General features: G+C 43.7%; 1 protein-coding gene, 1 long non-coding RNA gene, 1 other non-coding gene and 1 pseudogene across 8 annotated transcripts; 2 read left to right on the forward strand and 2 right to left on the reverse strand.

The window, feature by feature from the left end:
• The first annotated feature begins 3896 nt into the window (after positions 1 to 3896).
• Positions 3897 to 4331, forward strand: LOC136152764 (oligosaccharyltransferase complex subunit OSTC pseudogene; annotated as a pseudogene).
• A 38159-nt stretch (positions 4332 to 42490) lies between these two features.
• Positions 42491 to 91412, reverse strand: PDGFRA (platelet derived growth factor receptor alpha). 6 transcript variants are annotated; one of them, XM_065913963.1, is made up of 23 exons: positions 91248 to 91412; positions 81942 to 82002; positions 80172 to 80489; positions 76262 to 76522; positions 75109 to 75239; positions 71167 to 71338; positions 70885 to 71074; positions 68253 to 68368; positions 67193 to 67319; positions 65682 to 65875; positions 64882 to 64976; positions 64539 to 64671; positions 62295 to 62399; positions 61797 to 61907; positions 61383 to 61536; positions 60200 to 60366; positions 57230 to 57345; positions 56782 to 56904; positions 55748 to 55859; positions 54005 to 54104; positions 53789 to 53894; positions 52298 to 52539; positions 42491 to 45946 (listed from the first exon to the last, which is right to left on the reverse strand). In XM_065913963.1, the coding sequence occupies exons 2-23, from the start codon at positions 81988 to 81990 to the stop codon at positions 45799 to 45801; spliced, it is 3270 nt and encodes a 1089-aa protein (XP_065770035.1). In that variant the 5' UTR covers positions 81991 to 82002; positions 91248 to 91412; the 3' UTR covers positions 42491 to 45798. The 6 variants fall into 6 exon arrangements, with proteins under 6 accessions (XP_065770035.1, XP_065770041.1, XP_065770040.1 ...); XM_065913969.1 differs by lacking the exon at positions 91248 to 91412 and adding an exon at positions 90828 to 90846; XM_065913968.1 differs by lacking the exon at positions 91248 to 91412 and adding an exon at positions 90585 to 90603.
• A 2296-nt stretch (positions 91413 to 93708) lies between these two features.
• Positions 93709 to 96108, forward strand: LOC136152713 (uncharacterized). Its single transcript, XR_010660272.1, has 3 exons — positions 93709 to 93788; positions 94448 to 94487; positions 95988 to 96108. It is a non-coding gene; the product is annotated as an uncharacterized lncRNA (long non-coding RNA).
• A 32393-nt stretch (positions 96109 to 128501) lies between these two features.
• On the reverse strand, positions 128502 to 128665 carry LOC136153094 (U1 spliceosomal RNA). Its single transcript, XR_010660335.1, has one exon. It is a non-coding gene; the product is annotated as a U1 spliceosomal RNA (small nuclear RNA).
• Positions 128666 to 144179: the final 15514 nt, after the last annotated feature.

Genomic DNA, 144179 nt, shown 5'->3' on the forward strand with positions numbered 1-144179 from the left:
ATAAAACTCTTAGAGAAACATATAGGCAGAACACTCGATGACATAAATCAAAGCAAGATCCTCTATGACCCACCTCCCAGAGAAATAAAAACAAAAATAAACAAGTGGGACCTGATTAAACTTGAAAGCTTTTGCACAGCAAAGGAAACTTTAAGCCAGGTGAAAAGACAGCCCTAAGAATGGGAGAAAATAGTAGCAAATGAAACAACTGACAAAGGATTAATTTCCAAAATATACGAGCAGCTCATTCAACTTAATGCTAGAAAAACAAACCTAATCAAAGAGTAAGAAAAATACCTCAACAGACATTTCTCCAAAGAAGACATACAGATGGCTAACAAACACATGAAAAGATGCTCAACGTCACTCATTATTAGAGAAATACAAATCAAAACCACAATGAGATATCACCTCACACCCGTCAGAGTGGCCATCACCAACAAGTCTACAAACAATAAATGCTTGAGAGGGTATGGAGAAAAGGGAACACTCTTGTGCAGTTGGTGGGAAGGTAAATTGATACAGCCACTATGGAAGGTGGTATGGAGATTCCTAAAAAAACTAGGAATAAAATCACCATATGACCCAGCAGTCCCACTCCTAGACATATACCCTGAGGAAATCAAAATTGAAAAAGACACATGTATCCCATTGTTCATTGCAGCACTGTTTACAATAGTTAGAACATGGAAGCAACCTAGATGTCCATCGACAGATGAATGGATAAAGAAGCTGTGGTGCATATTCACAATGGAATATTACTCATCCATAAAAAGGAATGCATTTGATGCATTCTGATGAGGTAGATGAACCTAGAACCTATTATACAGAGTGAAGTGAGTCGGAAAGAGAAAGATAAATTTTGTATTCTAATGTACATATATGGAACATAGAAAAATGGTACTGAAGAATTTATTTTCAGGGCAGCAATGGAGGAACAGACATAGAGAATAGACTTATGGACATGGGGAGAGGGGAGGAGAGGGTGAGATGTATGGGAAGAGTAACCTGGAAACTTACATTGCCATATGTAAAACAGATAGCCAACGGGAATTTGCTGTATGGCTCAGGAAACTCAAACAGGGGCCCTGTATCAACCTAGAGGGGTGGGATGGGGTGGGAGATGGGAGGGAGGTTCAACAGGGAGGGGATATATGTATACCTATGGCTGATTCATGTTGAGGTTTGATAGAAAACAACAAAATTCTGTAAAGCAATTATCCTTCAATTAAAAAATATATTTAAAAAAATGATTGTTCAATAAGTGTACGGGAGGATAAGTGTATGAGAGGATGGAGAGACGGGTATATAAACAAACCAATGATGAAATTCAAGACAGATCTAGTACAGCCTCCTTCCAGAAGTTCTCTTTGAAAACTCTGGTCTATACTTAACTCCTCTCTCTTTTGCTGCCAGGACCACAGAGTTTAAGATTTCATTGTTCTATGCTTCATATGCGTTCCTTTTGAGTCCTCAAATGAAGAGTAAATTCCTAACAGGCTGAGAACACAAAGAACGGCAGTAAAGATCAAGACATAAAGTGAAAGTGAAAGTGAAAGTTCCTCAGTCAAGTCTGACTCTTTGCGACCCCATGGACTCTATAGTCCATGGAATTCTTCCCCTGGAGTGGGTAGCCGTTCCCTTCTCCGGAGAATCTTCCCCACCCAGGGACTGAACTCAGGTCTCCCACATTGCAGGCAGATTCTTTACCAGCTGTGCCAACAGGGAAGCCCAAGAATACCGGAGTGGGTCGCCTATCCCTTCTCCAAGGGATCTCCCTGACCCAGGAATTGAACTGGGGTCTCCAGCATTGCAGGTGGATTCTTTACCAGCTGAGCTACCAGGGAATCCCAAGGAGCATAGCAGAGGGAATCCCAACTCCACGTTTAACAGCCTAGGACTCTGGGCAAGTTACTAAATTGACCTGGTACCAGGTGCCTTGTGCATCAAATGGAGATGATCACATTTGTACTTTACCCACCTTCCTTGAAGGCGGTATTTAGAGAATTGAATATGCTAATGCTAGTAATGAACTTAGAACATGCTTGGCCAATAGCAAATCTTCAGAAATGAACTTACAGCTTGCCTGGCCAATCACAATCATCCTTACAACTGTGCTTTTGTTGTATCTCCTCCATTGCCTTGAATAAGGGTGGGCACACAAGAAGCATTCCACTAATATATCACCACTGATTCCATATACTCTAAAAGTAGTTAGAAGTTACCATTCCTACTGAATGTGTCAGACTTCATCTGCCTAGCTCAGGTCAAGTAACCTTTGAGCAAGTCTACATTAACTTATTCCATGAATATTTAATTTTCATGTGCTATGAGCCCAGATTACAGCAGTGAACAGGACAGCAAATCTTTGCCTTCATAAAGGCTTTATTTTAGCTCACAGAGCTAAGTAAAAGAGGCAGCCACTCTGGGGATTTCATAGCATAACATCCCTCTGATTTGGAAGGTGCAGAGGCAAAATTATGCAACTTGTCTGTCGACATCTCCCCATCTTACCTGGCTATTTGTTCATTTATTTTAGCCATGAAGGTTTACCTAAATGCTCTGAATTTCTTCTTTCTTGAATATCCCTTTAATGAGATCCCTTCTTCTGCTCACCTCCTTGATCCTGCTTCTCAAATAGAGTTGCTAATGATGTGTGCATGTGCCAGACTTGCACAAATGTTGAGCTGCAAAACTGCTCTGTGTCTGTTAATTTCACCCTCCACTTGGGCGGGGATCCCTGAGTTAGAGCAGATGCTGCTTCCCCGGGGCTTTCGCGCCCATCGATCAGCTTTGTTGATGAAGGAGGGAAGGAAAGTTTCCTCCATGACTGCCGTTTGAATATAATTTACTATGTTCTGAAAGAAAAGAGGCAAGAAGAAAAAGGTCCTGATGGGCGATAGCACAAATGAATGGTGATGGATGACACTCAGATTTCTGTTGCAGAGGAACATGCTTGAAAGCCAAGAAATGATTGCAATGGCGAGGTGAAATTCCCCACAGCTCTGCTCGATGGGCTTCTTCTAAATGGCTAAGGTGTCTGTGGGAGTGCCATGGGGAATCCAGACTGATTAATAAAGAAAATGATAAAATTATCACATAGCATTTAAGAGCAAGGATACTATAAACAGATGGCATGGATTTGAAACCCAGCTCCACCCTTGGGGCAAGTTACTTAACATTTCCTCCTGTGTAAACAAGAATAATGGTAATTCCTTACTCCAGGGTTGGGAAGAGAACTAAATGAGTTACCGTATAGACAGTGATTAGAATAATGCCTGGTCCTTATGAAGCTCCAAATCGATCTCTGCTCTGCTTGCTGTCATTTATGGTGAATTTTGCTCTCTGCCAGGTCCCAGCCTAAGCTTGCCTATCCACAGCTTCACTCTTGTTCTCACCACCACCCTCGGACACCGTGATTGCCTTCAGTCTTTAAAGGAGGGGATGGCCACATACTTGCCTTCCAAATCCAATAGCATTTCTGACTTTGCCCTCCCACTACTTAGGTTTTGTATGAGTGTCTCCTGTTTGTTTATTCATTTGCATTTCCAGTTATGTCTAGAAAAATATGTGTAAGAATAGAAATAAATTCTCCAAAAGTATTCATAGGATTATAAGGGTCTACTTTTCTTCCTTCTATTTTTCAGTACTTTACAACTTAAAAACAACAACAACAACAAAGGTCCTATTGTATAGCACAGGGAATTATATTCAACATCCTATGATAAACCATAATGGAAAAGTAATCTATATAAAAAAGAATATGTATATATATGTATAACCGAATAAGTTTGCTGTAGAGCAGAAATTAACACAACCCTGTAAGTCAACTATGTGTAAATAATTTAAAAAATTCTTTTTAATAATTGTGGAGTGCTGCCCCTGCCGTGACCAACATGGAGGATTTGTACCAAGTCCAGGTCTTAGTGTCTGAGTGGCCCAACCTGAAGCTGAAGAAGCACAACCCTGGGTATACATGCCATTGACCATGATGGTGTGCGTTTTGGCGATGGTGTCTCACTTCCTCACCACCAGAGAAGCAGCTTATGATGTAACTGTCAAAGTTCAAGTGCTGGCTTTGTGACTGGTGAGCCTGGGCAGCAGGCCCACAGCTTTCTTGGTCTATGAAATAAATGGACAATATGTTGGGAAGGACACACATCCAGCTTCCTGTCTGCAATGGAGGTTTGGGTTTCATAATCTTCGACTGATCCAAGGCACCAAACATTCCAAAACTCGATAGACTTCTTCTTGTATTCACTGGATTCATCTGTGTCCTATGGAGTGTTTTCATGGCTAGAGTATTCATGAGAATAAAACTGCTGGACTAGCTGATGGGTGAGAGTGCCTTTTGAGAAGAAATCAGTGGATACTGGATTTGCTCCTATTAAAAGAGTTTTAAAGGCCGTACCAACCCTCTGATTTGGAATATGGAAAAGGATGGATGAAAAGCAGCAGAAAAGAAGCTCTAGTAAAAACATAAGAGGCATATTAAAAGTCTAGGCTAGACTTCTTGGTGTCAAGGTGACAAGCTCACAACAGTATCTTTTCTGCTGCCATAAACACTACATACCAATAATGTTACATGGCATTTTCTTCCTAGATTTTTACTATGTAAAGAAAATATACTCCATTTCTACAGCTATCATATTGAATGAAGTAAGTATTTTTTACAACCCCCTTATAGCATTTTTCTGGAGATGACATTTTTGACTTTCAGAAATTAATGTAAAATCAGGAAGGGAGATCCCATGAGATGAGAGCCCTGGGCAGCTGAGCAGCTTTCCCTGTGGTCCTTTGCCTTTAAACAGAGTGTGTGATGGCACATTGTCTCAGATATGTATGTAAGACTGTTTCCTGAACAATATGATGTGTGAAAGGAGCAGAAATAATTTTTTTAATTAAAAATAATGATAATACTTTTATGCTCTGTTTTTACAATGAAACATAGACAATGAATGTTTAAAAAACAGAAGAACAGCAGATTTAGTCCATTCACCCTTTTCCTCAAATAGGGTAAATCCTCCTCATCAGAGCAAATAAATAAGAAGTCAAGAACTCAGTGCCGTATAGAGGACAAGACTGGTGGATGCTCTTCTTGCTGTTTGCTGAAGGGTGGTTATTGTCTGGGAACTTGACCTGTGAGATACCTGAGCCCACTGATGACATAATTCCACAGAAGGAATCTGTCATATACATACTGTGCTGAGAAATGCTGCATTTGAATGAAGGTACATCTATACCCTAAACCATTTAAAATTAGAATGAAAATAAATAACAGCAGCAGCACCTCCCCAACGAAAGGATGAATTGCTTAAATGTTAGGTGGTTTTGTTAGTTTCTTGTGAATTGGGCACTTCTATTTGCAGGGTCCTACCCTGATTCTGAGGTTAATTAGATGGTACTTGGAGCTGTAGAGACCATTTCTCCTTTAACAATACCACTCCAACTTTCATTTATCTTTTCCTGTTTCCTGCTCACTTGAAAATCTGTTGAGAAGAGATTATAGGCTTGATAGATTTGATAACAAAGGAAAAAATTAAATAAAGGCAGTACTACCTCACATTCACCCCACTGAAGAAAGAAGCATGAAAACTCTAAGGGAGATTTTTCCAAGTGCAAGCACTCAGTGGGGATTTGAAGAACTTCTCAGTCAGTCTGCAGTCTCCACCAATCCTTGGCCTCCATGAAAGATGGGTGATAGTAATGGAAGCAAAGCATATGTCATCTCTATACCCGCCCATACCAATATTAGTTTATTGTGACAATAGAAACTCAGGAGGAAAAATTAGAATTGTGCAAAGTGTCAAAATGTGATAGAACTTTATATCAGTTATATATTACCAAAATAATGCTGTGCAATAAATCACCCTACAGCTAGTGGCTTAAAATAGCAACCGTGGTGGAGGGAAAGAGCAATTGGCCAGAATGGCGGAGGTCAGGCTCTCTCGCCGCATGTCCTCTCGCTCTCACCCTACATTTTGTAAATACTGATGTAACAGCTGAGATCGTTTATAGCACTGCGCACGCACCACCTGAAAAGCTCGTGCAATTGCCTTGCGTTGTGTTGCCTTGCATTGCGGCAACGATTAGAGAATAAAGCATGTCTGCCTTGCGGCTGCGAATAAAGAATGTCTGCAATTCCTACGGCTCTTTGCGTCTTCTTCCAGCTTCTTCCTATCTGCTTCCTAGCTCATGCCTTTTCTACCTGGGTTCAGCGATCAGCCAAACACTTGGGGAATTCCTTGGTGGTCCAGTGGTTAGAACTCCACGCTTCCACTTCAGGGATTACAGATTCGATCCCTGGTTCGGAAACTAAGATCCCGCATGCCCTGTGGCCAAATAAAGTAACAGTAATAATAAATGAAGTCTAGCATCTCAACTAATAAAAATAAATAAATAAAAACCTTAAATAACAACCATGTATGAGTTCTCAGCTGAGCAGTCCCGTTCACCTGGGCCTGCTAGTTCATCTTGAGTGGGCTCAGCCCCACATCTGTGGTCATCTGGAGGCCGGCTGGGGGCTGGGCCTTTGCTGGGCTGACTTGGCCCTCATTCACACAGTCTCTCTCTGATCCTTGAGTAGACTAGCAGAGGCTATAGTAGATGTGCACACAACCTGAGTCCTAAACTCAGTATTGACGCACCCTCACATCTGCTTCATCCCATCAGCCAAAGCATAACACGAGTCCAGCCCAGATTCCAGGGCTGGGGAAAGAGATCCTGTCTCCTAATGGGAACGGCTGCAAAGTTCCACTGCAAAGGTTGTGGATACAAGGAGGGGTAAAAAAATTGGGTCGACATTTGCAACCAACCTACAAGCTTAAAATATGGTGGGGTGTGAAATAAACAGCAATTGTGAAAAACATTTCACTGTTGAAATCACTTTGAGACAGTATAAGTCACAGGATTTTCATCATAAGAAACAAAAGTGTTCAAACTTTCAATCAAGGACCACCTGAGAAGACATCTACCACCACCACATCAGATCTTGCCCCTGAACACCCCCCAGATGATTTTCCAGAGGATTTTCCTCCCCACAAGTTCTCCTGATCTCAGGACTTTTCTAACACAATCAAGTTTTGACATAACTTGGGCAATTATTCTTTTAAATACAACTCCAAAAATTCATATTTAAAATTGCATACATATTCTGGTTGCTGTCATGGAAAGCTGTGTATGTGAAAGGATAAAAATGGACTAAGAATACAAAAAAGGGAAAATGATTATATTCAGATGAGGAGATAGTTATATTTTTCTCATTTTTCAAAATAGTCTTTAATGCTGGGGTCACACTATCTAACAATAAAAAAGGAAGAGATGTAAATAAGTTGAAAGCAAAGATTAACGAGTATTTATTTTCAACAGTCTACACATTGTACAGCAGCAAAAACTCAGTGTTGTCTTTTCATTTTATCATCCTCAGGGCCGACAGTGAAATATTCAAATGCCAAGAAACACAAAAGCAGTTAAGAATTATACTTGAGGAAGAGCTATGTGACTCTACTATCATTACTTAATTCATACAGAGTGCCTTATATAAGAGGTTTCATCTTCATCTTCTGATTTTTTTTTTTAGTAGACTTCTGTGTTGGTGTCTAATGATGACAAGCCAGCAGGGCCCACATGCTGAAGCATATCTAACAGTGCAATCACAGTAATTTGAAAAAAGATAACAAAAGAATAATCATGGTTATATATTCTCTTGGTGGTTTTGAATACAAATGCAAAAATGTGGGTAAATGTCACAATTAATGTATCTGAAGCCAAAAAGAAAGACCTGGCTCAGTAGGAAACATTTTAACTCAGAGCATCAAATAATCAAGTTAACTTAATATAATAGCAAAGGAAACATGTTCCATATTTTGTTTTCCAGAGTTTAGCATAAAGCTTTTAATCAGAAACTTGATAAAACAATGCAGCATTGTCTGAATCTGAAAAGTAGTTTTTGCTCTTAAAATTATTTTTTGTATCTTGTGAGAGGTGAATTGATGATTCCATCCTAGTCTTAGATCCCACCCTTGCCTAGTACTTCCCTACCAAGACCAGAAATAACAGGAAGAACATTTTATATCCATGCCAGTGGATTAACTAGCACAGAAATTAACATCCCCATTCTACTAATGAAGACACCAAGACACAAAGAAATGTAAATAACTCGTTCAAGGACATAAAATGTGTAAGAGGCAGGACTGGTTAGGATCACCTTTATGAGCAGCAGGAAAGAAGGGCACTGGGAAATAATGTCTACTACTAAGAAAAATATATAATATTCCACGCTTGCTGGAAATCAAAACTTCAAAAGCAAAAAGATCTTTCAAAATGCCTGTAATTACGTGGGAGAGTGAAAAGGCTGGCTTAAAACTCAGTATTCAAAAAACTAAGATCATGGTATCCAGTCCCATCACTTCATGGCAAATAGATGGGAAAAAAAATGGAAATAGTGACAGACTTTACTTTCCTGGGCTCCAAAATCACTGTAGATGCTGACTGCAGCCATGGAATAAAAAGACACTTGCCCCTTTGAAGGAAAGCTATGACAAGACTAAACAGCATATTAAAAAGCAGAGACATCACTTTGCCGACAAAGGTCCAGCTAATCAAAGTTATGGTTTTTCCAGTAGTCATACACAGATGTGAGAGTTGGACTATAAAGAAGGCTGAGCACAGAAGAATTGATAACTTTTTTGAACCGTGATGCTGGAGAAGACTCTTGAGAGTTCCTTGGACAACCACCAGTCAATCCTAAAGGAAATCAACCCTGAATATTGATTGGAAGGACTGATGCTGAAGCTGAAGCTCCAATACTCTGACCACTTGATGTGAAGAGCCGACTCATTGGAAAAGACCCTGATGCTGGGCAAGATTGAGGAGAAGGGGATGACAGAGGATGAGATAGTTGGATGGCATCACTGATTCAATGGACATGAGTTTGAGCAAACTCCAGGAGATGATGAAGGACAGATGTGCTGCTGTCCATGGGGTCACAAAGAATTGGACATGACTTAGCAACGGAACAACAAGTCCACCTTTCAGAGAAAAACATGTGTAGCACATTGAAGTAACTCCTTCCAGATAAAACAATCTTTGCTTCACATTTTACCAAGAAAGTAGAAGCAGTAAGAAGAGAACGTCTACATCCTTCCCTACACATGTGCCCACCTGCTCTTCCCTCCCTGCTGCAAAGGATGAACTGTCTGATCCCAACACTGCAACCTCCATTCTGCACTCCACCCAACTTCCTTCCACCTGCTGGCAGATTCACTCTGCAATTTGCTTCCTATCTATTGTCCCCCTGCATGCCAGGTCACTTCTATCAGGAAACAAACTACTGTAATCTCTCCCATCTGGAAAAAAGAAGCAAATAAAGAACAAACCTGTGTTCCCTACATCCTTCTTCCATTCTGGCCCCATTTCTCTGCTCCCCTTTATAGCACACCATCTTTAAAGAGTTATTTAGACTCTGGCTCCTACTATCTCTTGAACATATTTTATATAAATTGATACTCCTCTACAACATTATTTTTAATGACTACCTAAGATTTCATTGTATAGGCTATTATTTATTTAACCAACCCAGCATTGTCTAATATTTAGATTTCCATTTTTTTCCCACCCTTACTTGAAGGTTTAAGTCTGATTTCAATATGTAGCCACCAGCTACATGCAGCTATTGGGCATTTAATATGTGGTTAGACTGAGATATTCTGTAAAAGTAAGATACACATCAGATTGCTGAGGCTTAGAACCCAGAAAAGAAATGTAAATATTTTATTAATAATTTATTATATATTAAAATGTTAATATTTGGTGTATATTGGGTTAAATAACATGTTAAAATTAATTTCACATGTCTATTTTTTCCTACTAGCAGATTTAAAATTACATATGTGGCTCATATTTGCATCTCATTATATTCCTGTTGGATAGCACTAGTCTAGACTTTTAAAAAATGTTTTCATAGGAGGATAATTGCTCTACAATAGGGTGGACACTGAAATTCTATTAATTATTCATTCTTTGAGCTAACCAGCCCTTCTTTCAGAAATCAACACAATCCAGGGCTCCCATCCTTTCATTTAGTCTTAATTTGTTTGATTTGATGCTTCTTTTCAAATAACTTAGGGGAATAAGAATTTCTATGTTGTTATATATAAATTAACCTTTGCATTTTATGTGCCTCTTCTGATATTGCTTGTTTTCTATTGGCGCCTACAATCTACAGTCTCATGGTCCTTTCTGAAAGAGGTAGGTCCTGGTGTATTGATCATGCCAAAGGTAGGTGGGTAGGTGAAACTTAGAATGTGGGCCTTAGGCAGGCAAATAGGGTAACCCTTACATTTCTCATTCGTGAAAACAGTCTGTTATCAGAGACTTTTATATGTGCCTCCTGGCCATGACCAAAGTTAAAGAAATAGGCTTCTCTTTAAAGGAGACAGAGCTGAGTGAGAATAAGTTAAAATTTACAGGCTGACCTATGTGGCTCATATTATGTATTTACCCACTTTCAGTTTCCATTTCCTTGTCTCCTTATAGTATTAAAACAAAGTTGTAAAGATAAAATGATAGCTATAAATATAGATACATTTTCAAATATATATTGATGTATATCCAGATGTATATCTGAAATAAATATATATAGTTATGTATCTGGCATATATAAAATGGTATTTATATTTATCCATAGATATAGATAGATAAACTGATATCTATTTATTAGATACAGCTATCAATAAATATCTGTTCATATGTCTCATAGATATATAAAGTTCTCAGTCCACAGCAGATTCTTCACAAATGCTAGCCAATCACACACACACACACACACACACACAGACTCCTAATCACGCGCCTTTTTTCACACTTAAAATAAGAACCAGCTGATTTAAATTATAATCCTCCGCCAGTGCTCACATGTGAAGAATTGGTACTTTCAGACCCTGGGAAGCCTCCTCAGCCGGCTGGGAGACAGACTCAGTAGTGTGAGGCTTTCCCAGGCGCTCGGTTCGCATCAAGCAGATGCCCACAAACCTTCCATTCATAGAGCGCCCAAGCCTGGGCAGGGGCAGCAGAGCAGACGGGACATAACCAGGTCTTTCATGCACTTAGACACTGAATAGAATTTCTGGGGGTTTTCCCTCTCTTTGGGAAGGCTGCTCTTGACTTTGCAGCAATAAACAAATTTTGTAAATGTGGACATCAATTTAGAAAATATATGTGTGGTACCCAGGTTTAATCAGTGGATACCAAAATTGGCCTCACTAACTCTATAGTTTAGAAATGATGCTACTCATGAGGCACCCAGGCACAGCAGCTAGGACAGCTGATTTTTTCAGACTGGCACCCCCATTTCAAACACACTACCTCAGATCTGAGTACGGGCTCCTAGAGAGGAAGTTGGGGGGGGATGGAGTGGAGGGCCATCTGACTAAAGGGGTCAGTATATGGTAACACACGGAAACTACATTTTTGGTGGTGAGCATGCAGGGCATACAGAAATAGAAATACAATGTTGTACACATGAAACTCATATAATGTTATAAACCAATGTTACCTCAATAAAAAATAAATGTAAACACACACACACAAATACTTGGTCCTGTCAGATCCCCTATTTCAAATATTCTGTGAGGCTGTGTGTGTGTCCTGGTTTGGGTCTTTGAAAATAACGGTCACCAGTTAGAGACAGAGGAGAAAGTAGGACATTCTTTTCTTCTCAAACTTAAAAGAAAATTATTTATTACAAAAACAACATCCTAGCAAGCAACATGGCCAAAAATTTTACTGAAAGAAAAATTCACCCCTAAACCAAACATACCAAGAAATCAAAATGTTTTCTTTTTTGGATGTGCCCTTTGCCATCCCTAATTTGTGAAATATTTGTGATCAAGCATTTAAAAAAAACAAACCACCAGGCAATGCCAAGGCTATGTGAGCTCCCAGACCTGCCCTCTCCCACCCTCTCGCCTGGCTCTTCTACCAGACACATGGATGCAAACCATGGGATGCCATCCCCTCCTCCCCAGCCCACCTGCAGATGGTCCAAGTGAACACCCCCAATTCCCCATCAATCAGTGTTTCAAAACATCACCTACTGCGTGTTCAGTGCTCTTCTAGACACAAAGGGGTTGGGGAGGAGGGGTGTAGGAAAGAAACAGAGGGCCTGGGCCTAACTCTCCAGGGGCATCTCCACGGCAACGGGAAGGGGGATGATGGAGGGGGTGGAAAAGGGCACAGTTTCAGTGAGAGGCCAGAGCCCAACTGGGGTTCGTGCCCTGCTTCGTGCGTTCAGGATGCAGCTGCCTTCTTTGTCCTTTGTGAATGAAGCCACCGATTGTAGTTTCTGGGGCAGTTTCCCAAAAGTGTGTCATGAGAAAGAGGCAAGATGTTAATGTGCTGAGCAGAAAAAAACAATTCCATAGCCAGATGAGTTGGGACACGAGGGTTAAGGAAAAACAAACAGGTCTCTTTCTGCAAGAGATCTTAGAGCATTTTCTCTCCTGAGGGGCAGCGTGCATCTCAACCAGGACACTGACGCTTGCTGCATTTCTCAAGTGTGTGTGGGCCCAGAGGAGAACATCTCCAGAAAGCAGCATCAATGATTCACTTTGGGAAATGCAGTTGCAGAATATTCACTCACATGCCTGCTGAAAACCATATACTAGATTCTCCCAGGTATTTCTAGGCCAGAGGAAGCCATTCTCTTGCCTTCTTTCCCATACCTGGGAAATAGAGGAATTGGAGGGAAATAGATGTTAGGCCAGAGGACACCTATGCAGAGAGGCCCAGAGAGGACTGAGAAGGAAAAGGATCCAATAAAAGATAACATTTACGGAGCACTTTCTCTTAGGAGTTACTTACCACTTTTTCAAAGGAGTTACTGGGTCCCAGCTACTGCTATAACCCAGACCAACTGTATTCCCCAAACAGCAGGTTCCATGGCCGCCTGTCTGGGGTGCCGTAGAAACCTCAGCCTCTCCCCCCATTGCCTTGTCTTTCTGAATATCCTTTCACGGTGTCAGTGGGGGCCTGGGGACTGAGGTCATGGAAGGCTCTGTGGCTCACCCTTCTCAGATGACTTAGGCTGTTCCAGGTCCCTTCCCTTCCCTCCAAGATTCCTCCTGTCTCCCGAGGTCACTCCGTTCTTCTTCTCTCTAGTCCAATGGTTCCCAACCTTGGCTGCACATTAGAAACAGCTGAAGTTTTTTAAAAGGTCCCAGTGGCCAAACCTCAGCCCAGACAAATGAAGTCAGAATCTCTGGGGGGTAAGACTCAGGCATCAGTAATTTTAACAGCTCCTCGGGTGATTCCAATTTGCAACCAATGTTAAGAACTGCTGACAAAGTCCAAGAACAGAATTCTTTAAGCAAGCCTATCTCTCAGGAAGCAGATTCCTTTTCATCTGGAAGCCAGCCCATCCTTTATTTGGAGCCCCAAATGTTCTCTCCTGGGTATCCAAATCCTAATCTACTGGTGTCTCTCAGTTCTGGCTGAAGAATGTTCTGTGACCATCATGTTCTCTGCTCTGGGGCTCCAACTCTGCTTCTGTCCCTCTGCCATCTCTGCAGCTCAGTCTGCATGTTAGGGGGCATCATTGGGCAGGGAGAGTGCACTGTCTGCTTCTGAGAGCTTTGCTGCTCAATGATTCTTGCCAATTCCCAACTTCTATTACCAATCCCAATTTCACCATCTTGGTGCCATTAAGCCACATTCTTGCTAGGGGTGACACCCCCAGAAACTCATCTCCACCATTTCGCTTCTCAGAGCAGCCTAAGTGCAGAACATCAGCTCCCCTGTAAGATTTTAGCCTGTGGTTAGAAGGCTGCAGTAGGCTGTGCCCTGAAATTGGGGGAAATGAATAGAAAATGTCGCCTGTCCTAAAATGGGAAGAAATGGAATCAATATAAAACAGATAAGGCAACCTTTCTGATCTCATCTAAATAACCTACTTTAAAAGACTGATTTCTATGCAAATGAGAGTCAACTAGAATTAAAAAATCATATGATTGAAGTGTAACAAGAGGTCTGGGGTGGATTTAACACAAAAACAAAAATGTCTAAAACACTTCTCTCTAAATGGAGAAGTGGAGTGAAGTGATAGTCACTCGGTCGTGTCCAACTCTTTGCAACATCTTAGACTATACAGTCCATGGAATTCTCTAGGCCAGAATACTGGAGTGGGTAGCCTATCCCTTCTCCAGCAGATCTTCTTGACCCAGGAATCGAACCAGGGTCTCCTCCACTGCAGGCAGATTCTTTACCACCTGAGCTACCAGGGAAGCCCTTAAATGGAGACGACAAGACAATATGGGGTATGCATGCCTGTGCATTCAGTCACTTCAGTCGTGTCTGACTCTTTGCGAACCTGTGGACTGTAACCCGCCAGGCTCCTCTATCCATGGAGATCCTCCAGGCAAGAATGCTGGAGTGAGTTACCATTTCCTTCTCCAGGGGATCTTCCCAACCTAGAGATCAAACACGTGTCTATTATGTCTCTTGCACTGGCGGGCAGATTGTTTACCACTAGTGCAACCTAGGAAAAAATTAATATTTCAATTTAGATTCAATTTAACTTAGAGAAATAAAAAATCTCCATACATTTTAACATGAAAATTGATAGTAGTACATGTATATATTTTATAAATAAATATATATAGGGTTTGCACTCAAAATATTTTAATCATAGGGGTGCACAATAAAAATAAGTTTGGATATTACTGTTCTAAATAATTACATTAGAAAATCTCAATATACATAGAAAGCCAGTGGTCAGCTTGGAATGAGAAGAAGACAGTGAAAATAGCAAAAGTTGGTCAGTATTTATCACACTGTTGAGAAACCATACCCTAAATCAGACAGTTATCAAAGCTGTCCCGCTGGTATGGTTACATGTCAGCTCCTTAGAGCTATCCAGTCTCCTGTGATACTCACAAGGCAACCTTCTGGCAGCAATCTGACTTCTCAGGTAGATTTTTCTACAGGAAGATCACGTATAAACCAGCCAACTTCTGATTCCAGATCTGTTTGGAGACATTGTAAATTCATAAAATAGCTCCCTGGCTTGTCAAGCGGTTTGGTGGTTTGAGTTAGGGTTTCTAGAAAGTTGGGTAAATGCAAGTCAAATCTCCTGAGCTTGATCACCTCTGAGAGAACATGAGACCCTGGGCATTTCTGAAGTTCTGTCCTGAGCACCACCTTGACACAGTGCTTGACATCTACGGAGCTTGATTTGTCTCAATCTCACACATACCAGGTTCTACTAGTCCACCTGTGTTTTCAGGAAAGAGAAATAGGTCTTATTGCTAGTAGCAGAACCCCAGACACTCCAGCACACATGAAGAGTATAGGTGGAAACAATCCAAATGTCCATCATTTGACAGATGGGTAACTAAGATACGGCATACCAATACAAGGGATTATACACCACTACCTATAAAATAGGCTTCCCTGGTGGCTCATTGGTAAAGAACCTGCCCGCCAATACAGGAGACTCAGGCTCGACCCCTGGATTGGGAAGATCCCCTGAAGAAGGAAATAGCAACCCACTCCAGTGGTCCTGCCTGGGAAATCCCACGGACAGAGGAGCCTGGCGGTCTACAGTCCATGGGGTCACAGAAGAGTCAGACACGACTTAGCAACTAAAACACCAACACAACATATAAAATAGATAAACAATAAAGATTACTGTATAGCCTAGAGAACTTATTCAATATCTTGTAATAACCTATAATGAAAAAGAATCAGAAATATATATATATGTGTATATATATAACTGAATCACTTTGTTGTACACCTGAAACTACTACAATATTGTAAATCAACTATACGCCGTGTGCTTAGTCATTCAGTCATGTCTGACTCTTTGCAACACCTGGACTGCAGCCCACCAGGCTCCTCTGTCCATGGGGATTCTCCAGGCAAGAGTACTGGAGTGGGTTGCCATGCCCTCCTCCAGGGGATCTTCCCAACCCAGGGATTGATCCCAGGTCTCCCACATTGCAGGGGGTTCTTTACCATCTGAGCCACTGGGGAAGCCCAAATCAACTCTACTTCAATTGAAAAATACAACATATTATTTGGTCATCAAAGGGAATAAAGTTCTGATATATGCTATAACATGGATGAACCTTAAAAACATCATAAGCGAAAGAAGCCAGTCACCAAAAAAATATATAATATATATAATATAATTTACACAGTATGAAACATCCAGAATGGAAATCTACAGAGACAGAAACAGCATCAGTGGTTGCCAGGACTGACAGAGGAAGACTCTGGTGAGAAAGAGGGATGATAGCTAAGGCATATGGGTCTTTGTGTTGGGGTGACAAAAATGTTCTAAAATTGACTGTGATGGTGGCTGCACGTATCTGTAAATATACTAACAACCACTGAGTTGTACACTTTAAATGGGTGAAGGTGTATGGTACCTACACTGTATCTCAGCTCTTCAAAATAAAAGAAGAAGAACATGTTGATTAACAGTTCTTGTGAGTCTCCTCACTGGGATTTTTCTCCCCCACGGGTCACCGTTTTGTTTCCTGAAATTACTCTTCTAGGTACTAGAAAGAAAATCCAAAGGAAGAGGTTCACAGATCTGACAACTCACAGCTCAGTTCATGATAGGAAAAGGAGTTGTGAACAGAGAAATTCTGATCCCTACCTCATACCTCTCTGCAGTTCCCATAACCCTGAGTGAGTGAGTGAAAGTTGCTCAGTCGTGTCTGACTCTTTGCAACTCCATGGACTATACGGCCCATGGAATTCTCTAGGCCAGAATACTGAGTGGGTAGCCTTTCCCTTCTCCAGGGGATCTTCCCAACCCAGGGATGGAACCTAGGTCTCCTGCATTGCAGGCAGATTCTTTACCAGCTGAGCCACAGGGAAGCCCATAACCCTAATGACAGATAATTCACAATCAGAAGAGACTGAGAAAATTCCAGCAAAGCTGATAATCTGAGTTTTTGAAATATCCACCCAACGTATATAAGAAGATTTAGAATCATAGAATTTCAGACCTGGAAGTTCTCATAGAATTCAAGGTTTAATTCAACCCTTTCATTGTATAGGCAATTCGATCAACTCCCTCCCCACAGGATATGGAGTAGAAACTTCCTCCGTCTTCTCATCCCTAAAGCTGCCCACGGAATGCCCGTTGTCCACCTCCTCCCAGAGTCCTTTTCTTTGTCTTACTCTATCCTCTCTTCTCCCCCTAAATGCCTCCTCCTAGTTTAGAAAGTTTGAAATTGCCTTCCTATGTGGAAATTGAATTTGTCATAGCCTACATTCTCCTAGCTCTGTAGTTTATAGGCAAAAAAAAAAAAAATTGTTCAGTCCTCCAAGCTCTGGTACTGAATATTTAAAGAAAGGCCTGTGGAATTTGGAAAAACATGTTATTTTTTCTCTCAAGGGCCTGGCTCTTGCAATTCAGTGTATGACTTGCCCAAGTACGATTGTTGCAACAGGCATTAAGAGTCTATTTTGGCCATTAAATCCTCAACTTTGTCTCCTTATTTCTCTGTGCTTTCCAACTATAAAATCCTGACCCTCCCTGAGGGAATGTGCCTCTGGTAGAATACCTGGAAATGTACCAGATGTACCCAAAAAAAGCACTTAAAAATGTACCCCCCCAAAGAAAGCATAGTATCATTTATACATCTAACAACAACCGACAGAATATATATATATATATATATATGTATGTATGTATAACTGAATCACTTTGCTATATAGCAGAAATTAACACAGCATTGTAAATCAACTACACTTGAATAAGGTAAATATTTAAAAACAAATGAAAAATTGCTCATAATTAATTTTTTGACTCAGATGTTTTATGAGTCTATGACTTTAACCCAGGCCTTGGTCTTCAGGGCTCCTTCCGTGGCAGCGGACTGACCTCACCACCACCAGATCCTCAGTCTTCCCATAAATTCCCAGGTGCCACCTCCTCCTCTTCCTCCTCCCTCCCTCCCCTTTCTTTTTCTCCACACGGAAGGGTGATGGTCTTCTAAAACCATCTCTCACTGGGTTGTCAGAGGATGGTCACGTGGCCCCAGAGCCCTGCATCATAGTCTAAAACAAGTCTATCTGAAAGTCACTCAGTTGTGTCTGACTCTTTGTGACCCCATGGCTAGTTCATGGAATTCTCCAGGCTAGAACACTGGAATGGAGAGCCTTTGCCTTCTCCAGGGGATCTTCCCAACCCAGGAATCCAACCCAGGTCTCCTGCATTGCTGGTAGATTCTTTACCAGCTGAGCCGCCAGGGAAGCCCATAAACAAAAAACAAGTCTATACATGCTTTGAAATGACTTGTTTTTGTCTCAAAGATTCATGCATATACTCCATTCTCCTCCAAAACTGATTACTACTTATTTTAATTATTACAAATAAATTTTAAATGACATATCAAAACACTTATCTTATCCTCAATCTTCAAATAACATTGACCCTCCAGTGTAAAGCACTGCTTTGATTCTGTGACTTTCTGATACACCCTGATACATTGTTGAGGGCCCCCAGTGATGGACACAAATTTCGAAAATGGGGAGACGATTTATCAATACTAAATCTGTGGTGCCACCATGTATTTCAAGCCACAGTAGCACTGAGCCTATCAGGGAGGTGAAACAACATCTGTGAAATGAATTAATTTAGAAGAAAAAATAAAGAACCAGTCACTCTGAGCAGGGTTGAAGACCTATTTGGAAAGTGGCAAGGAGTAAAAATTGTTTTGCTGGTTGTTCGGAATCAACACTAGCTTTTCAGCATTGACTACAGGCATATATAGTATCTGCATCTTTGTAGCATATAATGGGACAATATTTGGGGGTTAGTAAAGTAATGCTCAAAATTCTCCAGGCCAGGCTTCAGCAATACATGAACCAAGAACTTCCAGATGTTCAAGCTGGTTTTAGAAAAGGCAGAGGAACCAGAGATCAAATTGCCAACATCTGCTGGATCATCGAAAAAGCAAGAGAGTTCCAGAAAAACATCTATTTCTGCTTTATTGACTACACCAAAGCCTTCGACTGTGTGGATCACTATAAACTGTGGAAATTTCTGAAAGAGATGGGAATACCAGACCATCTGACCTGCCTCTTGAGAAACCTGTATGCAGGTCAGGAAGCAACAGTTAGAACTAGACATGGAACAACAGACTGGCTCCAAATAGGAAAAGGAGTACGTCAAGGCTGTATATTGTCACCCTGCTTATTTAACTTATATGCAGAGTACATCATGAGAAACGCTGGGCTGGAAGAAGCACAAGCTGGAATCAAGATTGCCGGGAGAAATATCAATAACCTCAGATATGCAGATGACACCACCCTTATGGCAGAAAGTGAGGAGGAACTAAAAAGCCTCTTGATGAAAGTGAAAGAGGAGGAAAAAAAAAAAAAAAGAAAGTGAAAGAGGAGAGTGAAAAAGTTGGCTTAAAGCTTAACATTCAGAAAACTAACATCATGGCATCTGGTCCCATCACCTCATGGGAAATAGATGGGGAGACAGTGGAAACAGTGTCAGACTATATTTTTTGGAGCTCCAAAATCACTGCAGATGGTGACTGCAGCTATGAAATTAAAAGACGCTTACTCCTTGGAAGGAAAGTTATGACCAACCTAGATAGCATGTTAAAAAGCAGAGACATTACTTTGCCAACAGAGGTCCGTCTGGTCAAGGCTATGGTTTTTCCAGTGGTCATGTATGGATGTGAGAGTTGGACTGTGAAGAAAGCTGAGCACTGAAAAATTGATGCTTTTGAACTGTGGTGCTGGAGAAGACTCTTGAGAGTCCCTTGGACTGCAAGGAGATCCAACCAGTCCATCCTAAAGAAGATCAGTCCTGGGTGTTCATTGGAAAGACTGATGCTGAAGCTGAAACTCCAGTACTTTGGCCACTTCATGGGAAGAGCTGACTCATTGGAAAAGACCCTGATGCTGGGAGGGATTGGGGGAAGGAGGAGAAGGGGATGACAGAGGATGAGATGGTTGGATGGCATCACCGACACGATGGACATGGGTTTGAGTAAGCTCCGAGAGTTGGTGATAGACAGGGAGACCTAGCGTGCTGCAATTCATGGGGTCGTAAAGAGTCAGACACGACTGAGCAACTGAACTGAACTGAACTGAATTGAACTGAACTGAAACCACCCTATTGGGCTTTCCAGCTGGCACTAGTGGTATATAACCTGTCTGTCAATGCAGGAGATTTAAGAGACATGGGTTCGATCCCTGGGTCAGGAAAATCCCCTGGAGGAGGGCATAGCAACCCATTACAGTATTCTTGCTTGGAGAATCCCATGGATGGAGCAGCCTGGTATGCTACAATCCCTAGGGTTGCAAAGAGTCGGACAAGACTGATAAGCACACATGCACAAACCAGCAGATTAACCTGTGATTGTCTTCAGTTCCACATCATTCTAGAAGATCCAGAGCAGAAGTCATTTCACGTCTAGAGCTTTCAGATCATAGAGTTCCTTGGAATGGTACAGAAGAAAGTCCTTCTCATGTGGTAGTAGGGCCACAGGGCTCGCTGTTCTTGGAGAGGTCCAGCCTATCCCTTCCTATGGGAAGAACTTTAGGGAGAAAAGGGGAGAAAAGGGTTGAGAAGGAAGATAAAAGGATGCTTCCACTCCCCATCTCCGAGCCCTCTCCCTAAGAGGGGAATTGTGTTTGTTTTCTGCGCTGGGTAACAAATTACCACACACATAGCAGCATAAAACAACACAACTGATGGTCTTCGTTTCCATGAGTCAGGAGTCCAGCCTTATCCTCAGCACAGCATCTCACAGGGTGGAAGTCAAGGTGTTGGCTGGCTGTACTGCTACCTGGAAAATCAGCTAGGGAACGATCTGCCTCAAAGCTTATTCTAGTGATTGACAGGATTCATTTCCTTGCAGTTGTAGGAGTGAGGTCCTATTGTCTTGCTAGCCGTCACCCAGGGAAGATTCTCAGCAACTAAAGGCTGACCTTGGCTCCTTGCCACGTTTATCACGTTTCCAACCCCCCTGAGTCCTCTGTCTCTGACCACCAGAGCTGGTTAAAGGACTCATGTAGTTAAAGGATCTGGTTCACCTGGGTGATCTCCCTCCCTTAAGATCAACAGATCTGCAAAATCCCTCCTCAGCAGCACCTAGATTAGTGTTTTATTGAATACTAGCTGCAGATGTGACTACATCAAGGGCTGGGAACCCTGGGGTGATCTTAGAGTTCTGACTACCCCAGGCAGTCATAAAGACCCAGATAGTAACTAGGGAAGAAAGCTGAGCACCAAAGAATTGATGCTTTTGAACTGTGGTATTGGAGAAGACTCTTGAGAGTCCCTTGGACTGCAAGGAGATCAAACCAGTCAATCCTAAAGGAAATCAGTCCTAAATATTCATTGGAAGGACTGATGCTGAAGATGAAACTCTGATACTTCGGCCACCTGATGTGAAGAACTGACTCATTGGAAAAGATCCTGATGCTGGGAAAGATTGAAGGCAGAAGGAGAAGGAGACAACAAGAGGATGAGATGGTTGGATGGCATCACCAACTCAATGGACATGAGTTTGAGCAAGCTCTGGGAGTTGGAGATGGACAGGGAAGCCTGGCGTGCTGCAGTCCATGGGGTCACAAGGAGTCAGACATGACTGAGCGACTGAACTGATTGACGACTGAGGAATCAGGAAGACTGAAAATATCTGGGCTGCTAAGCGATTCCCCTAGCACTCTGTCACTTCTAATGTGATAAAGACAGTGAAGGACATTGCGGCAGAGGGCAACAATGGAATGAACCTGAGGCAGCACTTCTGATTCTCCAAGTCCTTCCCCACAGCAAGAAGGTGACCAGAAGCACCCGAGTCTAGAGCGTAGCCTGCTGGGTCATGGAGAGCTGGGGACCTGGGCTGAGGGCAAAGCTTGAGGAATGGAGTAGATGAAAAATCAAGGACCAAAGGGCCCAAAGAGAGCCATGGTGGGAACACAAACAGTCTCTGAAGCTGCCCAGTCCATCAAAACAGGATCCAGAGAATTACACAGGGATCCAAAGACCCAGGCTTCTCTTAGCTGCTCTGAGTCAGGTGGACCACTTCCCCATCATGCCAGAGCCTTCCTGGAGAAGAGAGGGGAGCAGGGAGATTGACAAGCCTGAACAATAGTCCCAAAGAGACTGAGTTCTGGTTTTCCTGAGCCTGACGGGGAGTCCCATGCAGAGGACTTTGAGTTTTAAAACTGGCAAATTTCTGGTGAACCAGAATGATTGGCACTCAAGTCTGAAGATGGTCTCCAAGATTAAACTGAGCTAAAGATTTCAACTTTGTTGCACCAACTTGTCACACACACACAAACACAAGCACTGCTCACCTCATCAGTAGAGAGAAATAACCAGCTGCATTTTCTTTGCTTACCTAAAGTAAGCAAAGCAGTGCTCGGAGATTTCCAATTCTGCTTTACCATTTTTCTAAGTACCTTCACCCATGCAAAAGATGGGCCATGTGCAAGATGAGGCTGAGAGACGTGCCTGAAAGCGCGTGACCAGTGAGTGTACTGCGGGACCAATTGTCTGATTCTGTTTTCAGCACATGATGAATCTTTGGAACCTATGAATTCGCCACCTATATTTATCTTTTTCAGTGATTTGCTTAATTTCATTAATAAATTAAATCCTGCATATTCATGAATGTGAATCCCTAGTCACTGAATGTCTATTCACTGGATGACCCAGATAAGACCCAGGCGGACCTCGGCACGGCGGAACAGCGGCCGCCTGCAGCGGCGCTCACCTGCCTGCCTTTGTGGATGGCAGTAAGGAAGCCAGAACAAAGAGCAGGTCAGCCTGCGCGCTGCCTCTGTGTGATGCTTCCCCCTTGTGGCCAAGTCGCTGCTTTGGCCAGGAAGTGAAGAATTCTCCAAAGGTCTTCCGTACCTGGGGATTGCTTACCACTCAGGTAAGAAGCCTGGGCTCTTTCTGAAGGTAAGTACCATCGGCTCCCCCGGACCCATGCCCAAAGAGTTCACATGAAATTCTTACCCTGTGAATAAGGGAGGTGGAGTCTTGCCCACGAGACATCTGGATGTCCATAGATTAACATGCACAAAGTGAAGTCTCTGACCTTCAAACTGACCTACAAATTCCATTCAGGAATTTTATCCTTGTTCCTGAGCTGACTTCTAGGACACAGCAGCACTTGGCTGCCAACAAAGGCACATCATATCTCCAGGCTGTCAGGAGATTATAAATAACAGCTGATGTCAAAGGATGGCTTGTGTAGAGGAGAATTATTGTTATTGTTCAGTCGCTAAGTCATGTCCAACTCTTTATGATTCCACGAATGGCAACAGGCCAGGCTTCCCTGTCCTTGACTATCTCCTGGAGTTTACTCAAACTCATGTCCGTTGAGTCGGTGATGCCATCCAACCATCTCATCCTCTGCTACCCCGTTCTCCTCTTGCTCTCAATCTTTCCCAGCCTCGGGGTCTTTTCCAGTGAGTTAGTTCTTTGTATCAGGTGGTCAAAGTTTTGGAGTTTCAGTTTCAGCATCAGTCCTTCCAATGAATACTCAGGATTGGTTTCCTTTAGGACTGACTGGTTTGATCTCCTTGCTCACCAAGGGACTCTCAAGAGTCTTCTCCAGCATCACGGTTCAAAAGCATCAGTTCTTTGGCACTCAGTCTTCTTTATGATCCAACTCTCACATCCATACATGACCACTGGAACAACCATAGCTTTGACTATATGGACCTTTGGGTAAAGAATCTGCCTGCAATGCAGAGGACCCAGGTTTGATCCTTGGGTCAGGAAAATCCTTGGAGAAGGAAATGGCAATCTACTCGTGTTCTTGCCTGGAAAACTCATGGACAGAAGAGTTTGGTGGGCTATAGTCCATGGGATCACAAAGAATCAGACATGACTGAGCGACTACACTTTTACTTTCACAGGGAACTTTTTGGCAAAGTGATGTCTCTGCTTTATAATATGCTGTCTAGGTTTATCATAGCCTTTCTTCCAAGGAGCAAGTGTCTTTTAATTTCGTGGCTGCAGTCACCATCTGCAGTGATTCTGAAGCCCAAGAAAAGAAAATCTGTCACTGTTTCCACTTTTTCTCCATCTATTTGCCATGAATTGATGGGGCCAGATACCATAATCTTTGTTTTTTGAATGTTGTTTTAAGCCAGGTTTTTCACTTTCCTCTTTCACCCTCATCAAAAGGCTCTTTAGTTACTCTTTGCTTTCAGCATTAGAGTAGTATTATCTGCATATCTGAAATTGTTGATATTTCTCCCGGCAATCTTGATTCCAGCTTATGAGTCATCCAGCCTGGCATTTCGCATAATGTACTCTGCATATAAGTTAAATAAGAAAAATGACAATATATAGCCTTGAGGAGAACTAGTTGGCAATTAACTATTCTATAACCTTCATCAGAGCTGCCCTCAAACCCTCCTTGATGTTCTTATGCTTTCATTATGTATATATTCCTCCAATTTTATATAAACTTCAATAAAAGCATCTTGGGGAACTCCTATTTTTATTTCTATAAAGACAGCTCTAAGGTCAGTTCCTTAAGACCCCCTGCCATCTCCCTTGCCATCTTTAAGACCCTCTTGCTCATCACTGATTCAATGGATATGAGTTTGAGTAAACTCTGGGAGTTGGTGATGGACAGGGAGGCCTGGCGTGCTGCAGTCCATGGGGTTTCAAAGAGTTGGACACAACTGAGCAACTGAATTGACTGACTGACTGTTCATTATCTGGGGGCCATGGCAGACTGCAAACTCATAAGGGCTACCACAATCTCACTTATCCATGGTGACCCAGTCCAGGAACCTAGGGGATGGTGAATACAGGGGCATGTTTAGCTTGGCATATAGAGCTTATCTCTATATAGTCTCCAACAAGAGTGGGACCAGCCTAAGACGGCAGAGAGAGTCTGAGCATAGAAACCTGGGCAGGAAAATGGTGGAGGTAGAGGCAGAGAGATTAGCATCAAATTCCTGTGTTGTTTTTCTGAAATCAGAAGCTTCGAGAAGATAGCATTATGGTAACAACTGAACTTACCTCACTCTAAGTTTTCATCTGTTGGTCCAATGTAAGGTTAGGGATAGGAATGCAGAGAAGAGTTAAAGCTGAGATGGCAAAAACATTCCCATTTATATGCTTGACAGAAAATTCATTTTTCCTTCTTCTCCTTGTCCCTCTAAGGCCAGAGGCCCCTTTTATGTACCTTCATAATGCCCTATCTTTCTGCTTACAGCACTGATCAAAACTCTTATGAAGTAACTATTTGACTACTTATTTTACCAAGTGCTTCCCCACCACCAAAAACTGTAAATGAGGACAGGAAAGAACATTCCAGGCAGTGAGAACTTGTATGCCAAGGCCTGAGGCAGGGACCCACGAGCCTGGGCCAGAGTGAAACGGAGAATGATGCAGAGTGATGTGACCACTCAGGGCCTTCTAGTCCTTGTTATTGACCTAGAGTTCTCCCTAAGGGCAACAAGAAGCCGCTGGTTGGCAGGAAGCTAAGGAGTGATGTGATTGGGTTTGTGGGGTTTTTTTAAATAATAATTTATCTGGCTGCTGTGTGGAGTGTGGATTGAATGAAGGAAGAGTGGACAAAGCTAGACCAGTCAAGAGGCTGTGGAGGCTATGCAGGTGACAAGAGATGCAGGCCTGGCCTTGGAGATGGAGATGGAGTAGGCAGAGGATTCAGGAGTGACTTTGGAGGAGAACTAGGAGATTCAGAAGGAGTCCAGGTGACTTTCAGGTCTGGGACTTGAGCAGTCAGTACTTGGAGGAGGAACAGGGCTCCAAGCTCATTTGGGGACCTTTTGAACTTGAAGGTCCTGTCTCCAGGGTAATTGTTTGTGTGCATCTGGAGCCCAGAAGAGATGGCAGCACTGGAAATAGAAAATATGCTGGTGGTCAGGGAAGCTACATAAGTTCGAGATAAGAAAGGTGGAGGGACGGACCACCCAGTAGCCACTGAGGAGAGGGACATTTGGCAGCAACTTTCCCTTGTGTGGCTTCCTGGTAGCTCAGATGGTAAAAAACAAACAAACAAAAAAGAAAAAAAAAAAACCTGCCTGCAATGCAGGAGACCCAAGTTCGAGTCCTGGGTCAGAAAGATCCCCTAGAGTCGGGAATGGCTACCCATCCTGGTATTTTTGCCTGGAGAATTCCATGGACAGAGGAGCCTAGTGGGCTACAGTCCGTGGGATCACAAAGAGTCAGACACGACTGAGCTACTAACACTTTCACTTTGGGGCTTCCCTGGTGGCTCAGAAGGTGAAGAATCGGCCCGCAATGCAGGAGACCTGGGCTCAATCCCTGGGTGGGGATATCCCCTAGAGAAGGAAGTGGCAACCCACTCCAGTATTCTTGCCTAGAAAATCCATGGACAGAGGAGCCTGGTGGGCTACATTCCATGGACTCTCAGGAGTCGGACACGACTGAGCGACTAACTCCACTTGCATTCTGTTTTCTAATCTCTGTATTCTCCTGGGCAACAGACAATTGAATTCTCATACACGGTAGAGGCTGCCTACCCCATACCCATTTTGTCTGTATAACAGATTCCTATTATTGTCGAGAATCTCAGTTTGCCCAGCTAGAAAACCACATTTCCCAGCATCTTTTGCAGATAGGCATGCTGTTGGTGTTCTAAGTCCTGTCTGTCTCTTTGAGGCCCCATGGACTGCAGCACACCAGGCTTCGCTGTCCTTCCCTATCTCCTGGAGTTTGCTTCAGTTCATGTCTGTTGTGTTGGTGATGCTAATCTAACCAACCCATCCTCTGTCACCCACATCTCCTACCTTCAGTCTTTCCCAGCATCAGGGTCTTTTCCAATGAGTTGGCTCTTTGCATCAGGTAGCCAAATATTGGAGCTTCAGCCTCAGGATCAGTCCTTCCAATGAACAGTCAAGGTTGATTTCATTTAAGATTGACTTATTTGATCTCTTTGCAGCAATGACTAATGTGTTACAAATGAAAGTTGTGGAATAAGACTCCTAAGAGGGCTGACTCAACAAAGAGGCTTATACCTTTTGCTCTTCTACTTCTTTTATTTTCTCCCTGGAACTTGGGCCTGATGGCTGAGGCTCCAGGGGCCATCTTAGACCATGAAGTAATTTTAAAGATAAAAGTCACACACAAAAGGTGAAAGAAAGGACAGAAAAATTGTTTCTGGGTCTCTGATGACTGTGGAGCTACTACACCAGCCTGGGTGACTTCCAGGCTGCTCTGAATTGAAATTAAAAATGAACCCTTGATGCTGGGAAAGACTGAGGGCAGGAGGAGAAGGGGACGACAGAGGATGAGACAGTTGGATGGCATCACCAACTCAATGGACAAGAGTTTGAACAAACTCCATGAGACAGTGAAGGACAGGGAAGCCTGGTGTTCTGTATCTATGAGGTCACAAAGAGCCAGACACAACTGAGTGACCTAAAAAACAAAAATGAATCTCTATACTGTATAAACTACTGGTATTTGGATTTTGCGATTTATGCAGTCAAATGTAATTTAACTGATAGATTGTTCTTGTGATAATCAGACAAGAGAGTGAATTCAAGAAGGAGGCTGTGTAGGAAAGCACAGGAAAGAATAAATCAGGTTAGGCTGGTGCATGAAGGAATAAAATGCTCTTTCATATATCATCAGAGAAAATTTCCATGTTTCCTACAACGTCTTGAACTGGCAGTGGAACAGCCAAAGTAGCTCATCCTAAATTTCTCCCCTTGGGACTTCATTAGTTATTGAGCAACTTTGAATCATAAGGGAATGTTAATTCCATGTACAGGAAAGAAATACAGAAATAGTGCTCACCATGATTAAGACCTAACTGAATAATTGCAATGTTTAGAATATTTCAGACAATTTGGAAAGTGCAGGGTGTACATTCATTCTGCACAAAATTTTTTAAAATACCTATATAAATCTTATGTTATTCTTGGTTCCCTCTGGTCCACTAATTCTTTTAGACTTCTTTCTCCAGATTGCCTGGCCAAAGGAGTGAGTGAGGGTTGAAATTCAGCCTGAACTTAGCTCCCAAAAATCTATCATGGCGTTATGCCTGGCCACCCTGGAATCAGTCGCGCTCTTCATAATTTGTTCATCCAGAGGAGGTAGCTTTTAGCAATTGATACAAAGATGTTTGATGTGCTAGTTGGTTCCCTGGTAGATGCATGGGCCAACCTCATTCCTTTCCTTTCTTCTGAAAACCAAGTCGATTTAGATTGCATTCAAGAGGTTGAGGACTAGCAAAGCCTGTTAGGAGTCACTCCACACAGCAGAGAAGACAGAAAAAATTCTTTGAGGGATTGGTACAAAGAAACTCATTACATGCAGAAAAATATGGGTAATCCACAGAAGAGCTGTATCCACTAAATGTCGTCAAAAGGAGAAAATTTGAAGTTTCTTTAGAACTTCTGTTGCTCTCTAGCGACCCCTTGTGGTACTTGAAACAATCCGCAGCCCACTGCCTCTATGCCACCTAAGCTGCGAGATATTTGAACTATAAGAAACTGAGACCATTATACTGCTAACCTAGGCACAAGGATCTTAAAGAGCTCGTGAGAAAAAGTTAACAGTAACCAAAATAAAATTAGCAATGCGTGCATTCCTGTTGGTGTTGGTGTCACTAAATCCTGTCCGACTCTTCCGTGACCCCACGGACTGCAGCCCACCAGGCTCCTCTGCGATTTCCTCATGGGATTTCCCAGGCAAGCATACTGGAGTGGGTTGCCATTTCTCTCTCCAGGAAACCTTCCTGAACCAGGGATCGAACCTGCGTCTCTTGAATTGGCACGCAGATTCTTTACCCCTGAGCCACCTGTGAAGCCCGAGTCCATTCCTGCACACTAATAAAACTCAATTCTTTAAGAAAACCAATTTGGTTAAGAATTTCAACCTCTCTCTTTCTCTGTCTCCCTATCTCTCTCTCTATCACCTATCTTCATTCTTCAAACATTTAAGATGGTCCCATTATACATCAGCTCTAGGATTGTGGCTCAGGTCAGTAGATGGACACAATATCATACTTTTGTAGGACAGACAACTGGCAGATGAGTGAAGGTCAAATCATCACCCTTTACATTCTGCTGAGAAATTTGAAGGAGATAGGAATATATGTAGAATGTAAGCAAGGAAGTGATGCATTCAAATGTGTCATCTGCAAAAGGTCATTCTGGAAACAGGATGAAAGCTGAGTTGAGTGTGGGCATAGGATGATGAGACTGAGAAGTCAAGGCAGATGGACCCAAAGCAAGGGAAGTAGGCAGAAGGAAAGAAGAGGACCAACTGAAGAGATACTGGAGAGTAGAACGGAAGGATGTAGCAGAGGGGTCCGGTTTCTAACTAAAGCAACCGCGTGGCTGATGAACTAATATTGCAAACTGAGAGGTTTGAAGTAGAGCCTGATGCTGGGAAAGATTGAAGGCAGGAAGAGAAGGGGACAATAGAGGACGAGATGGTAGGATGGCATCACCGGCTCCATGGATATGAGTTTGAGCAAATTCCAGGAGATGGTGAAGGACAGGGAAGCCTGAAGTGCTGCAGTTCATGGGGTTGCAAATAGTCAGACACGACTGAGCAACTGAGCATCAACAACAAGAGATGCAGAGACTGGAAGAGGGAGGATCTGATGGGTTTAGATGGATTTATGGGAAGAACTTTACATCTGGAGTCAAGCTCCTGCTCTAATGCATTTTGTTCTGATTGTATTTTCTTGGACTGTATTTGTCATTCATTCATCACAGGGCCAAACTAATGACCAAATTTGTTTACAACTCCCCTGCAATCCAGCTTTCTCAGATGCACAAAAATTACATTACAAACTCTCCAACCAATCTCAAGCCCAGACTCCAACCACCTCCTTTATCTCATTCACACACATCAAGTCAGTACTTCCCCTGTCATAAATCAACCCAGGGTCAGACATCTCGAGACAGCCCCTAAGCCCCACAACTTGCTGGAATTATTTAAACTAGCCAATCCCAGGGCTTCCCTGATGGCTCAGTGGTGAAGAATCTGTCTGCCAATGCAGGAGATCAGGTTCGATTCCTGGTCTGGGAAGATCCCACATGCCTCGGAGCAACTAAGCATGTGGGTTCCAACTACTGAGCCTGTGCTCTAGAGCCCGGGGGCTGCAACTGCTGAGTCCTGAGCCCGTGGTCTGCAACAAGAGAAGCCATCACAGCGAAAAGCCTCTGCCCACAGCTAGTGAATAACCTCCACCCACCGCAACTAGAGAAAAGGCTGTGCAGCAACAAAGACCCAGCCAATCAAAAATTAAATAAATAAACTAGCCAATCCCGAAGTATTTAACCTGCTTGTCTTGCCTTTCTGGCAGAAACCTCAATAAGATTGTACCTATGCCTTTTCCTCCTGCCTATTGATCAACTCTGGTACTTCCCCATATGGTCCTACATGGCATAGCATTTCTCTCCTCTCGGGAAATGTAAGTAATAAAAATCTTTTTTCAGTGGCATTAACTTCTCTGTCCCTTTTATAAAGTAAGGTGGTGGTTTAGCAGCGAAGTCGTGTCCGGCTCTTTGTGACCCCATGGACTGTATCCCACCAGGCTCCTCTGTCCGTGGGATTTCCCAGCAAGAAAACTGGAGTGGATTGCCCTTTCCTTCTCCAGGGGAGCTTCCCCTTCCAGTGGTCTCACCTGGCCACCTCTTCCTTTCTTATTCTAGACCTAACTACATTTTTGGAATTTTCTTTTACTCAACTAAAATAATGTTGACCCTGGAACAACATGGGTTTGAACTTCAGGTGTCCACTTATACGCAGACTTTTCCCAATAGCAAATACTACAACACAGCACAATCCAAAGTTGACTGAGTCTGTGCATGTGGAACTGTGAATTTAGAGGAACCTCAGGTATAGATGATCAACTCGTGTCCGACTCTTTGCGGCTCCATGGACTGTAGCCTGCCAGGCTCCTCTGTCCATGGAATTCTCCAGGCAAGAATCCTGGAATGGGTTGCCATTGCCTTCTCCAGGGACCTTCCTTCTCCAGGGATCAAACCCAGGTCTCCAGAATTGTAGGCAGATTTTCTGTTATCTGAGCCACCAGGGAAGCCCCTACACACACACACACACACACACACACACACACACACACACACACACACATATAAGTTATGTGCCGATTTTCAGCTGGGTGAAGGGTCCATACCCCAACCCTTGCATTGTTTGAAGGTCCAACTGTATAAGAATAATACTAATGAGTTAGTTCATGGGATTATCGTGAAGTTTATTTAAGATATGTGACAGCAGCCTTTCCACATGACAAGCAAATAACTGTTATCATTAGCCTTCAAGACTCTGATCTGTTATCAACTTCCCCCAACAAAACTAACTTCTGGGTTTTTTCTGACAATAGAGTAGATCAGTGAATCGTACTCGAGGAGCATCATCCTGGTGCAGCTACAGAGTTTCTTATCATAACCTGAGTAATTTCACGTGGTCTGACCAAAGTAACAGATATAGAGCTTCATGGGGCTGAATTGATTGGTCTTTCTTAATGCCATATCATATCAGAAGTCTGCATTTAAAAAGAGAAAATCAGTTAAAGACTCTCTTAATGTATATATTTTTAAAAACTGGATTTATCATCATTCTAGTTAGAACTTTTTCAGGAGTCCATCTGAACAGAACTTGACCCTTAAGCCTTTGTCTAAACCCAATTGCTAGTTTATTTTTAAAAAAAACACAACTTTCCATCAGATTCTTAATTAGTGTTGTTGTAAACACAATTATTTGGCAACAGAAATGGAATAAACGCTGTTTGGGGGGGAAAGGAAAGATAATCTGTTTGGGGGGAAAGAGGGAAATAGGAGTAAAATGCCCTTTTCCAGCAGAAAATAGTATTACTATTACTCCAAGAAACAGCAGTTTCCACAGAGAGCTCTCCACAGTTTCAAGATGCTAACAAGGAAACGCTTGTCCCAGACCAGAGACAATCAGAATCGAGAATGGTGACACTATTTAAGGGAAATTTCCTCAGCTTGAGGAAATTCTAGATTTCCTGGAGCATTTGATTCTGATTTCAGCAGCTTCAGAATAAGAATTGATTACAGTAGGATTCTGACGACAAGGACAAGCAAGTGAGATGCTTAGGGTACACACTTCAAGGAGGCACTTGGAATTCTCGGCTCTGTGAGGGCCCCCTGGCCCTCACCCTTCAGGAGAAAGCATTTCCATCACAGTGTCATTCACACAGAGGCGTTCCATCAAGTGGCTAGCCCTCATGTAGCATAATCATAATGTAGACTATTGTGCGTCATACTCCACGCTGAGGCCTGCCTCTATGGATGGTCTGGGTTCTTTGCCAAGTAGCTCCCATTGAAAGCTAACCAGAGTCCTGAACTTGAAGAGGAGTTGAGCGCAAACAGTGTTTGCTTATTCATACCACAAGTGGAACAAATTCTCATCCTCATGAGGTAAAAGTCAGTGTTTCTGAGAAACTCACCTCAAGTTCTGCAGATGCATGAGTGTATTTCTTATGAAAATAGCCACCACCCAAGACCACCCACACACTTAATTCCTATAGTGCTTGGGATCAGAAATTCTTCTGTCTCTGGCTCTTCTTGCTTTTGCTTCACCCCAAGCTTGAACAGGTTGTCAGCAAAACTCTGGGTTTTATTTAAAATACAAACATAATTCTTCCTATTAGTCTAAATAGGATATCATGGGGGTAAATGGCTCTCAATGGAGGGTTTAAGTTCTCCAGACTCAAGAGAAGCTCTGTTGAAACACTTGTCCAGGACTTTTCAGATACATCCCTGCTAAAAACCTCCCATATTTTCACTATCATGTTTGTTGTCCCTTTTTCATTAGAGAAGAACACAGTCCTTATGTCACAGGCATTTTGGATTGATGCACATGGGCAGGTCAGCCAAAGGCCATAACAAGGGTATATCATTGTTGTGTTCTAGAAACAACAATGAGGCCAGTGAGGTTGGAAGGGAGTAAGCAAATGAGAGAATGGGAGAAGTTGGAGGGACAGCAGAAGCTAGATATTAAAAGGCTTTGACAGTTATTTTAAACACTATGATTTTTCCAGTAGTCATGTATGGATGTGAGAGTTGGACTATAAAGAAAGCTGAGCACCGAAGAACTGATGCTTTTGAACTGTGGTGTTGGAGAAGACTCTTGAGAGTCCCTTGGATTGCAAGGAGATCCAACGAGTCCATCCTAAAGGAGATCAGTCCTGAATATTCATTAGAAGGACTGATGCTGAAGTTGAAACTCCAATAGTTTGGCCACCTGATGTGAAGAACTGACTCATTGGAAAAGACCCTGATGCTAGGAAAGATTGAAGGGGACAACAGATGAGAGGTTGGATGGCATCACTGACTCGATGGACATGAGTTTGAGTAAGCTCCAGGAGTTAGTGATGGACACGGAAGTTCCAGGAGTTGGTGATGGACTGGGAGGTCTGGCATGCTGCAGTCCATGGGGTTGCAAAGAGTCAGACAGGACTGAGTGACTGAACTGAACTGAACTTAAACACTTTATGTTTTACTTCAAGTAAAATGGGAAGTCACTGCAGGATTTTGAGCAAAGGGGTGACCATGATCCTATTTCATTTCAAAGGTTGACTCTGGATGCCATATTGAACAGTCTGGGACTTTCCAGTGGTTAAGAATCTGCCTGCCAGTCTGGATGGGAGGGGAGTATGGGGGAGAAGGGGTACATGTGTATGTATGGCTGAATCCCTTGGCTGTCCACTTGAAATTACCATAGCACCATTAATCAGCTATAAAGTAGAGTAAAAAGTGAAGTCACTCAGTCGTGTCCAACTCTTTGCAACCTCATGGGCTGTAGTCTTCCAGGCTCCTCCATCCATGGGACTCTCCAGGCAAGAATACTGGAGTGGGTTGCCATTTCCTTCTCCAGGGGATCTTCCCAACCCAGGGATCGAACCCAGGTCTCCTGCACTGCAGGCAGACACTTTAACCTCTGAGCCACCAGGGAAGCCCCATTAATCAGCTATACTCCAATATAAAATAAAAAGTTAAAAAAATAAAAGAATCCTCCTGCCAATGCAAGGGGACACAGTCTCGATCCTTGGTCCAGGAAGAGTCCACATGCCCTGGGGCAACTAAGCCTGTACATCAGAACTGCAAAGCCCAGGAAGAGCCCATGCTCCACAAGAAGAGAAGCCACCACAGTGAGAAGCCTGCACGCCGCAAATACAGTCAGCCCGGCCACCCCCCGCCTCCTGCTCACCGCAACTAGAGAAAGCCCACACACAGCCACAAAGACCCAAAACAGCCAAAAGTAAATAAGCAAATGTCTTAGAAGACTTTAAAAAAAAATGTCTCTGGTAGAGGGGAGAGAGCAAAGCAAGGTACATGTTTTAGGAGTTACTGCAGTAGTCTGGGTGAAAAGTGATGGTGGCCTGGCCCAGGGCAGTAGCTGTGAAGGTAGGAAGAAGTGGTCAGATCCCAAATATATCCTGAATATGCCTAAGGTAGAACCACAGTCTTGACAGATTAGAGGCAGAGTGTGAGAAAGAAAAAGAATTGTCAAGGATGACTCTGAGATTTAAGGGTATAAGCCGCTGGAAGATTGTCAAGTTGCCACTAACGGAACTGAGGGAGCTTGCAGGTGGATCAGCTGGAGGGGAGAAGTAGGAGTCAAGTTCTGAAGTTCAGAGGTCAACATACAAATGAAGATGTTGAGCAGGTAGTTGGACAAATGAATCTGTAGTTCGGAAGAGAGGACTCGGTTGGAAACATACATTTAGGAGTTGCTAGCATATAGATCCTATGTGAAGCCATGAGGATAGATGAGACCAAAAAAATGAACTCAAGGATTGAGCCTTAGGCCACTCCAACATAAATAGAGGCCAGGAGGAGAGAAGAATCAGCAAAGAGACTGACAAAAAGCCACCAGTAGTGCAGGAGGAAAACCAAGAGACACTGATGCCTTAGAAGCTCAGTGAAGAAAGTATATCAAAGATTGGAATTACAAACATGTCCATACAATATTTTCATTTGTTGCAAAAGGGTTGCATGACTTAAGAAAGCATTTGTTGCAAGTGATGGAAAACATGAAATTGGTCATTTAAACATGTGTTTTTCTCATGCACAAAAGGAATCTGGAAGTAAGGAGGTCAGAGTTAATGTACCCGAACAAGAATGTTATGGAGGAGCCTGGCTTTGTCTTCTGGACTGCCATTTTTTACTGTGTGGCTTTTAATTTCATGGTCCAAAAAATGGCTGCTGCAACTCCAATCAGTGTCCTCAAGTTCCAGGCAGAAAGATATGGGAAGGACTAAGTGAGAAAGATGAAAAGTTTTTTCCTGATGTCTTTCCTTTTTTAATGCAAAATGACATCTACGTCTTATGGGCCAGAATCATGTCACGTGGCCAAATCCTAGCTGCAAAAAAGAATTTGAGTATTTTTCCTTTCCAATTTTGTATTAGAAAAAAGCAATAAAAACAATGTATAGAAAAAAGATTGAGTGAACCAGTTTATACCTGCTGCACAGGGTAAGAAATTGTACAGAGATAAAGATCTCATAGCTGTAGAAGTTGGTGCTTCCAAAATAATGTCTCTCTGATAAATAAATGCATCTTAATGACTCTGTATTCATATCTAAAGTGTTGCAAACAAACTGCTCTATTGCTTCCATTTATATCTTTTTTTACCTTTATTCTTAGCACTGCCCAAGAATTTCACACACGACAGCCCTTTTCTTGACCCTGTATTGGACCAATACTATTCTCATTTAAAATGGTATCAACTAAGATGACTTCAAGAGCCAAACATTTAGTCCCTTGATCACTTTTGGTTTATGGAAATGCCAGGATCTGTCCCTCCCTCAAAGATATGTTCTATCTGTAGACTACAGTTATTAAATATTCATGAGCACATTTTATAAAGGAAAGGTCAGGACTTCCCTGGCAGTCCAGTGGTTAAGACTCCATGCTTCCAATGTAGGGGGCATAGTCTTGATCCCTGATCAGGGAACTAAGATCCCTCATGCCAGTGAGGCCAAAAAAATTAAAAAAAGGAAAGATCAATTCATGAATCCTGGTGAACTGTTATTTTGGCTTAGAATGCTCCTACCTTCTCTGCCTGGTGAAAAAAAAAAATCCAGCTCAAATGCTTCTTTCTCTGCAGCATTCCCTAGCTTGATTGAAGGCTCTTTTCTCTGTACTCTGATAAAACTTTGAATTATATATCATACTGCATTTTATCAAAATTTGCAGAATGCATCTAAAATAATGAAATCTACAAGGAAATCTATAGCATTAAATTCCTTATGTTAGTAAATATCAAGATCTCAAATAAATTATATAAGCTTCTACCTTAAGAAACGAGAAAAGAACAAATTAAACCTAAAGTAAGCAGAAGGAAAAAGCAACAAGGATGAGTGAAAATAAGATCAATGAAACAGAAATATAGAAACAGGACAAACAGTAGAGAATAGACAAACAATGAAAACAAAAGTGAATTCTTTGAAAAAGTATGTTAGTCGCTCAGTCGTGTCCAACCCTTACAACCCCCTGGACTGTAGCCTGCCAGGCTCCTCTGTCCATGGAATTCTCCAGGCAAGAGTACTGGAGTGGGTATCATTCCCTTCTTCAGGGGACCTTCCTGACCCAGAGATTAAACCCATGTCTCCTGCATTGTAGGCAGAGTCTTTGCAATCTGAGCCACCAGGGAAGCTTTGAAACTATCACTAAAATTGATAGACGTCTAGTCAACATCAATAAAAAGATCATCATTATCATGAACAAATGAGGAGACTTTTAACCCAGAGATGCAACATTGTTTGGTTTTTGGTAATCAGTCAATATAATTCACCATATCAATAAATGAAAAAAGAATGATAATAAAAATATGATAATCTCAACAAATGCAGAAAAATGATCAGCTTTCATCATTTCCATTCAACTTTGTACTAAGTCTCTTAATTATGAATACTTGTCAGTTATCCAGACTTGAAAGGAAGAGGTAAAATCATCTTTACTTACAGATAACATCACTGTCTATGTTAAAAAAAAATCCTTAGGACCCTACAGGGTTGCAGAATATGAAGTCTACATAATAGAAGTCTACATTTCTACATACTAGCTGTAAATAGCAATAGAAAAAATGCCATTTATAATAGCATCAAAAATGAAATATTTAGAAATAGCTTAATAAAATATATATAAGTACACAAAAACTATAAAATATAACTGAGATAAAAGAAAGAAAGCCTAAGTAAATGCAGAGATAGAGCATGATAACAGATTGGAAGACTGATAGTGTTGAGATATCAAGAGCAAAGTCCCTCAACACAAGCAACCTTCAGATATCCTCTGTATGATGTCTGCTAACATCCTGTTAGTCCAAGATGGTCTCAAGTCCAACATCAATGAAGTGAGAATACCTACTCCTATGAGGATGACGGGGAGGAATATAGTTCCAAAGTATAATTTGATTTACCACAGTGTTCACTGAACATTAGCGATCTTGGTATCCCTAGGACTTAATATAATACATGGAAAATGGCTTTTGAATGATCACTAAATAATGTCCTTTTAGAAAAAGTATGCCAAAATATTGCTTTATGTTTCAACTTGAAAGGCTCTGCTTTTCCAGAATCATAACTAGAGAGTCACAGCCTCGCCAGACAGGGATGACACTACTTCATCCACACCTCTTAAACTCTACCCTCACTATAGTCTCACTCTGGTTGCAAAAGGAGTTACAGTCACGGCTGAATGAGAGCACCAGAATACAATTATTCTTGCCAGGAGTGGGGCCTTGCCATTAGTTTCTCTCTGTTTTCTAGAGAGTTGAGGTATGATGGTTGGGTTGAACATGTATAAGAATAGAAAATAGCCTTAATTTACTAATGTCCCATAACTCCCCCTAAATACCTATTCTGTAGAGTTCCTTCTTTCTGCCCCTTTAGATTTAGTCAATTCATTGATACTCCTTGTCATGTTTAGATAATAAAATATTCTCTACTTCCACCAGTACAGTAACCACAAACTCTGAACTTCATGTGTAGCTTTAATTTCTACTTCTCCACCTTCAACCTCCTGAAGAAGCAAAGGCTGTAGTAGTAAAGAGATGAATATGATCAATTTCTTCTCTATTTTCCCCAACTAGAGCTTTTTTATTCCTTCTCTACTCACTTTATTGCCTCTGGACTCGCCAGGGTTGGATGAAGGGTATCATCTGGGGAAGAAATAAAGAAGAGGAGAGAGATCTTAACATGACTGGTACTATGTTGAGTTAGTGTCAAGACTACAAAGAGTCTGACAGTTTATCCTATTTGCAAGCTAACAAGTCAGCCCCCCACAGTTTCATGGATGCTGCCAGAAGACACAAGACTCTTGTGTCAGAAACAAAGGACTTTGTGGCAGTTTCCTGGTGGTCCAGTGATTAGGATTCTGGGTTTTTATTGCCATGGCCTGAGTTTAATACCTGGCTAGGGAACTGAGATCCTGCAAGCTTCATGGTGCAGCCAAAAAAAAAAAAAAAAAAAAAAAGGCTTTCCTAGTCATAGTACAGTAAACAGCATGAACCTTATATTTGTGCCAGCTCTCCCTGCCCCCCAAGCCCTATGCAGGCAAGGCAAAGTGGCCTGGATGGGTGTCACAGCTGAAGAAACCTAAGTTAATACCAGTCTCTTATAATGGACCGCAAGCAAATCTGACCAACCTTTGTCCCAGAAAGAGACATAGTACTGGCCATCCAAAAATCTGCCCTTTTCTCTAGTGGAGTTATGGGATATTAATAAATTAGGGTTATTTTTCTATTCTTATACATGTTCAACCCAAACATTACACCTTAACTCTATAGAAAACAGTAAGAAAACAATGGCAATTTCCTACTCCTAGCAAGAACGATTGTATTTTTACTAACACAGCATTGTAAATCAACTATACTCTGTCTTCCATGATACAGAGATCTCATCACTTGTATCAATTTTTGAATCTCAGGGCTTAAAACAGAGTCTAGCTCAGCCGCATCAAAGAATAGAAGGATGGAGTTTGGAAGGATGAGTGTGAAGCTGGCCATGGTGTCTGGAATCAGGCAAAGACAAGAATTGCAGGAAGCAAGGCCACCAGGTCTGGCTAACTCTGCCCCAGCTCCCATTTTTAAATGTTCCCAAAACACCTGTGTCCTCTGGTTGCAGAAAAGCTTTTGTTTTGTTGGAAGGCTATCCTACCCCTCTGGCTTTTGCTACTCCCAGGTAAGGACTGCGGCTTCCACCTACCAGTTTTCCGCTCTGTGCTGCTCGACCATCACACAACGTCCCCCTCGGGTAAATTAGCTGGTTGGAATCAAGTCTGCCAGCTGCCTCATTTAGGTGTAAGCATGCTAGAGATCTCTTGGACAGCAAGAAGATCAAACCAGTCAATCCTGAAGGAGATTAGTCCTGAATATTCATTGAAAGGATTGATGCTGAAGCTGAAGCTCCAATACTTTGGCCACCGGATGTGAAGAACTGATTCACTGGAAAAGACCCTGATGCTGGGAAAGACTGAAGGCAGGAGGAGAAGGGGACAGCAGAGGATGAGATGGTTGGATGCCATCACCAACTCGATGGACATGAGTTGGAGCAAGCTCTGGGAGTTGGTGATGGACAGGGAAGCCTGGTGTGCTATACTCCATGGGGTCACAAATAGACACGACTGAGTGAATGAAATAAACTGAACTGAACTGATTCTAGAGATCAACAAAACACAGAAAAGGCTGTCCTCTAATATATATTTGTTGAAGGAATTAATCAAAAAGTGAATTTTTGGAACCGGATCATTTGCATAATGTTCTCATGCATTTTCTCCACTTAGGAAACCAAACCCCAACCTTTCTGCGAAGAAAGGATGTCTAATTATCTCAGGCTAGTGAAAGACGCATCCGCTCTGGCACTGTCTTCATATACACCAGATATCACACACCATCCAGTAGGCGAGCAAGCTCAACAAAATAAGAAATGTGATGCAATGTTCAGGACAGAGAAGGAAAAGGTTTTGCTTCATTTCAAAGAGTTACTTAATTCCTAATCAAGTCTAAAACTTTGACCATCCGAACAATTGGCAGCTTAAGCACCGCACAGAAAATACTGGCTCTGTTTGGAGCAGTCAGCATGAAATGTAATGAAATTCAAAATAGACAGGATACACGTGCTCCAGAGGGAAGTCATTAATATCCATGAATAATGATAAAGCAAAATACCATCTGCCAGGATAATGTGGCAAATCTTTTTAAAATTCCAATTAGCCTATAAACCAGAAACAGGGTACAAATACACTCCCTTGGCCATGTGAGATCATGTGTCCTTGACGTCTCCATCGCTTTATATGTAGACAAGAATGTGAGTGATGGAAATATTACCATATATGAATAAATTTGAAGGATATGTGCATTATTCTTTAGGGCATGGATGCTATTTATGTAACTGGGTGGAACAGAATGTTGTAATCTGCTAATTAAAGCCACATACATATTTTCACATATATTTTAATGATGAGGGCAAAAAATTGTTATAACACAGTACATTGATTTTGCTATAACGGTGGCTGGATTTAATCCTTATATGTATTTGGAGTCAGAGATAATGAAGCATTTCTATTGCCTTGTTATCCCAGGGAAAATTGCCTAGTTTATGATGGCTTCAGATATTCTAAGCCATTTTCCTGAGCTGTATTTTATGAAGCACACAGCTATTAAAATCATAATGTCCATTATTAGAACTGTAGTACAGCATGAAAGAAACCTTTATATAAATGCATAGAAGAGTTCTATAGACCAGCTTAGTTCACCACTTGACTTTTGAAACATTTCAAGAAGCAAAGCAACCTACTTCTGAATACTGACATTTCTTGGTAACTGTTTCTTTTCCACGGTTCATTGCAAACAACACTAGAATTAGTATATTTGGAATTCCTAATCCCGGTGTTCTCATTACTGAGTTGTATGATTTTTAGAAATCATGTGGTTTCCTCGGCTATAAGCCTTCGCTGCCTCAAAGCACTGCTGTAAGATTCAACATAAGTAAATATGACAAGGGTCTCTGAAAAGTTTTAAAATCTTCCAACAGTAAAAGTCATTTTTATTATCATAACTGTATAAAGTAGGCAGAATTGCCTGTGTTAAATTAAGAGGTAGAATTATACATTGAAAAGGAGAACAAAAAGATCTCTGGGCAGGCTTGGAGCACTGATTTGATGCTAGATTAGTCAGCTATTGTTTAATCAGCGGAATTACTGTTCCCGGAGATCTGTTTCCCTCCTGGGGTTCAAACCAGAGGCTGAGCCAACACCTAACCTGCAGCCAAGCTCCGCTCAGCTTTAACTCCAAGGCCTAGGTGGGCTTTAGTCTGCAGGCTACCTGAATGTGGGCAACAAGGACTTATGTTGGAATAAGAAGTATATTCCAATTATTAAAAACATAATTTCCATTATCGATGAGCTGAAAGTATGGTGAGTTGTACCTTTTTTTAATCCCTAAAGTCTTTTGTTTCCATGTGCTTCAGAATACAAAACCCACATCTTCCCACACATATCACATCACAGCGAGCCATGTGAGGCAGAGGAAACCTGAGCACACTGCAGGTAATCAGTAAAGCAGGTGATTCACACGCAGACGTTCAAGAATTTACTGTGACAATCACTTCTGAAGGCTTGGGCTCAACATCAATTTATTTCTGCACTCTTTAGCATAGCCATTTGTTTTTAGCAATCTATGAAACACTGCTATATGTCCACAAGGATGTATGTGCAAGGGTGTCTGTGAAGTCATTTAAATAGCAAAGAATTAGAAACTATAAATCTATCTACAGAAAATGATTGCATAAATTATGGTACATGTACACTATGGGATACTATGCAGTTGATAAAGAATGAGGGAGGCCTATCTATATATACTTCTGACAGCTCTCTAAAAGATGGCACTTAAAGAAAAAACACTGGGACTTCCCTGGTGGTCCAGTGGGTAAGACTCTGAGCTCCCAATGCAGGGGGCCCAGGTTTGATACCTGGCCAGGGAACCAGATCCCATACATTGCAACTAAGAAGTTCACACGCCACAGCTAAGATCCACTGTAGCCAAAATAAATAAATATTAAAAAAATTTAAATACACCATGGACTCCTGTGACAAAGATGTGTCAGTGTAGGTACATCAATCGTAACAAAGCTGCCGTTACCACAAAGCTAACGATAGGGGAAGTTAAGTTAAGCATGTGTAGGGGAGGGGGTATGAAGGAAATCTGTACTCCTGCTCAACTTTGCTGTGAATTTTAAAATGCTGTTTTAAAAAATGAAATGTATTTTTTAAAAAAAAGAAGAAAGAAAAAGAATAAAGCACATTACAAAGCATTATGTAAAGTACAATCCCATTGAGGTAAAATATAAAGCAGATGGGTACATGTGTATGTATATAAGCAGATGCACAAAAAGGGAACTGAAAGGATAAAAGAAGATACACAAAAATATAATTCTGCTTCTGAGAAATGGGGAAGGGACAGGGAAGTAGATATGGTCAAAAAAGTCTTTAATCTTTTATTTTCCGCACATCTACAATGTTTGAATGGTGTCCAGAGTCAATGCAGTCCTATACCCCACGTACAGGCAAAAATGCACAAAATGCTACTGTAACAAACAAAAGACAAGATCAAAGATGAGCCAAGTGCCAGTCAACTTTAAACACTGGGTTAAACGCTGGGTCTGAGAGCTAACTCAAATAATGTTTAAATCCACAATTTTCCACTAATTTCACTAAAACCATAATACAGAGTCCTACTGGGATGTCACTGAGAAAGTAAATTAAACAGGATTGCTTTCATTTATACTGGTAAACTAAGGACAAAATTGCTAAAACCTTAGCATAACTTTAAATTATATATATCTCATTTATTGAAATATAAAGATCTTCATTTACATGCTTTAACACAAAAACAATGAACAGGGGCATTTGTAATAGAATTGTATTGGTAGACCCTTTCTACCGAGTTAGTTCTTGAACATTCACCACACCACTGTTTTGGGAACGTTTAGGTATTTTTCTCTTTATTATTTCTAAAATATAAATTTTGGACATTCAAAAGTGCAACAGTTAATGTGCCTGTGGGGAATATCACAGTTAAAAAAATATAAACAAAGGCAGTGATACAGCTTGTCATAAATGTTTTGGCAGTATTCTCCAAGTCTATATAGAAATACATATATACATATTGATGTATAACATCACTTTATGTCACGTCCCTCTTCACAAAAATAGGACCATTTTGTACAGATTGGCAGACCACATTTTAAGGACATCATCAATCATTTTTCTTAAAAAATCACAAATTGTGTTTCTCAGGCCAACTTTGATTGTCTTCATAAAAATAGAAAGCAGGAAGGATTGACAAATTTTCATCTGGGGTCTTTGCAGGAGGCCAAAAAGGAAACAAATCTGTGATACACTGAAAACATTTCTTAAGGAAAAAAAAAAAATGCTGCCATATAAAAACTAAGGTGAGAGCATTCATTAGGACTAGAACCTGCTGGTCTGAGAATTTTCGTCCAGCCCCATGATATCATGCAGTATTCAAAGGACATCAAAATGCAAAGCACCAATAAAAGGAGGCTGCATAAGGAAGAGGGAAAGGGAGTGATCAGCAGAGTGCTTGAGCTGTGATTCTAGAAACACAAATGTATTTCAAGTCTAAGTGGCTCTACAGAACCTCATCAGGTTTTCTTTCTTAATCGGCCAATCTGGCTCAGTCTTCACACTTACCATGAAACAGGTGGGGCTTGCATTGAGATTACACCAGTAGGTAGTCAAGTACCTTGTTATTGCTTCTACATCTCCCAAAGCATCGCCTGCCAGGGGCACACAGTGATTGCAGTAAGCACAGCCCATGTTTCATTCATAGGGTGTCAGCAATTAAGTGGTATCGCTAAGAATGCCGATGAACCCACCATGACCAGTTTGACAGTTTGGATGGATGTGACAGTTTGTCCTCCCATCTAACCCTGAAATATCAGTAAAAACTTAAAAAAAGATTAAAAAAAATTTTTTTCTTCACCAAAATATTGACTTGATCATACAGAGACTTGGTACACTGAACTGCATCATTTTCGTACATGCCTTTTGAGGGGAAGTTGGTGGGGAGAGAGCTCAGTTCCCTCTAAGCAGGGAGAAGATCTGCCAAACCAAGATTTGGCTTGCTCAGTATCAGCAAGGATTGGAAAGTAAAATTAAGGGTAGCAATTACTAGACACATGGCATTAAATGTCACTGACCCAAAGTCAAAGATCTAAATAGTAGGCTTCTTGCATGGCTGGTCTCTAGTCCAGTTCCTGATTTCAAATTATTTCTTCCCATGACAACTTCCGGTCATCTGTGCCAGTATCCCCAAATCTGGCTGATCAGAACGGCCAGAATGTTTATAAAAACACACGTCTCTGCTCCCCTACAACTGATCATTCAGAATCTCTGGGATGGGGATGTAGAATCTGGTCATTCTGGTTGCCAGTTACATATGGTGACCAAGGGTCCAGGCTAAGGCACACAGCACCTTCACTGAACAATGCCTTTGTTGTCTCGACTTTCAAACTGTTTCTCCTGAGGGTAAGAGACAAAGGAAAGGAGTTCCAGTTCAGGGCATCCTTCTGAATTTCTCAGGGTTCACAAAATTAAAAATATCTACATGTGTTGAGATGTACCAGAGTTAATGCAAGGCATGAACAAACCTCTGCAAATCCAGTCTTTTTGCTGCTAAATATCTTTTCCACTGGGCAGTAACATGAGAAGTCATGTTAGGTACAGACTCCTGTCTTAATATTGAGGACCTTTAGGATCTAGGGGTTTTGTTTATTTATTTCAAATCTCATTACTTTAAAGGGCAGTTAACTGTTTTTAGTACAATGGATTAGGGAACCTACTCAGTACAGTTAAAAACTCTGACTTTCTGGAAGACACTACTTTTACTTTGTTTTCTATGTTCAACTAAATTTCATCCACTAAAGCTATAACCATATTTTATAGAGAAACATGTTATTTGCTAGAATGTCAAAAACTTTCAAGACCTGTCACCTATTTAGTAAGGATTTTTTTTAAATTGTGCTTTTTCTGTAGGGAAAACGTGTTACATATTACACATTTAGAATTACTGATAACAGTAGTATTATTATAAACGTAGATTACAATATGAGTTGTTGGGCTTATAAATGACCCAAATCTAATAAACAAAGTTGGTTAATTATCCTTTATCTCCTCAACACTAAAAAAAAAAAAAAAAAAAGGAGCAAAATGCTATAGTACCAGTACCTTTTAAGGTTCAAAAGTGGTTTTGCATGTACTTCATAACAAAGTTCAACAGCAGCTGATACCAGGTTTCAAGCAGGAAGTACATGGATGGACTGAGTGGTCTCTCCAGAAGTCCAGAGAAGTTAATACAAATCAAAACACATCCTTGGTTAGAGTTATTTACATAATTACAATGCTGGAGTTTTGCTGCAGTAAAAGTTGTGTCCGTTGGAATCTCACCAATGCCCTTGAAACACAAAGTCCATCTTCCATGGCCCATGATTTCCTTGTCCATCTATCTACCTCCAAACTTCACACGCCAATGAGATGCTACTGAAACATTGCCAGAGGCAATGCCGAAAAAGTTCATTTCAAAATATCCCAATCATTCATCTTTAGAAGGCTCCCAGAGGCCATTGGCTGGGAACTTCTCTTTACACACCATCCAAGTCCTCCTCTCAAACTTTGCATTGCAATAAAGTGGTTTTCTTAAAAGGATCCAAGGTGGGTCCAGGAGTGGAAGTCCTGCCCTCTCCCCGAATCTGCCAGTTACAGGAAGCTGTCCTCCACCAGATCCGAGGAGTCTATGCCAATGTCATCCATCATGTCGATGTCCTCGATGGTCTCGTCCTCTCTCTTGATGAAGGTAGAACTGCTGGAACCTGTCTCAATGGCACTCTCTTCAGAGGTCTGTGAGCTGGAAGAGGAAGAGAATAGGAAAAATCACGATCAGACCAACTAGAATATGGTGGTGTTTTCAAGGTGGCCTCCCAAAGGCAAAGGAGGTCTTCCTGTGACATCCTTTGGCTTTCAAATCCAGGCTGCTCAGCCAGGCATGATTCTTCCACCAAGCCAGAAGCAGCCCCCACCACTGCAGTGGGCCACATGGTCATCTCCACACTTCAACATCCCTTCTCTTCTGCCAAATATTCCAGAGTTGCTAACAAGCTGTGACCATTTCTACTCTCCCTACTCAACTCCAGCGGAAGAGAAAACAAGCAGTGCCTGATCAAAAGGCCTGGGGAAGAAAAAGCAGAGGGATGAAATCAGGGACAAAGTTCAGCCGAGTCAGTCACTTACTAGCCCTGCAACCTCCTGAATGTCCCAACTGTGATCTCAGGATCTCACCCCATGACCCAGGAATGCCCACCTCATACATCCAATCCCCTTGAGTCCTGGAAGTCCAGGTGAAGGCTCTTTACTTACTAGAGGAGCATCTGGGAGGGGAGTTTTAGAATCAGAAAGCATGAGTCACACACGACCTAGCAACTTAATGCACACACACACACGCAACCCCATGGACTGCAGCCCACCAGGCTCCTCTGTCCATGGGATCTCCCAGGCAAGAACACTGGAGCAGACTGCCATTTCCTTCTCCAGGAGATCTTCCCAACTCAAGAACTGAACCCAGGGACTTCCCTGGTGGTCCAGGGGTTGAGAACCTGTCCTGCGAGGCAGGAGACGCTGGTTCGATCCCCGGTCCAGGAGGATCCCATATGCCGTGGGGCAGCTGAGCCCGTGTGCCCCAACTACCAAAGCCTGAGCACCCTAGAGCCTGTGCGCCGCCACAGGAGAGGCCACTGCATTGAGAAGCCTATGCACCGCAACTAGAGGGCGGCCCCCGCTCCCTGCAACTGGAGAAAGCCTGTGCGCAGCAGTGAAGACTCAGCACAGCATAAAAAAATAAATAAATATTTTAAAAAAAATTGATCCCACATTTCTTGTGTCTCCTGCATTGTAGGTGGATTCTTTACCATTGAGCCACTGAGGAAGCCCACGTGTATGTATACATATCAAATATATGTATGTGTGATGACATGTTAACAATAGCTAAATCTAAGTGGTAGATGTAATCTTTCAATTTTTCTGGATGTTTAAAATTTTTCACAAACATGTTAAGAAAATATTCTTTAGGGCCTCCAGACTGTCGGTGTCACCTGGCGCCTTGTTCTCTGAACTCTTACTATCTTATCGGTGTCCTGCCTTCTATTGCTAAATTTTGATGTATCTCTTTTAGCTTCAGGTGGGCTTTCCTGGTCGTCAGGAGGTAACAAATCTGCCTGCAATTCAGGAGATCTGGGTTCAATCCCTGGGTCAGGAAGATCCCCTAGAGAAGGGAATGGCAACTCACTCCAGTATTCTTGCCTGGAAAATCCCATGAACAGAGGAACCTGGCAGGCTGCAGTCCATGGGGTCACAAAAAGTCAAAACCAACTGAGCAACTTAGCTCAGTTCACTTAGCTCTAGCAGATCTTCATCTGCTGACAGGCAGGACTGGGGCCTCCCCGCCTCATGGTGGGGTTATATAGCACCGCACTCCACACGTGGTACAAAAGCCCTACCGCTGGCTGGGCAGCCACACCACAGGACGGAGTCTCCCACACACACCCAGCAGGGGCTCTCGGCCCTTTCCACTGTTTCCTGCCCGACAGGCCAGGCTGGACCCTCATTCTCTCTCCCCTCTTTTCCACATCAGCTTCCAAGCAGAGAACTAAGGCTGGCCAACAGGAGCCTCCAGGAAACGGTCTGCTGCCCTCCACCCCCAGGCCCCTGGGCCCAGAGAGTTCTTAGAGCCGATGGCGCTACTGGACTGAGGTTCCCCTGCACAACCCCCATGTGGGCCCTTCCTCAAGACTGAGCTTTTGCTCAGTTCCTAGTCTGTACTTCATCCTTCCCACCCCCACTTCCACCTTGGTTCTAGAACCTCATTGTGAACCCCAGTCCACGTGGCTGGTCTTAGTAACTATCCAGTCCTGGCAGCCTCTCTCCCCAGGAAGCCAGACCCAGTTCCTGAGACCTCAGCCAGCGGGCAAGTGTGGGCACAGAAGAAGCTAGCTTCTACTGCGACTGAGCACCACATCATCCTTGCTGCTCATTGGGCTTCAGGGTGGTCCTGAGGCTGATGACTGTGTTTATTTCTGATGCCTGAGTCACAGTATCCACCCTGGTAGGGCCTAGCTCCTGATAGGCTCTGACCTAGCACCTCCAAGTCCTCTGAAGCAAGGCCCTGTCTTCCTCAGGCTCACTCGCCATCCAAGGCCAAGCCTCCTGTGCCTGGGGAAGGACCTCCACAAGACCACCATCCTCACTCCTGCCTGCCTACACAGAGAGCATCCCAGCTTTTATGGGTTGAATTGTATCCTGCCAAATTCCTATGCTGAAGTCCCAACCCTCAAATGTGACCATGTGTGGAGACAAAGCCTTTATGGAGATACTTAAAGTTAAATGAAGTCATAAGGGTGGGACCCTAACCCAGTCGGACTGGTGTCTTAAAAAGAGGAAGAGACACCAGAGATGCAAACACAGGAAAAGCCCATGCGAAGACAGTGATAAGGTGGCTATGTGCAAGCCGACGAGAGAGGCTTTAGGAGAAACCAAACCTGCCAACCTTGACTTTGAAATTCTAGCCTCCAAGAGTGGGAGAAATAAATTCCTGTTGTTCAAGCCCCTTAATCTGCGGTACTGTGTTATGGCAGCCTAAGCTAAGACATTCACCATCTCAGCCCACCTGTCAGGACTGGTCTCACCGACCTAGTGCAGTCATTTGGGACATACTTTCTGTGGTTCAAAGAAGACCAAAGGTATCACCCTTACAGAAGTTCCAGCTACTGACCAACCAGAATTGTTCTCTCTGTAGAATAGGTGCTAAATTCTTAAGTCCAGCTTTGTGCATCCCCCAGGACAGCTCCTGGCATCTTTCTAATGTTATTTATCCCAATGCAATTTTCTAACTTTATTTAGAAGCAGAACCCTTTTTTAATAGTTGAACTATTCAGATCCCTCAAACTCAGTATAACTAAATAGATGACAGATCTGGTGTAAAGTGTTCCAAGACCCTCCTTTCTATCCCCATGAAATTCTACAAAAACTACCCAAAACTTGGAGAAGCACTGCTTGCTAAAGGAATAAAACACATTTAAAAATTGTTCTAAGCAGAGGATAAACAGAAAGGTAAGTCCGACAGGCCACTTTCCCCCCATCTCCAAATCTCATGTGTCAAAAACAAAAACAACTTTATATTTTAAAAATTACCTGGTGCATACAAATAAACAAGGTTGTCTATATCTTACATCTAAATTGGCTAAGAAATCACAATTATAAGCTTGCAAAATAATACTGCTATATGCTTCTGCCTAAATATTTATGTTCAGTCAACTGAATGTGAAAGAGACAAAAATATCCTGAATGAAGAAGGGAACAGAGAAAAAGAGAGAAACTCATAAGCAACTTGGACCTTGATCCAAGGACCACTATCACCACTTCTCCTGCCTCTGTCCAAAGGTTAAGGAAAGAGAGAAAGGAATCAGAGCATGGCCCCTCCATCTGGACCATGTGCACCAATGGTTCTGGTCCTGGCTGTGCATTAGTATCACTTTGGTAATGAATTAATAGGTCTAGGTACAATCACCAACGGCTGCTATTGTCACAAAAAGAGAGACAGCCATACACTATTACCTCCTGTACACAGCATCACCTTTGCAGAACACTTGGCAAAAATTTACTGAGTCAGATCAAGCCTCTAGACTACCACAAATTTACAACAAATACAGGAGACAGAAGCATATGATAACACACACAACAGTAAAGCGAGCAGAAAAATGCTGAACATGGGAGTGGGAATTCTACAGGCCAATGCTCTGGTTTTTACACAAATAATATTCAAGGGGGCAAAAAGAGGCAGGACGAATGTATATAGCTCTATCAACCAATGGCAATGTGTTGTGTGACTTTTATTTGGGTCTTGAATAGGACAAACCAAATGTAAAACAATATCTGTGAGAGAATCAAGGGTATTTGAACATAGACTGAATATCTGAAGCTCTTCACTATTTACTGTCAATTTGGGGGGTGAAATAATGGTACTGGAGCTGTTTCTAATAGCTATAGTTATTTTAAAAAACAGAGCCCTTATTTTTTTGAGACATATGCTGAAATATTATAGATGGAATGATACGATGTCTAGGATCTGCTTTAAAACAATCTAGAGGGAAGTGATGGAGTAGATACGGCTATGCAAGTTGTACAAGCAGACTGGTCATGAGTTCAAAAACGTTGAAGTTGAGTAATGGGCACCTGACAGTCCACGATTTTATTTGAATCATGCATGTTAGAAATCTTCCAGAATACAAAGTTAGACAGGAGAAAAACACAAATCAGCCAGAGAGTACTTAGGCCTCACTGAGATTACAATATGTTGGTCCAGGCGAGGCCTGTATAGTAGTAGTTTTCAAATCGCCCCAGGTGGTCCCAGTGTGCAACTAGGATTAAGAACCGCTGACATAGCATCAGATAGCCTAGTACAACCAGCCTCAACTCGTTCCTCAGCTCCAGTGACTAATCAAAAAACCAGCAAGACAGGGGGTGGTAAAAAAAAAAAAAACAGCAAGAGAGGCTTATATTACTTCAATAATCACACTGCTGTGTCAGTTTGATCAAATTACTTGAGGATTTAGGTCAAAGGTTCTCCATCAGGGAAGCATGTTCCTCCCTGTCCTACACCTCCACCAGCTTAAGGGGGCAAATATAGGCAGACATTGGTCTTAACAATATGTTTTTGGACCTGTCTCCTCAGCCAAGAGCAACAAAAACAAAAATTAAAAAAATGGGACTTGATCAAACTAAAAACTTTTTGCATAGCAAAGGAAACCATCAATAAAATAAAAAGGCAATCTACTGAATGAAAGAAGATATTTGCAAAAACTATATCTGATGAGGGATTAATAACCAAAATAAAGAACTCATACAACTCAACATCAAAAAAACAGTACAGTTAAAAAATAGACACAGGACCTGAACAGGCATCTTTTCAAAGGCATACAGATGGCCAACAAGCACATGCAAAGATGGTCCACATCACAAATCACCAGAGAAATAAATGCACATCAAAACCACGAACTCTCACCTCATGCCTGTCAGAATGGCTATCATCAAAAAGACAGAAAATAATAACCGTGGCATGGATATGGGTAAAAGAGAACCCTAGCACATTGTTGGTGGGAATGTAAATTAATGCAGCCACTATGGAAAACATGGAGGTTCCTCAAAAAATTAAAAATAGAACTATCATGTGTGTGCTAAGTCACTCCAGACTATGGACTGTAACCCACCAGGCTCCTCTGTCCATGGGATTCTCCAGGCAAGAGTGGGTTGCCATGCCCTCCTCCAGGGGATCTTCCTGACCCAGGGATCGAACTCATGTCTCTTATATCTCCTGCATTGGCAGGTGGATTCTTTACCACTAGCGCCACCAGGGAAGCCCCCCAAAACTACCATACAGTCCAGCAATTCCACTTCTGGGTATTTATCCAAAGAAAATGAAAACACTAATTCAAAAAGACATGCACCTCAACGTTCATAAGAGCATTATTTACAATAGTCATGATATGAAAGTAAGCTAAATGCCCATCAATGGATGAATGGATAAAGAGGACACGGTACATATATATAAACACAATGAAACATGACTTAGCCATAAGAGTGAAATCTTGTCATATGCAGCAAAACAAATGGACCTGGAAGGTATTTTGCTTAGTGAAATAAATCAGACAGATACCATATATTTTCACTTGTATACAGGATCTAAAAAACAGAACAAATAGACTCACAGATACAGAGAACAAACTAGAGGTTACCAGAGGGGAGAGGGGTGGAGGGAGGGGCAAAGAAGGTGAATAGGATTAGGAGGCACAAACTACCGGTTATATAACAAGTAAGTCACGGGGATACAGTGTACAGCACAAGAATGTAGTCAGTATTTATAATAACTTCATACAGCACGTAATCTATAAAAATACTGAATCACTATGTTGTACACCTGACACTAATAAATATTGCAAGTCAACTACACTTGAGTAAATTTAAAAGAAAAAATTTTTTCAAGAATCATTTGGGAAGCGTTTTCAAAACTAGACAGAGCCCTTGGGGTTCGGCCACGGGCTCCCCTGAACGGCCTGACCAGACCACTGGGCGCCTCAGGCGGGCAATGGCGCCTCCCGTCAGGCGTCGGCGGAAGCTGGCGTCGGCGGAAGCTGGCGCCGGAAGCCCGTACCTGTGTCTGTTTCTCTTGCCCAGGTCTTCCTCCTCAGGAGCAGGGTCGATGTCAGGCAGAGGGATGATGTAGCCGCTGTCTGCACTCAGCCTCTGCTCGTCGAGGCCTCCCTCCCAGTCCTTCAGCTTGTCGTCCTCATTTTTGTAGGTGACGCCGATGTAGGCATTGTCGGAGTCCACGCGCATGCGCGCCACAGCGGGATGGTCACTCTTCAGAAAGTCAAGGTGGATCTTTTCATAACTCTGCAAACATTGATTTCACAGAGTTACTCAAGGGTTATTGACAGAACTGCAAAAAAGAATGCAGATGCTCAGAACTTACTATTCTTTAACTGTGTTTCCAAACAACCTCACAGATGTGGCGTTTGGACCCCTGAAGTAGAATCAGATGTCAACTGTCCCCAGAGATGTGGGACAAGAAGAAAGGGCCACCACTGGCAGAGGTCTCCTGCTGGTAGGTCTTGAGATACCAAGAACCCATTCTACAAGTCAGTAGCTATACTGTGTCCCCATACACACTCCCTTCTCTGGAATTAGCGTCGATCCTTCTGGTCCCCATCAGATGGGGCTTTGATGGGTTCCCATAAGAGGTGACTAGGGCTTCCCCTGGGAGCACCATACCTGAAACTTTCTTGATCCCTATACATTGGAGAAATCTAATTAAAAACTTAGGGACCACTGATCTAAAAAGGCTCCATAAACAAGAGCTCCAGTCTGTTCCCATCAATACATCTTCATCAACTAGAGTGTCTTTGACTTTCCTATGGTTAATCTCCTTCCCTCCTTCTGCCTTCCAGCTGCCTCGCTTATGGCAATTGTAATAGGCAGTGAAATAATCAATAAACAAAAGTATTTAACTTCCAGTTCAGCTAACACTGCTCTTCCTTGAGAAGAAGGAAGAGAAGCAGTAAGTATGGAAAGTCTACATGGCAACTAATCTGAATCTAAAAAATTATGCCTAAGTTTCCTTCTCAGCATCTCAGCAGAAAGTTGCTTCATTCATTACCATATCCTGCTTGGTTCCATGAAATTACATTTGTTCCTTTGAACAATGCTTCCTATTCCACAAAAAACCAGCTGGAACCACAGATAACAGCTGAGGTTGTTCCTTCCAGTCAGCTGGCAAAAGCCAATTTTGCATGGATTTAAGTGCATTCAAATTAGCGATTTAATGGCTGTGGATGCCCTGAGACTTCTAACTTCACAGTAGCTTCAGATACTCAAACATCTGGAGAATAAAGTGCTTACAGGTGTTGCACACTTAGGATGAATGGCAGCCGTGCAGGAAGGGGAGGGTTTTCATTCATCACTGCTACCAAGGGCCTGGGGAGCACTGCATGAAGCCCCAGCCACTGGATCACACAATCTTTTTCTCCTTTGAAAATGTTCCACGAATAGTGTTGAACAGTACTGCTCGCTCACATAACCAGCTGTTGTCTCCTGCCCTTGACCATCCCTTGCCACCCACCCATCTTAAGAGGCACAGACAAACCTTTTTATATTGTCCAGGCAGCAGATTCTCCACAATTTCACTCAGGTGGTAAAAGGAGGGTCTCTTCTCCGGCTCACTGTTCCAGCACTTCACCATGATCTCGTACCTGGAGAAGCATAGGAGTCAGAGTGGGCACGGAGAAGATGATCAGGGCACCCCCACCCCCACAGATCCATCAGGCATGAACACAGGCCCACAGGATAGGGAGAGGCTCACACTTCACTGGTGGCATGGTCAGGCTTGGCCATCCGGTATCCACTCTTGATCTTATTGTAGAATGTAGAATCCACCATCATGCCAGGGTAGGGTGTACCACCTGAGAGGTCAAGAAGAAAACAACCAGGGTCTACAAGTGTGTGGTACACTGTTGAAACACCTGGGGTGATACAGCACCTTTAGAAAATGTTTGGGGATCCCCACTTTGAAGTATCAGTTCTTTCAAGGAAATTAAGTGTTACCATCTGCTTGATTTCACAGCCCTGCCCAAATATTAAATTTAACCAGAAGGGAAAGTCCAAACAAACATAGAGGGACACACCAAAGCTTGCTTGCATCATACCACTTAGTAGTCCACCCTCCAAAACAAACCACAAGCTTGAGCTACTTTAAGGAAATGTTGTAAGCAATTCAGGTCTATCTAGTGGAGCCAAAATGAACTGCTATTACTCAAAGTAATTCTATGCAAAATGTTTTTAAAAGTTAGCAGGAACTGGAAGAGAATGCCTACTTTCTTCTTTGCTGTGGTTAGAGACATGCATTCATGTATTCATGGATTCATTTAACAACTCTTTAAGTTATTGTTTATGTATTTCCTTTATAATCCTATTTCTAAATTAAATGTAACCTATAAATCATTAAAAAAAAATTTAACCAAGACTTCTAGGTTGATCAAGTCCAGAAACCCTAGCAAAAATCCTACACATCTAGAAAAAGCACAGAAGTGTTCTTCAATGGTTCTGAGTAATGGATCTATGAATACAAAGTAAAATAGAAAATCCAGAGAAATTCTGAATCACTGAGGCCAAAAAAGTCATTTTCATCAGAAATGTTCAAATAATTAAGGCAGAGTCTTGGAATGTCTAGCTAATTCTCTGCTTTTAACAGAATACGAGACTCTCAGTTAAGCTACACACTGGGATGATCCACAGTGTGGATCCACATCCATGGAGGGATGAACCAAAATAGAAAAAGGCAACAAGAAGGAAAAGTCCTTTACTATCACATCAGGACAATCGTGGATTCATGAAACATTTCACACTTTACCAGGTCAAGCTTAATCTCCTTCTAAAACCACTCGAGGATTCCTTTCTCTTTTCCCTAGGCTTCTATTTCAACTTGAAATCAGGACCACATAGATCATGACTAAATGTGTAAGTGTTATCTCCCCAGCTGACCTATCCACAGTCAGGGTCATCAGCTGTCCCCTTATAAGGCCCGTAACTGGTCGCACGGGACACTTGTGTTGCTCAGTGCCTGGTGCTGACTGACTGACTGTCTGGAGGTTTCTCCCCTCCAGGATGATGACCAGAAAGCGAGTCCCCATCCCCTTCCCTCACTGGAGTACTTTTCACTGCACATCCATCACCAAGAGTGTTGGTAGTCAGGGGAGGGGACTCTCCCCTGGTGAACCCACTTAACCCAAAGTCTAAGGTGAAGCAGCAGCTGGTGAGTGGATGTCATCAGGAGCATCTCCAGTAGGAGAAAGTTCCTCTGATGTAGCCCAAAGGAAAGAGGGAGGCAAAGGCCAGGGGCAAGGGCTCAGTCCCCCAAGATCCCGTCTCAGACCGCTTGGACACACACTAGCCATCATAAGTGCACAACGTGTTAATCAGCTACATTCCACTTGACTAACACCAGGTATCTTAACATTATTTACATCCCCAAGCTTGAAAAACACAGCGTCTCCCTTCCAGTGTTATTCCAGAACAAGCCAAACAAGCGGAGCTTTTAGGTTCATACCAAGGGAAAAGATCTCCCAGAGCAAGATGCCATAGGACCAGACGTCACTCAGCGTGGTGTAGAGGTTGTCAAAGATGCTCTCAGGAGCCATCCACTTCACGGGGAGAAAGGTCTGCGGGGAAGGGGAAGGACATTAAACCCAGCATGTGCAGCAATAGCCTATAGCAGCAAAAATAGAAAGGGCTTCTCTTGGAGCTAGTAATAACTCGCACCAGGAACTTTACTCTGCATGAGCGTCTGTACTCCCAGCACTAGAAGAGTACCTGGCACCTCCTGGGTGCTCTATATACATATCTTATGAATGATGGGTGCTCACTCTTGTCTCTAATGCCCTCCCAAGGAGTAACATCCAAAGATTTTTAATCCTGGATTTTTATCCCAAAGGTATGAGCCTTAAATGGACCTGTCCCCTATTTTCAGGTGTTCATAGGAACAAAATTAAGAACAGATCCAGTGAACTGAGAGCCAATTACAGTTTTGAACTGTAAGAAACAATGGGAAGAAGGTTCAAATGTAGAACAGAATGAGTATCTTTAAGGAAATTGTGCCTCAAAGATGTATTAACTCAAATGGCTTTAACATTTCAGGGTCACAGACACATCTGAAAATTTGATACTCTCCAAGGGTGCGCTCCTTGGAAATGAATGCACAATTTACATATTAATAGCTAACACTTGGCTGCTTTGTAAGTGCCAGGCACTGTCCTCAGCATTTTACACAAATCCACTGATCTAATGCCCCATGGCAACTCAGAAGATAGGTACTGATAACATTCCCAGATACAGTCAGAGAAACCAAGGTACAGAATGGCCAAGCCACTTGCCCCGAGTCCCCACAATAGTAGGTGCTGAGCTGGCGCTCATACCCAGGCAGTCTGTAGAGCTTGTGGTTTGCCTACTGACCCCTGGAGCCCATTCATGAATGTCATGGACTCCATGCTAAAAGTCCGGGCTGTGAATGGCGAGAAGCAACATCTGCTTTCAGAGATTCAAGTAAGGGAGGGCAAGCATGTCAAACGAGGCAGGGGCACGTACACTGCCTTTGGACACGTAGTTCGAATCATGCATGATGTCTCTGGCCAGGCCAAAGTCACAGATCTTCACGATTTTCCCTTGCGCCAGGAGGACGTTGCGAGCCGCCAGGTCCCGGTGGACACACTGCGCAGACAGGAGAGACGGGATGGGGGTCAATCCACCGGCCACTGATAGCATGCCCACTGCACGGGCACCTCCGCGGTGCCCCAGGAAGACGTCCTGGCCCACGGAGCTCCCTTCGCCCAGGCTTTCAACCCAGTGCCTCCAGAGGGAGAAAGCTCTGGAAAAAAGCGGACACCTGATCCTGCTGGAGGGCCCGCTCACCTTCCAGGAAGGGCTACTGAGAAGCCACGTGGCAACTGGCTCCTCCACAACTCTCCTTCCACACTCACCTCACTCAGAGCAAGGCTTGGGTCTAAGGAGGTCTCTGTTGTCTGAACACACTTACATTTTTTGAAGCCAAAAACTCCATTCCTCGGGCAACTTGGTAGGTAAAGCTCAACAGATCCAACAAAGTCAGGCCTTCGGAGTTATCATCTGAAAGGAGGTTTTTGACTTCTGAGTCTGCAGGAAAAGAATTAAGTGTGTTGGCGCTAGTGGACAGCATGAAACGTCAGCCACCTTGACACTCTCACAAGGCTGGGCCACTCACCAGGCTGCAGAGGCTTGTCCAGGGAACATACCTACGATCATGTTCTCATAGTGTCAAGACCTCACAGGTGAGTGTAAACTGCAGAAATGTCCTCTTTAAAAAGAAATACAGACTTCCCTGGTGGCTCAGTGGTAAAGAATCCACCTGCCAATGCGGGAGACACAGGTTCCATCTCTGGTCCAGAAAGGTTCCACGTGCCGTGGAACAACTAAGCCTGTGTGCCCCAATACTGCGTTCTTGCTCTAGAGCCCTAGATCCACAGCTACTGAAGCCCACGTGCCCTACAGCCCATGCTCCACAACAAGACAGAAGCTACCGCAGTGAGAAGCCCGAGCACCACGAAGAAGAGGAACCCCCACTCGCCGCAACTCGAGAAAGCCAGCGCAGCCATAGATAAGTAATTTTTTTAATTTCAAAAATAAATAAATAAAAAGAAATACATCTGTAAATACATACACTTGGTTTAAATATATATCTCCATAATGACTAGTCTAACAGGTTCTCACACATATTTTTGTTGTTTTGCTCCCAAATTTTCCTTTAGCAAATCACCTAAGCCACCTTTAAAACACATACCCACACCCACCCACACTCACAACCACACCCACGCATCTTCTATGATGAATGTACATGAAGCCTCTATGAAAAAGCAGCTTCTAGGAATTGCTTTTTTTTCTTTTTAAAGCCACCTTCATAGCACTTGGCTTACTTTATGAATGGAATTAGCCACCAATCAGGCTGGAGTAGCAATCTTAAAGCTCAGTGCCAAAGACTTTGCATGTAGTTTCTTTCTCTGTAACTTGCCTACTTTCCCCAGTTGGTCCCGCCTGGAAGGGTCCCAGGGTTTTCGAGGAAGGAGGCAATCTAGGCCAGCAGCTCTCAGCACTTTTTGAAAAAGCTCAGGCAAGTACAGCGTAGCTGCACTCATTCACATTTTTCCAGCCAGAAAGCAATGGTCTGCCTGCCAACCGGGCCCGGGCTAAGCATGAATCAGGTTCTCCTGACATCTGGAGCCAGGTCCGGCCTGGGAAGCAATGTAAACTATTTTTAACAATACAGGAGGGGAGCGGAAGTGTTGGTTCCGACAAGTCTCGTTGGCCAACCTTTTAAAAGGGCTTGGAAGTTTACCCAGTTGGCACTGAGAGGGGAATGGAACTTGGAGCTGCAGCGGTGGAAAATATTATTATGTACTACGCTTTGCAAAACAAGCACATTCTTTTTTTTTTTTTCAATGATTGTACCTTTCATTCAAGAACCCTGAAAGCATCCAGAGTACATCAGTGATTTTCAAAACAATTTCCATGGCAGCACAACACCTTTTAGGCAGGACCTAGGGGAGGTCTCAGACCCAGTAATATAAAATTATGCAACAAAGCATGGTCAGATCTCTCCTGAAGCCTCCTCCCAGCTCCAAGCCTGTGATTACACTGGAACCCTGCAGGGGCCACCCCCCACCAGATGTGGGGTGGTCCATATGGTATGAGCATCAGCTAGGCTCCCTGGAGTTTATAAATCAATCAACCCTGCCACATGCTCATCTGCTTTGAAAACAAACAGATCTTCCTTCAAACAACATTCAATAGAAACACCCAACACCCTTGTCAGATAATATAACTTCAAATTGTCCACTTTTCATTTTTTATCACAAATTGGGCATTAGCAAAGCTAACAGCTAGGGCTATCAAACACAGATATAGAGATTTATATAATTGAATTTTTAAAAATAATATTAGGAATCAATAAAAGATTGCCAGATTTTAATGTTACCAAGTAAGGGCACTGAGAAAAAATAATTACCACCATACCTTCATTTAAAACAAAAAAGGTATGTTAAACCAAAAAATGAATACTATTATGTCAGAATAAATAATTCTTTAAAATGGTTATGTTTTAAAATGTACAATTCAGGGATGCAATGTACAACATTATTAATATAATTAATACTGCTACATTTTACATATGAAATTTAAAAGGCAAAATCCTAAAAGTTCTCATTACAAGGGAAAAAAATTTTCTTTTTCTTTTATTTTGTATCTATGTGAGAAAATGGATGTTCACTAAATTTATTGTGGTAATCAATCACGATGTTTGTAAGTCGAATCATTACACTGTACACCTTAAATGTACACAGCCCTGTATGTCAATCATATCTTAATATCTCAATAAAGTCAGACAAAATAAAATTAATAAAATGACTACACTTAAAATCTGAAAAATTCATTATGTTAGTTCTGTCTTTATTCTTTTTCCTTTTTTCAATTCACAAGCCAGGGCTTCCCTGGTGTTACAGTGATTAAGAATCTGCCTGCCAATGCAAAGAACATAGGTCTGGAAAATTCCACACACCGTGGAGCAACTAAGCCCATGTGCCCCAACTACAGACCCCCGTACATCAAGGGACTGCACTCTGTAACAGGAGAGGCCGCCACAACGAGAAACCTGCCCACCTTGGCAACAGAGGCGCCCTCGGTTGCCATAACTAGAGAAAGCCCACACACAGCAGCGAAGACCCAGCACAGCCAAACACAGATAAATAAATAAATAAAAAGAGTTTAACTAGTATGAGTTCTAGTTAAAAAAAAAAAAAATTACAGGCCAGACCTGCAAAAACATCTCACAAACCCAGCTGTGCGCATCTGCAGTTAGGGACCATGTGGCCTGACAGTCCTGCCTACCAGGCCTGCTGACCACCTTCTGAGTCGTCTACGTATCATATTAAACCACTGGAAGACCTCAGCACCCAAGCACAAGCAAAGACATCTTTACCTAACATGGATTTCTTCTTATACGAGGCTGGGCGATCATACAGCGCTCTCTGGATGTCTGAATATTTAGAAACCTCTTTCCTTTCCAGCATGGGGACATACTGTGTGGTGTCAGCTTGCTTCATGTCCATGTAGTCACCATTGTTTTCAAAAGATAAGATAACGTAACTGTAAAAACAGAAAAAGAAACCTTAGCCAGGGCGTCCCTCTGGAGTGATCATCCAGCACTCCGCAGATGAGGACCAGGTACCCACCATGTGTGAGGCAGTGGTGGGCACAGGGGCAGCAGGGGAAACAAAAGCACAGTCACCCGCATCCTTCACGTGGGTGGTCTAGTCGGGCAGATGAGCATTAATCACGGATCACACACACACACACAGACCACTCAGCTCAACTCTGTCTTTATTCTGTTTTTCAGCTCACAGGCCACAAAGCTTCACCACGTGACCAAGTGGCTTGGACAGACGATTTCTTCTAATCAATAAATTTAACACCAATTTGGTGTCCATCGAGTAATTTAATATGAAGTGAATTCACATACATTCTGATCTTGCAGAACGTCATATCTACAGCGATCTTTTCAGTCACTTTAGATATCTACAGTGGCAATCATCACTTCATTGGCCTGACTGATATGCCTGGGCTCAGCAAGGACCAGTGTCTCAAACTTGTAAATCCTCAGATAGTTTCTCACAAGATATGAGCACTGAGGCTTCCTGGCCAGAGATACATCTGGAAGTCTGAAGTGGACCACACATAAACAGCAACTGGCTCCCAGGATGATTTTGACTCTTCCTCTCATTCAAACCTATCAGCAAAGCTTTCCCCAACATGATATCCTGTCTAAAACGCCTACAGACATGGGGTATCTCTCAGCAACATGTCAAGGGGTGATGAAGCAGGGTAGTTGACTTTAAGTCTTGCTACCTCCTGGCCCTGAGTCTGTAGACATGATCTCCATCAGAACATGGGTTGTCTCCACTGGTGAGGCTCATAAGACATTCCCTCCCTGGAGGAGGAAATGGCAACCCACTCCAGTATCTTTGCCTGGAAAATCCCATGGACAGAGGAGCCTAGAGGACTACAGTCCATGGGGTCCACAAGAGTCGGACACGACTGAAGCGATTGAGCACGCACGCATGCATAAGACAGTGATTCACAGCAGCGTCTGTCTCTGCACCTACCTTCTCGTGCTTTCGTCAGCCGGGTTCAATCCAAAAATGTCCAGCTCTTTCTTTGGCTTCTCTGGATGGTGGCTCAGGAAGCTGTCCCTATTCTTATGCAAATAGTTGACCAAATCCCCATAGAAGCAGTACTCAGTGATGATGTAAATGGGGCCTGTGGGGTCCAAAACCAGTTGGAGATGAGCATGAACATGAAGAACAGAGAAGCCATGAACTTACTGTATCTACAGTGGTAAAAGACACTGCTGAGGAACAGGGAGCTTCTCTCAGTGGAACTCAGTCCACAACCCCATTCAACAGACTGACATTTGCTGGCATGTCTGGAGGTACATCGTGGGGGATTAAAAAGCCTGGACAGTCTTCACAATGGTAAGTATGCTAGGAAAACCCTCACTCTCAGGTGAGCAAGCCTACCTGACTTGGTGCAGGCGCCCAGCAAGTTCACGATGTTTAAATGCGGCCCCAGGTGGGTCATAATCTTCAGTTCAGACATGAGAGCTTGTTTTTCACTGGATCTGGCTGTGGCTGTTGAAGAAATAAATCATACATCAGTTCAACTGAATTATTTATTTCCTAGAAAAAGCCAAAAGCATGGCTAACCCTACAACTAGGTATCATTTTATTTACCAACAGTCTCAAAGGGAAATGGCTAGTAATTCAGTACACACTAATAACTTATCCCAAGTCTGCAGGGTAAAAAGAAGCTACTAAAAATAACTCTTGATTTTTCCAACATATAAGTGACATTAGAGCATTCGCTCTAAATAAACCTCACTGACAAGAGTCTAAATACGCAAAAAACCTAGAGTTGAAAGAACTAAGATCTAGTCCTAAATTTGACATTTACTGGCTGTGTGATTTTTGAGTTTAATATCTCCATGTTCAAGAAATCTCCAGAAAAGGGGCACTTACGTTTTAGCATCTTCACTGCTACTTTCATGACAGGTTGAGACCGACTTAATCCATAGGCAGTTCCTTCAACCACTTTCCCAAATGCACCAGACCCCAGGATCCGACCTGTGGGCAATCAGAACCATCAACACACACAGAATCAGGCATCTCCTCCGATTCATTTACCACGGCCAGCGATCATGGGTGCGCAGCTGGGTGGTGTTTTTCCCATATGGAGAAAGCATAATAACTCCTCCAAGTTATCATGTCAAAACCAGAATTGAGCCCACAGGGAAGGAAATTAGTGTAATTGCTTTTGTCACGTAACATTTGCAAAGAAAAGGAAAAACAGACGGGAAGAAAGGAGCGGCAGCCCTCCCTGGTGTGAGCACTCGCCTACCGGCTGGAGAGCTGAGCTGAAGCCTGGGCTCTACGTGCTCCCTGTGGCTCTGGCCCAAACCTCCTGGCTCCTCACCCTTCTGTTTCCCCCACGCAAACAGGGGCACCTTTTGCGTCAAAAAGCCTTTCTCCACTGGAAGTGAAAGTGAACGTGAATGTGAAGTTGCTCAGTCTTGTCTGACCCTTTGCAGCCCCATGGACTGTAGGCTACCAGGCTCCTCCACCCATGGGATTTTCCAGGCAAGGGTACTGGAGTGGCTTGCCATTTCCTTCTCCAGGGGATCTTCCCGACCCAGGGATTGAACCCGGGTGTCCCACATTGCAGGCAGGTGTCCCACATTCCCCACCAGGGAAGCTTCTCCACTGGAAATACTTCCCTATTCAGGACATTACTGATTCCAACAGTGATGAAGCAAACTTCAGGCTGGCCTTCTTGCTGTCTGTCTGTTAGGAAGACCAGGAAGAGAGAAGGCTAAACATGCCCAGGAGCACAACACTTTGCCACGTGTTAGGAGATACAGAGGGAAATGGAGGCTCTCGTGCCCACAATTTTTTTTTTTACCTTTTTATTTTGTATTGGGGTATAGCCAATTAACAATGTTGTGAAAGTTTCAGGAGAACAGAGAAGGGACTCAGGCATACCTACATATGTATCTGTTTTCCCCCAAGCTCCCCTCCCGCCCAGGCAGCCAGGTAACATTGAGCAGAGTTCCCTGTGCTGTGCAATAGGTCCTCACTGGTTATCCATTTTAAAAATCATTGTGCACATTCCATCCCAAACTCCCTGTCTTCCTTCCCGTGTCGTGCCCACTCTTAAAGAGTCTGCAGTCTAGAACAGACGTTTCCTCAAACCAGGGGCACCTAACGGGTACAGAGAGCCCACAGCGCCGCTGACTACACGTCTGCCCAGCTGGGACTTATTCCTGCAAAGGCACCGCTTCCCCAGCAGCTTGGCAACACACAGGAGCAGAGAGACACAGCAACACCTCTTAGCAACCAATGTTGCCCCCTTTTCTCCGTATTTTATTACTTTTTAACTTCCCTAAGCTCCTCACCTTTTGTAAAACAAGGGAGAAAATATAATAAAGCAAGCTTAGTTCTCAGACATAGGTATTTGAACGAGAGAGGCTAGGGTGTCTTGTTTGATCTCAGTTTAAGTAACTTTCTAGGAAGACCTAATTTGGCTGCTTTCTGGAATGAGACAAGTAGATAATTTAAAAATGCCTTCGGCGTCCTCCAAAGGACAAACTGTTAGAATATTCATGATGACACAACCTCTAGCTCTCACCTTCATTTGTCTTTATCCTGTTTTCATTCATTTAGAATGTAATTAAAAAAAAAAAATCTCTTGACTAAAGTTTCCTGTACTTGGTCTCAACCCAAGACTGAAATATTTGAGTTTTTCATGTTTTGCTTTAACATGCAAAAACTTATATTTTTACATTCTATTTTCAAACAAGTATCTACTACATCCTCAGAAGGTACTGGGTCAAAACCTATTTTTGAACTGTCCTCATTCATTTTTCATCTGTTCCTTTTTCATCACAGAAGTTCATCTCGTTTCCAGTGGGTATCATTTCCAAAACAAAGCCACTCTGATGGGTGTTTCCCTATAGTCGCTTCTTCCTTTGTAAAATTTTCTTAACCTGTAATTTGCCATGGAAGGAGGTTTTTAAAAAAAAAACATCGCAGTGACCCAATTGGCTCATTTTCAAAGGCAGAAAAATATTTCCAAAAAAGCCAATTTCTAACGCCTCACTCTTACTAAGCACAAGTTCAGATCCTTTGTTCCTCCACAGTGAAGAGTGAAGCTGTGGACAAAGCAAAAGGAGTCCTGGGCGATCACCCAGCAGGGCCGGACCTTACCAAGCACGAGTCCATCTCTTGGAAACTCCCATCTCGAGTCATAAGGCAGCTGCATCGGGTCCACATAAATGTACTCATGTCCATCGGGGCTGATTGATTCAATGACCCTCCAACGGATTTCATACCTTGGTTTCTATAAACGACAAGGACAGGTAACTGGTGAATTACCAACGTCCGAAGATACCAAAGCTTAACCACGGCAGCAAAGTGACTGACACGGAAGGATTCAACAACATTCACTCATCATCTCGTTACTGAGCTCCTTCTCTGTGCCAAGCACTGAGCTAGGTTGCTCTTCTTGATCTTATCAGTAATGATTTTTAGTTCTTTAAAAAACATCTACCTGTTTCCAAATGACGACCAGGACAATGAGTGAGATGATCACAATCACCAACAGCACCAGGACTGCAGCCGCCACAGTGAGCTCAGAGCGCAGAGCTAGAGGACAAGAGAGGGGCACGGGGGAGAATTTGCACAGATTCGCAGGAGGGCAGGAAGGCGGGGTGGCCACGTCTGGGCTGGAAATCTCTCTCTACTGGTGGAGAAGCATAAGGGCTGCCTGGCTCATTTGGGGAATGGACAAGATCATCTCTCAATTATTTACATGCATGAAACTACTCCAACTCTTTCCCTGGACGGGCAAGGGACAAAATTCGGTTGGGAACACAATTCTTTCTCCAAAGGTGCTCCGGAATGTGAACTGGAATATAAAGACTGATAAATGAGGCTGAGCGATGCCATTAGTTCAGAAACTTAAGTGCAGTGTATTTTGAAAGGTTGCTGTATACTTATACTGCTTTGGGCTCCACTAATTTTTTTTCTTTTTTAAGAAGTCAACCTGTCTCAACTGTCACAAGGAGCAACAAGGCAGAAGATCCTCCTTCCCCATCATCCAACACCACGCCAGACCAAAGAGACTAGGTAGCTATATACTTATAGACAAACAAAATACCAAGGGGCCTCAGAAAGATGCAGCTTGAGATCTGAAACAAAAGAAGAGGGTCCCCATAGATGCCCAGGAAAAGCCCTTTAAGAGCATCTGGACCTTCAGTCCTATAGGATCCCATCTGGGATTCAAAGTTCCACCGAAGGGAGGAAGGGATCAGCTGAAGACTTAGCTGTCCCGACACACGAGCTACTCACTGGGAGCCACCAGCTTCAGCTCTCGGCTTTCCACCCCGAGGAGGTTCTTGGCCATGCACCGGACTGCAATGGTCTCCTCCACTTTGGCGAACGTCACCTGGCCTTCCACCGTGCTCCTGTCTCGGGGGTGAACCTCTGTGATGATGTTTGAAATGTTGTTGGCCAAAACTGTCCATGAAGTTTCATTGTTACATCTGGAGAGAGTAAAAGGCATAGACATAGAGCCCATTGTGGGGAGTCCTGGGGGTGGAGCACTGAGAATCATTTAAGATGGCGAGCAGCGCTGACCCTGTCTGCATTTGCAAGGCTACAGATTGGTGTTTTAGATGCAGATTAACCTTAAAACTTGTTCTCCGAGAGAGAATAACCTACATGTGGGTAATTAAAAGTTAACTGTTGGAACTTGCCTGCGGGTCCAGTGGCTAAGACTCTGAGCTCCCAATGCAGGAGGCCTGGGTTTGATCCCTGATTAGGGAACTAGATCCCACATGCCCCAACTAAGAACTGGCATCTAAAGATCCTGCATGCCGCATGCACATGACCCAGCACAGCCAAATAAATAAAAAAAAATTTTAAAGTTAACTCTTTATGAAGGCAAGGCAGAAATAAACAAGTTCAATACAACAGAACTACCTGTCACAAGCCTTGAACCCCTGGTCAAACTGGACTTCAAGAATGTTTAAGTATCCCAACATCCCACCCCTCCAAAAGAGGCCTGGTGCCCTCCCTTTTCTCCACCCACACTGTGGGGACCCCCTCAGGCATAACTAGGATTGGACCTAGAATCCAGCCCCAGTCTAGATCCAAGTCCAGTGCCTGTTGGCCTCGGGTGCCAGGGGGAGGAATGTCAGCCTCCAAGAGAAGCTCAGAGGCTTCGGAGCACAGTGGGCACCCCGGGAAGGAGTGCACGCACACTGCTCAGGTGCCCACTAGAACGTCAAGGTCAAGGTCAAGGAATGCGGGGTGGAGGAGGGACTGGCGAGTTACCTCCCACCACCCAGCAGGTAGAGAGGAGCCCCCTGGGCAGCATCATCATGCATGTTCACACGCCAGTCTAGCCACCAAATAAAGTTCACCAAAGACAAAATGTGAGATGAAAACATGGGCCTACCAAAACATGGGAGGAAAGATCCTCTTAGAGCGGGTCTTTAAATTCGTGCTCTTTTCAGATTAGAGACCCTTTGAGAATCCGTTGAAGGCTATAGACCTTCTTCATACAGCTACTCATGAACACAAAAGCACATGCACACATCTACACATGCACACACACAAGCATGCACGCACATGCATGCACATACGCGTGTGTACACATATGTGCGCACACACACACACACACACACATACACACGCATGGTCCATGTTTGGAACCCTATCTTGTAGTTTGACCTAGGCCAAATAAGAATCACAAATGCCAAAAACAGAGCCAGCCAAAGAAATAAAATGCATTTGAGGTTCTTTGTGCCAAGGAAGAAAGAGCCTGACCCCAAAAGAGAAAGGAATGCTTTCCATACTTCTTAATATCCTTGCAAACCATCCACTCGATATCAGGAAGAGGGGTCCCTTCGGCTGTGCATCTCACAGTCTGGCCTCCGTTAGAGCCATGGTGATCGTCAACCAAGTCCAGTATGGAGGATGGAACTGCAGGAGGTGAAAAGAAGTCAGAACCGGATGGCTGGCACACCAGAACTGTGGGGGACTACCAAGTGGAATATGGGTTCAAAACTTGCCCACATAACATTTGAACCTATAAATCAACCACCACCCAGCAGGGAGCTGAGACCAGTCATGTGCATAATAACACTCCAGTTTGCACAGATCCAGCCGGTTACAGGCATGCTTAAGGCATCTGTGCCCTGTGGTATTTTAAATCTGGTGTAAAGAAAGCAAAAGCCCCGTGTTTATTTGATGTGAAAGACAAAGAGGCTCTTAGAATTATAGCTTGGGAATCAGCTTACAGATTCATCTAAACGGTAGGATCTAAAGCAGCATTTACCAAAGTGCAATATTATTACATTTTAAAGATTCTTGTTTGTAACTGGTGATCAAATAAGTTAGAAATATGCTAATACCTGTATCACAGATTGACTATGAGGGTCAAATGAGCCTACCTAGACAGTACATGGCCCATGGTAGGTGCTCAGTGAATAGGTGCTAAACTGGCATATAAACAGACTTGGGCACTCCATTCTGGGAGGGGCTTCTATAGAGGTCTATAAGGAACGCTAGGCACAAAAAGCCAAAACACTCTGGAACAACTTAACGTCATCTGGACCAAAACATATAATTTCACTCTTTCCAGAACTGGAGGTACCTAATTGAGAAACAGGTGGTAAGGAAGTGATTGGAGCCTAGGAATTCCAAGTCAGACAGTCCAGACTAGCCTGGAACCTCCCAGAATTATGTGAATTCATAAGTCCAACAGAGCTACACCTGACACCCAAAGCCCCTGCTTCTCCCCTGAAAGGGTTGCTTTTCCTTTCAAGACCTGTGGGACAAGGCCAGGCTCTTCATGGGAGATTCTCAGTCACCCACCCACCGAGCTAGAGTTATTTTTAACTGGCTCTTACATACCTTGAGTCAAGAGTTCAAAAGTATAGCTCTTCACATCATCTTCATTTTGAACTACAATAGTATAATGGCCGCTGTCTTCTTCCTTTGCTCGGATCAGCTTTAATTTGCTTCGATAACTTAAAAGAAAAGGACTGTGTTTCAGCAAGGAGTAGCCCAATAAATTCCAGTCGTTAAGCAATTACCATATTCAATTCAAATGTTGTTAAAAAACATCTTGTCCATATGATCTCTTTCCTCGGATTTTCCTTATATTATCTATGCACTGAATGTCTGAGCTGTAGACATTTCATTCTTAAACAGAAGACCAGAGATGAGCAAAGGCTTATGTGGCTACAAGAGCTGTCAGTTCTGCTAAGGCCTGACTTCTAGATGGGAAAAAACAAATCTTACCATCTTTCCTTTTATTTTAATCCTGGATTTTTATGTTTAAGAAAAAAATACTTGCCAACACTGTTAAGCAAATATACTCCAATACAAAATAAAAATAAAGACTTGATTCCCCTTAACATCCATCATATGAGTGATTCAGCCAAATACTGGAACATCTATGGAAGAAACAATAGAGACACTATCTCTGTATTGATATGGAGAGGTAACTGGGGTATAAAACTCCTGCTTGCTTGTATTTGCTTAAAAAACTCTGGAAGGTTTCATAAGAAACCTTCCTAACAAAACTAATAATAGTATTCCTTGTGGGTGGGGAGGAGGAGGTACCAATGCATACTAGGACAGGAGTGAGGCTTCTCACAATGCACTGTCTTTAGGTGTGAATGTTTTTAAAGTGCAAGATGCATCTTAAACAAAAAAATAGAGAAACATATGCTTTCACACCTCATTAAAGAGAAGTTTCTCCAAAAGATTGCTTACACGTGTAATAAATGACATTTTGGTGTGCGTGTGCGCGCGCGCGCGCGCGCATCAGTAAAGCATCTGCCCATCTGACTGTCCTTTCCAACAGCGTGGAAGAGCAAGCGGAGTGAGAGGAAGGGCGCTGGTCATGGAAGGAGGAGACCTGGGGCGTTACTGAAACTCTCCAAGCCTCAGGTCCCCTATGGGTACCATAAGGGATAACTATATGCAAGGCGTAGAGTCACTGTGAGAATTAATTACATGAACCAATCTACAGGAAAGCATTTCAGAGGCTCCAAGATAGCATGCAAATGTCAAGTCTTCCAGCCAAGACACTGGATGCTGGAGATATGATGAGCACACCAGGCTGGCTTTCCGTCTGCCGCACCAAACTGAGCACCTCTGGAATGGGTTTCTTTAGAGCCCCCCAAGCACCCCTGGCTGCCGGTGACCAGACAGTCTGCCGTCATTCATTTTTTGCACTTGTCCAGCCAAGGAAGCTGTGAATCCACTAGTTTTAGGGAAACCAGACACCCCTCCATCGTGTGCATCCTTACATTCCCTGGCCTGTCATGGGGACCAGAAGGAGATGTGCTGGAGGAAATAAAAAAACACCTTAAGAGACAGCTCTCCTGGACTGCTCCGCGGACAACCACCGTCTGGTCATCGCGACTGATGGTAGCTTGCAGACAGCCCTGGGTGTCTCAAGTGTTGGCTACGCTGGGATCACCCTATTTCTCTCTGGCCTCACAGCCTAGTAGAAAGTTAGACACTGTCCGCTTCTCTGTGTTCCTACATTTCGTGTCTTAGCAAGCCTTCTGGATCCAGTATCCCACTTCTATCTCTATTACTGTTCCACAGAGGTTGTCACATTCCATTTTCCCAGATGTTACTTCTCAGTTACGCATTCAGTTCAGAAAGAAGGAAGCAAATCCTGAAATTAAGTGAACTAATGGCAGAGGTGCTATCTTCTCCTCTTTCCTGAAGGCTTGAAATAGAGGATTTTGTCTCCTTGGAAAGGTCTCTGACAAAGATGTAGGGCTGGATTAGCTGAGCCCTTCAAGAGGGATCTTCTGCTCTCAGATTCTAATCAGAGCTTAAAGCTTCAAGAGACCTCCAAATATCATCCAGTTCCTCATCTTGAAGGACATTAGGTATTATTAACCCTACATTATAAATGAGGAAGCTGAGGCTGAATGGTGACTTGTACAAAACTCCACCACTAGTTAAGAGATGACAACAGTCTACAACTCCTCAGAGAACAAGGATCTGAACTATCCATTGTATGTTCTCTCCTAACCAAATTTACTCAGACACTACTCTTACTTCCCATGAAAGCCTCACTGGGGAAAATGTGTTTCAAATTAAGCCAATGATGCTGTGTTTCATGTAGGCATATGCTATAACTGCCCTGGAAATGGAATCACCATACATATCTACTTGCAATATGGGTGATGGATATCAAGGAATATATATGAAACCCAAATGGGTCCAATTTTACTTTCTTTCCTCCATCCCTTGCTGAATCCAGTAACATGTCTTTCATTGGGACCAGAAATTTTTCAGTTCTCTCTTTTCATTTCATTGTTACATATTTACCAACATACTATTATTGCATTGCAACATTGTCATGAAATGTACCTGATTTCCAGTATCTCCTATTTCTGATTGCTAAATTTTCTATATTGACTCTTGTTTGGGGTCATAAGACACACACAAACCTCAGTCTATCTAAGAAATACAATACCAAGAAAAGGCAAACTTGAGAAGGGTGTTTCTTTACCTTATTTCCTGAATCTTTTCTATGTCAGTGGTGATCTCCGTGAGATTCTCAATCAGAGTCAGGTTGTCCTTCAGCCAGGTTATCTTGGGAGGGGGATAGGCCTGCACATCCACCACAAAATGCTTGACTTCATGCAGGTTGACAGCTTCCAACAGGTTAAAGTTGGGTTTGATTTCAATAAATCCTTTCTCTGTACAGGGAAGAGTTTCCATTAAACAATGATCACCTCACGGTGGGTCCCGAGCACCATGGCCGATGGGCATTTTAGGAAGCAGAGTATACCGTGAACAGAAATGGTGACGTTCCTCATCTTTTTGACCTCCTTGGTGGCCTGGTGGGCTGCACACTCATAATCTCCACTGTCTTTCACTGTGGCCTCGGGAACCCTCAGAGTGTACACCAGCTTGATGGCCGGGAACTTGGTTTCTTCCAGCCTCGTGATGCCTTTGCCTTTCTACAGCAGAAGGGGAGGAAGGTTGACTTTAACAAGCTGTCTCCTAAGAGTGAACCTCTGTGTAAGTTATGGACTCGGTGATAATGATGCACCAATGCGGGTTCCTGGATTGTAACAAGTGTACCGCTCTGCGGGGATACTGCTCTCCCCCATCTGGGGGAGGCTGTTCCTGTGTTGAGCCCAGAAGGCAATACAGGAAGTCTCTGTACTTTTTACTCAGTTTTGCTGTGAATTTAAAGCTGCTCTAAAGGGACTTCCCAGGTGGTCCAGTGGCTAAGACTCCATGCTTCCAATGCAGGGGCTTGGGTTCAATCCTTGGTTAGGGAACTAGAACCCACATGCTGCAACTAAAAATTCCACATGCCGCAACAAAGATCAAAAATCCTGTGTGCCACAACTAAGATCCAGTGCAACCAAACGAATATTTTTTTAAATCAGTCTAAAAAATGAAGTCTAATAAAAAATATTTTTAGCCATGTTCCTTTGAAAATCCGGTATTGAAAGGATATTTAATGTCACAGTAAGGTGTTTGTGCTATACTGCCACAAGAAAAAATATATAACAAAGCATATTTAAAGCATATCTATTAATTATTACATTTATAAAGTATTTAAAGGACTTATCTCCTTTAAATTATATTGGGGGTGGTTCTGGGAAGTGGCTTTTCATCTGTTTCTCTAAATTTTAAAGTTATAATAAGCCTGCATTTTTTCAAAAAATATCAAACAAAAACTATGATTTATAAACCGGTACTTAGATTATATATTTGGGGGTCAAACAACACATAGTTTTATTTTGAGGAGATTAAATTATCTCCAATAAATGAAAAGAAGCATTTATGTTTTAAGGATTAAAGGCATCAAATATGGGCTTCCTTGGTGGCCCAGTGGTTAGGAATCCACCTGCCAGACCTGTCTGGTGATACCGTGGATGAGAATCCGCGGGCCAAATCAGGGACACAGGTCTGATCCCTGGTCCAGGAAGATTCCACATGTCATGGAGCAGCTAAGCCCATGTGCCACACTGCTGAGCCCAGGCCCTGCAGTCCATGCGCTGCAACTGCTGAAGCCCTCCAGCCTTAGAGTCTGTGCTCGGAAACAAAAGCCACCACAACGAAAAGCCCGTATGCTGCAACAAAGAGTAGCCCCTACTTGCAGCAACTAGAGAAAGCCTGTGCAAGGTAACAAAGACCCAGCACGGCCATAAATATAAAAATAATTAAAAAAAAAAAAAAAAGAATCCACCTGCAATGCAGGGGACATGGGTTTGATCCCTGGTCTGGGAAGATTCCACATGCCACAGGGCAACTAAGACCACAAGCTGCAGCTACTGCAGCCCTTGAGCCTAGAGCCCAATGCTCCAAAATAGGAGAAGCCGCTGCAATAAGAAGCCCTCACAATGCAACCAAGAGAAGCCCCTGCTCTCCCCAATTAGAGGAAGCTTGAGGGCAGCAACAAAGACAAAGCAGCCATGAATAAGCAAATAAATGAAACTTAAAAAAAAGTTTCTATAAAAAATAAAACTAAAGGCAATCAAGTATGAACAGGAAAATAGGATAGTTTTACACTTGGGGGAAGATGTATACCTACTGGTCTACGATTATCTCTTCAGTACATGAGGTTATAGGGCAGTATGTGAAAATGTCCAAGTTTCAATCAGACACCCCAGGGAGAAAGGAAAGGGGCAGCCAAAGCATGGGGAAGAGAAATGGAAAGAAGGAGAGATACTATCAGATGCCAAAGAGAGAGCATGGAGCAGAAATCTGCGAACTAGGAGTGAAGGGGGAAAGACCATATATATATACATATATGTGGTTTTTGCTCTCCATAAGGGCACTGCATTAAACACTGTTAAAAGGTTTCTGCGTGGGACCATCATAGCCTTTTACACACAGTTCATACACACTTACCATGATGGGTTAGAATGAACGAGAACTGGACTTAACATACACACACCAATACATATAAAATAGGAAAACAACAAGGGCCTACTATACAGCACAGGGAACTATACTCAATATTTCGTGATAATCTATAATAAAAAGAATCTGAAAAAGAATATATATATATTTTATATATATTTATATAACTGAATTAGCTTGCTGTATACCTGAAACTAACACAACTTTGTAAATTAACTACACTTCAATAAAATAAAAAAAGAATGAGTGAGAGCCTATGTGTAAATCCCCAAGGACCAGAGATGATGCAGTGGCTCCCCTTCCCCATCTCCACTCCTCCCTTCTTCTTTCTGTGGATGGGCCAGCTTCCACCAGAGTGCTTGGGATTCAGCGAACATCACTAAATCTCTATTTTTTAAAAATTTTTTATTGTAGTGGTTTTTGCCCTACATTGACATGAATCAGCCATGGATTTACATGTGGTCCCCATCCCGATCTCCCCTCCCATCTCCCTCCCCATCCCATCCCTCTGGGTCTTCCCAGTGCACCAGCCCTGAGCACTTGTCTCATGCATCCAACCCGGGCTGCTGATCTGTTTCACCCTTGATAGTATACTTGTTTCAATGCTGTTCTCTCTGAACATCCCACCCTCGCCTTCTCCCACAGAGTCTAAAATTCTGTTCTGTACATCTGTGTCTCTTTTTCTGTTTTGCATATAGGGTTATTGTTACCATCTTTTTAAATTCCATATATACGTGTTAGTAACTGTATTGGTCTTTATCTTTTTGGCTTACTTCACTCTGTATAATGGGCTCCAGTTTCATCTAGTTCATTAGAACTGATTCAAATGAATTTCTTTTTAATGGCTGAGTAATATTCCATTGTGTATATATACCACAGCTTCCTTATTCATTCGTCTGCTGATGGGCATCTAGGTTGCTTCCATGTCCTGGCTATTATAAACAGTGCTGTGATGAACATTGGGGTGCACATGTCTCTTTCAGATCTGGTTTCCTCGGTGTGTATGCCCAGGAGTGGGATAGCTGGGTCATATGGCAGGTCTATTTACACTAAATCTCTATTAAATGATTCAAATTATGCCTGTTCACTGAAGGAAAGTTATGCATAGAAAGACCAGGCAGGGAATTCCCAGGTGGTCCAGTGGTTAGGACTCTGTGCTTCCATTTCGAGGGGCCTAGGTTTGATCCTCGAGTGCAGCTGCAAGGTACAGCCAAAATAAAAAAACAAATGAATTTGTTTATAAAGTAATTTCCCTGCTGGTCCAGTGGCTAAGACTCTGTGCTCCCAATACAGGGGGCCCAGGTTGGATCCTGGTCAGGGAACTAGATCCCACATGCTGCAACTAAGAATTTGCATGCCACAACTAAAAGATTAAGACCTGGCTCATACTAAAACAAAGGCAAGACCAGGCAGGCAAGAAGTAGAGTATCCTGGGTGTCCACACGGCAGGGAAGCAGGCAAGCAGCATTATCCAATGCCTCAAAACTCAAAGGCATGGAAGCCAAGGAAAGGAGAAGTCATGACTTTCAGCAATCAGGAAGGTTTAAAATTCATTTGTGTTTTGCTTTGCTAATTTTTTGGTCATTATCCTGTAGCCATATAACCTGTCTATTTGATGAAAAGGAGCACTCAGTGTGAAACCTCTATGCATTCTGAAGGGCCTGGTTCAGCTATCATCATCTCAGACTCTCCCACTGCTCTAAGAGCCGCAGCATCTTCTTGTCAGAGTCTGTATCAGAGACGGAAAGCTAAGGTCAAGAGGAGGCCTGTGTCACGCCCCATGAGCGATAGGTCTTTGAAGCCCTACTGTGATCCACTCCCTGCCACCAGGGGCCTTGAGGGTACTTACCATTTGTCCAGGGTAAGTCCACTGGAAGTCAACCACCTCGTTGTTAAAGACGGTGCAGGTGACCACAATCGATTCGCCTGCCTTATATACAGTCTTAGGAGATTCCATCTCCAGATCAAGTTTTGATGTTGCTATTTAAAAAAAGAACAAACACAGGACCTAAATGTCCAAAGTATAGTCAGGATCTTACAAGGTTTTAATTTTTAAAGAAGATTCTGAAAAATAATTTGCAAACAACTTTGATCAAGACAAAATTTTGAAACTCTCAGAAGCCTTGATCTGCATTGACATACATAATTTGGTATAAAGTAAAACACATACACATATATACGTATACACACATGCAAAACAATAACAATAGTAATAATAACTTCCAGTTTGCCAGAAGACCACATTCGCATCCCCAAGCATTTGGGTGCATTATGACTACAATCACTTCTATTGACAGAGCAAGCCTTTACTGACTTCACTTTCCTAGCCACTAGCTCCTATCCCATCATTTATTTATTCTCCTCTTCTCTCCCATTCTGCTCCCCAGTTATCCTCAGCATTTCTAGAACCTAGCATGGAGTCTGGCATAAAATAAGCCCTTCACAAGAGTTAAACGGCATACTCTCGCTAATACCATCCCTGCATGTAAGTGCTCTATAAATGTGTTGGCCCAAGAGTGGTTTATACATTCCCATTTGCATTAACCACTCACATCAAAGGGATGAAGTCGACAGCTACCAGCTTTTCTCAAAATCACTTTTCCCAAGTTATTAAAATTAACCTAGAAGTCCAACCCCCACAGGTGTGTGTTTGTAGTTAAGGCCTTTGTAGTCAGGAATGTGACTAAAGCAGTAAGAGGCTTATGCAAGAAAAAAAACTTCCTTACAGTATACTGAAGTTAACTGATGAAACCTGAGATCGTACGGGGGTAGGAAAGACTTTGCCTTTGGTAATGCCAAGCTTCACAGTACTGCAGCCACGGAGATCAGCTTAACACTGTAGGCTCAAGGTGGGGTTAACCTACCTTTCGGGGGTTAATGCCAAGTCCCCATATCGGAATTTGGGGGCTCCATCACTAGGGACTAGGATTTTAAAAGAAAATTCTACATGCATCTGATGACTTTGCCTGTACCTCTTATTTAGAGAAGAGAGGGCACAGTACCTGTGTAAGCATAAACATTGAATGGAATGGTCTGGAACTTCTTCCCTCTGACCGTGGCCTCACAGATATAGAGCCCGACAGCGAAGGTTCCTTTAAAGCCTTGTCTGCTGTCATAGGAGGCATGCACTACCCCCTCACTGCTGAGTAAGGTCACCGGAGTCTCAGGATCAGTCGTGCGGCATGGGATGATGACGGAATCTTCGTCCTCCACGATGACCAAGGAATCTGTCATTCCTAGAGGTACGAAGGCTACATCTGGGTCTGACATTTGGGGAAAAAAATGGAAAACACATTAAGGATGAATTTCACCTTCACACATATATGCAGAAAGATTACTTCTTTGGCATTAGTCATATTAGGTATGAATTTTACCTTTACTCATAAATCCAGAAGTGTCACCCCACTGACATTTGTCATCCTAACAGCTAGAAGGTGATTTTTTTAAAGTATGAACAATACCAAATTGCCCGTGCCTTCTTAAAAAATACTGAAAACAAATATAAATATTGTCAGAAATGGAGGTCAAAATTTAAACTACAAAACACAAAACAAAATGGACATTAAAATAATCAAGCCTGAAAAAAATCATCAGGTCTGCTCAAAACATGAGAAAATACTCATAATTTTTGAATTATGCTTTTTACAATGCCTGTAACCTATAGCTGTATTACCTGAAAAGTAGTAGAGAAATCTACCAAAAAAAAAAAAAAAAACCTCTCAAATAACAAATAAAATGTATAATTCCACAGCCTGAGAATTTTCTTTTCCAAAGAAAACCAGCTGTTTAAACTACTTAGTAATAAGTACTGAGAGTTTGCAGCATCAGTTTCACAAAGGATACACAACTTTAGATAATTGCAAAGAAGATCTCTAGCAATGCAGAGTCTGGCCAGAGGATGTTTGTGCTGGGGCAAGGGAGGAATAGGAAAAATCTCTGGACAATCTCAGGCAGATCAAGACTCAGTACTTTTAACAAACCCACCTTCCTACCACTGTCTTCAAAGCAGGGGAGCACTTATGTGAGAATGACAATGGGTGACATACTAAATATCCACCCCTTTTGAAACAATTTTTTTTTCACTTGTTAGGAAAGAAAGTTGATACAGATGAGAATGTCAGAATAGAAGTGAAGAGGGTTTAGATCCATAGTCACAGAAGACAGAGAAAGGTGCCAATTTTAAACTTTTTTTTTTTTTTTTTAACTGTTCCATGCAGATAAGGGATTTAGTTCCCTGACCAAGGATCAAACCCAGGCCCCCAGAAGTGGAAGCTCACAGTATTAACCAACAGACCGCCAGGAAAGTCCCAAGGAGCCAATTTTAAAAACTTGAAAAAAGCAGAAAGGTAGGAAGAGACACTTCTGAAACTCTCTCACTCAATGTCTGCTAAAACAACACAGATGGCAAGAGCTATAAATGGCTTATATGCTTGTTGATTGAAGCCAAGTACTCTAGTTGTGGGGATTCCCAGGTGACTCAGCGGTAAAGAATCCGCCTGCCAATGCAGGAGGTGTGGATTCGATCCTTGGGTCGGGAAGATCCCCTGGAGAAGGAAATGGCAACGCACTCCAATATTCTTTCCTGGAAAATCCCATGGATAGAGCCTGGTGGGCTACCGTCCGTAGGGTTGCAAAAGAGTCACAACTTAGCGATTAAATAAGACCAAAATTCTACCTGTATTCCCCTTTAATTCAACCATCTATATACTAAAATGCCATGGCTTGAGTTTGCTTTTAGAGTTCCAAATTCCTGAATCCTATTAGCAAAGATTCCAAGAAACAAAGCCACAAAATAACTTCAAGTTAAAATATACAGTTTGATCCATAACACATCAGCCAGAGTATCCTTTAAAGTTCAAGTCTTCCCTACCATCAAGTACTACATATGCAATGCAAGATCCAGGTTCGATCCCTGGATTGGAAAGATCCTGTGGAGAAGGGAATGGCAACCCACCAGTATTCTTGCCTGGAGAATTCCAAGGACAGAGGAGCCTGGCGGGGAGCCTGGCGGGCTACAGTCCATGGGGTCGCAAAGAGTCGGACTGAGCGACTTTCACTTTTCACAGATACAGACACAGGTACAGAGATAAACACAGATCATTACCAAGGAATGCCCAGAGACTGCTGGGTGGGTGGTAAACGTCTCAAGCTCATGGCTAAGTCTAGTTGATTAGGGTGGCTGCTGCCAGAAAGCTCCACATTCTGCCTGACTCTGAAATGCATCCCAACCTTAAGCCGTGCCCTCCAGAGATGTTTCCAGACAAAGACTGTGTGGAACCGGGTCTCCTCAGACTGGAGGACTCCCAGGCCTTCTTTACACAGAGGTCTAGGACCCCTCTACCCCACCTTTCTTCCCTCTCTCCTTCGTTTAGGGTCACGCTGGCACTGCACGCAGACAACTCTCCAGCTTCTGCGGGATCCCTCCTCATTTTCTCTCATAACCAGCGAACCAGTGAAGTTGCTCAGTCATGTCCAACTCTTTGCAACCCCATGGACTGCAGCCTACCAGGCTCCTCCATCAATGGAATTTTCCAGGCAAGAGTACCGGAGTGGGTTGCCATTTCCTTCTCCAGGGGATCTTCCCGACTCAGGGATCGAACCCAGGTCTCCCATGCTTTACCATCTAAGCCTCCAGGGAAGCCCTTCTCTCACAATATAATATTATTTAATATTAATTATTTAATTAATAATTAAATTAATTTAATTTAATTTAACATAACCCTTTAATATAACCCTTGCATATTTAACTCCACCTTACTCCTATGCTGGCATTTGCTTCTTGGAGGACAAAACACAACATCGACCAAAATTTTCAATCGAAAGAAAAAACCCATTCCAACTCATCAAGGTTAAATACAGGCACACTTAGTTTACTGCACTTTGCTATACTGGGCTTCACAGATACTGGATTTTTCACAAATTGAAATTTTGTGAACGCTGCATCCAGAAAATCTATTGGTGCCATTTTTCCAACAGCATTTGCTCACTCTGTGTCAAATATGGGTAAATCTTGTAATACTGCAAATGTTTTCACTATCATTACATTTGTTACAGTGATCTGTGATTGGTGATTTCTGATGCTACTACTGTAAAAAGATTACAACTCACTGAAGGCTCAGATGACGGTTAGTATTTTTAGCAATAAAATATTTTAAAATTAAGGTATGTATATTGCTTTTTAAGACATAATGCTATCGCACACTTAACAGGCTCCAGTGTGGGACTTCTTTGATGGCCCAGTGGTTAAATCTCTATACTCCCGATCCAGGAGGCACAGGTTTGATCTCTTGGCCAGGGAACTAAGATCTGGCATGCCACAAGGCATGGCCAAAAAAAAAAAAAAAAAAAAGGCTACAGAAGTGTAAACATCCAATGCACTAGAAAACCAAAAATAAAAATATAAATTTGTATGACTGAATTTATTGCAATATTCACTTTTTGTTTGGAGTTGGGAACCAAACCCACAATCTCTCCAAGGCATGCCTGTATATGTTTTCTTGAATTTGAAAAATATCAGTTATCTGGAAGCCATTATAATGAACTATAAGCCACTCCGAGATAAGGCCTACCTAACTAATTTTTGTGTCCCCAACACTTAGCAGTGCCTGATACCCAGTCCATGCAAGTATTTGCTGAACTTGATCAAACTGAATAGAAATGAGTACATTTCAGATTTTCCTCACAATGCCAATAAAAGATGCCACAATGAAATGATTTTAAAACACTACAGTTCTAAAATGTTAACAATGAATATTTCTGGGTGATGACATGACAAATGATATTGATTTAAGCTTGTGTGTTTGTAGTTTTCAATTCTCTGATAAACATTTATTATTTTTATACTTCTAAAAACTTTCATACAATTAACAGGCAAGCCAGGACAAGCCTGTCCGGGGGACCCAGGCAGCTCACCGGGCACGTAGATGTAAATGTGTCTGCCCTCGATCTCGTTCTCGTCCACCTGCGTGTGGTTGTAATAGCAAGTGTACGGCCCAGTGTGGGCCGCCGAGGCGCTGACCACTTCCAGTACCGTCACAAAAAGGCCACTGTTGTTCTCCTCGTTTCTGATTTCCACATCGGGGTACTCTTCTTCAGACATGGGGTACTGCCAGCTCACTTCACTCTCCCCAAAGCATCTCAGAGAAAAGGATGAATTCAGCTGCACAACCCTCTCATTTTCATTGGGCAGGATGGAGGGTAATGAAAGCTGGCAGAGGATTAGGCTCGGCCCTGTAAAAGGAAACACGCTCTGAATAGGATGCGGCCCGAAAGGACGGTCTCACCCAGAGCAGCTTCTATGAACAATGACCATTTCTACGCAAAAATTCGTTAGCCTGGACGCCCATGACAGGCCCCCCATTATGAACAGCACCGCATCTGCTAAGAGCAGCAAATGCTCCAAAGGCCTCAATAGCCCTGTCCAGCCCCTGCTGGGCTCACCCCTCCAAACACTCCAGGGGACAGAGGACTTCTCACTCCAGTTCCACATCTTAGACTCTTATGTATGACCATGAAATAGCACAAGATGGCATAAGCTCAAGCTCATATGGGCTCTTTACTGTCTGCGTTCCCTATGGACAGAGAAACGGGCTGAACGAAGCACAAGGCAGATTTGTGCTCAAGAAGTGTGCATCTTCCGTTTCTCACAATACTCTGGCGTGCCTCCTCTCTGTTGACTTCCAGAAACCAAAGTAGGAGGATGTGGATTTCAATTCAAAAAGAATAAGCCAAGCCCAAGAGTGAAAACTCCTGAGTTCATCTTAGAACCTAAAATGTCAGTTCAGCTTCCCCTGTCTATAAAACTGGTAGAAGAGATATTATGACTAAATTATGCACTCAAGATATCTGATCTCCCTCTATGCCTGGTGCGGGAATTCACCCAACTTCAGTATGGGTCCACTCTGACTGGCCAGCTTGTTAAGCGGGACGTGTAAAGTGCACCTGAGTCCCTATTGTCCTGAAGGTGAGGAATACAGAGTGGACTTCAGAACTCCTAAATCACTGATCATGCTCAAGTTGCCATATCCATCCAGGTGAGACCTAAAGAGACTCATAGCCTTAAGTTAACTCCTCAGACTAGAAAAACACTGGTGTCGTGGTGAACATCTGCAATTCATGATTATCTGGATGAAAACTAAGAAAGTCCAATAAATATTTCAACAGATGGCCCCGCTGGCATCCGCCTGGTGGAAAAGTTAGTGAGCTTCCCCAAGCGTAAGACAGTGAGTAATTCAGTTTCAAGGCCAAAGGTGACTCTAAGATTTTGCAGCAATTAAAGCATCTTCCATTTAAGACAGGTATAATTTCCTGGATGAAAATTTCCTCTATTTGTTTCCTTTGGGCATTCTTGAATTTATTTCTCTGACCCACCTCTCCTGGAAACCCATGACCCAGGAAATGGAAGAGAGTGGCAGACAAATTTAAACTGTTATTCCTAACAGCATGTCAACGCCATGATGACATACATACTAAAATAGCCACTGGAGAACGTTCTTTTTGGCATTAGAGCAATCCTGCAAGGGGAACTGAATGTGCGCGGTCATTCTAGAGAGCATCTTGTTTCTCTTTACTCTTTTGGACTGCTTGCAGGAATATAGGCAATACACCCCAGAGCACAGAACTTAGCGGGGGGGGGAAAGAGTTCCCCGATGACAACAACTCAGAGAGGCTTGAGATCCATACCTGTGAATAGACAGCCTAAGGCCAGGAGTGCCCAGTGGGAAGTCCCCATAGTTCTGGAAAACTGAAAAAGTCAAAAGTCAAACAGAAACAATGTTAGTCAATAAAACGACTAGTCATGAGCCTACTTCTCTTTGTGCTTTGCGCTATGGAAAATGTTAACGACATCATTTCAGTCAACAACATCCTGGTTTAAGTAAGATTCACAGTTAAAACAGTAAAATGCCTAAGAAGCAGGAATTAGATAGCCTTGTGTGGGCCCAAGACCATGACAGGAGCCAGCTGAAGCCGAAACCCTTTTTGATTGCCTGCAGCTTTCAAATTCCAAAACGTCTCGCTTTATTGTCTTGGAACATGTCCAAAAGTACAGAAGAACGGTTCCTCTTAAACCATTTAAATTGATTGCGAAAAACAAATAAACATGTGTATTTACTCAACTCCTAAACTTGAGCTGTTTTCACTCAAAATGGGTTGTCATTTGCTTTCGGCTTTGCTAACAAAGTATGCGGTCACATCCTCAGCAACCTTTGGAAAAGATGCTTGGACTGCCAACGGATGTCTTAATATTTGAGAGCCAATCTGGGTGGAGGGTGCCAGAAGCTGCATCGCCCAGCATCCCTCAGAGGATATCATGCACAGATCTGCAGGCTCAGGCCTGGGGCCCCAGTCCAAGCCCTCCCAGAACCTGCTACACTTAGAGACAGGCTAGACAGGGCGCAGAAAGCCCGGGGCACAGGCGTGGAAGGCGAAGAGTAAAGGAAGGGAAGAAGTGAGAGGGAATGAGAGAGAAAAGTGTGGCTAAACTCCTGCTTCAGGGATACAGTGAAGCACAGGATAAAATCCGATGGACGATTCATTTTCACACAGGTCCCTGTCCCCTCAGAAAGCAAGTTCTCCACTCCGATCTCCTGCCGCGAATTCTGGGGAACAGAAGGTCAGTGCAGAGAGAGACTGAAACCCAATGTCAAGCTGAGACACAAACAGGGGAAAGCAGCGGGCGAGCAAGAGACGGTAAGGGAAAGTAAGGGGGGAAATGAAGAGGGACCCGAGCTGCCCGGAGGTAAAACCATGGAAGAGTCTGTTCCGCTCCACCTTCTGAAGTGGCCCCTTTATCCTTTTCTTTCTACGTACGCCTCACGCATTTTATCTTCTCCCCCTTCACTTCGCACACGAAGGAACTGAGAAAATGATCTTCCTGAGGTCGACCCGAAGGAGCTTGCAGGGGTTGAGGCCACTGAGCACCCAAGTTTCAAATAAAGAAGCTCCACTCAGCGTCGTGGGCAGCGGCACAAGCTGCAAGATGATCCTTAAAAAATCACCCAGGCCAGGGCTTGGGATACACTGGGTCCCTGAGTTGCTCAAAACCCCAATTCACGCAATGGAACGAGTTCATGGCACTTAATTTGTTCCATAACTGACTTTGGAAACTAAGATGTGTGTGCATGATTCCTGAGTAAACTGTCTAAAAAACAGAAGAAAACAGTCAATGTTGCCTGTGTTTAGCCCTTGTTTCCTCCTCCTTTTTTTTTTTTTTTTTTTGTTGCAGAGGATCCAGTAGATAACAGCCTAGTAGTTTTCAGTAGAGCCTGATCTTTTATTTTCGCTTGAAACTGGCAACTGGTCTACCTGCAGACATCAGATTTCTGCCTCCTTAAAGTCTACCAGTTAAATGGAGGGGGAAGAAAGGGAAAAGATGGAATGCTGATAATGGGGAGGGAGGAGTTAGGAAAAAAATGATGATAATTCTGATTTCTCCAAAGCAGAACAAGAAACCAGTATTTGCTCAAAGTGGTCATGTGTATGCCATGCTTGTTAATAATAATCCTTTGAGATATCTGATGTTTTAAGTGCCACTTGAGGCTCAGAGAGGCTCAGCAAATGACCCAATATCACACAGCTGGTAGTAAAGCCAGGATTCTAACACCAAGTCTGTGTAATGCAAAAACCACGCTCTCTCCAAGCCACCATATGGTCTCTCTCAAGGGAAGGTCAGTGTTTCAGCCTTGTGGACTCCCCACATCCTCAACTATTTCCTCATGCAAATTGGGGCCCTGCTTTCCTCCTCTGCTCACTGCCACAGCGAGAGCAATCTGCACAATGCTGGCTGGATGACGGCCTCTGAGGATCCTGGCATGTGCCAGGGATTCAGGGTTTTCCTCACTGCTGCAATGACGGGCACAGGGTCCCCAGAGCCAGGCTGGCCAACCTGATTTCCCACATGGCCTGCGTGTTTGTACATGTAAATATCAGCCTCCCACTGATAATCCACTTAGCGAACTTCAAAGGAGCCCTCCACAGCCAGCTTGATGCCTTGGGTTTTATCACATTTATATCCTGCAATGCTCTAGTGGGCCTTGCCAATGATGCACTCTTAAAGCATTCCCAAGCTCAACAGAGGGGCTCACTGCTTTTACAGGCCAGGCTCTGAAGGGCATTTTGCTCTGGCCAGGCCCACCAGACTTCCTTCTGTGCATCCAGATATGGGGGACCCGATGCCAGAGAGGATTACTTACTGACATACGAGTGGGTAATGAAAACAAGACCTCCGAGCAAGCGATAATGGTGCAAACACTGAAAATCAACATGCGTGTGCTCACCATTTCAAACTCCCATCTCTGATAAGCGTGGCTCCCTGGCTAGAAACCCAGGAGTAGTTGTGAAGTTTCATGTCATTACTCATCTGTGACTCAGACGATTTACTCGTGGATAATTGCAGACTGAGCCCTACAGGGAGGTGATGGAAACCACCTGGGAAGAACGCAGCCTTCCCGCCTCTTGGCCCTGGAGTGAGAATCTCTAGGAGTGGTGTTGCTATTTCCACTGCTTTTCTACTCTGGGAATAAATGCTCCTCCTGAATCAATAACCCCTATCCCAGTGCTCATCCAAAAGTCAGACGTGCAAATATAATTGGGTTGCAGATTCAGAGAAACATGGCATGTTATGAATCAGCAATAATAAATCACTTTGCAAGGTGGAATGATGGATTTCACTCCAAAAAAATTAATCATAATCATTTCTCTCATGCCAACTGTATGTTGGACTTCAGTCACAATCCTCTATAATCACAGCTCATCGCCACTGGTTAGAGAAACAATCAGAGAAAAAAGATCTCTGCTGTATTCACGCTCAGGCAATAAGTGTGGCCTCCCCTTCCAGCCCTCATTCTCATTCGTTTCTCCTCGCAATAGATGCTATGATAGAAATGGCACTGGACTAGGCTTTGATCCCACATCTGACACCTAGTCTACCCCTCGGAAGCTCAGTCTCTCCCTGTAAATCAGCATGAAGAATACCTGACTTGCTGACTTGCCTTTATGCATTATTATAAAGACTGAATTCAAAAAAAAAAAAAAAAGACTGAATTCCACACAGTTTAATTAAAAGGGCTTCAGAAACTGCAGCTGTTGGTTTTCATGCAGCCTCTTTTTCTATAGGTTCCAAAGATGTCTTAGACAAGAGGGACATCCGAGTGGCTACTTTAACGTCTATTTACTGAGAGAGTCAGCAGCTGCACCACCTGTGTTAGTGGAGGACTGGGTCTGAACTCCGCTACAGGGAAGCCTGATAAAGCGATCAAGACTGTTCCTAGCTGAATCAATATACATACAGTCATGTAAACAGAGAAAAAAATCTGTTTGCAGCCACTATTCTTTCTCTTTAACACACTGCCATGCCCGTCCCTGCAAACAGAAGCAAAGAGCCATTAACTATGACTCTACAATCAAAATCAACACGCTAAGCTCGAGAGCAAACAGACGGCAAGCAACCCAGGGGCACCATTCCCAGAAGAGAGAGCAGGCACGCTCCTCACAAAGCCAGAGCGGGCTTCCGGATCACCAACTGCTCAGAGCCGCTGCATATTGAATTTCACCCCACCCTGGCATGATTAGAGGCCACTGAGGACTCTCTCACAGTCCCAGAAGCCGCTGACGACTTCAAGATTCAGCTTTCCGAGGTTCAGTTAATTTCAGCTCTCCTTAGTTAATTCTAACTGTGAAAATGACATGTGCTGCTTTTCTTCCCTGGGACAAACATTCCTGGGACTTCAGTCCAGGCGGTCCAAACGCTGGTCCTCCCTGCTGGCAACTTGAGTGAGGGAGTGTTTACTGGGATCTGCACCTCACCAGAACCTGTTCTGTTGTTTTTATCTTCTTGAGTTCCATTAGACATTCCAGTGCTGGGTGGGAGAGGCACTATTTTGACATGGGAACATTTTATGGGACAGTCTGAGCTCATAAACTTTTCTGCTCCCCTGTACCAGATATTTAACCAGGGGAGACTGAAATGTCACTTCCTGTTGATTGTCACCAAACTGGTGTGACACCCAATGGGACAACCTTAGGTGCAGCAGCTTGTAGTACACTTGAGGCTCACCAAATCCCCAACACTAGGGCTTCACTGTAAAAGAAAACTGCAAAAACTGACCAATCTTCTTCGCAGGTCTGCTCTGATAACCCGATGTGGTGGGCCAACACTTTGCTCATTAGGTAAATACATAGGATTAACAACTGTGGCGAAAGACTACCCACAAAGTCCATAAAATAAGAACTGTCAGTCCAGTGACTCTTGTAGCTTCACAGAAAACGAAAACTTGGTCCTACCGGACTGAAAAATGCATCTTGGTGATGCCACGAGTTGCTTAAAATCTCCGCGAGGCCGATGCCAGCAAAGGATAGTTGCAGTTCTCACATAAAACCAGCAGGTGGCAGTATTAGTCCAAGAGACAGACGGTCCTCGGGGTTCGCGGGGACGCAGATGGCTGCTACAAGTTCTGTGTTAACCTGTCCCAAATCTTCCAATCTCCTACTTTATTAGGTTGCACGTTTAGGTTTCGTGGTGCCCTCTGTTCAAAGCCGGTAGAATAGAAGCTGGGCAGTTGCCGGTGAAAAGGCTTAACGTTTTGCTGGGGCCCAAGAGAATTCGCCAGACTTCATCACCAGCACCGTCAGCATCATCCCTGCCCGCGGGGTCGGCCGGGGCGACTGAGCTTCGGGAGCCAGGAAAATGGCGCTGCCATTCCAGGTCGCAAAGGTTTGGAAGGTTCAGCAGGAAAAGTCACTCGCGAGTAGCTCGAGTGGTCAGGGTTTTGTTTAGCCAATGTGCTCCCCATCTCGCAGTCTCCACCCGTTGGGGGGAGACAGACCACCGCGGCCGCGCTAGGCGGGTCCCCGACGCCGCGGCCAGGCGCGAGCTGCCGGGTCTGTTCGCAAGTCACTGTCACCGCCTCGTAAACCCCGAGGCGGGGGGCGCGACGGCCACGCAGCCTGGGAATTGCGGGCTGATTGGGAACGACTGTTCCCGTTGCACAATAACGCGGGGTCGTAAAACAAACAAACAGCAACAGGCCGCCTGCGCGGCAGGAGGACTTTCGAAGGGCCAGAAAACAGAAGTCGCCCCCTCCCCCCAAAGGAGTGCTCGGGACCCTACATCCTCCGCTTGGCCACATTTCACCATTATGACACCCCCTCCCCTAGCCCCAAACCCGGGAACCTCCGCCCCTCTCGCACACCCAGAGCCTCCAAGGCAGACAACGTGACTGCAAGGCGTTGCTTTGGGGCTCCAGGAGAGGGCAAGGTGACCGAGGTCAGTTGTGTCCTGGGTCCCAGCGCAGCGCTCCGACCCCCCGGGGCTGGCGGAGAGCCGGACTGCGCGCCGGACACCCGCTAGAGGGCGCGGCAGCCGCGCGAATCTTACCCCGCTCGCTCCTCGCTCCTCGCTCCCGCGGTCGCTCCGGCTCCGGGTCCCCGACAGCGCAGCGGGGACCGCGGCTCGCCCACCTCGGCAGGGGAGGATCTGCGCTGGCACGGTCCGGCCCCGCCACGCCCCCACAAGCCCCGACGGGCTGCGGTCCACGCCCTCGGCCGCTCAGTCACCCTGAGGTTGGGGACAACGACCGCCCGCTCCCGGCTTCAGCGTCCGCAGCCGCCGCACTCCCAGCTTAGAGCTGCGGCGGCCGCTGCGCCCGAGACTCGACGCTCGGCCTTCGCATTGTTTTCGGCTGAGACCTGAGCCGGGGGCCGGACGGGGTGGAGGGAGAAGGACCGAGGGGTTTAGGGTTACAGTCGCACGCCAGCGCCTCCTATGGGTCTGAAAGCGCCACGGCCGCGGACAGCTGCGCGGAGAAGGCTGCTTGGAGTTGAGGCTGCGCTCCCTCCGCTTTAGAGAACCCAGCCTCCCCCACTGCGTCCCCCTCGCCCGACGCTCGCTTTGCCCGGGTTGCCCTGTGCACACACGCTCCGCCTGCGCCTCTCGCTCCTCTTTCGCGGGGAAGGGGTAGACTGCAATAGGTGGGGAATTCCGAGGTCCTCTATCCCTTGCAATCTATATTTCCAACGGATCCCTGGCTCACTGTTCAGCTGAAAACAAAAGGGAAGTGCCATCGATCCATTTCAGCAAAATACAAGCACCAGCAGAGCCCTAGAGCACTTTAGGGAAAGCAATCTGCCCGAGCTCTGCATCCCGCGCGGAACCCAAGATCGCAAAACCTTCCCCCTCTCCCCTCGGACCCCGACGGCTGAGGCTGCGCGCGGACCCCATTAGACTAGAGGCCAGGGAGATTGAGAGCCGCACCTTTCGGCCACTAAGCAGGCTTTTAGCTTTCCTCCCAGAATTGCCACTTCTCCACCAACGTGTAGCAGTCGCAGCTCCCTGGAGGCCAGAGGGAGTCCCACCCACCGGGGTCTGCAGTAAGGCGCCGGCCACCACGTCCCCAGGACGCGTCCCGGCACTGCGCGCCGCCCACGGCCGGTCCCCAGGAGGCGCAGAGCCGGCCCGCCTCGGCGCCAGACGCGCTTGCAGCTGGAAAGCCTGGCCCCGATGCCCCTCCCCTTCCCCCCTCCCCAGACCGCGCCCCGGAGGAAAGCGGACCGGGGGCCCGCAGCCGGGGCTCCGCTTCGAGCCCCTCTCTGTCCAAAGACTGGCGCTTCCCGCTGCCTTCTCCCACCTCGTTTTTCTGTCTCCCCCCGCCACCACCCGTCGCGTTGGAGTCCAGCTACACTCGGGTCAAACCCAAAACAAGACTGTCCAAGGGCCCGAAGTAGGGACTCATAGGGTGTCACTGAGCCTGTCGGGGAGTGGAGCAAGGGCCCCCTTGACCGAGAGGATTGTGGAGGGGAGAAAACCCAGAGGGAAGGAGAAAGACGAGAGAAGGAAAGGAGCAAAGCAGCCGCACCAGGGGGGTCAGAGGGAGGTGGGGCTTGGGGGTGGGAGGGGATGTTAGAACCGGAGCCAGCGCGTCACCGAGGAGGCGCGCACGGCCGGGGAGCCCCTTCCTCCCCTCCAGGGGTCCCCAGGCTCGCCGGCCTCTGGGCTGTTAGTCCGGTGAGCTGGGCGGCTGATCGTCGCGCCCCGTTTGCCCCGGATGTCTCTCCCCGCTCTAAAAAGCTGCCTAGTTCTGTTCGAGAGCGACAGTGCGGAGGCGAGTCGGTCCAAAACGTTGAGCAATTCGGCTGAGGAGCCAAAAAGCCATTTCCCACACAGCGCAGCCCGGGGCTTTTCTAGGCGGCCGGGCTGGGCGCGGGGCAGTCCGGACCTGATGGGGGTCGTTCGCGCTCCCTCTCCAGCCTCCGTTTGTCTCTCCCGTTGGAGATGGAGGAAGTGGCAAGTTCTCCCAAGCACTCTTTCTGCACGGCCTGGGGTCCTAGCAGGGCTGGGGGAAGCAGTGTGGAGGGGGCGCTCTGGCTGCGGGAGAGGCAAGGCGGAGACGCTTGGCCCGGCTACTTCACACCTGGCCAGGAGGCCGAGGTTCCTGGTCCCTTTAGGCAGCGGTCGAGTCACACTCCCTCTCGCTCTGAGCCAACAGAGACCCTTTCCGAACTGAACCGCGGGTCCCAGTTGTTTCCGAGCCAAGGGGAAGCTGCCCGCTCCCTTGGCGCTGTCTGGAGAAGTTAATCTCATGTATAAAAGCCTATTTCCATGGGGATAGACGATGGGAGAAGGTGGGGCGCGAGGAGACCGCTCCGGGGCGAACAGAGGCTGGCACAGGGAGTGAAATACATACAGTGAAATACAGGGACCCTGGAGAGGGTGAAGCAGCGCTGGGCCAGTGCAGGCGGCGAGCGCCCCGCACCCCTGTGCGGGAAGGGGCACGGGTGCCCCGAGGCAAGTGGGAGGGCGGCTCGCCTCCCGTGTCTCCGTCTTACCTGGGAACCAAGTTTCTCCGCTCCGAGTTGTCCCTAACTTCCCCCACAAGTTCTCCACTTTTTTTTGGCGACCTTCCTTCTTTCCTTCCTGCGGCCGGGACTGGCTAGCAGCAGAGCTCCGGGCTTGGCAAAAATCGGTTCCACCGAGGAAGGGGGTGCGCAGAGATTGCTGGGGGTGGAGACCACCGCGTACAATGAGGGCCCCTTGGAGCGCAGTTCGAAATTCCTCAAATCCCAGTTGCTGGAATGCGAGGCGACGACGACTTCTTCACTCGGGGCCAAATGTGTTTGTCATTACTCCACAGACCGCCTGCCTGCCCGCCAGCCCGCGCCGCCGGCGCCCCCGCGCTAAGCGCGCAACCCGAGCGCGCGGCGGGGCTGGCGCCCTCTCCCCCTCGCACTTCACTGATCCCGCAAACCACGGATGCCCAGAACCCTCGCCCAGATCGGCGCCCCCTCCGCTCGCCTCGCAGCCGCCACGGTTGTGCTGAGTCTGGCCCTTACCGGGCGCAGCACGGTTCCGTCATTACGCGCCCCGGGTCGGCGCCGTGTGCGCCGGGTGGGCACCCCAGGGCCGGCCCTCTCCAGCCGAGCCCTTCACGCCTCCCCTCCCCGCAACCCCTTCCGCTCCCCACTCCGCGCTCGTCTCTCCCCACCTCCCTCCGTCCACCAGCCGCGCTCCACACCGCCGGCTGCAGTGCCGTCCCGCCAAACCGCGGACGAGGAATGAAAATACTCATTAAAAACCTGTAGCCTTCCAGGACTCCATGCCAAGAAGAGAGCGAACACCTCTGCCCCCACTCCCAGCACTGCTTGGTGCTCGTCCCAGGATACAGGAATATCATCCCCAACCCCCAAAAGAAACCTCAAAAATGTAAGCCTCAACAATTTCTTTGGGAGGCCATAGAGTTGTTAGAAAAATACTGCTTTTAAAAATAGGTCTGGAAAATGTGTTTTTTTTTTAAACCCCTAGACTTTCGAACTCTATGGTTATCTTCCCTCCAAGTGAAGTTTATTCAAAATAAATTACTCTCTGGACATACAACTAGAATTCGACTCCAATTTTTTTCTTCCATCGCCCAAAGTTTGAAGTTACTTCACTTCTAGCCCAAAGAGCCTGATTAGGGATTTCTTTTAGAAACAAAAATCCTTTTTCTCCTCCCTTACCTTCTCCTCCAATGTCAATTCGCAATGAAAATCCTACATGAGGAGAAAAATTGTGTCCACGGCCTGCAGCGCTCTCCTGCAGTCCCCTCCTCTGTTTCTCTCCCTCTAGCTCCAACTGTAATGGGCTCAAAAACCGCGTTTTGTAATTGATTCAATGTTATAGTCCATCCTTCTAAAACTAATCATTTGCTCTAAGTAAATAGCTGTCAGGAAATGAAGCCCCCCCTCCCCTTGGCCTCTTCAAAATAAGAGTTTCCCTCGAACTCCGTGCGCTCCGAGTCTTCCAGCCTCCAGATTGCGCCTTCGCTTTTCGCTCTTACGCAATCAGGGGGTCCAGCCCCAACCCCCAGACTTCGACAACAACTGGGGGGCGGAGAGAAGCCGACCAGATGGGGTGGGGGGGAGGGGGAGGTGTTGATGCTCTGCCGGGAAAGAGGTTCGTGAAAATACAAACTGCCCATCATTTCCAAAATGAGTTTGCCTCTTGATTTGGGGGACAGTTGCCTACACTGCTATGTTGCTTTTTGTTTTCTTTGAAAGGAAGAAAGGAAACACGTAAAATTGCAGTTAATGCCCAGAGAGAATGTAAATCTGGAGTCGAGAAATGTCCCTTCTTTAGAAACTCCTAGCCCACCTAGAATCCGGGCCGTCGGGAGAGCCGTTGCGTCGTTTTGAACCTGGGGTCTTTTAGGGAAAGTGCCGTTTAGTTGCTAATCCTCTAATGGGATTAGGCAAGCTGTTGAGTCTAATATTAAGATGATGGGTGGTTTTTTTCTTGGGCGGGGAGGGGGTCTGCTTTGGTTTGGTTTGATTTTGTCTCAAGACAAATTTGAAGTAGGGTACAAAGAGTCGAGGGTCTGTCGTAGGTTTGGAACTTTCTCCGACAGAACGACCTTTACTCTCTTAAAGCACTTATCTTGTCTTGCCTTTGTTTTCATGGTTATCTGGGCGAGGTTGTCCTGGCTTCTATCACGCACACAAAAAGGCTCAGGCTTGATCGTCTGGGGAATCTTCGACAACCAGCCTGCCACCTCCGCGTTCAGGGGGAGGATGCAATTTGACTCTTCCCGCACCCCCTCCCGCCGCGTGGGTCGGGCCGTACGGGTACTCTAGGGATAAGAGGGGAGCCCCCAACTTAGCCCTGGGGCGCCAGGCAGGAGCCTAAACCGGGAGAGGGCGATCCTGCTCGCGAAGGAAAGGGGGCGCTGACGCTCCAGGAACCAGACCTGGGCAGAGTGGGGCTTCCCAGCGAGGGCGGGGGAGGGGAGCGCATTTGCTCTCCCCACCTTCTCTAATTTCGAATTCTCTAGTTGGGTGGAGGGCTCACCTTTTACCACCACCCCACTCTCCCCCCACACCATCACCACACACACCCTTGACAGTGGCCAGGGCGGCCTGGTTTAGGCCGGAATGTGGGACAGCCATCACCCTCTCCCTTATTTAGAGAGCGGACACGGAGCAGCCTGCAGGGGATGATGTTCAGAGAAGACTCGAAGGGGTGCTGTGTGAACTGCGACCGGCTCCTGGGGTGTCCGGTTCGCGAGGACGCCTGAGGCTGGGCTAGGGGCCTCATTCCCCCAGTCCTTCTGCGCAGCCGCCTCCCGTGCATCTTCAGTTCGGGTGACTGCACTGCTCACTATTACTTCCACATGTTCCTTCAGGAAATCATTGAAGGCAAATATATGAACAGCCCCTTGTTCGGAATGCTAACAGGATACCGTAATGTTTGTAGATAACGAACGGGGACTAAAGAACCCCCCAAAATCGGAGTGCGGAATAATAGGGGGAAAGCGGGTGCTGGCTTTCATGCTAATAATAAAATCCAGCTAAGATACAAATTTCTCTACCAAGAACTCAAGAGGGTAGGAGGCGAGGCAGGGCGCAGGGCCTACCCAGTAAGGCTTGCTTTGCTGCTACGATATTGCCAGCCCGGTCAAGCCGGGATCTCCAGGACGCAGGCCTCTGCTCTCCCCGCCCACAAATGGTAACTTCACAGTTCCTTTTAGACGCTTAAAGGGACCCGAAAAGCCGACTGGGCGGGGGTGTCTTGGGCCACAACTCCTCGCGAGTTTAAAACAGAGAGGACGGATGAGCAAGTAAGCACCCAGTTGTCCTTCTGGTAGTAATTACCTGCCTAATTTGAATGATGCCTTTGTTATGATCATTAACAAACATTTGCTAAAGGTTTCCATGTGTGACATTCCAGAAGGTTTAAAGGCCTGGGGAGCTGACTCCGGGGATGGAACACCGGTGGGGGGTGGAGCAAGGGAAGCAAATGGTTGGGAGATTTCCCCGAGCCTGGGGCCGAGCAGATAGAGGGAGGTCAACATCTGCCTCCCCAGCAAAAGCAAAATAAACCCACTGGTCGGGAGCAACCTCGGGGCTGGAGGCCCACGGAAAGAGGCGGTTCGTCCCTTAAAGCGAGTTCTGCCCACCCGCCCCTCCCACTGCTCATAGGCGGGTTTGAATCTTGCCGTCCGCCCTCCGCCGCGGTTCCGCGGAGTGACTGCGCGCGTCCGTCGGCAGGGGCGTCACGGGGAGGTGGGCGAGGCGAGGTTCCCTGTCCCCGTGTTGTTCTAAGATCCTTCCAGATTGCTCCCCCGATGCCCGGGGTCCTGGGTGGTCCCGGAGCCGCAGCCGGCAAGGAATGCCTCCTGGCCGAGGCGAACTGAGGAGTCTCTTCTCCGTCTGCTTCTGCCCAGGGCGTTGCGGGGTCCCACCACCCCGAGCGGAGGGTGACCATCGCCGGCTTGGGTAGTTGAGCGAATGCCCCAGCCCCAAGACGGATTTTGATTTTAACCTCTTGTGTTTTTCCCTTGAGAGCTCATCATGGAACTACGAATGAGGGTTTGTTCCCCAAACCCGCAGTCGGGGCGGCTGCGACCTTCTGGGAAGCAGGCCCAACTCGAGAGATGGGGAAGTTAGGGGAAGTTAGGGGAGCTCGGTGTTCCGGCGTGGCCTTGCGCGTCTAGGCCCTCAAGGGGCAATGAAATTGGAAGCAAGAGATGGAGCAGAGCCAGCCATCAAAAAGAGCCCCCCACTCAAGGTTTTTAAAACCAAATCCAAATGGTCCCTGAAAACAACCAAAATCTCTCCCTGCTCTGCCTCCCCGGCCGCAGCCCCGGGTAACACCTTTGGGTTTCGTGGGCGTTTCCCCGCTGAGCTGGCTTTCTGTTTCTCTTCTCTTCCCGGCGCTCCAGCTCCACCCCCCAATTCTGCTTTCCTCGGACAATTCAGAAGGTACTTGGGCTTTGGAAGCTCTCTGATTACAGCAGTTATCAAAGCCGATAGTAGCGAAAATCACCTTTAAACCAAGTCGCAGTTGGTTTTTCAAATGAAGTTGGGGGTGAGGGGGAACGCATTTCTAGCTTTTTTTTTTTCCCCCCCTAGCTTTCTGAATTGAAAATAAAGGGCCATTTAGTGTTTGGGGGGGCTGGGAGAGGCGCTAACTGTCCCTTTTCCCACCTTTCAATTCTTGCCTGAGCCTGGAAGAGACGCCTCCCTGGGTCTGCGAAGGGACCTTAGTGAGGAAGGCTCCGAGAAGGATTGCGGATGGGGGGGGGGGGGGGCGGTCCCCGTCTTTGCCTCGGGTCTGCCCCAGCTGAGGTTTGGAAGCTTGCTCTAGTCCCTGCAGCTCAGAATACAGAGGCCCAAGTCTTATTAAAAGAGGAGAAAGAGGGTCCAGACAGGCTCGTGTATCTTGGGGCGACAGTTCTCTCCGGGACCCCGTACACACCTCCTCCTCTTGCCGGGGGCTGACTAAGGGCGCAGGGTCTCTTCTGGGTTCCTAGAGGCTTTCTCTTCAAAGCTGTGTCTCCAAAGAGAAATCCAAAGCCGTTCCCCCTGGCTGGAGACCAGACGCGCCTCTGCTAGGGCCAGGGTTCCTACCACCTTGGCCTGCTTGTGGACCCGAGGGCCACAGACTGTGAGCTCGGGTTCCCACCCTGACAAGCCCAGGGAGGGGCTAAGATCCTCAGAGCTGAGAAAGACGTGGTGGGCCTAGACCCCTCTGGGTCGGATTCTTGGATACCCTCTTCCTAGGGAGAGTGCCGGGCTTTCTCAATATGGAGAGGTTGTTTTTGCGCCACCTACTCCCCTCTCCTTCTGTTAGACCTTAGCTTTTAGTTACTTTTAATTTGAAAACCGTGTGAGGGGAGGGGGAGGGATGGAGGAGATTGGGAGGTCTGCTCTTTATTAGGGGCCTCAGCATCCAGCTTTCCAACTCACAGCTGTGGCTTGGGAGGGGCAGGAGGGCTGGCTCTGTTGAGGTCAGCTTGACTGAAGAAAGGGCCTTGTCCTCAGGAGGACCCAGGAGTAAAGCGAAAAGCTTCCAGCAGAAACTGCTGTGCAAAGCCAGTGGAACCTGGGATCCACAGCTACATTAATTATAGTACAGAAGTTTGAGTGCCAGCCACATTATTTAATCAGGGTATTATTTAATCCCCCGAACAACCCTGTGGGTTGTGCACGATTACCCCCAATTAACAGATGAGCAAACAAAGGCAGAGGGGTTAAGCAGCTGGTGCGCCGCAGCACCAGTTTCTGCCTAACTGTGTCCTGGGTTCCAGTTACAGTGTGGTCTAGTCAAGACAGGTCATGCCTCTGAGCCTCAGTCTCCTCATCTGTATGAATGGGCATGTCTGCACTTTGTCCCCAGGTTGTTGAGAAGGTTAAACAGTATGAGGCAGAAGCAGCCCAGGAAGGCACTGGATAAAGTTTCTCTTCCTCTCCTTTCTTCAGGCTTTTTCACAGGCACCGTCACTGATGACGCCTCTCCAGGTCCCTGCTTCCCCTGGATTGGCCTCGAGAGCTGCGTGAATGCCAGTCTAGTTTTCTAGTTCATGGTCTCAATTAAAGGTGAGGCAGGGGCATCTTGGTTCCTATTACCCATCAGTGTCTCATGCCCTCTCAAAAACTGGGTCCTAGGTCAGAAGGCAGCAGGGAGCCGGGAAGGACCAGAAAAAGCAGACAGGATGAGAAGACAGGCCTGACACCTCCAAGAAAGGATTTGTAGGAAAGTCAGGAAGCAGGGATGCTGAGGCCTCAGTCTCAGGGAACGCGCAGTGAGGATCCGTGGGGGAGCCTCTGGGGCATCTTGTAAGGTTGTGCACCAGGCACCCAGACTTTGAGAGGATGCACTTGGTAGGTCAAGGTGTGCCATGCCTGCATCTCGCACACAGTCACCTTCCTCCACCAGACATCTGCCAACCTTGATTTTGGAAGTTTCTCTTCCAGTTTTTCAATTCATTAAAGCTTATAGCACATCTAAAACTAACACAACATTGTAAATAAGCTATAATATATTTTTTAAAAATTCAAGTAAGTTAAAGAAACAATGGCATGTGCCAGTCAGAGTTTGCTCTCCACTTAGAGAGTTGATTCAGGGAATTCCCTGGTTTGCCTTCCTGGGTAGCACTCGTCGTAAAGAACTGGCCTGCCATTGCAGGAGACAAAGAGACACGGGTTTGATCCCTGGGTAGGGACAATCCCCTGGAGAAGGATAGGGGAACCCACTTCAGTATTCTTGCCTGGAGAATTCCCACGGACAGATAAGCCTGGCTGGCTGCAGTCCATAGGGTCACAAAGAGTCGGAAACGACTGAGCGACTTAACACGCCCACTGGTGGTCCAGTGGTTAGGACGCAGCCCTTCCACTGCTGTGGGACCAGTTTCAGTTCTTGGTCAGGGAACTAAGATCCAAGCCATGTGACACCCCCCCCCCGCCCCCACCCAAAATAAAGTGAGAGAGAGAGTTGATTCATTGATTGAAGAAACATTTAATGATCATATGCCTTGTATCTGGCTCTTTATTAGGCATTAGGGTTGCAGTAGTAAACAGAATGGATATGGTCTTTGCCATGAGGGAATTTGCTACAATATTCTTGTCTAGCTACCAGTTCTCCTCACCCTAATCGCTGCAGCCTCACTGCTGGGTATTGAGAGGGGCCCCATTAGAATAACACTCATTATTTTCATGAGACTGTTAAGAAGGTTAAAGAAGGCAGACCTATTGAGTCATGAGTCACAGAACCCCACCCCACCCCACCCCCTAACTCTCCAGAATGTGTACAACTGGGATCTCCAGCCTGGCATGAGAGGAGCTTGTGTGTGTGTGTGTGTGATAGTCACTTAGTTGTGGTGTCTGACCCTTTGAGACCCCATGGACTGTAGCCCACCAGGCTCCTCTGTCCATGGGATTCTCCAGGCAGGAATACTTAAGTGCGATTGTTGTTTCTTTCTCCAGGGGATCTTCGTGACCCACGGCTGGAACACAGGTCTCCTGCATTGCAGGCAGATTTTTTTACCATTTCAACTACCAGGTAAGAGGGGAACTTATCTTTATCCAATTCAAGACAATAAATATGTACTGAGCCAAAAATTCCCAAGACTCTAGATCAAGGGCTGAGGATACAGCCCTGCCTACATAGAGTTTGTAGACTAGTTGAACAATCAGTTAAACAGGAAGTTGGAATATAGTGCTATCAGTGAATGCTAGGGTGCACGGTGTTGTCAAAACACATAGGAGGAGCCTAACCCCAGCTCAGAGTTTGGAGAAGATGTCTTAGAGGGAAGAAACATCTCCTTTGTGAACCTAAGAATAATCTAGTTCTGGAAGACTCTCATGGACGTGAGCTTAGAGATGAGAGACAGCCTGAGGTAATCAGCTGTGAAAAAAAGTTTGGAATGACTAGAACTTGTAAGGGTCCAGATGGCTAGGAGAGAAAAGGAGCCAGATCCAGAGGCCTTCCAGGCTGTGGTGGTGGTGTTCAGTCGCTCAGTCGTGTCTGACTCTTTGTGACCCTGTGGACCGCAGCACGCAAGTCTTCCCTATCCTTCACCAGCTCCCGGAGCTTGTTCAGACTCATGTCCATTGAGTCAGTGATGCCATCCAACCATCTCATCCTGTCATCCCCTTCTCCTCCTGCCTTTAATCTTTCCCTGCACCAGCATCTTTTCCAATGACTTAGTTCTTCACATCAGGTGGCCAAAGTATTGGAGCTTCAGCATCAGTCCTTCCAATGAATATTCAGGATTGATTTCCTTTAGGATGGACTGGTTGGATCTCCTTGCAGTCCAAGGGACTCTCAAGGGTCTTCTCCAACACCACAGTTCAAAAGCATCAGTTCTTCAGTGCTCAGCCTTCTTTATGGTCCAACTCTCACATCCATACATAACTACTGGAAAAAACCATAGCTTTGACTATAGAGGCCTTTGTCAGCAAACTGATGTCTCTACTTTTTAATACGCTGTCTATGTTTGTCATACCTTTCCTTCCAAGGAGCAACTGTCTTTGAATTTCATGAAATTAAATGAAATTAAAAGGCCTTGCTGAGTCTGAACTTAAAGCTATGGAGATTTTAGAATTGATTTAAGGACAAGTGGGACAGGAATGGAGTTGAATTTTAAGCAAGATTAGTCTGCGGGATGCCTGGAGGCATGGAGGCTACTGTTAATCTAGCAAGGGTGGATGCTTCCTTGGCCTGAGGGCAGGGAGTTTGGGGAAGTGAATCAGAGAGAGAGAAGCAGAATGTGAGCTGTGAGGGAGAGTGGAGTCCTTGGCTTGGGCTGTTGCTATTGATTCAGTTGGGGGACAAAAGGAACACAAATTTGGGAAGGAGAATTATGAGTTCACTCCTCAACATGACACATCTAAAAAAAATCAGGCAGGGAAATATTAAAATGAGAAAATCCAGAATGGAATCTTGATAACTCTGGTGTGCAGAGAAGATGCTGAGAAACAGTTAGGAATCTTAAAGAGCTATCTATGCTTACCATCTAAGTTCAACATTATAAATTGTGGTCAGACATATCAGGTTATTTTATATTTATGAGTAATTATAAATATTCTCCTATTTCAAATCCTAAAAGATGATGCTGTGGAAGTGCTGCACTCAATATCCCAACAAATTTGGAAAACTCAGCTCTGGCCACAGGATTGGAAAAGGTCAGTTTTCATTCCAATCCTAAAGAAGGGCAATATCAAAGAATGTTCAAACTAGCACACAATTGCACTCATTTTATGTGCTAGTAAAGTAATGCTCAAAAGTCTCCAAGTTAGGCTTTAGCAGTATAAGAACATAGAACTTCCAGATGTACAAGCTGGATTTAGAAAAGGCAGAAAAACAAGAGCTCAAACTGTGAATCATAGAAAAAGAGCAAGAGAATTCCACAAAAACATCTACTCCTGCTTTATTGAATACGTTAAAGCCTTTGACTGTATGGATCACAACACACTGTGGGAAATTGTTAGAGAGATGGAAATACAAGACCAACTGACCTGTCTCCTGAGAAACCTGTATGCAGGTCAGGAAGCAACAGTTAGAACCAGACATGGAACAGTGGACTGGTTCCAAATTGGGAAAGGAGTATGCCAAGACTGTATATTGTCACCTTGTTTATTTAACCTATATGCAGAGTACATCATGCAAAATGCTGGGCTGGATGAAGCACAAGCTGGAATCGAGATTGCCAGGAGAAATATCAATAACCTCAGATATGCAAATGACACCACCCTTATGGCAGAAAGCAAAGAGGAACTAAAGAGTCTCTTGATGAAGGTGAAAGAGAAGAATGAAAAAGCTGGCCTAAAACTCAACATTCAGAAAACTAAGGTCATGGCATTCGGTCTTATCACTTCATGGCAAATAGATGGGGAAACAATGGAAACAGTGACAGACTATTTTCTTGGGCTCCAAAATCACTGCAGATGGTGAGTGCAGCCATGAAATGAAAAGACACTTGCTCCTTGGAAGAAAAGCTATGACAAACAGACAGTGTATTAAAAAACAGACATTACTTTGCCGACAAAGGTCCGTATAGTAAAACCTATGGTTTTTCCAGTAGTCATGTATGGATGTGAGAGTTGAACCATAAAGAAGGCACTGAAGAACTGATGCTTTTGAGCTGTGGTGTTGAAGAAGACTCTTGAGAGTCCCTTGGACTGCAAGGAGATCCAACCAGTCCATTCTAAAGGAAGTTAGTCCTGAATATTCACTGCAAGGACTGATGCTGAGGCTGAAGCTCCAATAAACTTTAGCCACCTAATATGAAGAGCTTACTCATTAGAAAAGACCCTGTTGCTGGGAAAGATTGAAGGCAGGAGGAGAAGGGAATGACAGAAGATGAGATGGTTGGATGGCATCACCGACTCAATGGACATGAGTTTGAGCAAGCTCTGGGAGACGGTGAAGGACAGGGAAACCAAGCGTGCTGCAGTTCATGGGGTCACAAAGAGTTGGACACAACTGAATGACTGAACAATGACAACATAAATATTCTCCAGTACTTTGGCCACGTGATGCAAAGAGCCAACACATTGCAAAAGAGCCTGATTCTGAGAAAGATTGAGGGCAGGAGAAGGGAGCAACAGAGGGTGAGATAGTCGAATGACATCAGTGATTTAATTGATATAAATCTGAGCCAACTCCAGGAGATAGTGAGGACAGGGAAGCCTGGCATGCTGCAGTCCATGGGGTCATAAAGAATCTGATACAACTTAGCAAGTGGACAACAATAACATAAAGATTCTGGGCTTCCCAGATGGTGCAGAGGCAAAGAATCTGCCTGCTGGTGCAGAAGACTCCAGAGACATGGGTTTGTTCTCTGTGTTGGGAAGATAGCCTGGAGTAGGAAATGGCAACCCACTCCAGTATCCTTGCCTAGAAAATTCCATGGACAGAGGAGCCTGGCAGGCTGTAGACCATGGGGTTGTAGAGCTGGCCATAACTGAGCAACTGAACACACACACATGAACATTCTATGAAAGCAGGAGAGCTTAACGCTAGATAAAATGCTCCCTCATTCATACTCTTAAATGTCCATTTGTATCCAGATTTGGCTTTCAGATCACCCAAAGACCTGAGGAAGGTTGAAGCCAGGTCCTTTTCCTGAGGATCTCCTCGCCCCAACTTGCAGTCCTTGGCAGGCACTGGAGAAATTAAGGCAGGATTCACTTTCAGAGACAGAACAGTGTGTGTGATTCCCATGTTCTCTAGTGACCATTCTTCTTTCCTGCTCAGTGATTGAGCTTTGGGGTTGCTGTTGTTTTGTCTTTTGTTTTGTTTTACTTCCTGAGACAAAATCTTTTCATAGTCTTTCTTGCAGTTAGATGTGGTCATGAAGAAAAGTTCTGGCCAATAGGATGTAAGCAGAATTGTGGGTGCAACTGCCATGAAGTGTCTTTAATAATAAAGGGCTTATCCTTCTCAATCTGATCTTTTGCTGGATGGAAAGCAGGTGAGGACCGGAGCTTCAGCGGCCTCTTAGATTATAAGGCAACCTTGAACATGCAGTACGCACTGTAATGCAATAATGCAGCAGGTCCCTGACCCATGAAGCTCCAAACAGCCCCTTATAAACTCCCACCTGTCTTCTGAAAAATGTAGGAGAAATAAAATTCTATCTTGTTGAGTCTCTTATTTTGAATTTTTCTGTGACTTGCAGCCAAACTTGCTTCTAGCTAATGAAGTCAGAAACAGTTTGCTCATTCTAACTACAAATACAACTACCCTCGCTCAAAAATGAAAGCTGTCTGGAACGAGACAGGCTGAAAAGACATACACAGCTGTGTGACATCCCATTAAGCCTCCCGAGACTGGGTGTCTCCCTGCCGGCATGCTCACATTTACGATGTTCCTGTGAGGTTCTAAGTGCGTGTGTTTTATAACACTCATTCAGACACGCTGCCTGTGCAGCTTAAATTTGTCTTTGGATAGTTGGTGACACGAAAGGAAATGTGAAGAGACGAAAGGAAGGACACGTTAGCTCTTTCTTCATCTCCTTTCTCCTGGTTTCATACTTCATTTTCACTATATCCTACCTCTTACCCTACATTATATTCTTACAAGTTGCACACTTCTGGCCTTCTCTTCTTCCTGCTTTCAGATCCTAAACATATTTACATCCTCATTTGATTTTTAGTGTTTTAAAAACACACTTTCAGAAAGGTAAACTTCATGCCCACAGTTTGGGGTCATACAACAATCCTGTAGGTAAACAATCCACAGAGTTTAGGCCAGCTTCCACCAGGCTCTTGGCAGAGAAATACAGTCTCACCAGGCAAGGAAATGTTGAGCCTGATTGACTCAGGAGCTGAATGAGACAACTGAATTTCTCCTCTCTCCCGAATGTAGCTACACATCATTCTCTGGGTGCTCACTCAAGCCTCCAACCCAATTATTACTGTCTTGAATCACACACTTTTTTGTTCATAATTTGAGTGAAGGGGTCCTTCAGCGCCTTAAAGTAAGAAAACCAGCCTTCCTTCATGGCTTGTCTCCTCCGCACTCACCCCACTGGCTGGTATCAGTCAGCTGATGAATGTTTATTCAGCCCCGCTTGTGCCAGGCACTGTCCTAGACTGGGGGGTGGCCACAAGCATTGCAAGGCTTAGCTTCTGGTGGGGGGCAGACAGACCGAGAAGAAACCAGGCCCTGATTAAAGTGCTCTGCAGTCATCTGGGGCTGTGAGAGGCATCCTAGGAAGCCTCCGCTGGGCCAGCGCCTCAAAGGACACTCCCTGAGAAGCTGCCATTTAAAGCTGCGTGCAGTGCTTTTTCTTTTCTTTTTAAAGCCTTTTATTTTGCGTTGGGGTGTAGCTGATGGACAAACGCTGTGATAGTTCCAGGTGAGCAGCAGAGGGACTCAGAAAGCTGTGTGCACTTCTAGGGAAAGTAGCTATATTCTGCTATTATTTTAAAGTCACTCAGAAAATCAGTTCCCACAAGAAGTATACATTTCGGGCAGTTAAGAAGACAGCAAAGCACACTCTCTTTGTTTCTAGAAATGACAGTTTTTAGTGCCCCCAAAGGAGCTGTAATTTTCTGAGGCTGAATCACAGTACGATTGAACACACTCAACTAAAGAACTGTCCTTGTTCAAAAGAGACAATCTGGGGACTTCCCTAGCAGTCCAGTGGTTAGGGGTCCACGCTTCCACTACATGGGGCACAGGTTTCATTCATAGTCAAGAACTAAGATCCCACATTCTGTGTTCAGTTCAGTTCAGTTCAATCACTCAGTCGTGTCCAACGCTTTGCAACCCCATGGACTGCAGCACACCAGGCTTCCCTGTCCATCACCAACTCCCGGAGTTTACTCAAACTCATGTCCATCAAGTCGGTGATGCCATCCAACCATCTCATCCTCTGCCATCCCCTCCTCCTCCCTTCTCAATCTTTCCCAGCATCAGGGTCTTTTCCAGAGTCAGTTCTCATCAAGTGGCCAAAGTATTGGTGTTTCAGCTTCAGCATCAGTCCTTCCAATTAATATTTAGGACTGATTTCCTTTAGGATTGACTGGTTGGATATCCTTGCTGTCTAAGGGACTTTCAAGAGTCTTCTCCAACACTACAGTTCAAAAGCATCAATTCTTCAGTGCTCAGCTTTCTTTATAGTCCAACTCTTACATCCATACATGACTACTGGAAAAACCATAGCTTTGACTAGACAAATCTTTGTTGGCAAAGTTACGTCTCTGCTTTTTTAACATGCTGTGTGGTGTGGCCATAAAAAGAGAAAGAGAAAGACAATTTGGTCCCCTTGGAATTGGTTATCTTGGTTATCATGACATTTGAATGTAATCGAAACCCTCCTGACAGTCCCAAAGCTGGTTCTGCAGTCATCCTTTGGGTGGGGTTGTCTTAGGGAGATAGAGACACATATACTGTCACCTACCCCCCTGAGCTAATGTTTCACAAACTGACAATGAAAGAACAGTTGCCTTTGATTAAGGCACATTTTCGATTATCCATTGGGTACATACAGCCTGTTAGAGTTTGTGTTACAAAATAAAAAACCTAAGGCCCTTCAAGGATCCTACAAGAGGTTCCAAGTTCTGATTGTATGTGCATTTGGTTAATTATTTTATTGCTCCCTAAGTTTATTTATGAAAAGACTTCACTTGAATGGTACACGTCTCCATGGTTAATGTTGATTACTGGCTGGAGAAAACCAATCAGGAGGTTGAATTCTGGCTCTGCTCATCTATGATTTGAAACCACCAGAGGGCGCAAGAGGCCAGCTCAGAATCTCAGTCCATTCTGGGTAAATTCTTAATTAGTGCCTGAAACTCAGCCAAGTGTTCTCAAATGTTCTGGAAAGAAACCTGTCAGGACGTCTCTCTTCCCCAAGACACCCCAGTCACCTCTAGAAAGTGGTTCAGTTTCAATCCAGCCCTCAACGAGCTGAGGTTCTGCTGGAAGGTCTGACCCTGTCTGAGCCATCCTGGGAACACTAAGGTTTGGGTGTCAGGAAAAGGGGGAGGGGTTGTTCTTAGTTGCTCAGTCCTGCCTGACTCTTTGTGACCTCATGGACTGTAGCCTGCTGGGCCCCTCTGTCCATGGAATTCTCCAGGCAAGAATACTGGACTGGTAAGCCATTCCTTTCTCCAGGGATCTTTCCAACCCAGGAATCGAACCCAAGTCTCCCACGTTGCAGATTGTTTACTGTCTAAGCCACTAGGGAAGGGGGAGAGGAGGAGGATACAATTTAAACTACAGCCAGTTTGCATCCCCAACCAGGTATCAGGCTCCATGCTAGGTAGACAGGTAATTTCTATAAAAAGGTCATGATAACATAGAGGTACAAATATAAAGCCATGAAAGCACAAAATTGGGGCACTTTATCAAACCTCGGAGGATGCAGAAGGCTTCCTGGGGTTGAGCTAAGACTTGCAGAGTGAGTAGAAATAGCCAAGGAAGAAAGGTGACAGAAGTGTTCCTTGCAGAGGGCACGACTGAAGCACAGGCAGAGAGGTGGGTGAGGGGGAGGCCGCGCCCCATCAGAGGCCAGGACTAGCAGCCCTTCCTCTGTGAGCAAGGGCAGCAGATCTGAACTCCCACAGGCCCCAGAGACTTCAGAGAGCCAACTCAGGACCTGAACTTCAGTTCACCTCGAAAGAAAATGTCCCAAATGGGCTCCTTTAACAAATATCACAGCCTCAATAAGGTTGAGTCTGCATGAATTGCTGGAGCTCTCAAACACTGAAATAAACCCTTAGCTGCTGGCAAGGAAAGTTGTAATAAGTTCTGCATTTATCACCACAAAAACAGTATTTGGACAGAATTTTCTGCATCGTGGAGCTGAAAGATGACTTTCTGAGACTCTCCCATGGAGATAGTATTCTAAAATCAGCCAGCATCATAGGAAATATTTATCAAATAATTTTCCATGGCAGCCCTGTTAAAAACCTGATATTATTACTGTGGGTTAGCTGAATTTTGTAACTTGGGAGCATGAAGGTCAACTGAACCACAGTGATATATCCAGCTAAGAGATTCATGTTTTTATGGTAAGTCATGTTACCACAGACACAACCCTTGACTGACACATGCACACATCTTTAAGAAGAATCTTAATGATTCAGATCCAATAACTATTTCCATTCTGGTTGAATTCAAACATGATAGTGATGACTTCCAATCTTCAAATTTAATTCTCTGCCACTAACCCATCCTCGGGCTTCCCTGGTGGTTCAGATGGTAAAGAATCTGCCTGCAATGCAGGAGACCAGGGTTCAATTCCCTGGGTTGGAAAGATCCCTGGAGAAGGATATGGCAACTCACTCTAGTATTCTTGCTTGGAGAATTCCATGGACGGAGGAGTCCGTGGAGTCAGAGTCAGATGTGACTGAGACACTAACACTTTACGCTTTACTTAACCCTTCTTCTGCTGAGTAGGAGTGCAGGCATGATTTTGTTTATTAAAAACACAGGAAAGTAAATTTGTCTTAAGATATTTCAACACTCCTTGAGACAGCGACATACCAGACTATCTCACATACCACACACACACACACACACGCACACATACAAATAAGGAATGGCTAGTGTAAATGCCATCAAACATTCTTGTAGGTCACCTCAATTTGCCAGTGACAGAATCTGGATTGGATTTGACAGCTCTAGCATCTGTAACTGCTGTTTCTACAGGTCCAAACGTGGTTGAACATCAGCAATTAATATGCTTTAGCCTAACACCTAGTTAGACTAAACTAGTCTATTATTAGTCTATAAACTGTTATTAGTCTATAGACTAAAGTAGTCTTATTATTGCAGGTAGAAATGCACATCAAACTTTTATTTACTCTGCACAAAATGAAGGTTGTCTATAACTAGGTGCTTGAATATTTAAATTTATCCTGGCCTTTAAATGAGATTTAAATGTATTTCCAAAGCTATGATTTTTCCAGTAGTCATGTATTGATGTGAGAGTTGGACTATAAAGAAAGCTGAGCACCAAAGAATTGATGCTTTTGAACTGTGGTGTTGGAGAAGACTCTTGAGAGTCCCTTGGACAGCAAGGAGATCCAACCAGTCCATCCTAAAGGAGATCAGTCCTGAATATTCATTGGAAGGACTGATGCTGAAGCTGAAACTCCAATACTTTGGTGCCACCTGATGCAAAGAACTGACTCATTTGAAAAGACCCTGATGCTAGGAAAGATTGAAGGTGGGAGGAGAAGGGGTCGACAGAGGATGAGATGGTTGGATGGCATCACCGACTCAATGGACATGAGTTTGAGTAAACTCTGGGAGTTGGTGATGGACAGGGAAGCCTGGCATGCTGCAGTCTATGGGGTCGCAAAGAGTTGGACACAACTGAGTGACTGAACTGAAATGAAATGTATCTCGAAATAAAAGACAATTTAAAACTATAGGCTTACACTTCAAATAGTGGTTATCTTATCTGCCTGAGTGCTGTTTGCTTTCCCTTGAGCCATCAATAAAACTTGAGAAAGTAGAATCAGCCCCCACCCTACCTGGAAGACAGAGAAAGAGCTTGTCTGAAGGTGCTGCTTAATCCTTGGTCTTTGAGTACAGTGACCTGCCAAGATGATTGGTTAAAAAGCACAGCCCTTTCCTTGACCGTTACAGGTTTCATTGTAAAGCTGTGAGCCAGTAGCACAAACTTATAATCACACACACCATTCAGAGGGTGAATGCTCCAAGTCTACTTAACAGCTGAAGTTTGGAATAAAAATAGATTCAATTAGGGACTTCCTTGGTGGTCTAGTCAATAACAATCTGCCTACCAATGCAGGGGACACAGATTCTATCTATGGTAGAATCTGTAATCTATAGGGAACTAAGATTCCAAATGCCTCAGGGCAAATCAGCCCATGGGCCACTGCTTCTGAGCCCTCATGCCACAACTACCGAAGCCCAAGCGCGCTAAAGCCTGTGCTTCCGCAACAAGTCACGGCAAGAAGAAACCTTCACACCCAAAGTAGAGTGCAGCCCCCATCGGCCGAAACTACAGAAAGCCCACTTGTAGCAAGTGAAGACCCAGCACAGACAAAAATAAATGATTTTTTAAAATAAATAAACTCAATTATCCTGAGCTTTCAAAACCCTAACAAACTACTGGAAGTATAGGCCACTTTTCTTTAATTTCAGTTCTTCTACTCCATTTTAAATGATTCCATGCTCCCATGCCATTTTATACCTTCCCAATGTGTTTTTGAATACACTAGCTTATCTGATGCCCTTCATAGTCATATAAAATGCAAATCTGACTGTGCCACTTAAAGCTCTTCAATAATCCTCTGATATTAGAAGATCAAGTTCCAGCATTCTTGGCACTGCCTACAAAGCCCACCACAGAGTCCCTGATCAACTTCCCAGCCTTGCCCTGGACACCCTGCTCGTGGCCAGCTGTGGTCAAACCTAGATAACTCAGAAAACACTCACTTCTTCTTCCCTCTTGTGTTCTCTGGTTGGTTATTGGGTTCCTTTCCTTTTTTTCCCAAGTAAAAGTTTTTCCTTTAATTGCAACCATCTATAACCTAAGGATGTCTTCTCAGGTGGTGCAGCGGTAAAGAGTCTGCGTGCCAATGCAGGAAATGCAATGAGACACAGGTTCGACCCCTGGGTCGGGAAGATGCCCTGGAATAGGAAATGGCGACCCACTCCAGTATTCTTGCCTGGAAAGTTCCATGGACAGAGGAGTCTGGTGAGATATAGTCCATGGGGTTGCAAGCAGTCAGACACGGCTGAGCAACTGCGCACAGCCTGCACGAGACCTGAGGGGAAGAGATGGGAATTTTCTACTTTCCGACCAAGAGAAATAATGTTAAGGACACCCTTGCTGCCCTCCTGGTGGTGGGAGTTTGCTTGTTGATCCATAGCTATCGAGGTGGGAAGAAGCTGGAGAGACTGTGGCCTCCTGAGAAGAGGGGATCTCGTTCTGAATGGGAATGTTCTTGCTTTATTTTTCCTAAGAGTTCAGGACTGGAAAAGCTTTAGGTGTTCTGAGTTATTTGGACCTTCTCCATTCAAGCAGGAGACAGCAAGAGTGGACATTGACATTTTAGGAATCAGTGAAGATGCTGAAGCTGAAGCTCTAATATGTCGGCCACCTGATTCAAAGATTGATTGGAAAAGACCCCGATGCTGGGATAGATTGAAGGCAGTAGGAAAAGCAGGTGACAGAGAATGAGATGGGTGGATGGCATCACTGACTTGGTGGACATCGGTTTGGGCAAACTCTGGGAGATAAAAAGAACAGGGAAGCCTGGTGTGCTGCAGTCCATGGGGTCACAGAGTCGGACATGACTTAGTGACTGAGCAACAAGTTCCCTGAGGATCAGCCGTGCACCAGTGGAGGTAGTGGGAGATCTTGGTCCACAAACTGTAGATTTCTACCCAGACTTGATTCTCCCCTAGCCTTTCCCATCTCAGGTAATGATACCACCAGCCATTCAGTTGTCCAAATCCAAAATCTAGAACTTGACTTTGTTTTTTCTTTTCCCTTACCCTCCTTGTTCAGGCCATTAGCAGGTTTTACTGATTTTTCCTTCCAAGAGCATCTCAAATTTGTTCATTCTTCTCTGTTACCACTCTATCCACCTGATCCACTGAAATTCTTCTCATTAGGAATCACCTTTCAATTGCTTCTCTATAACTTTTTTTTTTTTTTTTGGCCGTGCCATGCAACATGTGGGATCTTAGTTCCCCAACCAGGGATCATACCCACAGCCCCTTCAGTGGAAGCTTGGAGTCTTAACCTCTGGACCACCAGGGAAAGCCCCCTCTTAACCTACCCTTACCTATTGTAAATTGATTCCCCACACTCTAATCAGGGGATCCTTTTGAAATATAAATGCTTTTTAAATGTAAATGAAAAACATATTGTTGAAATATAACATAGAAAAACATCTATTTCTGCTTTATTGACTACGCCAAAACCTTGGAGTGTGTGGATCACAATAAACTGTGGAAATTTCTGAAAGAGATGGGAATACCAGACCACCTGATCTGTCTCTTGAGAAACCTGTATGCAGGTCAGGAAGCAACAGTTAGAACTGGACATGGAGCAACAGACTGGTTCCAAATAGAAAAAGGAGTACGTCAAGGCTGTAATTATCACCCTGCTTATTTAACTTATATGCAGAGTACATCATGAGAAACGCTGGGCTGGAAGAAGCACAAGCTGGAATCAAGATTGCTGGGAGAAATATCAATAGTCTCAGATATGCAGATGACACCACCGTTATGGCAGAGAGTGAAGAGGCTAAAAAGCCTCTTGATGAAAGTGAAGGAGGAGAGTGAAAAAGTTGGCTTAAAGCTTAACATTCAGAAAACTAAGATCATGGCATCTGGTCCCATCACCTCATGGGAAATAGATGGGGAAACAGTGGAAACAGTGTCAGACTTTATTTTTCTGGGCTCCAAAATCACTGCAGATGGTGACTGCAGCCATGACTGCAGCCATGACATGCATCCTTCCAAGGAGTAAGCGTCTTTAATTAAAAGACGCTTACTCCTTGGAAGGAAAGTTATGACTAACCTAGATAGCATGTTAAAAAGCAGAGACATTACTTTGCCAACAAAGGTCCATCTGGTCAAGGCTATGATTTTTCCAGTGGTCATGTATGGAAGTGAGAGTTGGACTGTGAAGAAAGCTGAGCGCCAAAAAAATGATTCTTTTGAACTGTGGTGTTGGAGAAGACTCTTGAGAGTCCCTTGGACTGCAAGGAGATCCAACCAGTCCATCCTAAAGGAGATCAGTCCTGGGTGTTCATTGGAAGGACTGATGTTGAAGCTGAAACTCCAGTATTTTGGCCACCTCATGTGAAGAGTTGGCTCATTGAAAAAGACCCTGATGCTGGGAGGGATTGGGGGCAGGAGGAGAAGGGGATGACAGAGGATGAGATGGCTGGATGGCATCACCGACTCGATGGGCATGAGTTTGTGTGAACTCCAGGATCTGGTGATGGACAAGGAGGCCTGGTGTGCTGTGATTCGGACACGACTGAGCAACTGAATTGAACTGAACATACACACAGAAAGAAGACAAACCATACTGTACACCTCAGTGATTTTACATAAAATGTATGACAGTGTTTTACGTGAAACAAATATATTCATGACCGGTATCTCAGAAATCCCTCATGACCTTCCATACCACCCTCTTTCCAAATGCACCCATGTCCTAACTGCCAACATCATAGGTTGGTTTTGCCTCTGCTTTAAAGTTTTATATAAACAGAATCGTACTGTGTGTTCTCTTCTGGTTTCTTTCACTCAACATTTTGTTAATGAAATTCATTTATGTTGTGGCTTGTAGTTGTAGTTTGTTTATTCTCATTTCTGGGAAGTATTCCATTTTATGAATTCGCCACAATTTATTTACCCATTCTACTGTTGATAGATACTTGACTGGTTTCCAGCTTTTAGCTATCAAGAGGAAAGCTGCTGCAAACGTTCTCATGCCTCACTCTGGTGAGCCTATGGAAGCATTTCTGTCTGGAATATACCTAGGAATGGAATTTCTGGTTGCTGGGGTGTGCATACTTTAGTGGATACTGACAATTTTCCAAGTAGTTGTACCAGGTTATGCTCCCACTCACAAGAGTAAGCACTCCACTTGCCTTGTAGCCTTGCCAACTCTTGCTGTTTATCTATCTTTTTAATTTTGGCCATTGTCATAGGCAGTGTGCTCTTTCATAAATCTGACCAGTGTCACTTCCTCCTTAATGGCCTTCAATGACTTCTCATTGAATTTGCTTTTTTTCTGGCCATGTCACAGGTCAGTGGGATCTTAGTTCGCCAACCATGGATGGAACTTATGCCCTCTGCAGTGGAAGCTCAGAGTCCTGACCACTGGAAGGCCAGAGAAGTCCCTGGCTTCTCACTGAATCTAAAAGAAAGCCCAGACTGCTAAATGTGGCTCAGTTACAACTCCAATATCTCTGCATATCACTCCCTTTCTCTCTTTCTATACTATTCTTTTCCTTCTTAAAATCTATTCAAGCTTTCTCCCACTCTAGACCTGCACACTCCCCTCTCAGCCTGCAAACACTCACTCCATCCTGCCCTCTTCAGGAGCTTTCCTTCCCACCCTTCTTATCTCAGATTTAAAGTCTGCCCTTAGGAGGTCCTCAGCCCCTCCCTCCGGTTCTTCCCAGGTCACAGAACTAATCACCTCGTGCTTAAAGCAGTTTGTAGTTACATATTTATCTCTCCCTCACCCCTTTTTGTTGTTTTTCCCATTAGACTGTAAAGTCCTTAAAGACGGTGAGCCTGTCTGCTCCTAAACCACCCTAGCCTCTGTGCCTGGCTGACCAGGCACTCACCAAATGTTTACTTAAAAAAAAAATGAGTGAATGACTCCAGTGTGTTTCAGACTGTGAGTAAAATACCGTGTGTGTTTTTAGGTGTAATTGCTTTACAGTGCCGTGTTAGTTTCAGCTGTACAGTGAAGTGAATCCGCGCTGTGTGTGCATGCATCGCCTCCCCTTCGGGCCTCCCTCCAGCCACAGCTCCCCCATCCCCCTGCTAGATGTGACAGCGCTGAGCTGAGATCTCTGAGCTTTACAAAGCTTCCCACGAGCTGTCTATTGCACACAGGACCCTATTGTGTTCCTTTTAGTGGCTGAGCAATATTCCATTGTATACATGTACCACATCTTCTTTATCCACTCGTCTGTCACTGGACCTTTAGGTTATTTCTGTGTTCTGACTGTTGTAAATAGTGCTGCAGTGAACATTGGGGGTACTTCTGTCCTTTTGAATTATGGTTTTCTCAGTAGTGGGACTGCTGGCTCAGTGCAAGAATGGAGATCCAGATGTAGAGAATGGACATCCTCATCTGCATCTCTATTCTGTAAATAGTTTCATCTGTACCATTTTTGGAAATTGATACAGCCACTGTGGAGAGCAGTATGGAGGTTCCTTAAAAACTAAAAATGAAACTACCATACGACCTAGTAATCCTGGAGAAGGGAAAGGCTACCCATTCCAGGATTCTGGCCTGGAGAATTCCATGGACTCTATAGTTGTCACAAAGAGTCAGATAAAACTGAGCGACTTTCTCTTCACTCTGAGGGAAGGTGTGGGTATTCCAGTAAATGGATCTTTCCTGGTGGCTCGTAAGTAGCCCTCCGTATCTCGAGGAAGCACCCTAATGTCTTCCAAGAGGGAATACCCTTTTCTTAAGGGCTTAGATTATTGCCAAGGAGTGGAGCAGGCATTAGGAATCAGCTGGCTCAGAGCCTAAAGCCAATAGCTTTATTGTAAGAAAGAATATGCTTCAAAGATTCAAACATTTTAATAACAATGGGGACAGAATTTGATAATGTGAAAAATAGTGTTCCTGGCAAGAATTTTGAAAACATATTAACTCTTAGAAGTTGGTACTTTTGTGCAAGTGTGTTCAATGTCTCTTGTGCTAATGCAATTTCCCTCTGCTCTCTTTTCCATCAAATAGCACCCATTTGACAACCACTGCTCTAGATTTCCTACTGGACAGGATAAGCCAGACATTCTGTGGGTTGTGAGCAGAATAGAAAGTACAGAGGATTCAAATGAGAACAAGAGCAGGATTTATTGTCATTTTCACTTAAAATTAATTTGCCAGATAATTCGAAGGCATTCATCCTCCATAGTGTGTACATTCAAAAGGTTTACTTTGGCTCCAATAATCCTACTGATTTAGCCACGAAAGTATGTTTCAAATAATGAACTGTGTGTTCAGCATATCTTAGAACTATGTAAACATGCATTTCTGTAGGGCATATGGTATTTTAAATTAAATGTAGTCATTTTATTGTGTAAAATATCTAATTTCAGGGGGGAAAAATGTGGTGGGAGATCATATCAGTAAGCCCTTGAAAGTATCCAAGGTGCTCAAGATAAAAAGATGTCCAGAAAAGAGCTTATATTTAACAAGGGACAAAACAGCTAAACAGAAAATTGCAATAAGGTACTAAGGGTTACAGCAGTTTACCCCAGAATGGGGGTCACCATCAAATTCTCTAGGATACTGTTCTTTCCTACTTGACATTCCTTTCCCCCAGTGGACTTGGAATGTAATGTTGGGAGTGAATGCTGGGGTCAGACAGCTTAGACTGAAATTGCCTGCTGCTTGCTATCTTTGACACCTTGCTTAACTTTCCTGGGCCTCGGTTTCCTCATCTGTGTGAAGATTGATTGGAGCTATGTGTGCAGAGCGTGTAGAACAGTTCCTGGCACATAGTAAGTGTTCAGCAAGAGTTCTGTTGTTGTTCTGTGAGTGTCTTGTCTCTTTCATTTATTTCACTGTAAGTTCCTCAGAAGCCCACACTATGCTGTTCATCTTTGTGTTCTATCCATGGGCGTCGACCATTCTCCACGTCAACCCATGTCTAAGATGGGCCTTTGTGCATTTCAAGTGTAGAAAATGATGTTGCTGTAATTGATAAAGTTGTCCCAGGTGCCATGTGGATGAAACTGGAGTTCTTAGTGGAGGTAATTTTAAAAAATGCATACAGGACTTCCCTGCGGTCCAGTGGTCAGGACTCAACTTCCACTGCAAGGGAGCATGACTTCGATCCCTGGTCAGAGAACTTAAATCCCTCATGCCACATGGTGAACATCCCACCACCCTCCCTGCAAAATAAAAAAAAAGCATACAGGTCATCATTTATATTGAATGCTTACTTATATGTTTTTGTATATGTATTCAAATGAATACCAAATACTTACTGAGCGCTTGCTATATCCTAGACACTTGACTGAGCATCATACATAAATCATGTTACTTAAATCTGCCAGGCCCTTTCATACTCTTATAGGGGACTTGAAAATCACCATTACTCATTTTTACTAGCATCAAAAATAAAATATTGTCAATAAAATTAAACTTTATATTATCTAAATACAACACAGATTATATACTATTTCAAAGCCATTTCTTTCTGCAAACTTGGTCTAATTACAGTGGTATTGTACTTCTCTATGTTATAATTCTAAAATTACCATGTGTATAGAGGGGAGATTCCTTTGTACTTTCATAATAGGAGATTTTTTTTCCATCACTCTCAAGAGTGCACATACACAAATGCACAGTCAGCTACGTTGTTAGAATATATTGTACAGGTCAAACCATAATTAAAATAATTATTATTTACATAGCACCATAAATGTATCTACTACTTGAGTCATAATCACAGTGGTTAGAGACAGAAAACAGCAATTATATCATCTAGTCAACCCCTGCTAATGTGTGTCAGCCAGGATCCCAGCAGAGAAGATCTGAGAATTAATTTCAAGCAAAAATAACAGGCACGTGGAATCACATCCCATTCTCAGATTTCCATTCTCTTCACTTTACTGTGGTCTTCATTCATCCTTTCACTCACTCATTCAGTCTGTCATTCATTCATTCAGCAAACATAGTTGCTCCATTGTTTTCCAGGTGCCATGCCCTTTGCTAAGGAACAAATATCTACAAGGATATGAAAAGGTTCCTGCCTTCGAGGCATGGTTCGTTTCTAAGGAAAGACAAGGATGCATACGTTCAGAGACTGCCCTCAAAGGACTTATAATCAAATGGGAGTGACTGGTGTACATGCAAACTACTCTAATAGAAGTATCACGTGAAACGATGGAAACCTGGCAATTATGGAACTCTTGTATGTGTTAGTCACTATGCTATATGCTTTACACATGTTATTTTATTTAAGCCCCCCAGATTATTAGGTAGAAATTATTATTATTATTCATTTTTCACAAATAATGAGAATGAGGCTGGAAAGATGAAGTAACCTAGTCTCCAACAGCCCCCAATTTCCCCAATGCCTGCCCCTCGCCACTAAAAATGTCTCCTGAGGCTGTAAATGCCCAGGGGTGCATCTGGGTTGCCTTGAAGGAACTAACCAAAGGCTCAAAAATGGATGGGTGTGGGAGAAATTTGCTGGTCCAGTGGTAAGACTCCATGCTTCCAATGCAGGGAACTAGATCCCAGATGCCTCAACCAAAGATCCTGCATGCCCCAATGAAAACTGAAGATCTCACATGAGGCAACTAAACAAGCAAACCAAACAAACACACCCGATGCAGCCAAATAAATAAATACTAAAGAGCTTGGTGTCAGTGTGGGTCAGGCAGTTGCAAGCGTACAGAAACACATCCTTCCCCAAACATGTTTTCTTCTCACCTCCTAGTCTCCCGCCTCCCAAATCTCACTTTGAGTCCGCACCCTCAGACAATTACACTGTCTGCCAGACTGTCACACAAGGGTCAACCCGTCTCCCAAACTGCAAAGGGGTTTTCTGAAGCCTCTTTCCTTACTCTAGGAACACACACACATGCACCCCAGCCCCATCCTGGGATTTGCTCTGCAGTACTTCATGACAGTCAGTATATTTAAACATCAGAATGGCTCCTAAGTTTGAGGCTTCCTTCTCCTTGCTGGAGAGGCAGAGGGAAGGGACTGGCCAAGTGTCCCTCGAACCTGGCTGTTCTCAGCAGCCCATGTGCTGGCGGATCTTGTCGATGGCACTCTGCCAAGGCTGTTCTGCTTCCTATTCCCTGGGGATGGAAAAAAAGGAATGACGATGGTTGGATAAGTGGGCGAACCCTCTGCCCACTGCCTTTGTTCCTTCAGATAAGCGCCAAGCAGTATCTCTGGGAGGTGATGGAGGAGGAGATCCAAGGGGGCTCTATCTTTTCTTCAACCATTCCCACACCTCCTAATATATCCTGCATGTAGCTCTCAAAGCCTTCCATCCTATGCTGATTTCTGGTTCCAATGGTAAGGGCAGTCAGAATGCCATCCCAGAGAATCTTTAGAGTTGCTTTCAGACTCCTTGGAAAAAACTTCTGGGAAACCTGACAATTGTTTCTGCCACCTACCTATGACTGTAAAGTGCTCTGATGGCTTCAATAAATATGAAATGGAATGTGGGTGACTGATCAACCCTGGTTTGCTGTTGGTCTTTACTTGGTCACTGACCAACTGGTAGTTCAGTCCTTGTTTAAATATTTTCCCCTGGTAGGAAACATCCTATTAAAATTATGACTATTAGCAGCAAACATACACTGGACTTTGCTGGCGGTTCAGTGGTAAAAACTCCAAACTCCCACTTCAGGTGGCAAGGTTAGATCCCTGGTCAGGGCACGAAGATCCCGCACACCACGCCTCCAAAAAAAAGAAAGAAAAAAAGTAGCAGACATACACAGAGTTCTCACTACAACGGTACAATTGCACAATGTTGGGACCATGGTGGATATCCCAGTCCCATAAGAGGATAATTTATTAAGAGAGAAAAAAAGGGTATTTACTTGATATCCTTCAGCTTGACCCAGATGATTCAAACCCTCTTTGGAAGTTTGGAAGTTCTTATATGAGCACAAAAATAACATGTTTTTATGCTGCCCTGCTTCAAACAATAAGTCTCTGATGCAGACCATAATAAAATGAATTACAAATTACAAAATTTTTCATCATTATCCTTTCCCACCACCTTCTCTCTTTCAAGTTGTATAGAATCCTGCTCTTTCATTCACAAAAGCCTCAGTTGAAACACCCTGAGAAGGAGGCAAGTAGGCAGTGTAGGTAGCATTAGCTTCATACAGTGGATGGAAAACAGGCTCAGAGAAGTGCAGTGGTCTGCCCCAGTCACACAGTCTGTGATGGTATCAGGCTAACACACTCACAACTCCAGTTCCCCAAAGTTTGACCCCTTTCCCTAGGTCTGGTGATTTCTTTTTTTTTTTTAATTTTATTTTATTAGTTGGAGGCCAATCACTTCACAACATTTCAGTGGGTTTTGTCATACATTAACACGAATCAGCCATAGAGTTACACGTATTCCCCATCCCGATCACCCCTCCCACCCCCGCAGGTCTGGTGATTTCTGACCCTTGACCTCTGAACGTGAAGATCCAAAGGTGAATTCCTTTCTATCTGTATGTTAATGGTTTACTCAAGCATTTGCCCTCTAATGGGCTATCAAAGATATGGCTAATATCACACACCATGACTATCGCAGTTAATGAACTATAAATGAAGTGGAAATTTGCCACCAAAAGTCCTCAGAACCAAGCAAACACACACACAGTAACTTTTGAGCTCTCTCTCTCTTTTTTCTTTTTTTGGCCACACCATGATGTACGCCAAATCTTAGCTCCCAAACCAGGGGTCGAACCCATACCCGCTACAATGGAAGTACAGATTCTTAACCACCAGACCACCAAGGAAATCCCTTTGGGTCTATTTTTACTGAAGCTTTGACTTAAAATTTCTTCCCTCATTGAGCGTTCTCCCAACACTTAATCAATCTGAAAGTACTTATTAATCACCTCCCTTGCAGGTAGAGAGCCAAGTTTAAGTTTATATGGGCTTCCCTTGTGGCTCAGCTGGTAAAGAATCCGCCTGCAATTCGGGAGACCTAGGTTGGGAAGATCCATGGAGAAGGGAAAGGCTACCCACTCCGAAGTTATCCTGAGCTCAAGGAATTTAAGTCTAACTGAGGAGAGACAGGCACAGAGGAAATGTAAGTAACGTCAATAGCTCGGCAGTGTTGACTATAATGATATGTAATAAAAAACTGTGCCCAGGACATGGATCAGAAACCATCAGCTGATGTGCCAGTAGGGATGGGCCTGAGTGAGCATTCCAAAGGCAAAAGGTCAGTCCTCTGTTATTGTCGGCAGGCTTCATGCCTTGCTGTCCTAATGGATTGAAATCTCCTTAAGGAGGAGACCATATGCTACTACATTTGCTGCCCCAGCCTCTACTTTAGCAGTTGTCAAAAGCATCTGGCCTCCAAAGCTCCTCTCTGGGTTCAAATCCTTATTCTATCACTTACTGGTACTGTGTGTGTGTGTGTGTGTGTGTGTGTGTGTGTGTGTGTGTGTGTGTGTGTGTGTGTGTGTGTGTGGTCACTCAGTCGTGTCCGATTCTTTGCGACCCCAAGGACTGTAGCCCTCTAGGCACCCCTGTCCATGGAATTCTCCAGGCAAGAATGGAGTGGGTTGCCATTCCTTTCTCCAGGGGATTTTCCTGACCCAGGGATCGAACCCGGGTCTCCTGCATTGCAGGCAGATTCTTTACTCTCTGAGCCACCAGGGAAGCCCATTGTTACCATAAAGCTGCAAACTATTTAAGTCTCTGTGGTTCAGTTTCCTCTTCTGTGAAACAAGTATCCATTTCATAGGGTTGCTATGAGGAATAAATTAATTCCTACATGTTAAGGGTGTGGGAAAATGCCTGGCATACATGGAAATGGCAACCCACTCCATTGTTTTTGCCTAGAAAATTCCATGGACAGAGGAGCCTGGTGGGCTACAGTCTCTGAAATCACAAAGAGTCAGACATGCCTGAGCACACACACATGCACAGTTATTAGTAAAGACCATAGTTTATGTTACAGTTCACTATCTGTGTTATACAGTTCTAGGGGTTTGGACAGATGCACACTGTCATGCATTCACCATTACAGAATCATTCAGGATAATTTTGCCAGCCTAAAAATCCTCTGTGCCTCACCTATTCATCCCTCCCTTCCCCTGCCTCCAATCCATGGCAACCCTTGATCTTTTTTATTGTCTCTATAGTCTTGTCTCTTCCAGAATATCATATAGTTGAAATCATACAGTAGCCTTTATAGACTGGCTACTTTCACTTAGAAATAAGCATTTAAGTTACCTCCACGTCTTTTTAGGATTTGATCATTCATTTCTTTTTATCACTGAAAAATTCTTCACTGTGTAATATACCAGTTTATTCATTCTCCTATCAAAGGATTACCTTGGTTGTTTCTAAGCACTTATGAATAAAGCTGCTATAAACTTTTGTGTGCAGGTTTTTGTGTGGACATAAGTTCTCAATTGAGCAAATAACTAGAAGCATGATTACTGGATCTTATGGTAAGACCATGTTTAGCTTTGTAAGAGGCTGCCAAGCTGGCTTGTAAAGTGACTGTACCATTTTACATCCCCGCTAACAAGAAATGAGAGTTCCTGCTGCTCCACACCATTGCATGTATTTGCTGTTGTCAATGTTTTGCATTTTCACCATTCTAAGAAGTATTTAGTGATATCTCAATGTTGTTTCAATTTGCAATTTCCTAATGACATAGATGTTAAGTGCCTTTTCATATGCTTATTCCACCTGCTTATCTTCTTTGGTGGGTATCCAGATCTTTTGCCAATATTTTAGGTTGTTTTTTTCTTTTTTTTTTTTTTGCTGAGTTCGGATAGAAGTCCTTTATCAAATATCTATTTTGCAAAGTATTTCTCCCAATCTGTGACTTGTCTTTTCACTCTCTTAGGAGTTATATTGTTATTTTTTAATTATTTATTTACTTTTATTTTTGGCTGCTCTGGGTCTTCACTGCCGCATAAGGGTTTTCTCTTGTTGCGGCGCACAGGCTTCTCATTGCAGTGGCTCTTCTTGTTCAGAGCACTGGCTCCATGTGCCCAGGCTTCCATAGTTGTGGCTCATGGGCTCAGCTGCTCCACAGCATGTGGGATCTTCCTGGACCAGGGCTCGACCCCGTGTCCCCTACATTGGCAGGTGGGTTCTTAAACACTGGGCCACTAGGGAAGTTCAGGAGCCATATTATTTTGAAAGCAAGTTAATAGTCTTTGATCTCCAAGGGTCAGTATTTCACTGTGGCATTATTTTAGTACCTGTACTAGCTTCTTTCACAAAATAAATATAGAAGAGACAAAGATAGATGAAAACATCCTAAGGAACTCAGAGCAGTTTCAAAGTCCTCAATTAGGGGTGTTCTTAGCCATGTTGGCTGCAAATGCAGAAGGACATTAGACATTTTCTGTTGTAATTAGAAATTAACATGAGTAGGCTCAAAGAGCATCAGAAAAATTACATTTGAATGGAATTTTATTAGGAAAAATCTTGCCCTGAATAAATGTTTGTAAATAAAAGCTAAGTTGCCCCTTCTCCCAAAAATCTAGTATCTTCCATGGGTACTTTTATACCCACCGAGTTCTTTGCTTTAGAATAAGCCTTTGTATATAATAAGTTTCATAGGGAGCATGTCTGCAAAGGGGTATAAAGTCTTTGAGGAGTTGTTATAAATCTTATTTCTTGGCCACATTAACAGAAACCCAGCCCAGGACAACCCCCACCCCCATCCCCCTACCCCTACCTGAAGAACTTTGCAATGTCAGCTAGTCATCCACATTAATGACCTCATCCATTACCTGGCTAAAACACTGCAATCATTCTGAATCAAAAATAGCTCCATGCCACATCTTGGGAGGGGAGGGGTAGAGAAATTGCAGAGAAGGCATAGGCACGGACGTGAACCAGCTGAAAGTTTTCCAGGAACATTTGAAACATTCTTTTTATACTTGTGACAAGTGACATGGGTTTTCTTAATGAGCACATACAGCCAAAAAATCCCAGTTCATGCACTGAAAAGAACACAGTTTCTTATAACAAGCTGCAGTACTCTGAGAAACCATTCCAGACCCACATGCTTAGAGTTGGCTTCCGAACATCCTGTTCTCAGACCACCTGGGAGTGGTGTCCAGGCCTTACCCTGGCCTTTAGAAAATTCTCAAGGCCACCACTCAGGGTGGCTTCTCGGCCACCAATGGCTAGCAACACTATTAACCTGAAGGAAAATGCAATCTAAAACCTTCCAGCAGAGGAAATATAAAGAATATTTTCCACATGGCACTGAAAGTTTCATTAAAAAAAGAAAAAAGAAATGCAACTATTGTGGAAAAGTCAAAGTTAAAAGTATTTTTTTTTTTAATCTGGTAAATATTTTGCTGGAAAATTCATCCTTTCAGAATCTTTGAGGCTCCTGGACAGAGGGTGTTAACCTGACACATTTTCAGATCAAAACGACTGTTTTGAAAACATAGACCTTCATAGGAAGCACTGGAGAGAACCTGGGTCCCTTGTACTTAGGACGCTCGCTGCTCACTGATGCCCGCGTGCCGGGAAGTCAAATGCACAGAAAGCTGGCCTGAGCCCTGCTCGTATTGGCCGATACAGAGAACTGTTGGTTTTGTTTCGTTTTGTTTCTCAGCCTGCCCCGACCACATCTGTTCCTTATCTTTCCTCTTTCACCGTGATTTTATTTACCAGGGCTCTAGAAACAACAGGGACTGTGGAATCTCCCAGGAGTTGGCGGGGTCTGCACCCTGAGGATCCAAAGGTGGGGTTTTCAGAGCGGCCACCTGTCCCCACCGGGGACTCAGGCTTGGGAACTGTGGCCAGCACTGGAGAGGAGCCAGCCTGGTCTAAGGAAGCTCTGGAAACACAGTTTCTCTAGTGGAAGCCAAGCACTCACGCTGTTCCTCCCTACACAGTTCTCCTGTTTTGTGTTAGTTGCTCAGTCATGTCCAACTCTTTGTGACCCCATGGACTGTAGCCCACCAGTCTCCTCTGTCCATGGGATTCTCCAGACAAGAATACTGGAGTGGGTTGCCATTCCCTTCTCCAGGGGATCTTCCTGATCCAGGGATCGAACCCATGTCTCCCGCATTGCAGTGAAATTCTTTACCATCCGAACCACTAATAGATCCATTTGCCACCATTCTGCCATTTCATTCTGGCCTTCTCTTTCATTTCCTCTTTTCTTCCCTAGATGCCCGGACCTCAAGGTCAGAGCAGCCTTACCAGTCCCCGAACACCATTATTTTTTGGCAAGATGTTTTGATCGTGGAATGAATACCTGCAAAAGGAAATCTGGAGCCCTCAGTTAGACACCCACAAGTTCAAGAGCACACTTGTGACTTCAAAGTAGAAGCCAGGCTCCTCAGCTTTATTATGTTTTTTAAATTTTATTGTGAAATGTTTCATGTCAGGCATGAAAAGAGTCTGGTCTGAGGTGCTACTCAAACTATGGGCCGTAATGCTACAGAGAAGAACCAATTCTGACTCCACGTTGGAACTGTTTCTTCAGCTTACTTTTAGTTGCTATTGTTTTTATAATCATACCTAAAGGTCTGCTTTAGAAAACCCAGCCCCTCTGCCTGACTATTAAACTAAAGTGCCTTTGTTCAGCTCACAAAGAGGTAATCTGACCTTGCCCACCTGTGAAAGAAAGAAGGAAGACAAGAAAAAAAGAGATTAACGCATCCATTCCCTGATGCTGGCCATTCCTGGAGATGTTTTACAAGACTGATGGCCCTTTTTACTTTACTTCCTCATTGCCTCTCCCTCTCTGTCCTAGGCGCTTCTATCTCTGGGTCTATAAAAGAACCTGGCATCCAAACCCTGATAAGATGGTTCTTTTGAGACATTACTCTGCCATCTTCTCGGTTTGCAGGCTTTCCAAATAAAGAAGTATTCCTTACGTCAACATCTCGTCTCTGATTTAGTCTCTGATTCATTGACCTGTTGTGTGACCAGCAGAGTGAGCTTGGACTTGGTAACAATAACAACTGCTGGTTCACACAAGTATTATCTGGTCAATGTTCTTACGAAACATGCAGAAATTGAGAGCATTGACTCAGTGGACATGAATTTGAGCAAATTCCGGGAGATAGTCTGGCATGCTGCAGTCCATGAGGTCACAAAGAGTCGGACACGACTGAGCAATGGAACAATTTAGAAACTTTCGCAGCAGTTTCACAATCACTTTATGTCCATTGAATTTATTATTGAGAATTAGGGGGCCTACATTTTATATGTCTTTTTTTGTTTAATTTTTTATATATTAATTTTTATTATATTTACAAAGACATTGGGCTGTAATGGATTTCAAACTTAGAAAGAAAGAAAAAAAACCTTACCACATAAAGTTAACCACAGAGAACACTGTAGAAAATGCTCATGTATCCATTAATTAACCAGGGTTTGTCAAATTTGAACATTTCACCACATTTGCCTTTAACTTTTCAAAGAGATAAGACATATCACTCTTCCTTTATCCTTCTGTTTCCTAGTCTTCTCTCCCCTCCCCTCCACCTTTCCTCCCCTCTTTATCTCTCCCTCCTCCCTTCTCCTTCCTTCCCTCTTCTCTCCTTTTCAGTTCACAGACCAGGAGTGGGAGAAAGGGAGCCGCAGCGACGGAGCATGGAGAAGCAAAGCCCAAGCCCCAATGCACAGGATGCCCACAAGAAGGGAAGGGAATGGAATGTCAGGGCCCAGGAGGGCTGAGGAGGGTATTCATGCAGAGGGGCAGCCTCTGGCATGGGAAATCAGAGCCCAAACAAGAGAGGAAGGCTTCCACATGGGGGAAGGGTGATGAAGAGATGGGAGATGAGGTATATATTTGAAGGAATATGATAAACGTAACAGGAGTCAGGTTTCTATGGAAAAGGGAAAAACTAGAATAAATTCTGTGGCTTTGGTCTGGAATTAGTTGTGTTGATGAGAACATGTGGTTTTTCATATGCATAGATCAGCAACAACAAAAGCAAATATAGATATAATTGTGAGTATATACATGTATATATGTATATTCCTTAACTCTTTCCGCTGGGAGCAGTGACAGCCCCATAACCATGAGCACATCTTGTGCCCAGATCTTCTAAATACTGTTCTCCACCAAAAGGAATGAAGGCTCTTGGAGAACTAGCTGGTTTTAGAGTTAGGACTAAGCAAGAAAGTACATGATGAGCCTGGAATACCTTCTGCCGGAAACTAAGAAAGCATTTAAACAGGGTGAGACTATGTTAAAGAATCAGGTGTGATCCTGAATGGGTTCCCAGTGGTCAATGTGAACATGGTTTTGAACATAAAATTAAATACTATATATTCATGTATGCATTAATTATATGTGTGTGTGTGTGTGTGTGTATGGCGTCTGAAGTAGCACTGGTGGTGAAGAACCTGCCTGCCAATGCAAGAGACGTAAGACATGTGGATTTGATCCCTGGGTCAGGAAGATCCCCAGAGGGAGGGCTTGGCAACCCACTCCAGTGTTCTTGCCTAGAGAATCCCATGGACAGAGGAGTCTGGTGGGCTAAGGCCCAAAGGGTCACAAAGAGTTGGACACAGCTGAACCAATTTAGCACACGTGCACATATAATAAATTATAATCTATTTACTAAAAGAAGAATCGTGAGCCCATATAAATTTAAATAAATAAATGAATAACTTAAGGGCTTGAAGAGAAGTGAGATATTTATATACTTGTTAACTACAAAGAAGTGAGTACCTTTATGGTGGAGAAACCGCGGCAGACCCTACTGTAACCACGTGATCATAATGAACATCACTAGTAATGGGACAAACTGAAATTGTCACCATCTGATATACAATGAAGAGAACACAGCACACTTTTGTGATCTTCCTGCCAAAGACATGCAGTCTAATCACAAGGAAATAACAGAGTTTTGTTGTTTCATCACGTGGCGTGTGGGATCTTAGTTCCCTGACCAGGGACTAAACTCTTGCCCCTTGCAGTGGAAGCAGTCTTAACCACTAGACTGCAAAGGAAGTCCTGGAAATATCAGAAAAATTTAAAGGACATTTTATTACAATATAATTAGTGCAATGTAATTGATCTGAAATCTTCAAAAGCAACATGGTAATTTATAAAAGTTAACAAAAGACTAAGAAATTTGAAGTAAAGAGGCACAACAACTAAATGCAACACTAGATTCTGAATGGAGTCCTTTTGATACAAGTGGCAAAACCTGAAAGGGGTCTGAAGATGAGATATTAGCAATGTCAATATCAATTTCTTCATTTTAATGATTATATTGTGGTTATGTGGGAAATGTTCTTGTTTATAGAAAGTACACTCTGAAATGTATGAGTCTGATGTGTTATAAGTCATCAGCCACATTTTTTAAAAGAAATTTTCAAATGAATTTTTATTAGTTTACCAAATCTTAAAGAGTTTAGTAAATTTCAATTAGGGATAAATTTTTTTCACTAACATGAAGATTTTATTAGTTCAAAAGCTAGTAATCTAATAGTCCTAGTTCCAATGAAGCTTATTTATCCCTCTCAATTTTTACACTAAATGTGATAACAATGTGATCTGAAACTCAGTACCCCATGAACTCTCACTTTATGAAATTATTACAAAAACATGCATAGAAATCTAAGCACGTCAGTTACAGTTAAATGTTAGTAACATGCACATACACATATGATTAATTTGTGTAAGCTGAATGTTCAAAGATATTCTTGGACTTAAACCTACATGAAACACAGTCAGAAAAACAAGTTATTAAAAGTCTCTTCAACAAAAGTCAACCTTAGAACCATTTTGGAAAGTCTTTTCAGCTATGTAGATTTTAAACAATTTTCTTGAGGTTTATAATACGCCTGCCACAAAAGTCATCCATATAAATGAACGGTCCAATAATTTTTAGCAAATTTATACAGTTGTGCAACCACCACCACAACTGAGCCTTGGAACTTTTCCATCACCCCACAATACTTCCCTGTGCCTCCCTCATTTGGGATCGTAGAAAGTAGAGTCAAGATCAACCACTTATTCTTAAATGAGTCCAATTAAAAAATGCTTGTATTATGTTCCAATATTTTTCTGTAACATTCTGATTGTTTTGAAACAGCTATAATTAACTACAGGTTCCTCTTCTCTCCCATTTTTTAATTGCCCCCCCAACACTGAGATTTAATATTTTAAATCATGCATGTGTATGTTTTTATCTATATATAGTCTGAATTCATATTCATAAACAGGGTGTACTGTTCTACAAACTTTAGAACTGTATTATCTGAAATCATGGTGCTTGTTTTTGTTTTCAGTTTTGGTTTTTTACTCAAAACTATGTTTTTTAAATATATCCCTATTGATGCAGGCAGCTCATAGTCATTCATTTTAACTGTTGAATGCTATTCCATGGTGTGAAATCTCACAGTGTATTTATTTATTTACTTTCCTATTAGTGGATACTTCACTTGTCTTTGTTTCTTCACAGTCACAAACAGTACTGAAATAAAGATTGTTGGTCCTCTTGAGTCCACATGAAAAATTCACTAGGGTGTGTACCTGGAAGTAGAATTACTGGGTGGGAGGGTAGGAACATTTTAAGCCTTAATATATATTGCCAAATTGCTTTCCAAAATAGTCATATTTATTTGCATTCTCCCCAGCCTTCCATGGGCTTGCCTGGTAGCTCAGCTGGTAAAGAACCCGCCTGCCATGCAGGAGACCCCGGTTTGACTCCTGGGTTGGGAAGTTCTCCTGGAGAAGGGATAGGTTACCCACTCCAGTATTTGCCTGGAGAATCCCCATAGACAGAGCAGCCTGGTGGGCTACAGACCTGGGGTCACAAAGAGCCACACATGACAGCAACCAAGCAGAGGACAGCACAGCGTTTCATAGCAAGCCTACTGGTCCACCACCGGGCTAATGCATGGTATTGTCAGACTTGCGATTTTTGCTCATCTTCTGTGCATTAAATAAGATTTTGTGATTGTATAATTTGAATTTATCTTATAACAAATTATATTGAGAATCTCTTCACATTTATTGACTTTTCTATACCTTTTAAAATTTTTTTTTGTGTGTGTGTGCATGTGGAATCTTAGTCCCCTGACCAGGGGTCAAAACTGAGCTATCCTCTGCCCCCTTTGCAGTAGAAGCAGAGTAATAATCACTGGAGTGCCAGGGAAATCCCTCTTTTTTGATATCTTTTATTCTTTTTTCTATTGGGTTGTCTGTCTTTTTCCTCTTGATTAGGAAGGGTCCCTATATATTCCAGATACTAATCCTTTTTGGTTATATGTATTCCAAGTACCTTCTCCCAGCCTATGGCATGCATTGCCATTTTGTTGGTGACATATTTTGTCCTTTAGAAGCATTTTCATTTTCATGTAATTAAATGTATTGTTCTTTGCCTCTATGGTCCCACTAGACCCTCCATTCTCTGTAATGAGGAATTCTATCTATCATATCCTCTTCTTGTTCCCAGTGCCTAGATCAGTGACTGGCATCTAGTTCAGTTCAGTTCAGTTTAGTTGCTCCGTCGTATCTGACTCTTTCCGACCCCATGGACTACAGCACACCAGGCCTCCCTGTCCATCACCAACTGAGCTTACTCAGATTCATGTCCATCGAGTCGGTGATGCCATCCAACCATCTCAACCTCTGTCGTCCCCTTCTCCTCCTGCCCTCAATCTTTCCCAGCATCAGCATCCAAAGAGTCAGCTCTTTGCATCAGGTGGCCAAAGTATTGGGGTTTCATCTTCAGCATCAGTCCTTCCAATGAATATTCAGGACTGATTTCCTTTAGGATGGACTGGCTGGATCTCCTTGTAGTCCAAGAAACTCTCAAGAGTCTTCTCCAACACAACAGTTCAAAAGCATCAATTCTTCAGTGCTCAGCTTTCTTTATAGTCCAACTCTCACATCCATACAGTTCAGTTCAGTTCAGTTCAGTCGCTCAGTCGTGTCCAACTCTTTGCGACCCCATGAATCACAGCACACCAGGCCTCCCTGTCCATCACCAGCTCCCAGAGTTTTACTCAAACTCGTGTCCATCAAGTTGGTGATGCCATCCAGCCATCTCATCCTCTGTCGTCCGCTTCTCCTCCTGCCCCCAATCCCTTCCAGGAACAGGGTCTTCTCCAGTGAGTCAACTCTTCACATGAAATGGCCAGAGTACTGGAGTTTCAGCTTCAGCATCAGTCCTTCCAATGAACACCCAGGACTGATTTCCTTTAGGATGGACTGGTTGGATCTCCTTGAAGTCCAAGGGACTCTTAAGAGTCTTCTCCAACACCACAGTTCAAAAGCATCAATTTTTCGGCACTCAGCTTTCTTTATAGTCCAACTCTCATATCCATACATGACCACTGGAAAAACCATAACCTTGACCAGATGGACCTCTGTTAGCAAAGTAATGTCTCTGCTTTTTAAAATGCTCTCTAGGTTGGTCATAACTTTCCTTCCAAGAAGTAAGTGTCTTTTAATTTCATGGCTGCAGTCACCATCCGCAGTGATTTTGGGGCCCAAAAAAATAAAGTCTGACACTGTTTCCACTGTCTCCCCATCTATTTCCCATGAAGTGATGGGACCAGATGCCATGACCTTAGTTTTCTGAATGTTAAGCTTTATTTTTTTTTTTTTCTTTTTCAGGGGAAAGCTCGAACGCAGTCCCCCACTACCACAAATTATGCAGTCGAGTTTCCCACATTTGGGGAAATCGCAGGGGTCAGCACATCTGGAGTGCAATGGATAAGCCTCGCCCTGGGAAAACCACCTTCGTGATCATGGTATCTCCCCTGCCAGGTAAGTATGAATGTTAAGCTTTAAGCCAACTTTTTCACTCTCCTCCTTCATTTTCATCAAGAGGCTTTTTAGTTCCTCTTCACTCTCTGCCATAAGGGTGGTGTCATCTGCATATCTGAGGTTATTGATATTTCTCCTGGCAATCTTGATTCCAGCTTGTGCTTCCTCCAGCCCAGGGTTTCTCATGATGTACTCTGCATATAAGTTAAATAAGCAGGGTGACAATATACAGCCTTGACCTACTCCTTTTCCTATTTGGAACCAGTCTGTTGTTCCATGTCCAGTTCTAACTGTTGCTTCCTGACCTGCATACAGGTTTCTCAAGAGGCAGGTCAGGTGGGCTGGTATTCCCATCTCTTTCAGAATTTTCCACAGTTTATTGTGATCCACACAGTCGAAGGCTTTGGCGTAGTCAATAAAGCAGAAATAGATGTTTTTCTGGAACTCTTGCTTTTTTGATGATCCAGCGGATATTGGCAACTTGATCTCTGATTCTTCTGACTTTTCTAAAACCAACTTGAACATCTGGAAGTTCTCGGTTCACATATTGCTGAAGCCTGGCTTGGAGATTTTTGAGCATTACTTTACTAGCATGTGAGATGAGTGCAATTGTGTGGTAGTTTGAGCATTCTTTGGGATTGCCTTTCTTAGGGATTGGAATGAAAACTGACCTTTTCCAGTCCTGTGGCCACTGCTGAGTTTTCCAAATTTGCTGGCATATTGAGTGTAGCACTTTCACAGCATCATCTTTCAGGATTTGAAATAGCTCAACTGGAATTCCATCACATCCACTAGCTTTGTTTGTAGTGATGCTTTCTAAGGCCCACTTGACTTCACATTCCATACATGACCACTCAAAAAACCATAGTCTTGACTAGAAAGACATTTGTTGGCAAAGTAATATCTCTGCTTTTTAATATGCTGTCTAGGTTGGTCATAACTTTTCTTCCAATAAGCAAGTGTCTTTTAATTTCATGGCTGCAGTCACCATCTGCAGTGATTTTGGAGCCCCCAAAAATAAAGTCTGCCACTGTTTCCACTGTTTTCCCATCTACTTGCCATGAAATGATGGGACCAGATGCCATGATCTTAGTTTTCTGAATGTTGAGCTTTAAGCCAACTTTTTTACTCTCTTCTTTCACGTTTATCAAGAGGCTCTTTAGTCCTTCGCTTTCTGCTGTAAGGGTTGTGTCATCTGCATATCTGAGGTTATTGCTATTTCTCCCGGCAATCTTGATTCCAACTTGTGCTTCATCCAGCCCAGCATTTCTCATGATATACTCTGCAGATAAGTTAAATAAGCAGGGTAACAATATACAGCCTTGATGTACTCTTTTTTCCTACTTGGAAATCTAGTAGAGTCTCAATAATATTTGTTAAATGAGTAAATAAGTTAATTAGTGGATAAATGGTTTGTGTATTTTGTGTCTTAATACATCCTTCCAAACCCTGGAGTCATAAAGATTTTTTTTAATATTTCCTCCTAAAAGTTTAGAGTTTTGCTTTTGTCTTTAATCTAGCCACAACTGACATTTCCATATGGGGAGATGTAGGAATCTATTTCTCCTCCCCCACCCATCTGAATAATAAATTATCCCAGTATTATTTATTGAAAAGTTGCTGACCCTAGTTTTCCAATATGTGAGTTTTAAGGATCAGGTATGGGAAAGAAAGTTACTTTGCCTTCTGTTTTGGATTGCATTGCCTGCTAGTGCTGCATCTTTAAAGGAAATCTATCTCAAAATGTTTGATCCTAGTGGAACACAAGTGAATATTCTGGCAATATGACACAAGCTTTTCACATTTTCTTCAAACTCATGATGGGTGTTCAGTCAAATGACCTCCTGCTCCACTTCCAAATTCATAAATACTGAAACATCTGTGCCTGGCTATAGAATAGTCACTTCTTACATGATGATTATTTCTCAATTCTTGGCATTTGGGGAAGTCTACGGGTTGCCAACTTGTAGACAGTTGTCAGTGTCTATCAAGACATTACAGCTAATCACACGAGTTCTCAGTCTTTAAACACAAGTCTTTAAGCACTTTCCTAAAAGAATTATGGTCTATCTCTTACACATGTGAAGAAGCATAGAGCTGGAAATGCTCCGCATTATTAAAGGTTTTGAATATTTTTGTTATTGTGCTGTATACAAAATAAAAAATAAAATTAGAAAAAGATCTTAAACAAAAAAAAAAAGATCCTACTTTCCTGCCATCCTTAAAGTTACAAGTAGTCATGTGATTTACTTGGGCCAATGAAATGTGAGTAAAGGCAACGTTATACCTCCAAACAGATAAATTTTTTTTTTACTTTTTTTTTCTCCCACTTTTATTTATTTATTTATTTAATTTTTCAGTGGGTTTTGACATACATTGATATGAATCAGCCATAGCAAACAGATAAATTTAAAATCAAGTTCCTTTCCTGCCCCGGGTCCTTAAATCTTGTGTCAAGATGTAACCTCCATGAGCCTGATTCATTGGATGACTGACATCACTAGACATTGTGCTTAAATTCTTGGTTAAGTTGTTGTTATAATATACCATGCTGGCTTATTTTAAGCTACTGGGGTTGCTTATTGCCATAGCATGACATAGCCTACCTTAACTGATACTCCACTGAAACCATCTCGACTTTGCTATAAACAAGTAATATCTTACTACCAAAAAAGAACAGGATTCAGAGGCTGAAAGCAAATGGTTCAATACAAATTTAGTAAAGGTATCTCTAGTTTCCACTTAGCCTGAGATTTTAGGTAAGCTAGGAAAAAATCCAGATATGCATTGTCCAGTATAGTAACCACTAGTCATGTGTAACTATTGAGCACTTGAAACATGCCTTATGTGAAGAGATGTACTACAGATACATGAGATTTACAAGATTCAATCTGAAAACAAGAATGTAAAATAACTCAAGCCTTTTTAATGTTCATTAATTGCAGAAATAATGATATTTGGATATATTATACTAGATAAAACAACAGACATGAGTTTGAGCAAACTCCAGGAGACAGTGAAGGGCAGGGAAGCCTGGTGTGCTGCAATCCATGGGGTTGCTGAGTCAGACACGACTTAAACATGAAAAGCAACAAAAATTGATTCTTAAAATTTCAGTGTAGCTTACAGAAAATTACATATGTGGTTTGCATTTGTGGCTTGAATTTTCCTGTGATTGGGCAGCGCTGATCTAGACCAGGGGCCAGGAAAATATGGCCTGTGGACAAAATTCAGCCTTCCACTTTTTTTTTTTTTGAGTGAGAGAGTCAGACATCACCTTTATTTCTTAATTTCATCACCTTAATGTCTTTATATCTTCTTTATTTTCCATTTCTTTCTGTCTTACTTCCTAAGAAATTGGAGTGGTGAGTCAAGGGCTGGAAGTGCCTTTCTGCTCAGGAGGCACTCTGCATTGGAAGGACAGGTAGGAATCAGAAACACGAGTCACATGAGTGTTTTAAAATTTTTCTAGTAGTACCCTTCAATGAGAAGAATCCTTGTCAAGAACAGATTGGTTCAAGATGACAGAGTAGAAGGACATGAACTCATCTCTTCCTGCTACTGTGCATGGGCAGTGACTTACCACAAGGACAGAGGAATTGGCCGTAGCAGTCCTGGGAGGTGCCCCAGCCTCCATTTGTTTTATAAATAAAGTTTTATTGGAAATTAGCCACACTCATTCATTTCTGTATTGTCTACAGCTGTTTCTTGCTGCAGAGGCAGAGTTGAGCAGTTGCAACAGAAACTGCATGAACCAAAAGGCTGAGGTGTTTACAACCCAGTCCTTTACATCAAAAGTTTGCTGACCTCTGATCTAGCCAATACAGCTTGGGAAAACATTCCAGGCGTAATGTTCTAATCTAAACATTTCTTTCAGGGTATTTCTTCAAAATGCTCCCTCCCCAATTCAATTGATTATACACGTATTGAGAGTTTCACGTGACAGTGTCAGTTTGGTTTCAATATCTACGATATCCTGACCTCTCATTTTCTTAGTCTCTTCATCTGTAATGACTTTGAATCCATCCTGCTACAGTCACTCATTCCCATGGCCATCTGTAGATTTTTGTCATTTCATACTCTTTGTTACACATCCATCCATAGTCTCAGTGAAGCATCCCAGTCTCCAGTCACCATCTTATATTTCCAGTTCACTCCTTTACATATTCAGACCTCCATTCTTCTGGGTCCTCAGGCCAAAAACCTTGGAATCATCCTTGTCACCAAGGAGAGGAAGAGAGGAAGTGTGTAAAGAAGGAATGCAGGGAAAAGGATTTCCTCATGTGGGGTCATCAGTGACCTTGTAAAGAGCAATGATTTTGGAGGGTGGGGACAAAATCCTGATTATAGAACCTTGAGGACAATGTTGTGTTTCTCCTGCACTTTGCTGGAGTGTGAATAGTCAAATTCAGCAAATGATGTGGGCTAATCACAAGCTAATAAATAACAAGGGGAGAAATATGAACAACCAACCTCAGATATACAGATGACACCACCCTTATGGCAGAAAGCAAAGAGAAACTAAAGAGCCTCTTGATGAAAGTGAAAGAGGAGAGTGAAAAAGCTGGCTTAAAACTCAACATTCAAAAAGCTAATATCACAACATCTTGTACCATCACTTCATAGCAAATAGATGGGGAAATAACGGAAACAGTGACAGACTTTATTTTCTTGGGCTCCAAAATCACTGTAGATGGTGACTGCTGCCATGAAATTAAAAGACGCTTGCTCTCTAGAAGAAAAGTTATGACCAACCTAGACAGCATATTAAAAAGCAGAGACATTACTTTGCCAACAAAGGCCTGTATAGTCAAAGCTCTGGTTTTTCCAGGAGTCATCCGTGCATGTGAGAGTTGGACAATAAAGAAAGCTGAGCACCAAAGAACTGATGCTTTTGAACTGTGGTGTTGGAGAAGACTCTTGAGAGTTCCTTGGACTACAAGGAGATCCAGCCAGTCCATCCTAAAGGAAATCAGTCCTGAATATTCATTGGAAGGACCAATGTTGAAGTTGAAGCTCCAATACTTTGGCCACCTGATGAGAAGAGTGAACTCATTGGAAAAGACCTGGATGCTTGGAAAGATTGAGGGCAGAAGGAGGAGGGGATGACAGAGGATAAGATGGTTGGATGGGATCACCAACTCAATGGATGAGTTTCAGCAAACTCCAGGAGATAGTGAAGGACAGGGAAGCCTGGCATGCTGCAGTCCAAGGGGTCACAAAGAGTTGGACATGACTTAGTAACTGAACAACAACAATCAGTTTATGAAGCCCTTTCAGAAAGGCTTGAAACTTTAACTTTGAATTTGTACTTTCTTTTTTTCTGAAGGTCTTTCAGAGTTTTGCATTAGGAAAATTACTCAGAAAAAAACTGGCACAAAATATCTTGATGAGTTGAGTGAGTTGAAGAGTCTGCTGAAATATTCCAGCTACTAGCTAACGAGGTACTAAGATGGGAGGTAGGGGGACCAACAGGGACACCAGGAATCAAAAGGAGAGATACTTAGGATTTCCCTGGTGGAGCAGTGGTTAAGAATTGCTTTGCAGTACGGGGGACATTGTTTCCATCCTGCTTGGGGAACTAAGATCCCACATGCCTTGCAGCAACTAAGCCCACCCCCCACAAATACTGAGCCAGCATACCACAACTAGAGAGTCCATACACCGCAAGTAAGATGCGACGCAGCCAAATAAGTGATTTTTTTTTTAATAAGAGATACTTATCAGATGTTCTCAGAATTGATCAGATTTGGAACTCAGTAAGCATGGGTGAAGAGAGAAAAGATTGAGTCAAACAGCCGGGAGTGTTTGAACCTGGATCCCTGGGAATCTTAAAAGCAGGAAAAGACTGTACCTCAGAGTTGATTTGAGGGGAAGATGATGGCTTTGGTCTTAAATATTTTGAACTGATACAGCTGAGAGACAGACTGGTGAAGGTGGCAACTGGAATATGGTCATGGAACTAGAAAAGATAACTTAATCTGCGGTTTAGAGATCTGTGTAGAAATAAAAGTCGAAGTTCCAAATGACTATGAATAACAATACTCTCTTTCATTGGGGGTTACTTTCTGCTAAGAACTACCTTAAATATCCTACATATTTCTTTCCCCGTCTGTACTCCACACTGTAAGTAATCAGTAGGCAGGTCTGGTCTGTGTTAAAGGCCAGAAAGCTGAGATTCAAGAGGATTAATCACCTTGTATTCACAGAGCTCACAGTAAAGGACGAGAACCTGAACCCAGACCTGCATGACTTCATGTAGTCTGAGACTTGACTTTGATTATAGAAGAAAAAGTCAATGAAGGACACAGAGAAGAACATTTAAAAGAAAGAAAATTGTAAGCCACAGGATACTGAGGATAAAGAAAAAAGGAATTTCAAGGAGAAATTGACCAGTCAAATGCCAGTAGAACTTAAAAAAAAAAATGACCACTGGGTTTAGCTGTTAGTGTCCATTTCAGTGGATGGAAAAGGAAAAGGGCAAGTACCCAAGGTTAAATCTGAACAAAGCCTAGAGTGAGGAATGAATGAGGGTATTTTCCAGAGAATTTTACTTTCGTTTCAGGTTTCAAGTATTCGTTAACAAAAGAAACCACCCATTACACACAAATAAACAATTTTAATATTTAATATAAGATTATTTAACTTAATTTCAACATGCAATCATTAAAAAAAAAAAAAAGAAAAACAGCAGAGAAGAGTAACAGCACACACATCGCTGAATTGAACCAACCAACATCAGGGTTTAAACAGCCTGCTGGGAAGTCCCTCGTCAACAGCAATCTGGAGCCCAGCTGGGCAAAGGTCCCTGACGGGGCAGTGCATCCACCCTACGAGTGAGACTTCCAATTGTAGTTTCTGGGGTTCCCGCTTATAATCCCAGGCTGCAAACTGGTATCGTCATCAGTTTGTCCGCAAAAACGCAGGTTTGGTTTTACTTTAGCCTTTTTACAGTACTGTTTGTTTTATCTTATGAGTCGTATGTTTCTTTAAACCCTTAGCAGTTGACCAGTGGCTCAAGAATTCCAAGACCGAGTCCTTTTCTTATCTAAGGCACCATCTGACTATCTGCGCTTGTAGGCAGGCAAAGAATCCAGAAGTGTCCAGCTAGGTCAAAACACAACAGGGGCCGCTCTGCTGCCTCTGAAGCCTGAATAAGACTTCCTTCATTTTAATTTCTTTAACAGAGGATGGTGCCACCACAGGGTCACTAACTCTGCTGGTTACCTAGGACTCTCCCTGTTTTAGCCCCGAAAGTCCTATATGCCAGGAACCCCCAGCTGTTTATCCTAGAGGTGGCAGGTGGTACAGACCACTTTTCTCCCTGTGTGTGTGTGTGTGTGTGTGTTAAAATACACATCACATAAAATGTATCATCTTAACCATTGTTAAGTGCACAATTCAGTGATATTGAACACATTAAAAGTGTCAGTCATCACCATCATTCACCTTTATAACCCTTTTCATCTTCTAAAACTGAAACTCTATGCCCAATAAAAAATAACCCCCTCTGCCCCCTTCTCTGCTGTAGACCACTTTGAAGAGATTGGGCAACAAAGAACAGAAAGATGAGGTGTGTGCTTGAAAGAGGAGCAAGTTCAAGGAAATAGTCTTTTTAATTTTACTTTTTTATTTTTGGCTGAGCTGGGTCTTCATAAGCTGGGTCTTCATAGCTGCATCAACTTTTCCCTAGTTGCGGCCAACGGGGCTCGTTCAGTTGCATTGCTCAGGCTTCTCATCATTGCACAGGCTGTCGGCAGGCGGCTTCCGTAGCTGTGGCTCCGGGCCCTGGAGGCCAGGCTCAGAAGTTGGGGCGCACGAGCGTAGTTGCTCTGAGAAGTGCGGGACCTTCCCAGATCAGGAACCCGATCCCGTCTCCTGCATTGGCTGGTGGATTCTTTACCACTGAGCCACCAGGAGAGTCCGGGTTTTTTTTTTTTAATTTCAAGATAAACAAACCTGTGAATAAGTGAGTAAGTGAAGCGATTTCAAAATGTGGGGAGGAAAAAAAGCAACCAAGAGCAGGAACAATTGTTGGACCAGACTGTCCCAGAGGAAGTGAGACTATATTGTCTTGAAAGGCAATGCCGTGTTTACTCAGGCCTTCAGGTTGGGCTTGCAGCTAGCTACCTAATCCTGAGTTTCTAACAAGCAAGAAGCTCCTAGATCCAGCCTTCGCACCTTCACAGATCTGCAATGCAGCGTGGGAACCAAGTCAGACACTTAAGGTCTTAAATCCCAGTTTTGCAGTGCTTGTGAGACCATGGATATGATGACCCATCCGAGTCTCAGCTTCCTTCTCTGTGAAATGCAGTAATGTTACCTTGCTCGGTCAGGTGGTTGCAAAGGTAGAGTATGGCAGGTCGCAAATTCCCAAGCACTGACTGCTTTTACTTTTTCTCCTAGCTGCTGCTTAGGAATTTCCTCACTGGATGTCTGTAGCCTGTGAATACCCCTTCCATCATTCACCCCATCACCATCTGTCCTGAGGTGTAATCCGGGGCGATAACAGGGCTGGGGCAAGGTGTACAGGTGAAGTAGGGTAATGAAAACTCATTTCATGGCTCTGCTATTGAGAACTGGGCTTAGAAACCAGCCTGCCTGCTTCCCTTTCCACTGCCAGTAGGAGCCCAGTGATGTGTTTTTAGATACAGGCAGAGGAAAAGTGAGATTCATATATGTTTCAGTAGAATCCCAGACCCTATCTGGCACAGGAGGGCTGGGATAGAAAGAAAGGGCAGTAAGATGTGAAAACCAGATAAAAAGCAGGCAGCACGGCAGCTGGCACATGATGGATACTGAACTATCGTTGCAGTGAGTTGGACTCTTGACTTCCCAATTCCATGCTTAAATTGTTTAGTTGATCTTCCCCAGGGTAGATCTCTGCTGCCCTGTGGAGGTTTTCCCATCAGACTGACACTCTGACTTCCAGGACATCTGGATGGAATATCTGATGGGGAGATAACTGATAGGGACATAGGGCAGGGCTTATCTACACGAAAGAAAATGAAAGTCACTCAGTCGTGTCCCAGTCTTTTTGACCCCATGTACACCATACAGTCCATGGAAATCTCCAGATAAGAACACTGGAGTGGGTAGCCTTCCCCTTCTCCAGGGGATCTTTCCAACCCAGGGATTGAACTCAGGTCTCCCGTATTGCAGGTGGATTCTTTACCAGCAGAGCTACAAGGCCACAGGTTCAAATTATTTTAAAACAGAAGTGTTTGGAAATCAAACTGATAGGCATCAACTATCTTGAGATAAGAGAAATCCTTTGCCTTTCCTGGAAGAAACATTATTGATTGCTAAAACTCTTGATGGGAAAAGTTATACGCTGGGGGAAACAAACAATTAAACTATGGTAACAAATTAAACATTTCATTACTCATTATTGCATAATCAGAAACTGCTATTATCATTGCCATGCCTTACCAGAATGTGTGCTCAGTCGCTTCAGTCTTGTCCAACTAAAAGGTCTTTGTGACCCTTTGGACTGAGACTGCCAGGTTTCTTCTTCCTTGGGATTCTTGAGGCAAGGATGCTGGAGTGTGTTGCCAGGCCCTCCTCCAGGGAATCATCACAAACCAGGGATTGAACCAGTGTCTCCTGCAGCTCCTGAATTGCAGGCAGATTCTTTAGCATTGAGCCACCAGATCTGGTAAGACCCCCTTACCAGAATTCAGTTCAGTTCATTTGCTCAGTCATCTCCGATTATTTGTGACCCCATGGACTGCAGCATGCCAGGCTTCCCTGTCCATAACCAACTCCCAGTGCTTGCTCAAACTCATGTCCATTGGGTCAGTGATGCCATCCAACCATCTCATCCTCTGTCATCCCCTCTCCTCCCACCTTCAATCTTTCCCAGCATCAGGGTCTTTTCAAATGAGTCGGTTCTTCGCATCAGGTGGCCGAAGTATTGGAGTTTCAGCTTCAGCATCAGTCCTTCTAATGAATATTCAGGGTTGATTTCCTTTAGGGTAGACTGGTTTGATCTTCTTGCAGTCTAAGGGACTCTTAAGAGTCTTCTCCAACACCACAGCTCAAAAGCATCAATTCTTCAGCGCTCAGCTTTCATTGTAGTCCCACTCTCACATCCATACATGACTACTGGAAAACCAAAGCTTTGACTAGACGGACCTTTGTTGGCAAAGTAATATCTCTGTTTTTTAATATGCTGTCTAGGTTGGTCATAGCTTTTCTTCCAAGGAGCAAGTGTCTTTTAATTTCATGGCTACAGTAACCATCTGCAGCAATTTTGGAGCCCAAAAAATAAAGAATAGTAACATTCAGAATAGTAACATTGAAATTTATAATCTGACCAGTGTCAATACAACACTGTCACTCAATCTTCTGGATTTGAAGTCAGAAAACATTATTGTAATCCTAGCTCCCCCTAGCTGTGTGGCTGTGGGCAAATTGCTTAACCTCTCTGAAACTCAAATGTCTCCACTGTATAAAGGGAATGGTGAAAAATAATACCTATCACCTAGGATTGTTGTGAGGCTTAAACAATATAATGTACTCAGGGCACTTACCATAGTGTTATCAGTTCATCTCAGTTCAGTCGTTCAGTCGTGTCCAACTCTTTGAGAGCCCATGGACTGCAGCATGCCAGGCCTCCCTGTCCATCACCAACTCCCAGAGCTTGCTCAAACTCATGTCCATTGAGTTGGTGATGTCATCCAACCATCTCATCTGTTTCCCCTTCTCCTCCAGCCTTCAGTCTTTCCCAGCATCAGGGTCTTTTTCAATGAGTCAGTTCTTCACATCAAGTAGCCAAAGTATTGGAGTTTCAGCTTCAGCATCAATGAATATTCCAATGACTATTCAGGACTAATTTCCTTTAGGAAGGACTGGCTTGATTTTCTTGCAGTCCAAGGGACTCTCAAGAGTCTTCTCCAACTCCACAATTCAAAAGCATCAATTCTTCAGTGTTCAGCTTTCTTTATAGTCCAAATGTCACATCCATACATGACTACTGGAAAAACCATAGCTTTGACTAAACAGACTTGTTGGCAAAGTATGTCTCTGCTTTTAAATATGCTGTCTAGATTGGTCATAGCTTTTCTTCCAAGGAGGAAACATCTTTTAATTTCATGGTTGCAGTCACCATTTGCAGTGATTTTGGAGCCCAAGAAAATACAGTCTGTCACCATTTCTATTATTTTCCCATCTATTTGCCATAAAGTAATGGGACCAGATGCCATGATCTTAGTTTTCTGAATGTTGAGTTTTAAGCCAGCTTTTTCACTCTCCTCTTTCACCTTCACCAAGCTCTTTAGTTCCTCTTTGCTTTCTGACATTAGGTGTCATCTGCATATCTGAGTTTATGAATATCTCTCCCAGCAAGCTTGATTCCAGCTTGTACTTCATCTGGCCCTGCATTTTGCTTGATGTACTCTGCATATAAGTTAAATAAGCAGGGTGACAATATACAGCCTTGACGTACTCCTTTCCCAATTTGGAACCAGCCCATTATTCCATGTCTGATTCTAACTGTTTTTTCTTGACCTGCACACAGGTTTCTCAGGAGGCAAACAAGGTGGTCTGGTATTCCCATCTCTTGAAGAATTTTCCACAATTTTTTGTGATCCACACAGTCAAAGACTTTAGCATAGTCAGTAAAGCAGAGGTAGATGTTTTTCTTAAATTTTCTTGCTTTTTCTATGATCCAATGGATGCTGACAATTTGATCTCTGATTCGTCTGACTTATTTTGAGCTTTACTTTGCTAGCATGTGAGATGAGTGCAATTGTACGGTAGTTTGAGCATTCTTTGGCATTGGTTTTCTTCGGAACTGGAATGAAAACTAACTTTTTCCAGTCCTGTGGCCACTGCTGAGTTTTGTAAATTTGCTGGCATATTGAGTACAGCACTTTCACAGCATCATCTTTTAGGATTTGAAATAACTCAACTGGAATTCCATCACCTCCACTAGCTTTGTTCATAGTGATGCTTCCTTAAAGTAAAGTCACTCAGTTGTGTCTGACTCTTTGCGACCCCATGGACTATAGCCAACCAGGCTCCTCTGTCCATGGGATTTTCAAGGCAAGAGTACTGGAGTGGGTTACCATTTCCTTCTCCAGGGGATCTTCCTGACCCAGGGATCGAACCTAAGTCTCCAGCATTGCAGATAGACGCTTTACCGTCTGAACCAATGCTTCCTTAGGTCCACTTAACTTCAAGCTCCAGGATGTCTGGCTCTAGGTGAATGATCACACCATCATGGTTATCTGGGTCATGAAGATCTTTTTTGCAGAGTTCTTCTTGTATTCTTGCCACCTCTTGTTAATATCTTCTGCTTCTGTTAGTTCCATACCGTGTCTGTCTTTTATTGTGCCCACCTTTGCATGAAGTGTTCCTTTGGTATCTCTAATTTTCTTGAAGGGATCTCTTGTCTGTGCTATTCTATTGTTTTCCTCTATTTCTTTGCATTGATAACTTAGGAAGGCTTTCTTATCTCTCCTTGCTATTCTTTGAAACTCTGCATACAAATGGGTATATATTTCCTTTTCTCCTTTGCCTTTCACTTCTCTTCTTTTCTCAGCTACTTGAGGAGGCCTTACAAATATTGTTATAAACAGACCCAATGATTATCATTTAGATGATAAAATACCTGAAATTATATTTAGTATATTTTTGACTTTAAGAGCAGTTATAATATGCTAATTTTAAAATGATCATCTGTATTTGATACAGATTATAAAGGTTTGATAACCAACTGACATGGGCAAAAACTATATACCAAGTGAATCTTCTGGAGAATGAAATCAGTTCATGTTCTTGTCTCTCCCATTCTCTCTACAGCACAGCTTTCAAACCTTAGCTTTTTGAACAATGCTCATGTGGCTAAAAAGAGTTAACAAGACTTCCAAGAATCTCAGTTTATCACCTAAGAAAAGCTTAGGTGCTGGAAGATTCTGATTCATTTACCTCAAATACAAAGGGTGAACTAACAATCAGCCTACATTTTCTTTTGATAAGTGGCATAAATTTAATTTTTAAGTGCATTAAACTAAAATTTAGGCTATATTTTAAAAGATCTTATCAAAAGAAACCCCATATAATGACAATTAGTCAACATTTATAATTCAAATTTTTAACTTGTATCATTGTAGTTAACAATTGCCTCTTTATTTACATCACCTAACTTTTTTTTGTCAGCAATTCCCTCTACTGTATCAAATCGGCATAAAAATAGAAATATGTTTGAGAGGATTGAGCATTTCCATTTCTTTGCTTTCCCAAATTTACTGTCTTTTAAGAGATTTAGTTAAATAATGGGTTTTAAATGTTCTTTTAAAAAGGGCATCTGTATACACTTATTTAGTTTACAAGCTATATATTTTAAGAAGTTCATTTTATGCAAAACATTTACTTTCCTTTTAAGCTTATTTCTGACTGTTTATGTAAATATGACAATGTTAACTCTTTATGTTTGTTTGTTTTTTTTACTTCATTGTCTTTCCCCTGAAAAAGAAAGTTTGAGAGGCAAAGGTTACAACATAGACACAGTCTCCACCCTAAATGAGCTTAAGGTCCAGGCGAGCAGACAGACCTTGAAAAGGTCTTCACAGCTCTGATGATCCTTAGAAAAAGGGGGTTGTGTGGGGGGTGCTTAGTTGTGTACAGTTCTTTGGGACCCCTTGGAGTCTAGCCCCCCAGGTTCCTCTCCCCATGGGATTTTTGAGGCAAGAATATTGGAGCAAGTTGCCACTTCCTTCTCCAAAGGATCATCCCAACCCAGGGATCAACCTGCATCTCTTGCGTCTCCTACATTAGCAGACGGATTCTTTTACCACTGTGCCACCTGGGAAACCCTTAGAAAAATGGACACACAGGCAACTGGGAGTAGGAGGAGGTTTACCAGCAGCTTGCGGTCATTAGAGAAGGATACCTGTGCTGGACCCTTGGGCTGAGGCGGCAGAAAGGAGGATGAGGCTATCACTGGTACAGTAAGCATCCTCGGGGGTGCCTTGGGACAGAGAAAAGTGTGGTGAGCAGAGGGGAAGAAAAGGAGAATGGCCCCAAGAGGAGGTTGGAGAGGTAGACAGGGGCTGACTCATCAGAGCCTTATGGACCATGGTGTGAATTTGGACTTGATTCTCAGAGCATTGGGCAGTCAACTGAGAATTTGTATGCAAGGAAGTGGCATGATCATTTTTTGCAGTTTCAAAAGAAAACTCAGATGGAGAGACAGAAGGAGCCAGAGTAGAAGCAGGGTTTAGCAGTCCAGTGGACAGATGATTTTGGCTTATACTAGGATGGCAAGTAAGGAACAGAAAGAAGACGGTTAGCAGGTAGAATGGACAGAATCTCATGTTTGATTACATATGAAAGATTAGGGAGATGAAGAGCCAAGTATTATTGCCAAATTTCTGGCTTGAGCCCCTTGATAGACGGTGATGACTATTCATGCAGGTTAGGAACCCTGGAGAAAGTACAGGTTTGAAGAGAAAGTGACAAGTCTGAGATGAAGATATCCAGTGGGCAAGTGGATGCTGGGATCTGAAATAGTACAGTCTTGTTGAAGGCTTAAATTTAGGAGTCATTGTTTTTAAAAGGAATTTTAAATCATGGGAGTTGATGAGATGCCCAGTCAATGCGTGTGAACTGAGAAGAGCAACAGTCTTACAATACAACCTGGAAAAACTCTAACATTGAATGACTGAGTAGGTGGAGAAGACTGAAAAAGAAGTGCTATATCACAGAAACAGGGGGAAAGAGATGTCTAAGTAGAGACCAATCAACAATTTGCTGAGCTCAACTGAGCTGTCAAATAAGAGAAAGAATAAGAAATATCTTCTGTACTTACCAACATGGGATGGAGGTCACAGGAAGCCTTAAGGAAGCCTTAAATTTGTACTCACTGAGTAGACCTAGAATTTTAAAAGATGTTTGCTTTTCATGCAGTAGACACTGGGAAACCACATCAATCTGGGGGCAAGAGGGTATGGTTATAGCTATGTCTAAAAGCTATTAACTCATTAACAAATACATAGGATGCAGACAGGAAGTGGGGAGGGAGTTAAGAGGCTACTGCAATAGTCTAAGCAAGAAGAAAAACTGAATTAGGGAGCTTGAAGTAAACTTAGAAAATAAGAGTTAAAGGTTGTATCAATCAATGATCTTTAAGTTGCAAGTGAAGAGAATAACATATTTTGTCTTCAATAATAAAAACGAGGACTTCCCTAGTGGTCCAGTGGTTAAGAATCTGCCTGTCAATACAGGGACATAGGTTCAATCCCTGGTCTGAGAAGATTCCAAAGGCTGCATAGCAACTAAGCGCATGCCTGCAACTACTGAGCCTGCACTCTAGAGTCCCTGAGCGCGTGTGCTCTAGAGCACGTGCTCCACGACTGATGGGAAGCCCTCCAACCGCAGCTAGAAAATAGCCTCTGCTCACTGCAACCGGAGGAGGCTGGAGTGCAGCAACAGAGACCCAGAAGAGACCACCTCCAAAAAAAAGTCAGAAAAAGAAAAGTGAAGATGCTACCGACCCTCTGGAGCTGATCCCCAAGA

This window comes from Muntiacus reevesi, chromosome 22 (genome assembly GCF_963930625.1).
Source record: "Muntiacus reevesi chromosome 22, mMunRee1.1, whole genome shotgun sequence".
Taxonomy (NCBI): domain Eukaryota; kingdom Metazoa; phylum Chordata; class Mammalia; order Artiodactyla; family Cervidae; genus Muntiacus; species Muntiacus reevesi.

Bases quoted from the DNA above. Each gene is read 5' to 3' on its own strand.
- PDGFRA (XM_065913963.1), bottom strand. From the start codon at position 81,990: ATGGGGACTTCCCACTGGGCACTCCTGGCCTTAGGCTGTCTATTCACA. The intron at 62,400-64,538 runs GTAAGGTCCGGC...GATTGCCCACAG, and splicing joins AAGAGATGGACTCGTGCTTG to GTCGGATCCTGGGGTCTGGT. The intron at 61,908-62,294 runs GTAAGTGCCCCT...TTTCTTCAACAG, and splicing joins AGCAGTGAAGATGCTAAAAC to CCACAGCCAGATCCAGTGAA.